A 123,834-nucleotide genomic window follows, 5' to 3' on the forward strand; every position below is an offset into this window, starting at 1 on the left:
GAACTGACGAGTCCGTGACCAAGGGCCGACACATCAAACCTTACTTGTCTGATGCTCTTTACACACGCTCACCGGCTTGTTGGTCATTTGCAACTTTTTTATGTTTTCATTTCATGTTCACTGCAAAGTGGAGAGAAAATAGCAGATTGCAATAAACCAATCAAGCGAATTCCTAATTGAGTGGGCGATAAGCCATCAGGTTTTATCTCAAGAGGTATAGAAAAGAAAAACCAAGAGGTAATCATGAACCTACATAAAACCTTAATAAAAATGCAGTATGCAATATTGGGCTCCACACGACACGAAGGTTATTGATGCAACAGAGAGTTTACAGCACAGATTCACAACGATGCTGCCTGGTATGATGAGATACAAATATGAAGACTTGAAACACTGGAGCTTTACTAATTCGATCGACCCAAATTAGGGGTGATATAACCGAATTGTTTAAAACTATGAAAGGATGGGACAGAGGTGATAGGAACAGACCGTGTCCAGTGATTGAAACATTTTGAACTAAGATACAAACTGGTAGATTTCCATCATACTACCCTGGTGTTTGGGGAAATGGAAATCGAGCAGTGTTTTAGGTCAGGACAGCCGATCAGCAACGTCATTTTTAGGTGGGGGCTGGAAGTTGAAAATCTACCCCAAGATTAAAAGTCAGAGATTTGGAACAGGAGAATCGCCCTTACAGAGGGGGGTTTGAGGCTCTGGGGGTGGGTAAAATTCAACTTGGGCAGGGAGCATGATACTCCCTGCACCATTTTCCTTTTCATTGACGTCAATGGAATCGAAATTCAGGTGTGTGTAAAACGGGCGGCCGTTGCATCACCGCTCGTTTTCCGACCGGTGGTAAAAGTGAACATTAAACTTTAAAACACAATGCATTAAATTCTTATATACACTGCACCTGTGCGCTCATAATCATCCTAAATACATTGATGCAAAGAAATTGACATTGTAACGTGGCTCCATTGTTTTCAATGCAGAAAATTAAACAATTATCAGAGGGAAGCATGGCGATGAAATGTTTTTGGGCAATAGTGCAACACGGAAGATAGGGAATCGGCCTCCTGGTTTACACTCCGTCCGATTTTCTTCTCCTTTGAGGTCAATGGAAAATAAATTAGGAGGAAATGTAAAATGTGCTGCCTATAGTCCATTTTACACCAGCCCACAGAGTCAAAACCTACCTAAAGGTGAAATTAGGAAGAGTTGTAAAATGGGCTGCCTGCTCACTATCGTCCACTTTACACCAACACACGAAGTCAAAATCTACCCAAAGGTGAAATTAAGAAGAGTTGTAAAATGGGCTGCCTACTCACTATGGTCCACTTTACACCAGCCCACAAAGTCAAAACCTACCCAAAGGCGTTATTGTTGAAAACGTGTCCTCAGATATTCCACCTGTCGAGTTATCCACACACACCCATAGGTTTTAAGAAAAGTGTCCACAACACGAATACTTTGTCTTTTATCAATTAAGGGCAATTATCAGCCTAGACACAATGTTGGTGATCAGGAGTAGTCGCAGAATATTGTGCGTGTTCGAGACTCAACGGTTATGACTTGTGTAAAATAACAAAAGCATAAAAAATCATGAGAAGTTAGGATACCTCCGACGAGGTGACTTTCCACCAACAACCTAGAGATGAATATGTCACATTGTTAATTGTCAGTAACAGCAGTAGCTTCATTAAACCGTGATTTACACAATTACTAATTTTGTACAATGACTCACCAGGAACTCCAATGGCTGCAAGAATAGGATAGTAAATGGCATAAACTGGACCAGTTACTCGGCCGTGCATTTTCTATGAGAAGGAATTATCGCTCCTGGTGCTGGAGACAGATCCCACAGTTTGCCTGTGACAGGCTCAAAGTGCGCTTCATTTATACGTGTTGGAAATCTCAAGAGACGCCATTAGGTTCCACAATCATTTACAGTTATTTGAGCAAATACATTAAGCTGTTGCTTTCCATGTTTATTTTGGGAGGCAGTAGAATGTTGCTCGGGCTCTCGGGAGACAACTTTTGAGGCTGGAGGTCTTATGCGGCCAAGGGTAGTGTCTGCAGTAATTTCCCAGTAGTTTTGCAAAACAAAGGTTGGCTGACTCATACCGAATGTTCATTTCTGTCAGACAGCGAAAAAGCATCGCTGCCCATGAGGCTCAATCCAGCATACCTAAGTGACATCTGGAGCAGGCGAGAATCAGAACAACAGCGACACTCACACACTGCGGTGTGGACTTACATTATATAAAGTGTACGAACAAAATACACGGTGTACCCACACAATACAAACCGTGCTCACACAATACAAACTGTACTCACACAATACAAGGTGTACACGCACAATACAAAGTGTACTCACACAATACAAGGTGTACATACACAATACAATGTGTACTCACACAGTACATGGTGTACATACACAATACAAACTGTGCTCACACAATACAAGGTGTACATACACAATACAATGTGTACTCACACAGTACAAGGTGTACATGCACAATACAAAGTGTACTCACACAATACAAGGTGCACATACACAATACAAACTGTGCTCACACAATACAAGGTGGAGGAACATAGGAACATGGGAACAGGAGTCGGCCATTCAGCCCTCGTGCCTGCTCCGCCATTTGGTAAGATCATGGCTGATCTGTGATCGAACGCCATTTCCCTGCCTTTGGCCCATATCCCTTAATACATTTGATTGCCAAAAAGCTATCTATCTAAGATTTAAATTTAGCAAATGAGCTAGTATCAATTGCCGTTTGCAGAAGAGAGTTCCAAACTTCTACCACCCTTTGTGTGTCTGAAAGGTCTGGCTCTAATTTTTAGACTGTGCCCCCTACTCCTAAAATCCCCAACCAGCGGAAATAGTTTCTCTCTATCCACCCTATCCGTTCCCCTTAATATCTCATAAACTTCGATCAGATCACCCCTTAACCTTCGAAACTCCAGAGAATACAACCCCAATTTGTGTAATCTCTCCTCGTAACTTAACCCTTGAAGTCCGGATATCATTCTAGTAAACCTACGCTGCACTCCCTCCAAAACCAATATGTCCTTCCGAAGGTGCGGCCCCAGAACTGCTCACTCTACTCCAGGTGCGGTCTAACCAGGGTTTTGTACAGCTGCAGCATAACTTCTGACCCCTTGTACTCTTGTCCTCTCGATACAAAGGCCAGCATTCCATTAGCCTTCTTGATTATTTCCTGCACCTGTTCATGACACTTCAATGATCTATGTACCTGAACCCCTAGGTCCTTTTGGACATCCACTCTTTTTAACTTTTTACCATTTAGAAAGTACCCTGTTCTATCCTTTTTTGATCCAAAGTGGATGACCTCACATGTGTCTGCATTGAATTCCATTTGCCACAGTTTTGCCCATTCACCTAATCTATCAATATCGCTTTGTAATTTTAAGTATTCAACTACACTGCTTACAATGCCACCAATCTTTGTGTCATCGGCAAATTTGGATATGAGACTTTCTATGCCTCCATCTAAGTCGTTAATAAATATTGTGAATAATTGAGGCCCCAAGACAGATCCATGCGGGACTCCACTAGTCACATCCTGCCAATGTGAATACTTACCCATTATCCCTACTCTCTGTCGCCTTTCGCTCAGCCAACTTCCTAACCAAGTCCGTACTTTTCCCTCGATTCCATGGGCTTCTATCTTAGCTAACAGTCTCTTATGTGGACCTTATCAAATGCCTTCTGGAAGTCTATCTCAATAACATCCATTGACATTCCCCTGTCCACTACTTTAGTCACCTCTTCAAAACATTCAATCAGGTTTGTCAGGCACGACCTACCTTTTACAAATCCATGCTGGCTCTCTCTGATTAACTGAAAATTCTCGAGGTGTTCAGTCACCCTATCCTTAATTATAGACTCCAGCATTTTCCCTGCAACAGATGTTAGGCTAACTGGTCTATAATTCCCTGGTTTCCCTCTCTCTCCTTTCTTAAAAAGGGGATTGACATGTGCAATTTTCCAATGTAGAGGGACAGTTCCTGAATCTAGAGAACTTTGAAAGATTATAGTTAGGGCATCTGCAATCTGCTCACCTACTTCCTTTAAAACCCTGGGCTGGAAACCATCTGATCCTGGGGACTGGTCACGCTTTGATGCTATTATTTTCTACATTACTGTTGCTTTACTTATATTAATTTTATCGAGTTCCTGTCCCCGATTCAATATTTGTTTTCTTGGGATTTACGGCATGCTATCCTCTTTTTCTACTGTAAATACGGAAGCAAAGTAATCGTTAAACATGTCTGCCATTTCCCCATTGTCAATGACAATATCCCCACTTTCAGTTTTTAAGGGGCCAACACTGCTTCTGACCATTCTTTTTTTCCGAATGTAACACTAGAAGTTCTTCATATTGGGTTTGATATCCCTACAATACAAAGTGTTCTCACACAATACAAGGTGTACATACACAATGCAAAGTGTACTCAAACAATACAAGGTGTACATACACAATACAAACGGTACTCACACAATACAAGGTGTACATACACAATACAAACTGTACTCACACAATACAAGGTGTACATACACAATACAAAGTGTACTCACACAATACAAGGTGTACCCACGCAATACAAACTGTACTCACACAATTCAAGGTGTGCATACACAATACAAACTGTACTCACACAATACAAGGTGTGCATACACACATCAATGTGTACTCACACAATAAAAGGTGTCCATACACACATCAAATTGTACTCACACTGTACAAGGTGTACATACACACATCAAAGTGTAGTCACACAATACAAACTGTACTCACACAATTCAAGGTGTACATACACAATACAATGTGTACTTACACAATACAAGGTGTGCATACACAATACAAACTGTACTCACACAATACAAGGTGTACATACACAATACAAAGTGTACTCACACAATACAAAGTGTACCCACGCAATACAAACTGTACTCACACAATTCAAGGTGTACATACACAATACAATCTGTACTCACACAATACAAGGTGTACATACACGATACAAAGTGTACTCACACGGGGTAGAGAAATTGGATAGGACAAAAAAGATAAAGAGGAGGTACTTGAACGGCTGCCAGCGTTCAAAGAAAAGTGGCCCGGTCCAGATGGGATACGCCGTCGGCTGCTGAGGGAAGTAAGGGTGGAAATAACGGAGGTTCTGACCATTATCTTTCAATTCGTCTTGAACATGGGAGCGGTGCCTGAGGATTGGTGGGTTGCAAATGTTACACCCCTGTTCAAAAAAGGGGAGATGGATAACCCAGCAACTACAGGCCAGTCAGTCTCACATCGGAAGTGGGGAAACCTTTAGAGACTGTAATCTGGGACAAAAACGGGCAGCGTTGATCCGAAATTGAACAAGAGACAGAAAGCAGAGAGTAGTGGTGAACGGTTGCTCTCCAGAAGGAATGAAGTATACAGTGGTGTCAGCCAGGTGTCGGTATTAGGACCACTGCTCTTTTTGATGTATACAGGGCATAATTTTAGTGCTTGGATATGACACAAACTATGGAAATGTAATAACCAGTGAGGGGGACAGTAGCAAAACTCAGGAGGACACAGACCGACTGGTGAAATGGGCAGAAACGTGGCAGATGAAATTTAATACAAAGAAGCGTAAATTGATGCAGTTTGGAAGAAAGAATGAGGAGAAGCAATATGAACTAAATTATGTAATTTCAAATGGGGTATAGGAACAGAGAGACCTGGTGGTTCAGGTTCACAAAGCATTGAATGTGGCAGGACAGGTCGATTAGGCTTTTAGGAAAAATCATTCGGGATCCTTGGCTTCATAAATAGGGGCATCGAGTCCAAAACAAAGAACTTGTCGTAAATCTTTATAGATCACTGGCTAGGTCTCTGCTTGTGTCTAATTGTGCTCAAATCTGAGCACCACACATTAGGAAGGATGTGAAGTCCTTAGAGAGGGTGCAGGGAAGATTTACTAGAATGGTGCCAGGGGTGATGAACTTCAATTATATGAAGAGACTGGAGAAGCTGGGATTGTTCACCTTCGAGCAGAAAAGGTTTAATAGAGGTGTTCAAAATTATGATGGGTTTTGATTGAGTAGATAAGGAGAAACTCTTTCCACTGACAGGAAGGACGGCAACTAGGGAACATAGATTTCAGTTAATTGGCAGAAGAACCAAAGGGGAGATGAGGAGTTTTTTTTTACACAACAAGTGGCTATGATCTGGAATGGACGGCTCGGAATGGTGGTGGAAGCAGGTTCAATAGCGGCTTTCAAAACGGAATTGGATATATACTTGAAATGGAGAAATTTGCAGGGCTATGGGGAAAGAGCAGTGTCGTGGAACTAATTTAATAGCACTTTCAAAGAGCCAGTACAGGCACGATTGGACGATTGGCCTCCTTCTGCCTGTATGATTTTAATGGTCGGTAGGGGCCTGGGCGTTTCTTGCAGGATAAGGGAAATGAATTAGTCTGGGTCTGTCCCCAGGAACCGTTGTCTGTTACAGGATAAGAGAGATGGGTCTGTAAAGGTCTGTCCCCAGGAAACCTGGCCTTTATCAGGATCAGGGAGATGGGTCTGTTGGGGTCTGTTCCCAAGGAAACCTGGCCTTTATCAGGATAAAGGAGATGGGTCTGTATGGGCAGGTCCACACGAACCCTTGTCAGTTTCAAGATAAGGGAGATGGGTCTGTCGGAGTCTGTCCCCAGGAACCCTAGTCTTTTAGAGGATACAGGCAAAATATAGCAATGTTTAACCCATAATACATGTTAATATGCATCTTACCTACATATATTTTAATCTATGTATAAGTATAATATTGGTTGCTTTCTCCATGAATAATAATTATCAATCTCTCCCCACGTTCAGCTAATTTATTCACTTGGCTGGGAAGCGATAAGATTGTTAAAATTGGACTGAGCATTATTTGGGCTGAAGAGGGGAAAATCAGGTGGGGTCCCTGATCCTGATCCACTGAGCGACAATTCAATTTCAGGCAGCAGAAATACAGAGATCTGCTCCCTGGGAATTTCTCCCTGTTCAATAGAACGTGCAGCAGCAGGATTAGACATTGGGGAATGTGTTTAAAAATGTACCTTTTACCAACTACTGGAACTATTTTAAATGGTGAGTTATTCCGCATAATGTGGAAGAGAGCGGGAAATCCTTTGCTCGCAATATATGGGGATATTGGCAATGCGTTCATGGAGATTCCCTCTGGTCGGTATTGCAGTGAATCATTTCAGTACAAACCCCGCTCAGAGAGAATATTCATGAATTATCAACCATGTTGCTTCGCTGAGACCAAATCAATGAACTCCCCAATAAGAGAAAACTGGCACAGGATTAATTCAACAAGAGAAAATTAACATATTTCTTCCAGATTTAATAAACAACCATTCGAAACTCCAATTCCAAATCCCCACCTCACCAATAGGGCCAATCTGAGACGAGCTTGGACAGACGTGAAGTTCACGCTCTCATGATCACCAAGTCTATAGCAGAGACACTCACGGCCCAGCTCCAGCAACACTTGTGTGAAATGACTGAGAAATTTATAACGTCCAACAATGCAAAGCCGAGACCAGATTCTGCGTGGCTAAAGTTCACATGTCAGTAAATTGGGATGTTTATCTCACTGGTACATTAAGGTCACCTGTCAGTAAATTGGGAAGTTTGTCTCACTGGTACAGTAAGGTCACCTGTCAGTAAATTGGGATGTTTATCTCACTGGTACATTAAGGTCACCTGTCAGTCAATTGGGATGTTTATCTCACTCGTACAGTTAGGTCACCTGTCAGTAAATTGGGATGTTTGTCTCACTGGTACAGTAAGGTCACCTGTCAGTAAATTGGGATTTTTGTCTCACTGGTACAGGAAGGTCACCTGTCAGTAAATTGGGATGTTTATCTCACTGGTACAGTAAGGTCACCTGTCAGTAAATTGGGATGTTTGTCTCACTGGTACAGTAAGGTCACCTGTCAGTAAATTGGGATGTTTATCTCACTGGTACAGTAAGGTCACCTGTCAGTAAATTGGGATGTTTGTCTCACTGGTACAGTAAAGTCACCTGTCAGTAAATTGGGATGTTTGTCTCACTGGTACAGTAAGGTCACCTGTCAGTAAATTGGGATGTTTGTCTCACTGGTACAGTAAGGTCACCTGTCAGTAAATTGGGATGTTTATCTCACTCGTACAGTTTGGTCACCTGTCAGTAATTTGGGATGTTTGTCTCACTGGTACAGTAAGGTCACCTGTCAGTAAATTGGGATGTTTATCTCACTGGTGCAGTAAGGTCACCTGTCAGTAAATTGGGATGTTTGTCTCTCTGGTACAGTAAGGTCACCTGTCAGTAAATTGGGATGTTTGTCTCACTGGTACAGGAAGGTCACCTGTCAGTAAATTGGGATGTTTGTCTCACTGGTACAGTAAGGTCACCTGTCAGTAAATTGGGATGTTTGTCTCACTGGTACAGTAAGGTCACCTGTCAGTAAATTGGGATGTTTATCTCACTCGTACAGTTTGGTCACCTGTCAGTAAATTGGGATGTTTGTCTCACTGGTACAGTAAGGTCACCTGTCAGTAAATTGGGATGTTTATCTCACTGGTACAGTAAGGTCACCGATCAGTAAATTGGGATGTTTATCTCACTGGTGCAGTAAGGTCACCTGTCAGTAAATTGGGATGTTTGTCTCTCTGGTACAGTAAGGTCACCTGTCAGTAAATTGGGATGTTTGTCTCACTGGTATAGTAAGGTCACCTGTCAGTAAATTGGGATGTTTGTCTCACTGGTACAGTAAGGTCACCTGTCAGTAAATTGGGATGTTTGTCTCACTGGTACAGTAAGGTCACCTGTCAGTAAATTGGGATGTTTGTGTCTCTGGCACAGAAACGCCACAAGTCAGTAAATTGGGATGTTTGTCTCACTGGTGCAGTAAGGGCAACTGCCAGTAAATTGGGATGTTTATCTCACTCGTACAGTTAGGTCGCCTGTCAGTAAATTGGGATGTTTATCTCACTCGTACAGTTAGGTCGCCTGTCAGTAAATTGGGATGTTTGTGTCTCTGGTACAGAAACGCCACAAGTCAGTAAATGGGATGTTTGTATCACTGTACAGATAGAGTGAGATACTGCATGCAATAAAAATTGATAAAGAGGCTGTACTTAAAATAGATAAATCACCGGGTCCGGGTGCGATGCATCCTAGATTGCTGCGGGAAGTAAGGGTGGAAATTGCGGAAGAACTGGCCATAATCTTCCAATCCTCCTCAGACACAGCGGTGGTGCCGGAGGACTGGAGAATTGTAAATTTTCACCCTTGTTCAAAAAAGGATGTGAAGATAAACCCAGCAACTACAGGCCGGTCAGTTTAATCTCGGTGGTGGGGAAACTTTTCGAAACGATAATCTGGGACAGAATTAACAGTCACTTGGACAAGTGTGGATTGATTAGGGAAAGCCAGCACGGATTTGTAGAAGGTAAATTGTGTTTGACTTACCTGATTGAGTTTTTTTGATGAGATGGCAGGGGTGGTTGATGAGGGCAATGCGCTTGATGTTGTGTGTATGGACTTCCAAAAGGCGTTTGATAAAGTGACACATAATACGCTGGTCAATAGAATTGAAGCTCACGGAATAAAAGGGGCTGTGGCAACATGGATACAAAACTGGCTAAGTGACAGGAAACAGAGGGTAGTGGTGAACGGCTGTTTTTCAGACTTGAGGGAGGTGTACAGTGGTGTTCCTCGGGGGTCGGTACTAGGACCAATGCTTTTCTTGATATATATTAATGACTTGGACTTGGGTGTACAGGGCATAATTTCAAAATTTGCAGATGAGACAAAACTTGGAAGTGTAGTAAAAAGTGCGGAGGATCGTGATAGACAGACTGGTGGCATGGGGGGGACACGTGGCAGTTGAAATTAACGCTGAGAAGTGTGATGTTATACATTTTGGTAGGAATAACGAAGAGAGGCAGTATTAGCTAAAGGGTACAACTCTAAAGTGGGTGCAGGGACAGAGAGACCTGGGGGTATATGTACACAAGTCGTTGAAGGTAACAGGACAGGTTGAGAAAGCGTTTAAGAAAGCATACAGGATCCTGGGCTTTATAAATAGAGGTACAGAGTACAAAAGCGAGGAAGATATGTTTATATCTTTATAAAACACTTGTTCGGCCAGAACTGGAGTACTATATCCAATTCTGGCCATCGCACTGTAGAAAGGATGTGAAGACCTGAGAGAGGGTGCAGAAAAGATTTAGTACAATGGTTCCAGGGATGAGGGACCTCAGTTACGTGGATAGACTGGAGAAGCTGTGATTGTTCTCGTTAGAGCAGAGAAGGTTGAGAGAAAATATTATAGAGGTGTTCAAAATAATGAAGGGTCCAGACAAAGTAAATAAAGAAAATGTGTTCCAAATGGTGGAAGGGTCGTGGACCAGAGGGCACAGGTTTAAGGTGATTGGCAAAAGAACCAAAGGCGACATGAGGAAAAACATTTTTACATAGCGAGTGGTTCGGATCTGGAATGCACGGCCTGAAAGGATGGTGGAAGCAGGGTCAATTGCGGCTTTCAAAAAGGAATTAGATAGGTACATGAAGGAGAAATAATTACAGGGCTACGGGGAAAGAGCGGGGGGTGGGACTAGCTGGATTGCTTTGTGGAGAGCCGGCGCAGGCTCGATGGGCCGAATGGCCTCCTTCTATGCCGTAACCGTTCTATGATTCTATTTTTCTATGTGGTGGCCCGCAGTGGGCGATGGGGAAGTGGTAAATCAATGTATCACTTGTGCCTAATATGACCCCGGTCCAAGAATTTATATTCCATCGGGACATGTTAAAGCCACATCAGGGCTATGGAAATGCCTGTAGATTGACTGCATTGGGCCCTTGCATTGCACTGCGTGAAGAAATGAGTATGCCCTGATAGTGGGAGACTGTTCCTCCAAATGGGTAGAGGCCTTCCCAGTGGTAAGAAACACCGCCTATTAAACAGCGAGGGCCTTGATTGAACATGGATTCACCCGTTGGGGGTTACCAGACACGATTGAATCAGATCGAGGAACCCATTTCACTGGGGAAGTTATTCACGAAACACTCCGATTATTAGGGATCCAGCAGCGGATTCCACATTCTAGATAATCCTCAAGCGGCAGGAATAGTGGAACTAATGAACCAAACCATAAAGAATAGATTAACCAAGTCCCTCTGCGATTCAAGAAACAATGGGATAGCTCACTGCCCCTCCATCTAACCGTCATTCGAGGCACCACTTCTAAAAGCACGGGATACAGCCCGTTCGAAATAATGACCGGGAGAAGGATGCACCTCCCTCAAGTGTGCATGACAGGTCATTTATCAGGACCTCAATTAAATGGACACTCGGATACAACAGTTACAACAATGCAACTATCGGCAGCCCGAATTATTTTTGTGAATCAGTGCAGCGAACTATTATTGTGGTCTTGGACTGTTTCATTTTAAAACTATTTGACATCAATTTAATATACACTGTGGAAAAAAACAGGAGAGTGAAACCGAGGAACTTAATCTATTTGTTCACTCCCCAGTAGGCCACTGGGTCAGAATCAGAACCACCTCAGAAGGGTATGAGATAGGCAACCAAGTGATGCTCCGCCTTAACAGGTATGAGGGAAACCAGAAACCAAAATTTGAAGGCCCATATCCCATTATCGACAAACTAAGTCCACAGGTTTACAAAATACACTGTCAAGGAACTACCCGTCGATCCAAAGATCGCTAGGTTCATTCAAATCAGCTAAAACGGTACAACGGACCCGAACTTAAGGGTAGTGCGGCCAGCGTAAGAATTATAAAAGAAGAGAGTGCAGATGACTGGTGGCCATACCCTGATCCTATAAAAGTAACAATCCTGGAGCTTCGAGCTCGACCTGGCGCGAAACCACAGTGGCTTACCCCAGACCAATCCGTCTTTAATGTGATGCTCCCTCAACGGAGACTAAGAAGAAAGGTTAGCAGGGTGTCGATTGGTCCGTGATTCAGTAAACGGTAAATTTGCTGATGGCTTAATATCAAGAATGCTACAAATGTTTAAAGGAAGCCAGATAAACACACGAGGGAGAAGGGAATTGAAGGATAAGTTGAAAGGATTCGATGAAGAAGAGTGGGAGGAGGCTCAGGTGAAGCATAAATACCGACATGGTCCTGTTGGGCCGAATGGCCTCTATCTGTTTTGCACATTCTTTGCAATTTGTAATTCTTTGTCATTATTGAAAAGGGACAAGAGAAGTGGCTCATTAAAACTTACATTATCTGGAGTTGTATTATGTATTAGAGAAACGTGTGGGTTGTCACTTAGAAGGGGGTAAGAAAAAGTTATAAAAAGTGGAACAGATGCGAAAGATTCGTAAAGGCCTAAGATACCGAGCTCAGAAAAGTAACACGATTGAATCCCCATCCAGACATCATCATGTGAGATTGTAAGTATGATCTATTATCTGTATGTTTACGCACTATTACATGTACTGTGTGCTTAATAAATCGGCGACACCTGATCTGCAATGTTTGGAACATTATTGATTTGAGGAGTGAATTATAAATAAGTACACACCTATCCACTCAAACACTACCGCGGGACTGTCTGCAGTCACACAGTATGTGGTAATTATTAATCCCTCTGAAGTGGCCCAACCAGCCACTCACTTGTAAAATAACTGCTACAAGACAGAACCTTAAGAGACAAAAGAGCAACTCATCACACGGACTGTCGAGGTTCAACGAGAAGGCCCGTCGCCACCTTTACATGTCGTCTCGGGATGGGCTGCAAATGCGGCCTTATCAGTGTCACACACATCCCGGAAACAACTAAAAATAAAAACTGGGAATTAACAGCGAATGAGAACAAGAGAAACCTTGTCACTTTCCATCCCATTTTGTGACTCAGTGCAGCAAACTATTATTGTGGTTTTGGACTGTTTCATTGTAAAACTATTTGACACCAATTTAATATACACTGTGGAAAAAACAGGAAAGTTAAACCGAGTGGCTTAATCTATTTGTTCAATGATTGCAACTAACATTAATGGTGATATTACAGAATCTATTTGTTCAATGACTGTAACTAACATTAATGGTGATGTTACAGAATCTATTTGTTCAATGAATGTAACTAACATTAATGGTGATGTTACAGAATCTATTTGTTCAATGATTGTAACTAACATTAATGGTGATGTTACAGAATCTGTTTATTCAATGACTGTAACTAACTTTAATGGTGAGGTTACAGAATTTGTTTATTCAATGACTGTAACTAACATTAATGGTGATGTTACAGAATCTATTTGTTCAATGACTGTAACTAACATCAATGGTGATGTTACAGAATCTGTTTGTTCAACGACTGTAACTAACATTAATGGTGATGTTACAGAATTTGTTTGTTCAATGACTGTAACTAACATCAATGGTGATGTTACTGAATCAATTTGTTCAATGACTGTAACTAACATTAATGGTGATGTTACACAATCTGTTTGTTCAAAGGGTGATGCGGCCTAATTGTCTCACTGGGGGTTTCCAACAAGTATAAAACGGACCCTTTGAATATTACACACTGTCAGCTCGAAGAGGGACAATAGGTTTTGATAGAAATGCATGGACAAGTGAGGGGCCTAGTGTACGCCATTTATTATCCTGTTCTGGCCGTTATTGGTGTTCCAGGTAAGACCCTGTGATAAATGATTCATTGTACAGATCAGTTTGAGGTGTCTCCGTGCTCTCGCTGTGCAACTGGCGATGGAACATTTCTCTGTGATTCCTGCAGAGTCGCCCCTTCGATGCTATTGATTCGACACGTATTGTTTGTTAACTTTCCGCTGCTTGTTCGATGCGATGTTTTACAAATGATGAAGAAGAGTTTTAGTTCCAAAACAGAATTGAAACGATGGGATTCTTGTCATTCTCCAGCGATTTGAACAGGCTATTCCATATCCAGACCCAGTGCGACCATGAGGCTAGCAATGTGTGTTCATGGGTTTCCATGTGTGTTCAATTTAATTCGAGTTCCTGTCATGTTTTCAGCATTGAAATCTGTTTATTCAGAGAGAGGAATCTCAGGATGGATCTCAGGGATTTGAATTCCCAATCAGGCCGACACTCCAGGACGGTACTGAGGGAAAGCGGCTGTTCTTCACATGAGGTGTGAACTCTAAGCGTCGAGTCCGCATCGTGGTGGGTCAGGAATCCCTTAAAAATCCACGGGAACGGGATCATTTCTCCATCTCTGGACAAGGATCAGCGATTTAACTTCACTCAACATCCCCTCAAAACTCTGCTTTAGTCTGCAGTCTGCTCAATAAATTACCTGTTTGTTTCTGTTCGCATCAGGTAACTTGGTGACGATTGTGATCCTGTCCCGAGGAAGGTGCGGACTCTCCAGATGTATCAACCTGTACTTGATGGGGATGGCGGTGACGGATCTCCTGGTTATCATCACGGCGGTGATAATAAACCAGATCAGTGTCATTAATTTCCCGATTCTCTTCCTCTCGACTACTCCAATCTGCAGCCTCAAAATCGCTCTAATCTATGCTGCCAGAGACAGCTCGGTCTGGTTAACGGTCGCTTTCACCATTGATCGATTTGTGGCCATTTGTTGCCAGAATCTGAAAACAAAATATTGCACCGAGAAAACGGCGGCTGTTGTTATCGGAACGGTTTGTGCCTTGAGTTGTGTAAAAAACATTCCCTGGTACTTTGTATTTGAACCTCTGTATATAATTGACGATGACCCGTGGTACTGCAACATTAAGTTAAGCTTTTATTCTGAACTTTTATGGACAGCGTATGACTGGATTGACCGCATTTTAAATCCCTGTGCTCCGTTCCTCCTGATGTTACTGCTCAATGCTCTGACCGTCAGAAACATTCTGGTGGCCAGTCGAGCCCGCAAGAGACTCCGGGCCCACAGCAATGGAGAGAATCAGAGTGACCCAGAGATGGAGAGCCGGAGAAAGTCCATTGTTTTACTCTTCACCATCTCGGGAAGTTTCATCCTCTTATGGGCGACCTATGTTGTAAATTTCTTATATGTGAAACTAACAAACGGTAATTATTTGATAGGCTCCATTTCCAATGACCCAAGGTTCATTCTGCAGGAAAGCGCGCAAATGCTCCAGCTCCTGAGCTGTTGCACGAACACATGTATTTATGCGGGGTCCCAGAGAAAATTCAGAGAGGAATTCAAGAATGGGCTGAAATATCCCCTGAATCTGATCATTAAAATAGTAAAGTCATGAAAACAGATGAATCATTTGCAAATTTGGATCCCAGATAATCTTAAATTTAGAGCCAGGCAATTCAGGAGTGAAATCGGGAAGCATTTCTTCACACAAAGGTTACTGGGAATCTGGAACTCTCTCACCCAAAATGTTGTGGGTGCGGGGACAATTGAAATGTTCACGATAGATATCGACAGATGTTTGTTGGGTAAAGGTATCAAGGAACATGGAGCTATGGCGGGTAAATGGAGTTGAGGTGTAGATCAGCCATGATGTCATTGAATGGAGGAACAGGCTTGAGGGTTTCAATGGCCGTGTCCTGTTCCTATCGATTTGTTGCCTGAAGCTGAAAACGAAACATTGCCCCGAGGAAACTGTGGTTGTGGTTCCAGGAACAGTGAGTGTGCTGTTCTGTGTAAAGAACACGTTCTGGTACTTCATGTACACAAGTCAATATCGGATTTCAAATACTCCCTGGTTTTGTTATTTACTATGGGATGTTCTTGACTCGCAGGTTTGGAAAGTGATCGGATTCCTTCAGTATATGTTAACCCCAGTTGTTCTGATTCTGCTGCTCAATGCTTTACCCGTCAGACACGTTTTAGTGTCGAGCAAAGTCCGCAGGAGGCACCGGGCCCACAGCAGTGGGGAGAGTTCCAGTGACCCAGAGATGGAGAAGAGAAGGAAATCCATCATTTTACTGTTCGTTAGATCGGGGAATTTTACCTTGTTATGGGCATTAATTGTGTTGTCTACTCTATGGAAACGAATGTACATTTTAGACTTTATTCCTGTGTCTCTCTCTCACTTTGTACAAGAACTGGGATTTATGCTCCAGCTCCTGAGTTGCTGCACCAACACGTGTATTAATGACGTGACCGAGACTAAATTCAGAGAGGAGTGAAGAATATGATGAAATATCCCTTCATTTAATTGTAAATTTCATTCTATAATGAGAACTGAAGACTTTCCATTATTACAACTCAATTCATCCCATATTCTGTCTAATCGCCCGATACAGGCAGCGTATTGCGTGTTCTCTGATACACCTTATAAATTCCTGTTATTATTAAAGTATGTTGATAATATTCGCTAAACTTTATATTTTATTAAGGCGCATTTTGTAAAATGATCAAAAATGACAGATTGTTTGAAATCTTTTAGTATTATCATGAAATTATACTACATTAAAACGGACAGAAAATATCCAGAGACAATCATTCCATCAGTTGCTGTTGATCTGATTATTTTACCTTTAAACACCGATGTGAGCTCCTGCTGCACGACAGGTGGGTCACATTTATAGACTAATGTCACCTTCTGCTGGTGAATTCTCTGGGGTGCAGTGGTTCTATTTTAGGACCAAATGTCGCCCTTCACGAGTAAATATTCTGGTTCAACATTCCTGTTTATAAGGTTTTCAGACGAGATAGAGGGGGGGATAAAAAAGGAGGGGGGCCGCAATACTGGTTAGAGAAACAATTACAGTCGTGAGGTGGTATGATATGTTAGAAGGATCGTTAAATGAGGCTGTATGGGTTGAACTAAAGAACCAAAAAGGGGCAATCATACTGCTGGGAGTGGACTAAAGACCCCCAAATGGTCAAAGGGAGATAAAAGAGCAAATATGGGGGCAAATTTCTGTGAAGTGCAAAAACAATATGGGATTGAGAGTAGGTGATTTCAACTACACTAATATTAACTGGGATAGAACCAGCGTAAAAGGTATAGAGGGCGCAAAATTATTAAAATGCATTCAGGAGAACTTTTTTAGCCAGTACGTAGCAAGTCCAACAAGAGGCGAGGCAGTTCTGTACTTAGATTGGGGGAATAAAGCTGGGCAGGTGGAAGGAGTATCAGAGGGAGAGCATTTTGTTGGTAGTGATCATAATTCAGTTAGATTTAGCATAGTTATGGAAAAGGACAAAAATAGACTCGGAGTAAAATTTCTCAGAAGGGAAAGGCCAATTTTACTAAGCTGGGTTGTGATTTGGCAAAAGTGGACTGGAAACAGCTACTTGAAGGTAAATCAGTGTCAGAGCAGTTCAAGGAGGAGATAGTGAGGGTTCAGAGCAAATATATTTCCACAAAGAAAAAGGGTTGGACACCCAAATCTAGAGCTCCCCTGGGTGTTAAGGAGCACACAAGGTAGGATAAGGCAAAAAAGGGAAGCTTATGTCAGATACCAAGATCTCAGTACTGCAGAAAGCCTAGAGCAGTATAGAAAGTTCAGGGGTGAAATTGGGAAGGAAATTAGGAAAGCAAAGAGAGGGCTTGAAAAATATTGGCAAGTAAAATCAATGAAAACCGAAAGATGTTTTATAAATACTTAAAGAGCAAGAGGATGAATAAGGAAAGAGCAGGGCCTATTAGAGACCAAAATGTAACATGTGTGAGGAGGTGGAAGATGTTGGTACGGTTCTTAGTGAATACTTTGCATCTGTCTTCACAAAAGAGGGGGACGATACAGATCTTGTAGTTATGGAGGAATGTGAAATATTGGATGGGATAAACATAGTGAGGGAGGAAATATTAAGGGGATTCGGATCGTTGAAAGTAGATATATCGCCAGGCCCAGACGAAATGTATCCCAGGTTGTTGAGAGAAGCAAGGGAGGAAATAGCGGAGGCTCTGACCATCATTTTCCAATCCTCTCTGGCTACAGGCGTGGTGCCGGAGGACTGGAGGACTGCTAATGTTGTACCGTTGTTTAAAAAGGGGAAAAGGGATCCACCGAGTAATTACAGGCCAGTCAGCCTAACCCCGGTGGTGGGCAAACTATTGGAAACAATTCTATGGGACAGTATTAATCGTCATTTAGAAAGGCACGGATTAATCAAGGACAGTCAGCATGGATTTGTTCAAGGAAGGCCGTGTCTGGCTAAATTCATTGAATTTTTTGGGGAGGTAACAAGGAGCGTTGATAAGGGTAGCGCGTTTTGTGTCGTCTACACGGATTTCAGCAAGGCTTTTGACAAGATCCCACATGGCAGACTGGTCAAAAAAGTAAAAGCCCATGGGATCCAAGGGAAAGTGTCAAGTTGGAACCAAAATTGGCTTCGTGGCAGGAAGCAAAGGGTAATGGCGGACGGGTGTTTTTGTGACTGGAAGGCTGTTTCCAGTCGGGTTCCACTGGGCTCAGTTCTAGGTCTCTGGCTTTTTGTGGTAAAATATCAATGATTTAGACCTAAATCTAGGGGGCATGAATAAGAAGTTTGCAGATGATGCTAAGATTGGCCGTGTGTTTGATAGTGATGAAATTTAACGCTGAGAAGTTTGAGGTGATACATTTTGTTCGGAAGAACGAGGAAAGGCAATATAAACTAAAGGGTCGAAAAGTGGCAAATGTAACTCAATCCGGAGAAGTGCGAGGTAATGCATTTGAGGAGGGCAAACAAGGCAACGGAATACACAATAAATGGGAGGATACTGAGAGGTGTAGAAGAACAGAGAGGCCTTGGAGTGCATGTCCACAGATCCTTTTACATAGCAGGACAGGTCGGTAAGTTGGTTAAAAAGGCATACAGGATACATTCCTTTATTAGCCGAGGCATAGAATATAAGAGCAGGGAGTTGATGCCAGAACTGCATATACGAGTTAGGCCACAGTTAGAGTACCGCGTACAGTTCTGGTCTTCACATTACAGGACAGATGTGATTGCACTAGGGAGGGTACAGAAGACATTTACGAGAATATTGCCAGGACTGTAGAATTTTAACTGTGAGGAAAGATTGGATAGGCTGGGGTTCTTTTCTTTGGAACAGAGGAGGCTGAGGGGAGATGACATTGAGGTGTATAAAGTTACGAGGGGCCCAGAAAGAATGGATAGGAAGGATCTATTTCCCTTAGCAGAGAGGTCAATAACCAGATTTAAAGTAATTGGTAGAAGGATTAGAGGGGAGCGGAAGAGAACTTGTTTTTCACCCAGAGGGTGGAGGGGGTCTGGAACTCACTGGCTGCAAGGATAGTAGAGGCAGAAACCCTCATCACACTTGAAACGTACTTGGATGTGCCGTAACTTAGACGGCGACGGACCAAGAGCTGGAAAATGGGATTCGGCTGGATCGCACTTTTTCGGGCCGGCATAGACACGATGGACCGAATGGCGTCCTTCTGTGCCTTAAATTGCTATGATTCCATGAAATACTACACGGTGCAGTTGTTGTATTTAATGCGCAAATGTTGCCCTTTTCTGGTGGGTTCTGCAAACTGCTGTGGTTCTATTTAAGAAGGAAATATCGCCTTCCGCTGGTGGATGCTGCATGCTGTCGTGGTTATGTTTAAGGGTGAAAGTTCGCCCTCTGCTGGAGGATACTACATAGTGCCGTTCTACAATTTAAACAGCAAATGTCACCCTCCGTTGGGAGGTACTGCATGGTACAGTGGTTCTCTTTAAGGAGCAAATATCGCTCCCCGATGGTGCATGCAATAGTTCTGTTTAAGGAGGAAATGTTGCCATCCGCTGGTGGATACCAAACGATGCCGTAGTTCTATTTATGATTCAACGGAATGGAACAAATGTCGGACTCCGCTGGTGGGTTTTGGTCTCTGTTTAAGGAGCGAGTTCCGCCCTCTGCTGGTATTAACGTGTGATCTCCATTCATTGCAATAAAAGAGCAGGATGGTGCTCCCAAATTATCTCGGTCGGTCTGGCGGACTCCCTCTGCAGGTTTTAAAGAAGTCCGTAGGAACTACCAAGACCTGGAAACACCGTGTCCGAGCCTTCAAGCAGAATTAGTGGGAAAGTATTTTGGCATTTGGGGACTCGAATAAAACGGACGGTTCTTGTAAACACGCTGCAGGTCCTTCATTATCTGGAGACTAAATTACTATTGGATAATTGTACCAACAGTTAACAGGCTCCTGTGAAATCCCCCGTCTGTTATTTTAATGCAGTTTTTAACTCATTTATTTCAAATGAATCCTGCCTTAAAATGATGACCCCGGCCTGTCATTCAAAACACCTTAAATCTGCCTAGAATAATTACCACGTTCATTTTTGGACTAGAAACCTAAACCTACCGTATTAGTCACCAACAGATTGCAGTTTTACACCAATCTCACACTGGGGAGAGGCCGTTCACCTGCTCCGTTTGAGTCATCCAACCTGCTGAGACACCAGCGAGTTCACCTGTGACTGCAGGGGTTGGATTCTGCTTTTATTGCTGCAGTTAATCACATCCAGGACTAAACCATGTTCATTCTGACAGTTGGGATTTGTTTCTGCTGATGTTAATGACTCCAAAATCTGGGCTGGAGTTTAATATTCTGGATACATGTTAAATAAATGAGTTTTGTTTGGAACACACAGTGTGCGAGTCCTTGATTTGTTTATAATAAGAGGAGACTAATTGATGTCCTGTTACCCACTTTATCATTGTTGGGTCTTTCCTCGTTTCTAACTCTGGATTATTTCATTCTCATACCTTTGGTTATTCTCATGGACAAGTCCGAGCTCCCGTACCTCCCATAGTGCCTCTCCTAGACTCGGTATCCAGGGACCGTATCAGTAACGCCCCCGGGATCACTAAACACAACACCCAGTCTGTGAATCACTTTCAGCTCCTGGACTTAGTGTGTGTCCCACATCATCTCTCTCACCTTCCATGTGTGAATAGAGCATCAGGCCTGAAAACCAGGTTTTAAATATAAATCCACTCAGCAAATGTATTTAACAAAAGAGAAACAACGAAACACAGCACGGCTCAATAATTCAGCTCTATGTTCACAGGAAAAATTTTGATATGTAATTCATCGAGTGTTCAAAATAAAGAGTGATCCCAAATCCATGAATCATTGAAACCTTTCAAATCCTGACAGGTTCGTTCATTCATTTGGAAAACTTCATCCCTATGGGAGCCGATATTGAACAAAACTGCTTCTTGGAAATTGCAAACTTACTTCTCCCTTTCAGGAGTTTCAAACGGACCGATTCCTTCTGTCATAGAATCTCCAAGGAGACTCCTCGGCTAAAACACTGCGCTCCCCTCCTTTATATCCGAGAATAGAGTTACCAGAATTTTGAATACCTGAGCACTCAAATTTAAAAAGAACCCGCGAGTCATAGACAGACTGAACCAATATGGTGTCCTTAATATACAAAACGGACCAAGGTGCTTTACAGGGGTGTAGATAAAAAGGACCTGGAACCAAAGAAGGAGATACTTGAACGAGTGACCAAAATTAGATCAAATAGGTGGTTTCTTCGGAGGATCTTAGAGAAGGTGAGGGAGGCAGAGACGGACGAGTTTAGGGAAGGCATTCCGGAGTGTATGGGCCTAGATGACTCACCACACGGCCGACAATGATTTGAGCAGGGATGACAGAATGACCGTTAGAATTAGACAGAATCCGCCTCGTCATTTGGCAGTAAAATCTTGAAAGTTCTTGTTCCCGGTGGGTATCCAGGGAGCCGCCTACTGGACAGATCCCGTATGTGAGGATCGGATGGAGTCAGGATCAGACTCAGCTGACACTCCCCGCTCTTCTGCTCGAATAGTCTGCACACTCTCACTGTCCACAGTCAAACATGAAGAAAGGCGACCTTGGTGAGGTACCGGAAGGAGGCGGGGCTTCTTCCGGCAGTCACGGAACCGGACTCAGCGGGAGGCATCGCCAACAGGAGACAAGGGGAGAAATCTGAGCGGAAACTCCACAATCACACAATACGGCTGTGGGATCGTCAAACGGGAATGGTTCATTTAAAATGTGCTCATATTGGACATGTGGTGCGCGGCTTTCTTTCAACTCACCAACTACATCCAGAAAACTCTTAACCAGCTCATGGATTTCGTTATCTCCGAGATCGGGTACATCTTTGTATCGGCCTTCAATACATTCTCACCTTCCTTTGACCCCCAGCTACCCATCTCCCGCAATCCCTTCCCCCACCACCATTCTTCCCAACTGTTCACTCCAACCTCGGCTTTTCACAACAAGCATTGAATGGGGAGTAGCCAGAGACAGGGAAAAGAAAGCACTCACAGTCTCTTAAAGAGACAGTACGCTGAAAATAAATGAACACATTCGGTAGCTTGTAACACTCTCCCTATCCGCTTCTTGATTCCTTCAAAGATTGCCCTTTTTCACTTAAATCAAATTCCAATTACTGATGCTTGTAAATTAATCCCATTCCACACTGACTCAAAGTCTCAAACTCACAGTCCGTGTCCTCACCTCCGGTTCAAAGTCTCAAGCTCACAGTCCGTGTCCTCACCTCCGGTTCAAAGTCTCAAGCTCACAGTCCGTGTCCTCACCTCAGGTTCAAAGTCTCAAGCTCACAGTCCGTGTCCTCACCTCCGGTTCAAAGCCTCAAGCTCACAGTCCGTGTCCTCATCTCAGGTTCAAAGCCTCAAGCTCACAGTCCGTGTCCTCACCTCAGGTTCAAAGTCTCAAGCTCACAGTCCGAGTCCTCATCTCCGGTTCAAAGTCTCAAGCTCACAGTCCGTGTCCTCACCTCAGGTTCAAAGTCTCAAGCTCACAGTCCGTGTCCTCACCTCCGGTTCAAAGTCTCAAGCTCACAGTCCGTGTCCTCACCTCAGGTTCAAAGTCTCAAGCTCACAGTCCGTGTCCTCACCTCAGGTTCAAAGTCTCAAGCTCACAGTCCGTGTCCTCACCTCCGGTTCAAAGTCTCAAGCTCACAGTCCGTGTCCTCACCTCAGGTTCAAAGTCTCAAGCTCACAGTCCGTGTCCTCATCTCAGGTTCAAAGCCTCAATCTCACAGTCCGTGTCCTCACCTCCGATTCCTCCATCTTTACTGTTCTTTTCTTCCTCATCTTTCAACCTGCCTTTCAGAATTTCAACTTCCTGTCTCAACCTCCCGAACTCTTGTGGCTGAAATAACAAGACTCCCGCTTTCCAATCCTCCTCTTCAATTTCCTTCTCCTTTCCCAGTTTGCACCTCAAACAAAGTCTGACAGATCAAGGGTATCCGTGACCCTAAGAATTTTCCAGATATGTGTAGATTGTGGAATATAAACCACCCGGTGCACTGGCCATGGTTACTCCTTTAAATGCTGGGGGGCGGGGGGCGTGGTTGGCTGCATTTAACTAACTCGGTCACAATCACTTATCCCTCTTTATCCTTGTGGTCACAATCTGTCAATCTCTTAACACTTGTCATTTTCAATCCTTTAAATCTGGGCCCACCCAGATACACAAATGTAAGCGGATCTTCCCGTTACTGTAGCAACAAAGGGTTGTTAATCCTTCAACAATAACTTCCGCGTGATTCGGGCCCGAGTGGTTGTTCATCAACAAGCTTTATTATTGATTACAACTGAATTGCACTGCAGCCGTCTTCAACATTACATTAAATGACAAGCATTTCATACAACCTGGTTTTCCCGCAGACTCAAGGTGATCAGACACGAACTCCATAGGCTGCCTCTTGGTTATGGACTTTCGACTGTCCCGAAAATTCTAACTTTTGGGAGGGAGCATGCCCTGTCTTTATCCTATTCAGCTGCTTTGTTCTGCACGTACGTATCTCTGGCCTTATCTCCTCGTGGTTAATTATCCCGACAAGCTGACGCTAAGCAAACAACTCAAGGTATGCTGTTTCACGTATGGAAACTAATCACCTCAACCTCCATCTCTGTTTTGCAAGCTGTATGTTCAAGAATGTGTAGGCCCCTTCCATATCTGTGTCTCATGGCCTTGTGTCTTCACAATTCGAACTGCCTCAGCAGTCTTTCTATGATATCAGTTCTGTGGTTTGTTAACTTCTTCATAACCTCGTCGTCCCTTATCGAGGTGCAGACTTTCTCATGACCCAGTGTGTCGTTGTTACCCCAGAGATGAGGAGTTTCGCCCACACCAGCACCGCACTCTCTTGCTAAATGACTGGACGCTATGCGAGACGGGATACTTGACCATGGTTGTTTTAAAGCAAATTCTTACTCACAGACAGGGCAGAGATTAGAGAGAGAATTCAGATTACACAGACAGGGCAGAGATTAGAGAGAGAATTCAGATTACACAGACAGGGCAGAGATTAGAGAGAGAATTCAGATTACACAGACAGGGCAGAGATTAGAGAGAGAATTCAGATTACACAGACAGGGCAGAGATTAGAGAGAGAATTCAGATTACACAGACAGGGCAGAGATTAGAGAGAGAATTCAGATTACACAGACAGGGCAGAGATTAGAGAGAGAATTCAAATTACACAGACAGGGCAGAGATTAGAGAGAAAATTCAGATTACACAGACAGGGCAGAGATTAGAGAGAGAATTCAGATTACACAGACAGGGCAGAGATTAGAAAGAGAATTCAGATTACACAGACAGGGCAGAGATTAGAGAGAGAATTCAGATTACACAGACAGGGCAGAGATTAGAGAGAGAATTCAGATTACACAGACAGGGCAGAGATTAGAGAGAGAATTCGGATTACACAGACAGGGAAGAGATTAGAGAGAAAATTCAAATTACACAGACATGGCAAGGATTAGCGAGAGACTTCACTTTACACAGATATTTCACAGATTAGAGATAGAGAATCCAGGTTACACACACCTGCCAGAGATTAAAGGGAGAAATCGGGTTACACACAGACATGGCACAGGTTAGAAGTGGTTTGTCTACAGTGATCTCTCATAGATTGTGAGACTGTCTGAGCCTCACATTTCAGACTAATTCTGTCCTTGGCCCGAAGCTGACAGCCGAGGGCCACTAGTCAGAGGTCAGCAGCAAGAACAATGAGCAATTTTCTTGTCTTGACCCCGGGCCTCTGGGGTTGATTGTTTTCTGAACAACTGCATGATACTAACATTATGAACTTTGGTTGTTTTCTTTTAAACTATGTAACAGCCATTCAATTTTTAGTTCAAATTAAGTGAAACTGAGTGACGCCATGTGTTTGTTCAGGTAACTGTAATTAATAGAAGTGGTGACTCGGCCTAATTGTCACACTGGAGGTTTCCAACAAGTATAAATGAGGGACCTTTGACTATTTCACACAGCGCAAGTCAGAGCCTCGTCTACACTCGAAGGGACTCCACAGAATCTCAGAGGAAATGCACGGACAAGTGACGGGCCCAGTGTACGCCATTTACTACCCTGTTCTTGCAGCTATTGGTGTCCCAGGTCAGTCACTGTGATAAATGATTCATTACACAGGTCAGTCTGAGCTGCTTCGGTGCTGCCGCTGTGCAACTGGTGAAAGAACGTGTCTCCTTTGTGAAGAGCCGCTTCTTCTCTAGTATGGGTTCAATTGACACTCGTTGCTCACTGCCCATTGCTTGTTTAATGAGATGTTTTGGAGAAATTGAGAAAGCTTTATGTCTCAACACAATTGATATTATGGGTTTATTATCTTTCCCAGTGATTTGATATCGAGGCCGAGGACAGGCGTGAGGTTCTAAATATATCGTTCACGTTTTATTCGACTTGGAGTGAGAAGTACAGAGAGTGGAACACACCACTCGCCGTCCGTGTCCTCCACCAACACGTTGAACATTCACTCTGATCATTTTATTAGAGTGGGAGTGGGGAGTACAGAGGGGGGAACACACCGCTCACCATCCGTGTCCACTTTGAACAGTGTCTCACTTCACTCTGATCATTTTATTAGAGTGGGAGTGAGGAGTACAGAGAGTGGAACACACCGCTCGCCATCCGTGTCCACTTTGAACAGTGTCTCACTTCACTCTGATCATTTTATTATAGTGGGAGTGAGGAGTACAGAGGCTGGAACACATCGCTCGCCATCCGTGTCCACTTTGAACAGAGTCTCACTTCACTCTGATCATTTTATTAGAGTGGGAGTGAGGAGTACAGAGAGTGGAAAACATCGCTCGCCATCCGTGTCCACTTTGAACAGTGTCTCACTTCACTCTGATCATTTTATTATAGTGGGAGTGAGGAGTACAGAGAGTGGAAAACACCGCTCGCCATCCGTGTCCACTTTGAACAGTGTCTCACTTCACTCTGATCATTTTATTAGAGTGGGACTGGCGAGTACAGAGAGTGGAAAACACCGCTCGCCATCCGTGTCCACTTTGAACAGAGTCTCACTTCACTCTGATCATTTTATTAGAGTGGGACTGGCGAGTACAGAGAGTGGAACACACCGCTCGCCATCCGTGTCCACTTTGAACAGTCTCACTTCACTCTGATCATTTTATTAGAGTGGGAGTGAGGAGTAAAGAGAGTGGAACACACCGCTCGCCATCCGTGTCCACTTTGAACAGTGTCTCACTTCACTCTGATCATTTTATTAGAGTGGGAGTGGGGAGTACAGAGAGTGGAACACACCGCTCGCCATCCGTGTCCACTTTGAACAGAGTCTCACTTCACTCTGATCATTTTATTAGAGTGGGAGTGGGGAGTACAGAGGCTGGAACACACCGCTCGCCATCCGTGTCCACTTTGAACAGTGTCTCACTTCACTCTGATCATTTTATTAGAGTGGGAGTGAGGAGTACAGAGGGTGGAACACACCGCTCGCCATCCGTGTCCACTTTGAACAGAGTCTCACTTCACTCTGATCATTTTATTATAGTGGGAGTGAGGAGTACAGAGAGTGGAACACACCGCTCGCCATCCGTGTCCACTTTGAACAGTGTCTCACTTCACTCTGATCATTTTATTAGAGTGGGACTGGCGAGTACAGAGGCTGGATCCTCACCCGATGATGTGCTCCGACTCTGCTCCTCCAACTCGGTTGCTCCAGACCTCCCTCCGGCCAGCGCTGCTCACTCCAGTCAATGTCACCGGCTCCTCCTTTCTCTTTTTTTCTGGAAGTTCACTCCACCCGTCAAATGCCCGGATCCTTCCCTGGATTCCTGGTTCTAATGAGGATTATTTCCGGTCCGGTCACCGACCGACCAGTTCGGGCACGTTCCTCACGAACAGCTCATTTTATGACCCTTGTCCCATTGAATTTCCGTTCCTGAACCAAAATCCGCGGTGTTCTCAGAGAGTGATCAGGCCGGACTTCAATGGAAAGGAGAATAGGACGGTGTATAAAATGGGCGGGAGATCCGCTGCCGCTCGTTTTCCGTCCGGCGCTGAAAGTAAAAATTCTCCCCAGCTCTTATTTTGGATGATTAATTTTATCTAAGGTGAAAGGTTGACTCCATAGGTTGTAACATCCGAGTAAAACACATGTTTTTGTGCAGAGTCTGTTACATGTTTCTTTCCCCCACAGCTAACTTGGTGACGATTGTGATCCTGTCCCGAGGAAGGTGCGGTCTCTCCCGATGTATCACTCGTTACCTGGTGGGGATGGCGGTGACGGATCTCCTGGTCATTATCACGGCGGTGATATTAAACCGGATCAGTGTCATTTATTTTCCAGTTCTTTTCCTGTCCATCACTCCAGTCTGTAGCCTCAAAATCGCTCTAATCAATGCTGCCAGAGACAGCTCGGTCTGGTTAACTGTCGCTTTCACCGTTGATCGATTTGTAGCCATTTGTTGCCAGGAGCTGAAAACAAAATATTGTACCGAGAAAACGGCGGCTGTTGTTATAGGAACGGTTTGTTCCGTGAGTTGTGTAAAAAACATCCCTTGGTACTTTGTATATGAACCTCTGTATATAATTGACGATGTCCCATGGTACTGCAACATTAAGTTAAGCTTTTTTTCTGAACTTGTATGGACAGCGTTTGACTGGATTGACCGCATGTTGAACCCTTGTGCCCCGTTCCTCCTGATGTTACTGCTCAATGCTCTGACCGTCAGACACATTCTGGCGGCCAGTGGAGCCCGCAGGAGACTCCGGGCTCACAGCAATGGAGACAATCAGAGTGACCCAGAGATGGAGAGTCGGAGAAAGTCCATCGTTTTACTCTTCACCATCTCGGGCAGTTTCATCCTGTTATGGATGACGTATTTCGTTAATTTCCTGTATGTGCGAATTACGAACGTTTATAAGATCTCAGGTTTCAATGATCCGAAGTTTATTCTGCAGGAAAGCGGAAATATGCTTCAGCTCCTGAGCTGCTGCACCAACACGTGTATTTATGCCGTGACCCAGACTAAATTCAGAGAGCAATGCATGAAAATGCTGAAATCTCCGATGAATTTGATCATTAAAATAGTTAAACAATGTAAACAGCTGAATGTGTTTCTGCATTAGAGCCGGTTACGTTTCATGATCCATTCTGTACTGTCCCTCACTGCTCCCCTAACGTGTTAATGTCTTTTAAATATCTCATTCGTATTAAAATATCTCCAAATCCTGCAGTGTAGATGCTCAGTCAGACTTGATCAATTTCCAGCGGGACCAGAACAATCAGGACCTCAAAGTTCACCGTCAAAAAGGAGGCAAGAGTTGTGATCTGTTGTGTTATATTAAGAAGAATTCTTCATCATTGTGAAGGACATCAGGCCTGGGCTTCCGCTTTAGAGTCGGTTACTCTCCCATTGGGAAACCACGTGTGGGTAATGGTGACTGTGGGCGATGGTGTACAATGGGCGGTATAGAATGATTGAGTGGGATGGTTACCTGTTTACATTGAGAACCTCAGCAGTCAAACAGGGTCATATCGTTAATGGCGAGGATTGGGTACGATGGTTAAGTGTTTACCCGGTGACCCTCTACGGTTACACAATATCACATCATTAATCGCGAGGGTTGGGTGGGATGGTTAACTGTTTACACTGAGGCCCTCAGCAGTTAAACGATATCATATCGTTAATCGCGAGGATTGGTGGGACAGTTAAGAGTTGACACGGATTCCATCTGCCGTGAAACAGTATCATACCATTAATGGCGGGGATTGGGTGCGACGGTCAGCCAATTATGCTGAGACCCTCTGAAATTAAACGGTATCACATCATTAACCGTGATGTTAGGGTGGGACGGTTAAGTCTTTGCACGGATACTCTCCGCAGTGAAACAGTATAATATCCTTAATGGTGAGGGTTAGATAGGACCTTTAACTGTTTACACTGAAACCCTCTACAGTGAAACAGTATCATATCATTCATCGCGAGGATTGGGTGGGATGGTTAACTGTTCACACTGAGCCCCTCAGCAGTTAAACAGTGTCATATTGTTAATGGCGAGGATTGGGTGGGACAGTTAAGAGTTTACACGGAGACCATCTGCCGTGAAACAGTATCACATCATTAAAGGCGGGGATTGGATGGAACGGTCAGTTGTTTATGCTGAGACCCTCTGAAATTAAGCAATATCACATCATTAACCATGATGATTGGGTGGGACGGTTAATTCCTTACTTGGATACCTCCGCAGTGAAACAATACAATATCCTCAAAGGCCAGGATTGTAGTGGGACAGTTAAGTGTTTCCACGGAACCACTTTGCAGTGACACAGTATTATATCATGAGTGGTGGGGATTGGGTGGGACGGTTAATTGTTTACACGGAACCACTTTGCAGTGACACAGCATTATATCATGAGTGTTGGGGATTGGGTGGGACGGTTAAGTGTTTACACGGAACCACTTTGCAGTGACACAGCATTATATCATGAGTGTTGGGGATTGGGTGGGACGGTTAATTGTTTACACGGAACCACTTTGCAGTGACACAGCATTATATCATTAGTGGTGGGGATTGGGTGGGACGGTTAATTGTTTACACGGAACCACTTTGCAGTGACACAGCATTATATCATGAGTGTTGGGGATTGGGTGGGACGGTTAATTGTTTACACGGAACCACTTTGCAGTGACACAGTATTATATCATTCGTGGTGGGGATTGGGTGGGACGGTTAAGTGTTTACACGGAACCACTTTGCAGTGACACAGTATTATATCATGAGTGTTGGGGATTGGACGTTTAACTCTCTATACTAAAATCCTCTGCAGTGAAACAGCATCACATCGTTAGTGGCGGGATTGGGTGGGACATTTAGCTGTTTGCACTGAGACGCTCTGCAGTAAAATAGTGTCACATCGTTCATGACGAGGATTGGATGGGACAGTTTAGAATTTACAGGAAACCCCTGTGCGTTGATTGGGTGGGACTATCAATTGTTAACACTGAAGCACTCTGCAGTCAAAATGTATCATGTTGTTAATGGTGGGGAGTCGATTGGACGGTTAAATATTTACACTGAAAACCTCTGCAATGAAACATTATCATTTCATTAATGGCGGGGTTTCGGTGGGATGGTCAACTCTTTGCACTAAAACCCTCTGCAGTCAAACAGTGTCTTATACCCAATGGTGGGGATTGGGTGGGACGGTTAACTGTTCACACTGAAACCCTCTGCAGTAAAACAGGGTCATATCGTTAATGGCGATGATTGGATGGGAAGGTTAGGTGTTTACACGGAACCCCTCTGCGTTGAAACAGTATCATGTCATTAGTGGTGGGGATTGGGTGGGAAGTTTGGGGGTTTACATGGGACCATTTTGCATTGAAACAGTATCAAAACTATAATGGCGGGCATTGGGTGGGACAGTTAACTGTTTAAACTGAAACACTCTGCAGTGAAATAGTATCATATCGTTAATGGCGAGGTTTGGGTCGGATGTTTCACTGTTTACACTGAAACCCTCTGCAGTTTAACAGTATCATATCATGAATGGCAGTTATTGAATCGGGTGTTTAACTGTTCATACTGAAATCCTCTGCGGTCAAACAGTATTATATCGTTAATGGCGGGGATTTGGTGGGACGGTTAACTGTTTGCACTGGAACCGTCAACAGTGAAACAGTATTATATCATTAATGGTGGGGATTGGGTGGGTCAGTTTACTTTTTACGTTGAAACGCTCTGCAGCAAAACAGTATCATATTTTGAATGGAGGGGGCTGGGTGGAGCGGTTTCTGTTTACATTGAGATCCTCTGCAGTTAAACAGTATAAAACAGAATAAAACCGGACGGACCACCCGCCATTTGACCACGAGGCAAGGGACCGAACAGCACTGTGGGAGAATCTTCACCACACGGACAGCAGCGGTCCAAGAAGGCGGCTCGTCGCCAACTTCTCAAAGGCAATTAGGGATGGGCAATAAATGCCGGCCTTGCCAGCAACGCCCACATCCTATGAACGAATAAAAACAAAGTAGCATATCATTAATGACGAGGTTTGGGTGGGACGGTTAAGAGTTTACACTGAACCCCTCTGCAATGAAACAGTATCAGATCATTAATGGCGGGGATTGGGTGGAATCTTTAACTTTTTACGCTAGAACCCTCCACAGAAAAAAAAATATATCGTTAATGTTGGGGATTGTGTGGGACGGTTAGCTGTTTACTGTTAAACTCTCTGCAGTGAAACGGTACCTTATATTTAATGGCGAGGATTGGGAGGGTCCGTTAATTGTTTACACTTAGACCCTCTGCACTAAAACAGTATCATTCCACTAATGGCGGGTATTGGGTGGATGGTTACCTCTTTACACTTAAACCCTCTACAGAGAAACGCTTTCATATCTTTAATGGCGAGGGTTGGGCGGGACCGTTAAGTGTTTACAGTGAAACCTTCTTGCATGAAATAGTATCTTATCAGTAGTGGTGGGGTTGGATGGGACGGTTAATTGTTTACACTGAAACCCTCTGCAATGAAATTATATCCTATTGTTATTGGTGAGGATTGGCTGGGACGTTTAGCTATTTACATTGAAACGCTCTGCAGTGAAAAATTATATTGTGAGACATTAGGCAGTGCCCAAACATAAATATCTAGTTCGGATTATAAGGAGGAACTATTGTAACATCCCTTTATCCTTTTGTTACACTAATGCATTGTGAGATATTGGGCAGTGCAGTCACATGAATAACAAGTTCAGATTAAAAGGGAAACTATTGTTACATCCCAGGGTTACTCTATCGTATAGTTCGATATTGGACGGTGCAGAAACATAAATATTCAATTCAGATTCTAAGTTTTATCATTGTTCTATCATTCATAGAATAGAATCATAGAATCGTTACAACACAGAAGGAGGCCTTTCGGCCGATCAAGCCCGTGTTGGCTCTTTGTAAGGGCAATCCAGTTAGTCCCATTCCCCTGCTCTTTCCTCTTGCAATGTTTGCTTCTTCAAGTATTTATCCACTTTCTTTTTGAAAGCCATGATTGAATCTACTCACTGTGTCAAAAATTTTTTCCTCATGTCGCCTTTGGTTCTTTTGCCAATCACCCGAAATCTGTGTTCTCTGGTTCTAAACCTTTCATGATTTTGAACACCTCGACCAAATCTACTCTTAAATTTCTGTGCTCCAAGGAGAACAACACCAGCGTCTCCAGTGAATTCATGTCACTGAAGTCTCTCATCCCTGGTATCATTCTAGTAAATGTTTCCTGCACCATCTCTAAGGCCTTCACATCCTTCCTAAAGTGCGGTGCCCAGAATTGGGCACAATACTCCAATTGTGGCCGAACCAGTGTTTTATAAATGTTCAACATAACTTCCTTGCTTTCGTACTCTGTGCCTCCATTTTAAATCCCAGGATCCCGTATGCTTTTTAAACCGCTTTCTCAACCTGTCCTGCCACCTTCAGCAATTTGTGCACAAATATCCCCAGGTCACTCTGTTCCGGCACCTCCTATAGAATTGTACCATTTAGTTTATATTGCCTCTCTCCATTTTCTCTGCCAAATTATATCACTTCTCACTTCTCTGTGTTAAATTTCATCTCCCATGTGACTGCCCATTCCACCAGTCTGTCCACGTCCTCTTGGAGTCAATTACTATGCTCCTCACTGTTGACTGCACTTCCAAGTTTTGTGTCATCTGCAAACATTGGGTTACACTACCGTATTGTTAATATGGGGAAATGCAGGAACATGAGCATCCCAGTTCATATTATAAGGGGAACTATTGTTATATCCCTGGGTTATAATGTTGTAATATTAGATATGGGGCCGTGCGGAAACACGAATATCTCGTTCAGGTTATAAGGGAACTATTGTTACATCCCAGGGCTACACGATCGTATTGTTAGATATTGGACAGTGCAGAAACATAAATATCCAGTTCAGACTATAAGGGGCAATTATTGTTACATCCCTGGATCACACTGTCATCTTGTTAGCTATTGGCCAGTGCAGAAATATGACTATCCAGTTCAGAATATAAGGGGGAACTATTGCTACCTCACTGGGTTCAACTACCATATTGTTAGATCTGGGGCCGTGCAGAAACACGAATTTCCAGGACTGATTGTACGGGGGGAATTATTGTTGCAATTCTACGTTACACTCTCGTATTGTTACAAATTGGGCAGTGCAGACAAGCTAATCCCAGTTCAGATTATAAGGAGGAACTGTTGTTAGATCTCTGGGTTACACTGTCACATTGTTTGATATGGACAATGCAGAAACATGATTATCCAGCTCAAATTATAAAGGGGAGCTTTTGTTACATCCCTAGGTTACAGAATCCTATTGTTAGATATGGGAGAGTGTAGAATCGTAAATATCAGTTCAGATTATAAAGGGGAACTATTGTTATATCACTGGGTTACACTGTCGTATTGTTAGACATGGGACAGTTCAGAAACACAAATATCCAGTTGAAATTAAATTGAGGAACTATTGAAATCAGAGAACATCAGAGAAAACGGTGATAGGGTGGGAAGAGAAGCTTCTCCTGGCTCTGATCAGATAGGTGAGTGGATCCAAGCGAGGGTAGGCCCACCAAAAGAGGCCAATATCCGATGAATGAAGAGGTGACGGGTGGGTTTGCTGTCGGTGTGGATGCAGGGACAGTGATGGGAAGTTGTGGGCCATGGAGGGATTTAAACCCAAGGATGAGAATTTTAAATTAAAAGGATATGGAACTGGGACCAATTTGGGCGAGGCCGAGCGGGACCTGGTGCTGGTTGGACACGGACAACAGAGTTTTGGACGAACTCACGTTTCTAGAAGGTGGAGGTTGGGTGGTCGGCTCGGAGTGCATTGGAAGAATGGAGTCTGGAGGGGCAGAGGCATGGATGAGGGTTTAAATGGCAATGGGCTGAGGAAGGAATAAATGCAGGTGAGGAAATCTCGGGGCCTTTGTGATGGAGGTCAAATCGGGTCATGAGATCAGCTCGGTGTTACACAGGGCCAATTTTACTGGAACCGTTGACCAATGTAGAATAAACGGGTCAACATCTGCAATAAAATAGCGGAGTGAGGAATCTCAATGAGGCACGTTCAGTGTCCGTCGCCTAATATCACCCAGAGTCATTTCTAGGCTGCGGTTCTCAATGTGGCCTTCAACTGTCCTCGTGTCAGAGACTCAAAATTCATATTATAACTGGGAAACTGCAGGAAGAGAGTGAAACGGGTCTGCTTATGTCCCTAGATTCAGTGAACACTGTGGAGAAATCGGTATGAATTATAAATGAATCGACAGGAGTGAACTTGGTATATATGAAATTATATGAAAACTGTAAATGAAGCCGCTCATTATTGTTGGATCAGTCCTGTATGAGCACAGGTTTTAACTTTATTCCTGAGAGAGGTCTCATTAAGATAATGTCCTGGACTTTGAGATGTTCGTGTTACATCCACCACATTAATTACATTGGAGTAAAAGCTGCTGATGTAATGTGTTTGTTCTAGAGACTGTAACTAATAGCAATGATCAGGGGTATAACCGTGTCAGTGGAGACTTATCTGCTGTATAAATCAGGGCTTGTTGGAATGGATCATCTCAGAGTGCCTGCCAGAGCTGTGGTTTCCAGACCAACAGAAGTCACTGTTTCCCACAGAAATGGGATATCCAGTAATTTTTCAGATAGAAGACGTTTACTATCCTGTTCTTGCAGCCGTTGGGGTTCCAGGTAAACCGTTATCTAGTAGCGTGAATCGGTGTTAGTTCTGCTGCTGTACTTGGCAAATTATTTTTCTCCCACCATGTTTTCCACAGCCACTTGTTCTGTTCGAAAGCTTGAATGATGTAATGTGTAATGTGTCTGCTCTTCCAGTCTTGTAGAAGCTGCATTAGATCTGTAATGAACTTTTTTTTAAAATCCAACCCTGGCACTGATACTGGATTATTCTCTGTACCGAATGTACCGTTGAATGATGGTATGTCCTTTGCTTCTAAAATTTTGGTCTCGTAGCAATTGCATTATAGCCGTATTGAGCGTTGCATATGCAAACCTGGCATGGTTACTGGATTATTCTTTGTACTGAAAATACTAGAATCAGGTGTCTGGGCTAAAAGTAGGTAACAGGCCATCAGGAGCTGTTAATAGTTTAATGTTGTGGAACTCACTTGTTCTGGAATACTTTTCATAAATGTGTTTTCAGTGATTGATAATGAGACAGCTCATGGTCTCAGTGTTACAAGGAGGCAGCACAATTCCTCCCTCCCAATAACATGGTTCAATTTAACTGAGATCTCAATTTATTTATTGGTTATCACTCTTATGAAATGTTATTTCATTATGTGTGTACCTGACACAGCTCCAGAGGTCTGGCTGCTGAACTGACTTTGCTGCTGACTCTTTCACATCTCCTTCTCTGCTTCACTGTGGATGAATTCATTGTAAAATACAATGTTTTGTATCAGTTTGCACTGTATCTGTTGGAATCATGAGCCCTTCTATTTATCTGCAGATTCTCAGTTGCAGCGGTGATTTTGGCATTTTGTTAATTGAACAGTCCCGCCATCTAATGGTGTACTTTATAATTACAGGAGAAAGAATTACAATTATTGTGAGGTCTGTCTGGAAGGGGCATTCGATTCTGTTTATTCCATGCATTGTAGATGAATTGAACAGTGCAGATGAACAGGTGGAGACTTGGTTGACCTGTAGAAACATTAAACTGGGGCGGGAGGGATGTGTTTAGGGCGGATGTTTTTCACCTCAACAGAGTTGGGACCAATGTCCTCGCGGGGACGTTCACCAGTGTTGTGGAGGAGGGTTTAAACTAACGTGGCAGGAGGATGGGCACCAGAATGTAGCATTAGAAAGGAGAAACAAGGTGCACAAAGGATGGGAGAGATATATAGCAAGAGAGTAAAAAATAGGACAGCATTAGGTGGGATCAGACTAAGAGTAAATAGGAGAAGATCTAAGGTAGGTGGTAAATTTGGTTGGTGAGCTGCAGGCACAATAGCCACATGGGACAATGATGTAGAGGCAATAACGGAGACCTGGCTCTCAAAAAGGAATTGGATAAATAAACTTAAAGGAAAAAAATTGATGGGCTACAGGGAAACAGTGAGGGAATGGGACTAAATGGATTGCTCTTAGAAAGAGACAGCATGCCATCGATGGGCCGAATGGCCTCCTCCTGTGCTGTAACAATTCTATGATTCTATTCCAAAGATGCATTATAATTGAACAAACTGACACTGAGAATAGGACCGTTGAACATGGCGCTGGTGAACAGAATGCAGACCCAGGATGTTGGGATTGAATCGACTGTGAAAAGGGGCATTGAGAAAGACAGTCACGAATGCGGAGAAATAGAGAGGAGCGATGGAACAAGAGACTGAGAAGGAAAAGGAGAGAGGGGGAGAAGGAACGCGAGAAGAGGGGGAGAGAGACAAACAGGGAGAATAGAATCAGTGATTTCTTGATGGTAATGATTATTAAGATAATGTATTCTAAAAGCTCGCTTTCAACCGAATTCAATGAAGAACGAGGTTGGTTTAATTAATACATTTTAGTTTAATTTTAATTGAATGTGTGAAGTGAATTTATTCAACACGTTGTATATCAAACACACGTTCCCTGACACCAAGAAGCACAGAAATTAATGGTTGAATTTATTAATTGAGCTGTGTTAGTGGGACCAAGAGATTAGATTTCGTGTTACACTCTACTTCAGTCTCTTCCTGTGAATCCCAGCCTGTCTCCCAATTCATTGAATACTCTGTCTCCTCATCCGTTGCTTCAGTTTATCTGTTTTCCCAAACCATCTGCTCCTGACTCCCCTCCAGCTCCGACATGTCCTTTTCCTTATCTCCCTCCCAATCTCACTCATTGTCTTGGCCTCCAGCTGCATCTTCCAATCCGATCCGAAGCCTCAAACTCACTGCAGCCGCTCTCGGCCTTTCCCCGTTTTGTGCCAGCCCCTGTCGATTCTCTAAGCGCAGAACAAAAAACCAGCTGCACCTCCCCCTGTCGCCTCACCTTCCCGGCCTTCGTTCTCCTTCTGGTCGGTCTGTAACCCAAATCCAGCTTTAACCCATTGGATTCCCACTCGTTAAAACCCCTTCTCCTTCCCCACCGCACAGTGCCCACATGTGGATCCGGTACTCACTTTATTCACTTTCTGTATCGGTTTCCCAATCCATTATTGATCTTTGTGTTTAAAAACATCTCTCTGCCCGAATGCGCTGTCCAGGTCAATGAATCAGTTTGCACCGTTCGATGCGGCAATAAAGCTGGAAATTTCACCCCAAATCCTCTAAAAATCCTGCTTTGGCTCCAGGTCTGATCAGGGATTTCTCTTCTTCCTTTTCTCTCTCTTACAGTTAACTTGGTGGCGATTGTGATCCTGTTTCGAGGAAAGTGCGGGCTCTCCAAATGTATCAGTGTCTACCTGGTGGGAATGGCAGTGGCCGATCTCCTGGTCGTTATCACTGATCCGATATTGAGGTGGATTGTTCCGATTTACTTCCCAGTTTCATTCCTGGACATTACTCCTGTGTGTAGTATTATTAAGTCCCTGGGTGTTGCAACCGCGGTGGTTTCTGTCTGGCTCACAGTCGCTTTCACCTTTGATCGATTTGTGGCCATTTGTTGTGAGAAGCTAAAAACCAAATATTGCACCGAGAAAATGGCGGCTGTGGTTCTGGGAACAGTGAGTGCGTTGGGCTGTTTGGAGAGTATTCCCTGGTACTTTACACTTAAACCTGAGTATATATTTAATAATGTTCCCTGGGGTTGTGCGACCAAACTGAGCTTCCGTACTTCCTCTGCATGGGCGACATTTGACTTGTTTCACCGCATTTTAACCCCTTGTGTCCCGTTCTTTCTAATTTTGCTGCTCAATATTCTGACGGTCAAACGTATTTTAGCGGCCAGTCGAGTCCGCAGGGGACTCCGGGGCCGCAGCAATGGAGAGCATCAAAAGGACCCAGAGATGGAGAACCGAAAGAAATCCATCATTTTACTCTTCAGTATATCGGGCAGTTTTATACTGTTGTGGGTGGGCCAGGTTGTAAATAACATTTATCTGCGAATTACAGACGTTCAGTATTATAGTTCATACTCCGACCCTCTTTTTATCATCGCACATACAGCAAAGATACTGCAGCTTCTCAGTTCCTGCACAAACACGTGTATTTATGTCTTGACCCAGAGTAAATTCAGAGAGGAGCTGAAGAATGTGGTGAAATACCCACTGATTCTAATTGTTAAATTAGTTAAATTATAGAAAGAGCTGAAGGGTTTCAAGCACAAGAACTAAATCCCATTTCATACGCCATCCCCTACACTTCTCAGGGGACAGAAAGTACATTTTATATTAGCAGCATAAAATTCATAAAATCTGATTCTATTTTACATTGTATTGATAATCTGATCCATTGAAGCGGGACTTTCTCGGCAGACGACACATGAATTGTTGTTCAAAAAGCGGAACAAAAGAGCTCAGCTGGACTTCAACTAAATGGCTGCTGTGGCAAAATGGACAAACCTGCTAATCAAGGTAGCTGCTGTGGACCTGATCAGAATGGGTGCACTCCACTTAAATGCAGACAGAGAGATAGGTAGAGAGAGAGACAGACAGACCGAGCGAGAGATAGAAAGGCAGACAGACAGAGGGAGAGAGACAGAGAGAGACAGGCAGACAGGCAGAGTGAGGGAGAGAGAGACAGAGAAGAGAGAGAGAGATGCATAGAGAAAGAAATAGACGCAAACACCGACAGAGAGAAAGGGAGGACAGTAGAGAAGGAATAATACAGTGAAACAAAAAGAGAAAAACAGGGAAAAGGTGGGCTGGAACGAGAGAGAGAGAAGGTGCGATAAACCGAGAGATAGTGAGAGAGGTGGGAGAGAAAGAGCGATAAACCGTGAGATAAGGAGAGAGGTGGGAGAGAAAGAGCGATAAACCGAGAGATAGTGAGAGAGGTGGGAGAGAAAGAGCGATAAACCGAGAGATAGTGAGAGAGGTGGGAGTGAAAGAGCGATAAACCGAGAGATAGTGAGAGAGGTGGGAGTGAAAGAGCGATAAACCGAGATATAGTGAGGGAGGTGGGAGAGAAAGCGCGATCAACCAAGAGATAGTGAGATAGATGGGAGAGAAAGAGCGATAAACCGAGATATATTGAGAGAGGTGGGAGAGAAAGAGCGATAAACCGAGAGATAGTGAGAGAGGTGGGAGAGAAAGAGCGATAAACCGAGAGATAGTGAGAGAGGTGGGAGTGAAAGAGCGATAAACCGAGATATAGTGAGGGAGGTGGGAGAGAAAGCGCGATCAACCAAGAGATAGTGAGATAGATGGGAGAGAAAGAGCGATAAACCGAGATATATTGAGAGAGGTGGGAGAGAAAGAGCGATAAACCGAGAGATAGTGAGAGAGGTGGGAGAGAAAGAGCGATAAACCGAGAGATAGTGAGAGAGGTGGGAGTGAAAGAGCGATAAACCGAGATATAGTGAGGGAGGTGGGAGAGAAAGCGCGATCAACCAAGAGATAGTGAGATAGATGGGAGAGAAAGAGCGATAAACCGAGATATATTGAGAGAGGTGGGAGAGAAAGAGCGATAAACCGAGAGATAGTGAGAGAGGTGGGAGAGAAAGAGCGATAAACCGAGAGATAGTGAGAGAGGTGGGAGTGAAAGAGCGATAAACCGAGATATAGTGAGAGAGGTGGGAGAGAAAGAGCGATAAATCGAGAGATAGTGAGAGAGGTGGGAGAGAAAGAGCGATAAACCGAGAGATAGTGAGGGAGGTGGGAGAGAAAGAGCGATAAACCGGGAGATAGTGAGAGAGGTGGGAGAGAAAGAGCGATAAACCGAGATATAGTGAGGGAGGTGGGAGAGAAAGGAAGAGGTAAACTAAGATAGAGAAAACCACAGGGGCGGAGACGGAGACCAAAAGAGAAATGGAGCGTTGCAGGAGGTGTACAACCCTTCCAAGTATAATCACTTTTATAATCCACCTATATAGACTTCTCCTTCTATAATTTTCACCTGAAATGTTCCCCTGACCAATAACTTTCACTTGCCTCATGGAAATGAATGTTCTTTATCTCCCACCGTCGAACATTCCTCCCGTAGTAATCACATACATAGAATCATAGCCCCATAGAGTTTAACAGCACAGGTGGAGGCCACTCGGCCCATCGTGCCTGTGCCGGTTCTTTGAAAGAGCTAACCAATTAGACCCATTGCCCTGCTCTTTCCCCATAGCCCAGCAATTTTCTCCCCTCCAAGTATTGATCCAATTCACTTTTTAAAGTTACTATTGAATCTCGCTGTGTAAAAAAATGTCTCCGTATCTCCCCTCTGGTTCATTTGCCAGTTATCTTAAATTTGTGTCCTCTGGCAACTGAGTCTCCTGCGAGTGGAAACAGTTTGATCCTACTTACTCTTTCGAAACCTCTCATAATTTTGAACAGCTCTATTAAATCTCCCCTTAACGTTATTTGCTCCAAGGAGAACAATCCCAGATTCTCCAGTCTCTCCAGATAACTGAAGCCCCTCACCCCTGGGACCGTTCTGGTATATATCCTCTCCACCCTCCCCAAGGCCTTGACATCCAGAATTGGACACAATACTCCAGCTGAGGCCATAAGACCATAAGACCATAAGACCATAAAAGATAGGAGCAAGTCGGCCATCTGGACCTTCGAGCCTGTTCCACCATTCAATGAGATAATTACAGATCTGATTTTTACCTCAACTCCACTTTCCCGCCCTTTCCACATATCCTTTGACTCCTTTGCTGATCAAAAATTTGTCTGACTCAGCCTTGAATTTATTCAATCACTCAGCCTCCACAGCTTTTTGGGGTAAAGCATTCCAAAGATTCACGACCCTCTGGGAGAAGAAATTCCTCCTCATTTCCGTCATAAACAGGCGACACCTTATTCGGAGACTATGCCCCCTTATTTCAGATTCCCCCACGAGGGGTAACATCCTCTCAGCATTTATCCCATCGAGTCCCCTCAGAATCATACATGTTTCAATAAGATCTCCTCTCATTCTTCCAAACTCCAATGAGTATAGACCCAACCTCTTCAATCTTTCCTCATAAGACAATCCTTCCATACCCGGAATCAACCTAGTGAACCTTCTCTGAACTGCCTCTAATGCAAGTATATCCTTCCTTAAATAAGGGCACCAGAACTGTATGCAGTACTCCAGGTGTGGTCTGACCAGTACCCTGTACAGTTGTAGCATGACTTCCCTGTTTTTATACTCCATCCCCACAGAAATAAAGGGCAATATCCCGTTTGCCTTCCGGATTACCTGCTGCACCTGTTTGTTGACTTTTTGTGTTTCATGTACGAGAACACCCAGATCCCTCTGTACCGCAGCATTTTGCAGTATTTCTCCATTGAAATAATATTTTGCTTTTTTATTTTTCCTCCAAAAGTGGATGACTTCACATTTTCCCACATTATATTCCATCTGCCAAATTTTTGCCCATTCACTTAACCTGTCAATATCCCTTTGCTGACACTTTGTGTCCTCATCGCAACTTGCTTTTCCACCTATCTTTGTGTCATCAGCAAATTTGGCCACAAGACACTCTGTTCCTTCATCCAAGTCACTGATATATATTGTAAATAGTTGAGGCCCCAGCACTGAGCCCTGTGGCACCCCAATAATTACAGATTGCCAATTTGAAAATGACCCTTTTATCCCAACTCTTTGTCTTCACTTAGTTAGCCAATCCTCTATCCTTGCCAGTATATTACTCTCAACTCAATGAGCTCTTATCTTGTGCAGTAACCTTTTATGTGGCACTTTACCGAATGCCTTTTGGAAATCCAAATATACTGCATCCATTGGTTCCCCTTTATTCACCCTGCTTGTAACTTCCTCGAAGAACTCTAATAAATTTGTCATACACGATTTCCCCTTCATAAAATCATGTTGACTCTCCTTGATTGTATTTTGAGTCTCCACATGTCCTGCTACTACTTCCTTCATAATGGATTCTAGCATTTTCCCAATGACAAATGTTAGGCTAACTGGTCTACAGTTACCTGCTTTCTGTCTCACTCCCTTCTTGAATAGGCGGTTTTCCAATCCGCTGGGACCTTTCCAGAATCTAGTGAATTCTGGAAGATTACAACCAAATGCATCCGCTATCTCTGTCGCCACTTCCTTTAAGACCTTCGGATGCAAGCCATCAGGTCCAGGGGACTTGTCAGCCGTTAGACCCATTAGTTTACCTAATACTTTTTCTCTAGCGATAGCGATTGTTTTTAGTTCCTCCCTACCCTTTACCTCTTGATTATCTACTATTATTGATATGTTATTGGTATCTTCTATTGTGAAGACTGATACAAAATATCTGATCAATTTCTCTGCCATTTCCTTGTTTTCCATTATTATTTCCCCAGTCTCACCCTCTAAGGGACCAATGTTTAATTTAGCTAACCTCTTCCGTTTTATACACTTGTAGAAGCTTTTACGAACAGTTTTCATATTTTTCGCTAGTTTATTCTCATAATTTATTTTCTCCCTCTTTATTATTCTTTTAGTCATGCTTTGTTGTTTTTTTAAAGTTTTCACAACCTTCTGGCTTACCAGTAATCTTTGCCACGTTATATGCGTTTTCTTTTAACCTGATATCATCCTTTACTTCCTTATTTAGCCATGGTTGATTCACCCTTTTAGTGGAGTCTTTCCTCCTCACAGGGATATAGTTTTGTTGCGAGTCATAAAATATATTTTTAAATGTTTGCCACTTCTTATCCACCATCATACCATCTAATCTGTTTACCCAAACTTTGGAGAATTCCGCCCTCATTCCTTTATAATAGCCCTTATTAAAGTTTGATTCAGAAGTTTCAGATCCAAGATCCTCGCTCTCAAACTGGATGTGAAATTATTTCATGTTATGATCACTGCTTCCCAAGGGATCCTTTACTTAGATCATTAATTAATCCTGTTTCGTTATCCATTACCAGATCCAAAAAGGGCTGTTCCCTGGTTGGTTCTCCGACGTATTGGTCTAAGAAACAGAACCGAATACACTCGACGAATTCGCCCTCAGGGCTGCTTTTGCCAATTTGATTTGTCCAATCTATGTGAAAGTTAAAATCGCCCATGATTATTGCATTACCTTATTTACAAACCCCCGTTGTTTCCTGATTTATATTTTGACCAACAGTGTAGCTATTGTTAGGGGGCCTATACACTAATCCCATCAGTGATTTCTTCCCTTTGCTATTTCTTATCTGCACTAGGCCCGCGGGAGCAAGATGAGACAGGTCCCCGAGGCACAGGGTAAGACCGGACCCCGGGGCACAGGTTAAGACCGGGCCCCGGGGGAGCAAGATGAGACCGGGCCCTGAGGCACAGGGTAAGACCGGACCCCAGGGGGCGCAGGATAAGATCGGGCCCCGTGAGAGCAAGGTGAGACCGGGCCCTGAGGCACAGGGTAAGACCTGACCACGGAGGCGCAGGTCAAGGCCGGGCCCTGGGGGAGCAAGATGAGACCCGTTCAAGGAAGAAGCGTTGGGCCTGAGTGAATGTAGAATCACGGCGGGCCGTCTTAAGTCGGCGGGGAGACTCACCACTATATTAACGAGGAATTAAAGGAAGAGTTGGATGAGCACTAACCTCAGATTGCGTTAGACACGCTTCATGTTCCAGTGAATCAATCTTAATTATTTATTTGGTAATAGTTTGTTTAACTTTCCACGAGCCACTGTTGAAAGAGATGGAACTGTTGCATTAAAAGTTTCACTTTTATTTTTTGAAAGAGGACTTACCGTTCACATTTGCATCTCTCTGTTAGTTAAAGTGCAGAATAAATGGATGTGGGGAGCGAGGAAAAGAGAGACTCTCAGAAAAGAATAGAAAAAGTGAGACAGGCACAAACAAACACAGACACAGACAGCACACACACACACACACATATACATTACACACACAAACAGAGACACACACAAGGACGGACACACACAGACATACATTACACACACCCACGGGCACCTTATACACATACACACACACACAAACAAACACACAAGGACAGACACACAGAAGAAATACACACAGACATAGAGAGGGATACACATGCCACATTACACACACAGACACACAGACACATTGCACACACACAGATACAGAGAGAGACACACGCATACAATGATATTTTTTATTCATCCGCGGGATGTGGGCGTCGCTGGCGAGGACAGCATTTGTTGCCCATCCGGAATTGCCCTTGAGAAGGTGGTGGTGAGCCGCCTTCTTGAACCGCTGCAGTCCGTGTGGTGAAGGTTCTCCAAAAGTGCAGTGAGGGAGGGAATTCAAGGATTTTGACCCAGCGACGATGAAGGAACGGTCGATATATTTCCAAGTCGGGATGGTGTGTGACTTGGAGGGGAAGGTGCACGTGGTGTTGCTCCCATGCATCTGCTGCCCTTGTCCTTCTAGGTGGTAGAGGTCGCGTGTTTGAAAGCTGCTGTCGAAGAAGCCTTGGCGAGTTGCTACAATGCATCCTGTAGATGGCACGCACTGCAGCCACGGTGCGCTGGTGGTGAAAGGAGTGAATGTATAGGGTGGTGCATGGTATGGTGGTTGGGCCTAGGACACTGCCCTGAAGAACTCCTGCCGCAATGTCCTGAAGCTGAGATGTTTGGCCTCCAACAACCTCCACCATCTTCCGTTGTGCTAGGTATGACTCCAGCCACTGGAGAGTTTTCCCCTTGATTCCCATTGACTTCAATTTTACATGGGCTCCTTGGTGCCACACTCGGTCAAATGCTGCCTTGATGTCAAGTGCAGTCACTCTCACCTCACCTCTGGAATTCCGCTCTTTTGTCCATGTTTGGACCAACGCTGTCATGAGACCTGGAGCTGAGTTGTCCTGGTGGAACCCAAACTGAGGATCGGTGAGCAGTTTATTGGTGAGTAAGTGTCGCTTGATAGCACTGTCGACGACACCTTCCATCACTTTGCTGATGGTTGAGAGTAGCTTGATGGGTCAGTAAATGGCCGGAATTGATTTGTCCTGCTTTTTGTGGACAGGACATACCTGGGCAATTTTCCACATTGTCGGGTAGATGCCATTCCTGTAGCTGTACTGGAGCAATTTGGCCAGAGGCGCGGCTAGTTCTGGAGCACCAGTCTTCAGCACTACAGCCGGGATGTTGTCGGGGCCCATAGCCTTTGCTGTATCCAGTGTACTCAGCCGTTTCTTGATATCACGTGGAATGAATCGAATTGGCTGAAGACTTGCTTCTGTGATGGTGGGGATATCGGGAGGAGGCCGAAATGGATCATCCACTTGGCACTTCTGGCTGAAGATGCAAACGCTTCAGCCTTGTCATTTGCACTCACATGTTGGACTCTGCCATCATCCAGGATGGGGATGTTCACGGAGCCTGCTCCACCCGTTGGTTATTTAATTGTCCACCACCATTCAGGGCTGGATGTTGGTCGACAATTAACGGGCCATCTTGGAAAGAGACACAGAGGGAGAGGCAGAGAGAGAGGGAGAGACCGTAATAGTGAGAGAGAGAGAAAGAGAGAGAGAGAGATAGAAAGCGACAGAGACAGAGAGAGGGAAAGACCATAATAGAGACTGAGAGAGGGAGATAGAAAGAGACAGAGAGAGACAGCGAGAAAAAGAGAGACAGAAAGACAGAAAGAGAGAGAGAGAGAGACTGTAATAGAGAGTGAAAGAGAAGATAGAAAGGGACAGAGAGAGAGACAGAGAGATAGCTCAGTTAAAATTGCAACGTTCCATCGCTCTATGACAGACGGGCTGAGAGCGATAGATTTTTGGACTCTCGGGGCATCAATGGACAAGGGGATAGGGCGGGAAAGTGGAGTTGAGGTTTATGATCAGCCATGATCTTATTGAATAGCAGCGCAGATTCGAGGGGCCGAATGTCCTACTCCTGCTCCTATTTCTTATGTCCTTATGTTCTAAAATTTGGCACCAAGCCTCATAAGGAGATATTAGGACAGGTGACCAAAAGCTTGGTCGTTTTTAAGGAGCGTCATAAAGGAGGGAATTCTCCCAAAGAAACTAACACGAACCTATCAGATTCTCCCCTGGACACAGATGTGTCCTCGTGCATCAGTCCTCTGTTAGTGGGAGCACGCGGGAGACCGAGGTTCAACTGTGCCATTCAAAGTTTCACTTATTTTTCTGCCCATTTATCTGCAATATTGTTTTCGGAAACTGCCTCGAAAGCATTCCATGAACTCATCCTCCAAATTACCTTTACCAATTGGATTTGCCCAGTCTATATGAAGATTAAAGTTCCCCACGATTATTGCATTACCTTTGTTAGAAATTCCTATTATTTCCTGATTAATACCCTGGCCAACAGTGCAACTAATCTAAAAAGATTCACTGGAACATAACGCATGTCTGAGGCCACCTGTGGTCACAGGACATTCACTTCGTGCATCAGTTCTCCGTTCGTGGGAGCACCCGGGAGACCGAGGTTCACTTGTGCCATTAAAAGTTTCACTTTTATTTTTCTGGCCATTTATCTGCAATATTGGATGCAGAAAATCTATTGATAAAAGTTTCCCACCTTCCCGAAATTAATTGCACTGATATTCCAGCGAATCTCAGATCTCTCCTCTGCTCCACTCTGGTCTTTGAGTCTGAAGATTGTGCTTTCAAGCCCCGCCCCACCAGAGAGCTGAGCAGAGCAGAGGTTCCCAAACCGGGAAACGGACAAGGTTATCAAGGGTTTGCAAATTTGTGCAGAACAAGGTCCCGCAAACAGCAATGACAGAGCAACAGGTAAATAATGTCAGGGAATAAGAGAGAGGCAGAGAGAGAGAGATGCCTCGGAAAGAGGAGTTTTACCAGAAAGATCCCACATGCAGCAATGAAAAGGATGGCCAGTTCATCTGCTTTTTGGTGCTGTTGATTATCGTCCAGGTGGCAAAATTTGCGCACAGCAAGATCCCACAAACAGCAATGACAGAGTAACAGGTGCATAAGGCAGATGGAACAAGAGTGTCAAAGGGCAGTATCAAAATGTAACGGAAATAACAGCAACCAGCAGTGGGCTTCATGCCAGTATATTACACCCAAGAACATGTGCTCTTATCTTTTGCATGTTATTCTCTGCGAGGTAAAGGCCCGAAGCAGTGGCTGCAGGAAGCGGCAGAAGTTACGGATGGGTACAAGCGTGAAGACTAACAGGGAGCAGGGATACCAGCTTTTATGTGGCACCTTATCGAATGCCTTTATCATCGAAATGTACTTCATCCCTTCGTCCACCCTGCCCGTTACTTCCTCAGAGAACTCCAATAAAATTGTCAGACACGATTTACCTTTCATACGACTCTCACTTGATTGCATGATAAGTCTGCAAATGTCCTGCTACGACTTGCTTAATCACAGGTTCCAGCATTTTCATTTTACAAACACATGCACAGCAATGGATAAACGCAGACAGGTGTGGGTTAAAACGCAGAGATGAAAGGTATATAACGAAAAACCTGAACCGTAGTTAATGGGATTCGAACCTGCACAGGAAAACCCCAATAGATTTTTAATTCATCGCCTTATCGACTCGGCTACGACGACCGAATCACATGTTAATATTGCTCACTCAAAATCGCAATGATTCAACGCTCTGCAACGGATACAGAGCCGCAGAACTGGTGTTGGTATCAGCCGTCACTCAGTGGGTCAGATAATTCCGCGAGTTCCTCGTTAACTCAGTGGTTCGTGTTCCCACCTCTCACGCAAAAAAACGAGGTTTAATTGCCCGACGGGGAACAATAGTTTATTTTTCCTTTGAAACCTTTACTTTCATTTCTCTTGCAATTTATTTCCAATATTGGACGTGTGAAAAAACACTGATAAACTAATTCTGACTATCCCACTTTCCACAACATAATTTCACTGATATTTCATCCATTTTAAATCTTGCTCTCTGCGTCACCTCGATGTCAGAACCACAATAATGAGTAAGAAATGAAAGGCAGAGTCGGGTTGTGAACAGACCCGGGCTAATTCACCAACCCGAGGGGGTGATGGAGGCAGATTCAATCATGGCTTTCAAAACGGAACGGGAGAAGGACCTGAAACAGAGAGAGAGAGAGAGAGGAAGAGAGAGACACAGACAGAGATAGCGGAACTGACATAGACAAACAATAAGATACAGACAGACAGAGAGAGAAAAGCCTCCGAAAAGGCGCAGAGGAAATCTACAAGAAACATACCAAATACAGCAATGAAAAGGTGGCCAGTTAATGTGTTGTTTGGCTTTATAAATAGAGGGATCGAGTGCAAAAGTATGGAAGTCATGATGAACCTTTATAAACACTGGTTCGACCACAAGTGAAGTATTGTGTCCAGTTCTGGGCACCGCACTTTAGGAAGGATGTGCAGGCCTTGGAGAGGATGCAGAAGAGAGTCACTAGGATGATTCCAGGAATGAGGGACTTTAGTTACGTGGATAGACTGGAGAAGTTGGGGTTGATCTCCTTAGAGCGAGAAGGTTGCGCGGAGATTTGATGGACGTATTCAAAATCATGAAGGGTCCAGACAGAGTAGAGAGAGAGAAAGTGTTCCCATTGGCGGAAGGGTCAAGAACCAGAGGACATAGCTTTAAGGTGATTGGCAAAAGAACCAAAGGGGACGTGAGGAAAAACTTTTTTAGACAGCGAGTGGTTAGGATCTGTAATGCACTGCCCGAGGGGATGGTGGAGAGATTCAATCATGGCCTTCAAAAGAGAACTGGATAATTACTTGAAAGGAAAAAATTGCAGGGCTACGGGGATAGGGTGGGAGAGTGGGACGAGCTGGAATGCTCTTGCATAGAGCCGGCACGGACTCAATGGGGCGAATGGCCTCCTTTCGTGCTGCAACTTTTCTATGATACTGTGATGCAAATGGAAGAAGAGTGACAATAAGCATTATCAAAATGTAACTTTTACCAAGAAGGGCCTTCGAAACCACGCGGGTATAAACCTATTAGAGTTTGAGCTCATCGCCTTGACCACTCGGTCATTCTGGTCTTTGCCCGCGCATCGTTTGTGTTTAACGTTTTACATACCTATAGACGTTTTTAGAGTCCGTTGTCATGTTTTCTGCGAATTTAATCTCATTTTCTATTTTCCCTTTCTTCATCAATTTCTTGGTCCTCCTTTGCTGAATTCTAAAATGCTCCCAATCCTCAGGTTTACTGCTTTTTCTGGCAACTTCATTTGCCTCTTCCTTTGATTTAATACTATCTTTAATTTATCTTGTTAGCCACGGTTGGACCACTTTTCCTGTTGGGTTTTTGTGCCTTAAGGAATATATATTTGTTGCAGTCTATCACTATCCTCCTCACTGTTTACTACACTTCCAAGTTTTGTATCATCTGCAATTTTTAAAATTGTGTCCTGTGCACCCAAGTCCAAGTCATGAATTTCCATCAAAAAAGCAGTGGTCCCAGTACCGACCCAAAGGGAACACGACTGTCCACCTCCCTCCGTCCGAAAAAACTTTCACTTGCAATTGATCTCCAATATTTGAGGTGGAAAATACACTGAAAGTCTAACTCGGACCATCCCACTTTCTACAATTTAATTTCACTGAAATTCCAGCGATTTTAAAACCTGCTCTCTGCCTCACTCTTCACCTCGATTTCAGAACCCGAATAATGTGCAAGTAATGAATAGGTAGAATCGAGCTGTTTCCCGACCCGGGCTAATTCAGCCGCTCCAAACAGAAAGAAAGAGAGAGAGAGAGAGACAGATGGGGACAGACAGAAAGAAATTTATTTCCAATATTTGATGTGGAAAATACATTGAAAGTCTAACTCGGACGATCCCAGTTTCCTCAATTTAATTTCACTGATATTCCAGCGATTTTAAAACTCTCTATTAAGGTCTCTCTCTCTGCCTCTCTCTCCCCGTATCTCCATCTGTCTCTATCTCTCCATCTGTCTCTCTCTCTCTCTCTGTGACTCTTTCCACAACGGCCCGGAAAGTGAACTGTCATGAAATTATTAGTTAAGGCGGAATAGTAGAAATCCATTGTTCCTCTGTTAGTCGATTGTCACAATCAGTTGCAGAATCCTGTTGATCTGACTTCACCCACTGAAGAGCATTATCATCGGATATTTGCTCATGCGGTGCGGTGGCCAAGTGGAAAGGCGTCGGTCTCGTAAACCGAAGAGCGCGGGTTCGATCCCCGTCCGTACCTATTTCGAGCTTCAAATTTTAATGAAATTACCTATTTGATGACAGTTTGTTTAACTTTCCACGGGCCACTGTTGAAAGAAGACTCACCGTTCACATTTCCATCTCTCTGTTAGTTAAGATCCAGAATAAAGTGATGTGGGGTGCGAGGAAAAGAGTGATAAAGAGAGACACTCAGAAAGAGAGAGAGACACTGGGACAGAAAGAGACTCTCTCGGTCTGTCTGAGTCTGTGCCAGTCTGTCTCCCTCCATCTGTCCAATACCCTCAGATTTGAGAATCACGGGGTCAAAGAAGGAAACAGATTGGAACACATTGAGCCTGTGTCCTGTTTCAAAACCGACTCCCAGGAAAACGGCTCCGGTAGAATCGTTAAATGGTCAAAGTTTTTCCGGCGAGTCCAACCTCCTCCCTGAGATGGCGAGACACGGGGACGTGGGGCGATTAAAAGGCTTCGGAACAATCATTTCCAATTGGATATTCTCCATCGTGGTGAGATATCCCTCCTCAGCCAGGGATTCAATTCCCCGACGGGGAGGAAGCATTTTTAAGAGGCCAACTACAAATTTTACTTCTTTGCCTCGCTTCTTCTTCAAAAACGACAGAGAAAAATAGAACAGAAAAAGAATGAAACAGGTGATTGTCACTTTCAGAATATTATTGAGCGGAGACTGTTTGGGGACTGAATTCTTGGGGCCCGCCTGTTGCAGAACACAAATGTGTTCCGATCTGTTTCCTTCTTTGACCCTGTGATTCTCAGATCTGCGGGTAGTAGAGAGAGGGAGGGGGAGTGACAAACAGACAGAGAGAGAGAGATACAGAGAGAGAGAGATTGTGAGAGAGAGAGAGAGAGAGAGAGACAGAGGGAGAGAGAGGGAGAGAGGCAAAGACTGATCCTGAGAGACACCTTGAAACATAGAGGGAGTGGGAGGAGGAGGGAGAGATTTAACGATAATGCCTGTGTGTGTAATGTGCCGAATTGCGTGTGTCTCACTTTTTGTTGGCTTTTCTGAGTGCGTCTCTGTTTCTCTGTCTTTCTCGCTCTGTCACTCCCTCCCGCTCTCCCCACATCACGTTATTCTGGATCTTGACCAACAGAGAGATGGAAATGTGAAAGGTCAGTCTTCTTTCAACAGTGGCCCGTGGAAACCAGGGTTCAATTTCCCGACCGGGAGGTTACAGTTTTATTGCCTTTAAAAGCTTTACTTTCATTTATCTTGCAATTTATCTCAACGTGGAGGTTTACCAGAAAGATCCCACATACAACAATGAAATGGATGGTCAGTCAATCTGCGTTTTGGTGGTGTTAGTTGAGGGAGGAACGATAACTTCCTTCATAATAGATTCCAGCATTTTCGTTTTAGACACACACATTACACAGCCATGTACACACGCAGACACTGATAGATACTCACACACACAGGTACACACACTGACAGACAGACACACACGTGTAGATTGAAACGCAGAGATGAAAGCTCATCAAATAAATGGTTAAAAAAGATTCACTGAAATTTGAAGCGTGTCTAACGCCATCTGTGGTGAGTGTCCTTGACCGACTCACAGCCGTTCCTCGATAGTATAGTCTGTCTCGCGGGACACCGGGGAGGCCCAACTTTTACTGCCTTTAAAAGACAGAGAGACACTCTGTAAAACGGAGAAAAAGTGAGACACATTATACACACACATATACAGCCACGTACACGCAGACACTGATACACAAACTGGTACACACACTCACAGACAGAGGCACCCTTCACCTCGATGTCAGAACCACAATAATGTTCGAGTAATGAATACGCAGAATCGAGCTGTGAGCGGACCCGGGCTAATTCAGCAGCTCAAAGCAGAGAGAGAGAGAGAGAGAAAGAAAGAAAGAGAAACAGAGAGCGAGACACATGAAGAGAGATGGAGAGTGAGAGAGGCCTTGATAAGGGCGCAGAGGAGGTTTACCAGAAAGATCCCACAGACAACAATGAAATGGATGGCCAGTTTATCTGCTTTTTTGTGGCGTTCGTTGAAGGAGGAAGGATTGCCGCCCAGGTTTCCAAATTTGCGCACAGCAAGATCCCATTAAAAGCAATGAGAAAGTACCAGGTACATAATGCAGGTGTAAAAAGAGTGTCACTGAACAGTGTGAAAGTGTAAATTAAAAAGCTACCAGGAGTGGGCTTCAAACCGCAGAACTGGTCGAGGTGTCAGCAGTCGCTCAGTGGGCAGCACTCTCGGCAGCCAGCACACAATCTGCTGAAAGAAGGCTTGTCTTTCACATTTCAATCTCTTTGTTCGTCAAAGTCCAGAATGAAAAGATGTGGGGAGCGGGGGAAAGAGTGACAGAGAGACAATCTGAAAAGCGTTGAAGAAGTGAGACACACACACACAGACACAATACACACACACTGACACAGCAGACACTGATATAACTGCGGACCCTCTCACACACAGATACACACACTGACAGATAGACACACACGTGTAGGTTGAAAGGCAGACGTGAGGGACCTGAAAAGAAAGTTCTGAACCATAGTCGGCAGGAATTCGAAACTGCCCGGGGAGACCCCAATGAATTTTTTATCCATCGCCCTAAACAACTCGGCCACGACTGTTTGAGTTTAGCTCAATGTTGCTCACTTAGAATTGCAACGATCCATCGCTCTGCAACAGACGGGCACCAAGAACGACCATGCCTCTGTGTGTAATGTGTGTGTGTCTCACTTTTTCTAAGCTTTTCTGTGTGAGTGTCCGTTTCTATGTCTTTCTCTCAATAGTCCAATATTCCTTTCGTCTTCTGGATTACCTGCTGCACCTGTATGTTGACTTTTTGCGTATCATGTACGAGGACACCCAGATCCCTCTGTACCGCAGCATTTTGTAGTATTTCTCCATTGAAATATTATTTTGCTTTTATATTTTTCCTCCCAAAGTGGATAAATTCACATTTTCCCACGTTATATTCCATCTGTCAAATTTTGCCCATTCGCTTAACCTGTCAATATCCCTTTGCAGATACTTTGTGTCACCCTCGCAACTTGCTTTTCCTCCTGTCTTCGTATCATCAGCAAATTTGGCCACAATACACTCTGCCCCTTCATCCAAGTCATTGATATATATTGTAAATAGTTGAGACCCCAGCACTGATCCCTGCTGCACCCACTAGTTACAGATTGCCATTTTGAAAATGACCCTTTTATCCGGACTCTTTGTTTTCTGTTAGTTAGCCAATCCTCAATCCGTGAGCTCTAATCTTGTGCCTGTTATTCTCTGCGAGGTAAAGGCCAGAAGCAGTGGCTGCAGCGTGGCAGGAAGCGGCAGAAGGCACGGGTGGGTGCAAACGTGGAGAATAACAAGCAGCAGGGATATCACCTTTTATGTGGCACCTTATCGAATGCCTTTTGGAAATCCAAATAGACTGCATCCATTGGCTCCCCTTTATCCACCCTGCTCGTTCCCACCTCAAAAACTCGAATAAAATTGTCAGACACGATTTCCCATTCATAAAACCATGTTGACTATTCGAGATTGTATAATGAGTCCGCGAATGTCCTGCTCCTACTTCTTAATAATGGATTTTAGCATTTTCATTTCACACACACTCGCTGAGGTTGAAACGCAGAGATGAAAGGGATGAAAAGAAAAATCTGAGCCGTAGCCGGCAGGATTCGAACCTGCGCGGGGAGACCCCAATGGATTTCTAGTCCATCGCCTTAACCACTCGGCCACGACTACTTGCTCAAATTCCGATGCTGCTCACTTAAAATCGCAATAATCCAGCGGTCTGCAACACAGAGCCACAGAACTGGTGCAGGTATCAACCGTCGCTCAGGGGGATCGGGTGCTCAGGCGAGTCACTCGTTCGCATCGTGATGAATAACACCAGCTATCAGACAATTAAACCTCGATTCAAATCCACGTGGTACAATGAATTTCTACTGCCTTCAAAACCTTCGTTTTCATTTATCTCCAACACTGGACGTGTGAAAAAAAACACTGATAAACGAACTCAGACAATCCCACTTTCCACAATATAATTTCACTGATATTTCAGCGATTTTAAATCTCACTCTCCGCGTCACCTCGATGTTCGAACCACAATAATGAGCAAGAAATGAAAGGCAGAGTCGCGTTGTGAGCAGACGCGAGCTAATTCAGCACCCCGAGGGGGTGATGGAGGCAGATTCAATCATGGATTTCAAAACGGAACGGGAGAAGGACTTGAAAGGTAAAAATTGCAGGGCTCCGGGGATACGGCGAGGGAGTGGGACGAGCTGGATTCGTCTTGCATCGAGCCGGCACGGACTCGCTGTGCCGAAAGGCCTCCTTCCGTGCTGCAACCTTTCCATGATTCTGTGATGCAAATGGAAGGAGAGTCAATGAGCAGCAAAAAAATTTAACGGAAATAACATCTACCAGGAGTGGGGCTCGAACCCACGCGGGTATAAACCCATTGGATCTTAAGTCCAACGCCTTAACCACTCGGCCATCCTGGTTCCTCGATAGTTAAGTTTTATGTGTAATTTACTTGAGTGTCACTTCTACTACGCTTTTCTTTGTCATCAAATGGATGGCCACAACAGTCACTGAAATTCGAAGAATGTCCAACGCAACCTGTGGTGAATGTCCATCTCCACACGACACCAGCTCCTCGTTGGTATCGTGGTGAGTCTCCTCGCCTGTTATTCGGGCACCCGTTGGTGTGGTGTTGAGGGACAGAGAGAGTCAGGCATCGGAAAGGGCGCAGAGGAGGTTTATCAGAAAGATCTCACATGCAGCAATGAGAAGGATGGCCAGTTCATCTGCTTTTTGGTGGTGTTGATTATCGTCCAGGTTTCGAAATTTGAGGAAAGCAGGTTCCCACAAACAGCAACAACAGAGTAACAGGTGCCGAAAGCAGATGGAACAAGAGTGTCAATGAGCAGCATCAAAATTTAACGGAAATAACATTCACCAGAAATGGGATCCGAAACCTCCCAGTAATAGAATCAGATTAATTTTGAATCCAATGCCTTAACCACGCGGCCATTCTCACCGTTGAGTTGATTGAACCGTGAGTGTCTCCGAGTGATTCAGACGATGGACTAGAAATCCATTGGGATCTCTCCGCGCAGGTTCGGATCTTGCCGACTGCGGATCCCATTATCTGCGTTTCAACTTGCAGCCAACTTATTGTAGAATTACTCATTCTTTCGTGAATTAAAAATGCACGGCTTTTAACACCTCGAGTTGTATGCTCATTGGAATTAATCTGCATGATTTCACGGAATCTCCGATAGAAATAGAACAAAAATGTGTCAAATGACCGACAGTCTGCCTCTGTCTGTTTGAGTCACTCGATGTGCAGATGCCTGTGTGTGTGTGTGTGTGTGTGTGTGTGTGCGTGAGTGTGCGCACGCGCCTCACATTTTCTCCGTTTTTCTGAATGGGTTTCTGTCTCTTTCTTTCTCTCCCTCACTCTCTCCCGCGTTCCTCACATAATTTTACTCTGGACATGATCCAACAAAGAGATGGAAAAGTGGTCGCTCAGTCTTCTTTCACCAGTGGCCCGTGGAAAGTTTAATAAAATGTCATGAAGCACCAGGCCGAGTGGTTAAGGAGTTAAGATCCAATTATGTTAAACCAGGGTGAACCCCACTCCCGGTAGCTCTTTAATTTAATCCTGTTACACTTTCACACTGTTCAGTTCCATTCGTTTTCCATTTGTATTATGTACCTGTTACTTTGTCATTGCGGTTTGTGGGACCTTGCTGTGCGCATGGCTGGAAACCTGGACGATGATCTTTCCTCAAACAACACCACCAAAAAACAGATGAACTGTTGGTTCTGACTTCGAGGTGAAGGGTGTGGCAGAGAGCAGCTTTTAAAATCGCTGGAATATCAGTGAAATTAATTGTGGAAAGTGGGATGGTCCGAGTTTGTCTTTCAGTGTATTTTCCGCATCCAATATTACAGGTAAATTGCAAGATAAATGAATGTGAAGCTTTTAAAGGCAGCAAAAGTGTAACCTCCCTGTCGGGGAATTGAATCCCGGTGTCCTATGTGGATTTCTCTCTCTGAATACACAGATTTCAATGCTGAAAACGTGACAGAAACATTCTCTCCAACTAGAATTAAATAGAAGACACTTGGAAATCCATGAACACGCATTGATAGCCTCATGGTAGCACTGGGTCTGGATATGGAATGGCCGGTTCAAATCACTGGAGAATGACAAGAATCCCATCGTTTTAATTCTGTTTGCGAAACAAAACTCTTGTTTAACATTTGTAGAATATAGTATTGTGCAACATAGGAACATAAGAACATAAAATAGGATCAGTTGTAGGCCATACAATAAGTTCATCGCTGACCTTCGAACTCAACTCCACTTTCCCGCCCGATCCCCATATCCCGAGATTCCCCGAGAGTCCAAAAATCTATCGATCTCAGTGTTGAATATATTGAATGACTCAGCATCCATAGCCCTCTGGGGTAAAGAATTCCAAAGATTCACAACCCTCTGCGTGAAGAAATTCCTCCTCTCTTAGTCTTGAAAGGCCGTCCCCTTACCCTGAGACTATGCTCCCTAGTTCTAGACTCTCCAGCAGTGAAAACAGCCTCTCAGCATCTGCCCTATCAAGCACTCTCAGAATCTTGTATTTTTCAATGAAATCACCTCTCACTCTTCTAAACTCCAGAGCGTGTTGTCCCATTCTACTCAACCTCTCTTCAATGGACAATCCTCTCATCCCAGGAATTAATCTAATGACCTTTCATTGCACCGCCTCCAGGGCAAGTATATTCTTCCTTAGTTAAGGAGACCAAAACTGTACGCACTACTCCAGATGAGATCTCACCAATGCACTGTACAAGTGTAGTAAGACTTCCTTACTCTTGTACTCCAACCCCCTTGCAATAAACGCCAGCATGCCATTTGCCTTCCTAATTGCTTGCTGCACCTGCATACTCACTTTTTTGTGTTTCTTGTGCGAGAACACCACATTCTCCCTGAACACTAACATTTAATAGTTTGTCACCATAAGAAAATATTCTGTTTTTCTATTCTTCCAACCGAAGTGAATAACCTCACATTTCCTCACATTATATTCCACCTGCCACCTTCTTGCCCATTAACTGAGCCTGTCTATATCCCTTTGCAGACTCTTTGTATCCTCTTCATAGCTTACTTTCCCGCGCAGCTTTGTATCATCAGCAAAATGGATACATTACACTCGGTCCCTTCATCTAAGTCATTGATATGGATTATAAATAGCTGAGGCCCAGCCACCGATCCATATGGTATCCCACTGGTTACAGCCTGCCAACCTGAAAATGAACGTTTATCCTTACTCTATTTTCTGTCCGTTAACCAATCCTCTATTCGTGCTAATATGTTATCCCGACGCCATTAACCCTTACACTGTGTAACAACATTTTAGGTGGCATCTCACTGAATGCCTTTTGAAAATCCAAATATACGACATCCACTGCTTCCCCTTTATATATCCTTCGAGTTGCATCCTCAAAAAAACTCTGATAAATTTGTCAAACACGATTCCCCTTTCATAAAACCATGTTGACTCTGCCTACTCATATTATGATGTTCCAAGTACCCTGTCGCCACTTCCTTAACAATGGATTCCAGCATTTTCCCGACGACCGAGGTCAGGGAACTGGCCTGTAGTTCCCTGTTGTCTCTCACCCTCCCTTCTTGAATAGCGGGATAACATTTGCTACCTTCCAATCCACTGCGACCGTTTCAGAATCTGGAGAATTTTGGAAGATCATAACCGATGCATCCACTATCTCTGCAGCCACCTCTTTTAGAACCTTCGGATGTCGGCCATCAGGTCCAGGGGATTTGTCGGCTTTTAGTCCCATTAGTTTGTGCAGTACTTCTTTTCTAGTCATATCAATTGGTTTAAGTTCGTCCTTCTCATTTACCCCTTGGTCCCCCATTATTTTTGCTGTGCTTTTTGTGTCTTCTACTGTGAAGACAAAGAAACAATATTTGTTTAACGCATCTGCAATTTCTTGATTCTCCATTAGAATTTCTCGTGTCTCAGCCTCTAAGAGACCAACGTTTACATCTGCTACTCTCTTCCTTTTTACATAGAAACATAGAAACATGGAAAAAAGGAACAGGAGCAGGCCGTTCGGCCCTTTGAGCCTGCTTCACGATTCAATATGATCATGGTTGATCTTCTATCTCAGTACCATATTCCCGCTCTCTCCCTACACCCCTTGATGCCTTTTGTGTCAAGAAATCTATCTAACTCCTTCTTAAATATATTCAATGACTTGGCCTCCACAGCCTTCTGTGGTAGAGAATTCCACAGGTTCACCACCCTCTGAGTGAAGAATTATCACCTCATCTCAGTCCTAAATGTCGTACCCCGTATTCTGAGACTGTGATCCCTCGTTCTCCACACCCCAGCCAGGGGAAACAGGCTCCTTGCAGCCAGTCTGTCCAGCCCTGTCAGAATTGTATATTTTTCAATGAGATCCCCTCTTATTCTTCTAAACTCTCTTGAATACAGGCCGAGTCGACCCAATCTCTCCTTATACAATCTCTCCTCGACAGTCCTGCCATCCTAGGAAACGCCTGGTGAAACTTCGCCGCACTCCCTCTGTGGCAAATATATCCTTTCTTCGGTAAAGAGATCAAAACTGCACATTATGCTCCAGATGTGGTCTCACCAAGGCCCTTTGTACTTCAACATTTCCCAATCGATCGCCATTTAAATAATACTCTGCCTTTCTGTTTTTCCTTCCGAAGTGGAAAACTTCACATTTATCCACGTTATTCTGCATCTGCCATGTATTTGCCCATTCAATCAGCTTGTCGAAATCGCCTTGAAGCCTCTTTGCATCCTCCACAAAACTGACAATCCCACCTAGTTTTGTATCGGCAGCAAACTTGGAAATATTGCATTTGGTTCCCTCATCCAAATAATTGATATATATTGTGAGTAGCTGAGGCCGAAACACTGATCCCTGTGGTACCCCACTAGTCACGGCCTGTCACCCCGAAAAAGACCCATTTATTACAACTTTCTGTTTCCCGTCTGTTGTCCAATTTTCAATCCATGCCAGTATATTACCACCAATCCCATGAGATTTTATTTTGCACACTAACCTCTTATGTGGGACTTTATCAAAGGCCTTCTGAAAATCCAAATGTACCATATCCACTGGTTCTCCCTCATCGATTCTACCAGCAACATCCTCAAAAACTCCAGTAGGTTTGTCAAACACGATTTCCCTTTTATGAATCCATGTTGACTTTTGTCTAATCCCGTTGATATTTTCTAAGCGCCCTGTTGTCACAGCCACTACTGATGTTAGGCTAACCGATCTGTTGTTCCCTGTTTTCTCTCTCCCTCCTTTTCCAAATAGTGGGGTTATATTTGCCACCCTCCAATCTGCAGGAACTGTTCCATAATCTACAGAATTTTGGAAGATGACAAGCAAAGCATCCACTATTTCCATGGCTACCTCTTTTAGTACTCTGGGATGCAGATTAACAGTCCCTAGGGATTTATCGGCTTTCAGTCCCATTAATTTCTCCAGCATTATTTTTTTTACTGATACTAATTTCCTTTAATAACTCCTTCTCACTAGACCCTTGGTTCACTGGCATTTCTGGGAAGTTATTTGTGTCCTCTTCCGTGAAGACAGAATCAAAGAATTTGTTTAACTGCTCTGTCATTTTCCCTGTTTCCCGTTATAAGTTGTCCCATTTCTGACTGTAAGGGACCAACTTTTGTCTTCACTAATCTTTGCCTTTTTACATACTTGTAGAAGCTTTAACAGTCCGCTTTGAAGTTCCTTACAAGTTAACTCTCATAACATGTTTTTCCCCAATTAATCAATCTCTTAGTCCTTTTTTGCTGTTTTCGAAACTGTTTCCAATTCTCAGGCTTCCGACATTTTCTGGCAACTTTATGTGACTCCTCTTTGGATCTAATACTAACCTTAATTTCTTTTGTTAGCCATGGTTGGGCCGCTTTTCCTTTTGTGTTTTTGCGCCAAAAAGAAATGTATAACTGCTGTATTTCATGCATTCGTTCCTTAAATATTTAGCCATTGCCTATCAACTATCATGTCATTTAATGAAGTTCCCCGATCTATCATAGCCAACTCAGTCCTCATACATTTGTACTTTCCTTTGTTTAGATTTAGGACTCTCCATTCGGATTGGACGACTTCACTTTCCATATTAAAGGGGAATTATATCATGTTATGGTCTCTTTCCTAAAGGACCCCGCACAAGAAGATTATTAATCAAACCCTTCTCATTGCACAATACGCAATCTAGGATAGCCTGTTCCCTGGTTGGCTTCTCAAGTACTGGCCTCAAAAAAATCTCGTACACACTCCAGGAATTCATCCTCCACAGTATTATTGCTAATTTGGTTTGTCCAGTCTATATGTAGATTAAAGTCACCCATGATTACTGTAATCCCCTTGTTACATGCATCTCTAATTTGCTGTTTGATTCCGTTCCCTACATTACCACGACTGGTATTGAATCGTGTTATTATGAAGGATCTTTTTTGTTTTGATTTTATTCCGTTTAGCTTCGTTTATGGACACTGTACAATTGGTGGATGAAAATAAAATCAGCAATCGTTTTGAGAGAATTGTTGGAACCTGGAGTCCAGGTTACCAAAGCTGGTGTCTGATTGCTGGAGGCTTAAATTTAATATCTTGATTGGTAAACTTGATTGAACCAAGTCATGGTCCTTGCCTGGGCACAGTTTACACTCCAGAGATTTGAGCAGAAAATCTAGGCTGGAACTCCAGTGCAGTACTGAGGGAGGGCTGCACTGTCGGAGGTGCCGTCTTTAGGATGAGACTTTAAACTGAGGATCTCTCAGATGGATGGAAAAGATCCCATGGTACTATTCGAAGAAGAGCAGTGGAGTTCTCGCCCATGTTCTGGCCAATATTTATAACTCAACTAACACCTGACACAGATTATCTAATCATTTTCTTCATTGCTGTTTATGGGAGCTTGCTGTGCTCAAATTGGCTCCCTGCATTGCAACAGTGAGTACAGTTAAAAGTATTTCATTGATTATAAAGCGCTTTGGGACAACCTGACACTTGGAAAGGCGCTTTAGACACGCAAGACTTTCTATCTTTCTCATTCTGCATGGGGTCATTTGACTGAGATAATCTGATACACCCCTCTACCTATGATTCCTCTCTTCCTTTGTATTTTTTTGCATATATAAACAGAGATTTTTTTGAATAGATAGTTCTAGATATCCCCCACCTATTTTCCTGATTGGATGACTGTGTTTGTGTCTCCAATTTTTGGTTAACAAGATTCCCCACCCCGAAACGATAACCTTTGTTCTTTCAGATTTATAGTATTTTGCTTTTTGTTACAGTGCTGTGGGACCCTGTCCAGTTTACTAACACAGCAGAAGGGGTAAGAGTACAGGCTGATTTAATACAGAATACAGCAGGTCACTGGGAAAGTTACACACTGTACAGAGCAGCTGGTAAAACTCCTGCTGTAAATAAAGGGCAGGGTCAGTTACACAAGACTGAGTGACTTTATTGTGCAGCCTCCAGGTATCATATTTGCAACTGTCAAAATTAAACCCAAAATCTGTTCCCCAGAACAGCCAGTAACTGGCTCGCCTGCTTCATCTGCTGCTGTTCTGCTTCTGCACTCACCCACTCCAAGCCGATTACAATGAGTTGTTTTATGATTATTTCGTGCTCACTGTGTGTTAATCACATTCCTGGCTCCACCTTGCTCTTTTTTTTGTATCTGTCTGTCTTTCACTGATTCTGTCTCTCTGTGAATATATTTATCTTTCTCAGTCTCCTTTATGGCATTTTTCTGTCTTGTTGCTTCACCCTCTTTTAATTTCTGTCCCTGTATCACTGTTCCATCTCTATATTTTTTCTCTGTCATCTTTTGCTTCTCCCTTTGTATCTCTATGTTTCGGTCTTTCATCTTTATCTCTTCTTTCCATTTGCCTCGCTGGCCGTCTCATTCGTTCTCTCCCCACTCTCTCTGTCTATCTCTGTCTTTTTTTGCCTTCTCACCCCCTATTCAACACTTTCTCTCTTTCTCTCTGCCTTTCACTCTCTCTGTTCTGTCTCTCCTTTTCTCCATTTCTCTCTTCACTTTCTACGCCTCTATCTTTTTTATAAATTCACAATCAACTTTAATTTCGTTGTACGCAGACTACGTAAATGCATCATTAATTCTTGCACATTAGTCCAACATTATCTTTTATACAAATGAAGAAAAAATAACAGTAAAATTGGATGTTTGGATATCAACATAAACACACCCATTTCTTCTGTTCAGACACATAAATAGTAATTATATTCATCAATACATTTGACTGTATAGCTGTCTCCGCAGTTCAGAAGTGATTCATTGTGTAAAGTGTTTTGAGATGTGTTAATATAAACGGCACTGTACAAATTCCGTTTTGATGAATTACATTGTCCATTTGTAGACCAGCAAATATCCGCCTCTTTCTTTTATTGTCTCACTTTGTCTCTTTTGCTGTCTGTCCCCCTCCTGCACTGATTCTTTCTGTGTCTCCAGTTCTCTTTTCTTCACTTCTTTTGTCTCTATCGCCCTGTTTCAATCTCTCTTTGTAAATTTCCCTGTGTGCCTCTCACTTTCTGTCTACTTTCCTTCTGCACCTCTAAGTCTCTTTCACCATTTGTCGACCTATCAACTTCCTCTCGCTGGCAAATTCCCTTTCTTTCTCTTAATTTGTGTTATTCATTCCCTGTCTCTGTTTTCTAATTTATACTTGCTCCATTCCTGTTTGTGCTTTTTCTCCCTGTATTTCTTTCTCATTATATTTTTCATCTTCCATTTTCACCATCTCTCTTGTCTTTTCTATTTATCTACCTGTCCCCTCTCTGTTTCTGCCCTTTATTCTTTCTCTCTCTCTTTCTCCCTCTTTTCTGTTTATTTCATTTTCTTTCTGATTGTCTGTAGCTTTTTCTCCATCTAAATCTCTTGCTCTGTTTCTTTGCATCTTTCTTTAACTTGTTAACTGTCCTTTTCTCTCTGCCCCTCTCTGCTCTTCAGTCACTTTCACTTTCTTTTTCTCTACGTCTTCCTTTCTATCCCTTTCCTCACTATTTCTTTCTCAATTATCTGCTTTTCTCTCTGTTTATTACTCTTACTGCCTCTCATTGCCCCTTTCTATCTGCCTCTATATGTAAGTTTATCTCTCTGTGTAACCCTGTCTCTTCCTGCATTTTCATTAATCTATCTATCCACCTATCTATGTATCTATCTATCTACGTGTTGATCTGTCTGTCTGTCTATCTATCTCTGTCATTCTATCTCACCATTTATGTGGAGTGCACCCATTCTGAACAGGCCCACAGCAACTACTTTCATTGAGAGGTTTGCCCATTTTGCAGGGCGGCCATTTATTTGAGGTCCAGCTGAGATCTTTCGTGCCGCCTGTTTGAGCAACAATTCATGTGTCTGCAAAGCGAATCACGCCTCAATAAAATGTAACATCAGAATCAGATTTAAGAATATTTCAGCTCTTTCTATGATTTAACTAATTTAGCAATTAGATTGAGTGGGTATTTCACCGCGTTCTTCAGCTCCTCTCTGAATTTAGCCTGGGTCAGGACATAAATACACGTGTTTGTGCAGGAACTGAGAAGCTGCAGCATTCCTGATGTGGCTTCTGTGATATAACGAGGGTCAGTGAATGAATTATAATACCGAGTGTCTGTAATTCGCCGATAAATGTTTTTTACAACCTGGGTCACCCATAATAGGATAAAACTGCCCGATATACTGAAGAGTAAAATGATGGATTTCTTTCGGTTCTCCATCTCTGGATCCTTGTGATTCTCTCCATTGCTGCGGCCCCGGAGTCCCCTGCGGACTTGACTGGCCATCAAAATGCGTCTGACCGTCATAACATTGAGCAGCAAAATCAGAATGAACGGGACACAGGGGGTTAAAATGAGGTGAAATAACTCAAATGCGGCCCACACTGGGGAAGTGCGGAAGTTCAGTTTAAAGATACAATGCCGGGTAACATTATCAATTATAGCGTAAGGTTGATATGCAAAGTACCAGGGAACAGTCTCCAAACAGCCCAACACACTCACTGTTCCTATAACTACAGCCGCCATTTTCTCGGTGCAATATTTTGTTTTAAGATCCTCACAACAAATGGCCACAAATCGATCAAAGGTGAAAGCGACTGTGAGCCAGACAGAAACCACTGTGGCTGCAGAACCCAAGAACATAATGGGACGACACACGGGAGTAATGAACACGAATGAATTGGGGAAATAACTTAGACCAACCCGTGTCAATATCAGATCAGTGATAACGACCAGGAGATCGGCCGCTGCCATTCCCAGCAGGTAGCGACTGATACATTTGGAGAGACCGCACTTTCCTCGGGACAGGATCACAATCGCCACCAAGTTAACTGTGAGAGAGAGAAAAGGAAGCAGAGAAATTACTGATCAGACCTGGAGCCAAAGCAGCAATTTGACAGGATCTGGGGTTAAATTTCCAGCTTTGTTGCTGCATCGAACGGTGGAAACTGATTCATTCACCTGGACAGCGCTTTCGGGCAGAGAAATGTTTTTAAACTCAATTATAAATAATGAATTGTGAAATCGATAAAGAAAGGGAATAAATGAGCACCGGATCCACTGGAAGGGCCGAGTGAGAGCGCAGTGCCAGTGGGGAAGGGAGAAGGAGTTTTACCGAGCGGGAATCCAACGGGTTAAAGCCGGATTTGGCTCCAGACTGACGTGAAAGAGAGCGAAGGCCGGGAAGGTGAGGTGACAGGGGGAGGTGCAGCTGGTTTGTTGCCCTGGGTTAAGAGAGCCGACAGAGGCTGACACAAAACAGGGAAAGGTCGAGAGGAAAGAGCGATGAGTTTGAGATTTTGGTTCGGATTGGAAGAGGCAGCTGGAGGTCGAACCAGTGAGTGAGATCGGAGGGAGACAAGGAAAAGGACATGTCGGAGCAGGAGGGGAGTCAGGAGCAGATTGTTTCAGAAAGCGGATAAACTGAAGCAATGGATGAGGAGACAGAGGATTCAATGTGGTGGTTGGAGAGACTGGGATTCACAGGGAGAGACTGCAGCAGAGTGTGAGATGAAATCTAATCTATAGACCCCACTAACACAATCCAACTAATATATTGAACGGTTTATTTCAATGATTATTGGTGCCAGGGAACAGCTGGTTGGGTATAAAATGTGTTCATTAAATTTACTTTGCACATTCAATGAAAATTAAATTAAAATGTATTCATTAAATCAACCTCGTTCTTCATTGAATTCCGCTGATGCCGAGTTTTTAGAATACAGTATCCTAATGATTCATTAGGATCAAGAAATCACCGATTCTATTCTTTAAATACATTTGAATCATGTTTATTTATTCAGTTAGTGAATAAGGAAAAGTAACAATCACCAAAACAGACTGAGGACCTGATAACGATAAACACACCCAGCGAGAGTGCAAAAAAACTCTCACAATCTGACAACTTCCTATTAACATCTTCAAGTCACATTTCCTCTTCGTAATTGTACTGGAAGTTTCAACAGTTCATTCCGATGAATTATTCACTGCGCTGCCGCTTTCTGTCTGTCTCTCTCCCTTTCTCTCTCTCTATTTTCTATTTCTCTCTCTCTTCTCGCGTTCTTTATCCCCCTCCCTCTCGTTTTCCCTCTCCGTATCTGTTTTTATCGCTTCTCTATCTATTATTCTGTCATCGCTACTCTTTCTCAATGCCCCCTTTTCACTTTCGATTCAAACCTAACATCCTACCCCTATATTATGTTCACCAGCCCCGTGTTCCACGGATCCTATTCGCAGTGCCAGTTTGTTAAATAGCGAAGCCTCTGTGGAATAGTTTACTGTTGTTACAGATTTACAAGTCTCCACATGTTCACCTACACTGTTTTCTTCATCTGCAAATCATGGAAGAAACAGAATCAATAGCCTCTTCCAGATGGACCTCACCACAATTGAAATTCCTTCTCCTGTAATTATAAAGTACACCATTAGACGGAGCTGTTGTTCAATGAACAAAACGCCAACATCACCGCTGCGACTGAGAATCGACAGATAAATAGAAGGGCTCATGATTCCAACGGATACAGTGCAAACTGATTTCGCATACCCTCAAAACACTGCATTTTACAATGAACCCATCCACCGTGACACAGAGAAGGAGATGTGAAAGATTCAGCAACAAACTCAGTTCAGTAACCAGAACGTTGGAGCTGCACCAGATATGCACAATGAAATAATATTTCACAAGAGTGAGAACCAATAAATACATTGAAATCCCAGTTAAACTGAAGCATGTTATTGGGGAGGGAGGACATTGCGCTGCCTCTTTGTAACACTGAGACCGTGAGCTGTCTCGTTATCAATCAATGAAAACAGATTTATGAAAAAAAACAGCAGGACACGTTCGTTCCATAACATGAAACTGTTCCGAGCTCCTGATGGTCTGATACCAGCTCTTAGCCCAGACACCTGATTCCAATACATTCAGTGCAGAGAATAATTCAGTGACAATGCCAGGGTTGGACATAAAAAGTTCATTACAGATATAATGGAATTGCTACAAGACCGAAAGTTTGCAATTTAAGAGATGCCATTATTGAACAGTACACTTAGTACAGACAATTATCCAGTAACAAGGTCAGGGTTGGATACACAAAGATCATTACTGATCAGTCCTGTAACTGAAAGAGCAGAGACTTCATCAGTCAACTGGTAGAACAGAACAGGCGACTGTGTGAGACATTCAGGGAGGAAAAATATTTAGCCAAGTACAGCAGCACAGTTAACACCGATTTACACCATTAACAGCTGAGATAACAGCTTACCCGGCACTCCAATTACTGCAAGGGCGGGATAGTAAATATCTTCTATCTGATAAATTACTGGATATTCCATTTCTGTGAGAAGCAGTCACTTCCGTTGTTCTGGAAACGATAACTCCGGCAGGTACTCTGAGCTGATACATTCGAATGAACCCTAATTTATACAGGGGACAAGACTCCACTGACACGATTATACTCCTGATCATTGCTATTAGTTACAGTCACTTAAACAAACACATTACATCAGCAGCTTTGACTCCGATATCAATAATGTGGTGGATATATCACAAACATCTCAAAGTCCAGGACATTATCTTAATGAGACCTCTCTCAGGAAAAAAGTTAAAATCTGTACTCATATAGGACTGATCCAACAATAATGAGCGGCTTCATTTACAGTTTTCATATAATTGTGTGGACAAAGTTCACTCCTTCGATTCATTTATAATGTATACCGATTTATCTACCGTGTACGTTGAATCCAGGGACTCAACCAGACCGTTTCACTCTGTTCCTGCAGTTTCCGAGTCAGAAATGAACTTTCAATCTCTGACACGAGGAGGGTTAAAGGGCAGGTTGAGGATTGCAACCTAGAAATGACTGTGGGTGATATTAGGGGACGGAGACTGAAAGTGCCCCATTGAGATTCCTCTCCGCTATTTTACTGCAGGTGTTTACCCGTTTATTCTACATTGGTTAACGGGTCCAATCGAATCGAGCTGAGCTCATGACCCGATTTGATCTCCATCACAAAGGCCCCCTGTTTACCTCACTCCCTATGTCCTCTGGTTCTTGACCCTTCTGCCAATGGGAGAAATTTGTCTCTATCTACTATGTCTAGATCCTTCATGATTTTGAATACCTGTATCAAATCTCTTCGCAACCGTCTCTGTTCCAAGGAGAACAACCCCAGCTTCTCCAGTCTATCCACGTAACTAAAGTTGCTCTTCCCTGGAATCATTCTAGCAAATCTCTTCTGCACCCTCTCAAAGGCCTTGAAATCTTAACTAAAGTGCGGTGCCCAGAACTGGGCGCAATACTCCAGTTGTGGTCAAACCAGTGATTTATAAAGGTTCATCAGGACTTCCATACTTTTGTACTCTATGCCTCTGTTTATAAAGCCTAGGCTCCCTTATTATTTCTAAACCGCTTTCTCAACCTGCCTTGCCATCTTCAACAATTTGTGCACACAAACCCCCAGATCTCTCTGTTCCTGTACCTCTTTTAGAGTTGGGCCCTCGAGTTTATATTGCCTCTCTTCGTTCTTCCCACCGAAATGTATCATTTCGCATTTTTCTGCGTTAAATTTCATCTGACATATGCCCGCCCTTGCCACCAGCCTGTCTATGTCCTCTTGAAGTCTATCAGCTATCCTCCTCACTGTTTACTAAACTTCCATGTTTTGTTTCATCTGCAAATTTTGAAATTTTACCAAGCCCATGTCATTAATACATATATAAAAAAAAAGCAGTGGTCCCAGCACTGACCCCTGGGGAACACCACAGTACACCTCCCTCCAGTCTGAAAAATAACTGTTCACCACTACTCTCTGTTTCCTGTGCCTTCGTCAATTCTTTACGCAAGTTTCTACTGCCCCCTTTATTCCATGGCTAAGAATCTTGATGTTAAGCCTACTGTGCGGCACTTTATCAAATCCTTTGAAAGTCCATATACACCACATCAACGTTATTGCCCTCATCTACCCTCAATACAATGGATACATAAGGGCTGGTAATACAATGGTCTTTTAGGATACATGGGTCTGATAATACAATGGTCATGAGGATATATGGGGGCAGATAATAACGGTCAGTATGGATAAATGGGGGCTGATGATCCAATGGTCATTAAGGATACACGGGGGCCGATAATCCAATGATTATTAAGGATACTTGGGTCTGATATACAATGGTCAGTAAGGATACATGAGCTGGTAATACAGTGATTGGTAAGGATACAAGGGGTTGATAATGCAATGGTCAGCAAGGTTATATGGGGCTGATAATACCATGGTCAGTCAGGATATATAGGGGCTGATAATTCAATGATCAGTAAGGATACAAGTGTTCTGATAATACAGTGGTCAGTAAGGATATATGGGGCTGATAATACAATGGTCAGTCAGGATATATAGGGGCTGATAATTCAATGATCAGTAAGGATACAAGTGTTCTGATAATACAGTGGTCAGTAAGGATATATGGGGCTGATAATACAATGGTCAGGGAGGATATATGGGGCTGGTAACATTGTGGTCAGTCAGGATACTTGAGGCTGATAATACAACTGCCAGTAAGAATTCATTGGCCTGATAATGCAATGGTCAGTAAGTATACACGGGTGTTGATAACACTAAGTTCATTCAGGATACACGGGGGCTGGTAATACAATGGTCAGTAAGGATGAACGGTTCTGATAATACAATAGTCAGTTAGGATACATAAGGGCTGGTAATACAATGGTCTTTTAGGATACATTGGTCTGATAATACAATGGTCAGTAAGGATGCATTGGGACTGATAATGTAATCGCCAGTCAGGATACACGGCGGATTATAAAATAATGGTTAGTGAGGATAATTGGGGCTGATAGTTCAATGGTCCGTAATGATACACGGGGAAAGATAATGCAAGGGTCAGTAATGATACACGGGGGCTGATAATGCAATGGTCATTAATGATACACGGGGGCTGATGATGCAATTGTCAGTCAGCATTCAGGGCCCTGATAGTGCTCCAATGGTCAGCAAGGATACATGGGGCTATTTAATTGGAAGAGAAACATTTTCAGCAGGTTAAAAAGCAATCTTTCTCTGGTGGATTGGAATCAAAAAATATTCACGCCAAACAGCAAATGACCAATGGGAGGCCTTCAAGGAGAACATGGTTTGGGGACAATGTAGACACAATCCCAGGAGGTGGAATGGAAGGACATCCAAAGCTGGAGCTCCCTGGATGACTAAGGATATAGAGACTAAAATTTAACAGAAAAAGCAGGTGTGTGACAAATATAAGTTTCATAATATAGTGGAGAATCAAGCTAAACACAAAAAGTACAGAGGAGATCTAAAAATGGGAATAAGAGGGGCAAAGAGAGAGCATGAGAAGAGATTAGCAGCTAACATTAAAGGGAACACAAAGGTTTTTTATAAACATATAAATATTAAAAGGTAGTCAAAGGAAGCATGGGACTGATTAGGGACAATAAAAGGAGATTTTCTCGTGGAGGCAGTGGGCATGGCTGATGTACTAAATCAATACTTTGCATCAGTCTTCTCTAGAGAAGAGGATGCTGCCAATGTAGCAGTAAAGGAGGAGGTAGAAGCGATATCAGATGGGACAAAAAATAGACAAAGAGGAGGTACTTGAAAGGTTGGCAGCTCTCAAAATAGAAATATCACCCGATCCTAACCAGATCCATCCTATGTGACTGGGTAAAAATTGCAGAGGCTCTGTCCACAATCTTCCAATCATCCTTAGAAACGGGGCAATGCCAGATTATTGGAGGAATGTAAATACTATACCCCTGTTCAATAAAGGGGAGAGGATTAAACCCGGCAATTACAGGCCAACAGCCGAAAGTCAGTGGTGGGGAAACTTTTAGAGACGATAATCCGGGACAAAATTAATTTACACTTGGAAAAGAATGGCCTAATAAGTGAATGTCAGCACGGATTTGTCAACGGAAAATCGCGTTTGACGAACTTGATTGAGTTCTTTGATGAAGTAATGGAGAGGGGTGATCAGGGCAGCGGGGTTGATGTTGTGTACATGGACTTTCAAAAGGCCTTTCATGAAGTACCACATAATAGACTTGTAAGGAAAATTAAAGCGCATGGGATTAAAGGGTCAGTGGCAGCGTGGAGACAATATTGGCTTCGGGTCATTAAGCAGAGTGGTAAACAGTTGCTTTGCAGACGGGAGGGAAGTATACAGCGGTGTTCCCCAGGGGTCGGTATTGGGACCACTGCTCTATTTGATATATATTAATGGCCGGGACATGGATATACAGGGTACAATTCCAAAGTTTGCAGATGATACGTAACTCAGGAATGCAATAAACAATGTGAAGGAGAGGAGCAGACTTCAGGAGGACATAGACATACTGGTAAAATGGGCAGACACATGGCAGATGAAATTTAATGCAGAGAATGCGAAGTGATACATTTTGTTGGGAAGAATGAGGAGAGGTAATATAATCCAAATGGTACAATTTTAAAGGGGGAACAGGAACAGAGAGACCTGGGGGGTTATGTACACAAATCTTTGAAGATGGCAGGACAAGTTGAGAAGGCTGTTGAAAAAGCATTTGAGATCCTGGGCTTTATTAATAGATTGTAAACAATTTTACAACACCAAGTTATAGTCCAGCAATTTTATTTTAAATTCACAAGCTTTCGGAGATTTCCTCCTTCCTCAGGCAAATGTTTCAAGAGCTCCTTGAAGCCTACGCATTTATACATATAGAACAATACATGGTGTTTACAGACTGCCCCTGCAACTGCCCGTTGCCAAGGCAATCACCGTGTTCAGACAGAGAGGTGTCACCTGCAGAACCCCCGAATACACATTCAACAAAAAAACAAACAGGGAAAAAAAACAGAGAAAAAAAACAGAGAGAGGCAGAAACATCCGGAAGGCAGAGAGAGCCAGCAAATGACCCATTATATTAAAAACAGATAACATTTGTTCGCTGGTGGGGTAACGTGTAGCGTGACATGAACCCAAGATCCCGGTTGAGGCCGTCCTCATGGGTGCGGAACTTGGCTATCAATTTCTGCTCGACGATTTTGCGTTGTCGTGTGTCTCGAAGGCCGCCTTGGAGAACGCTTACCCGAAGGTCGGTGGATGAATGTCCATGACTGCTGAAGTGTTCCCCGACTGGGAGGGAACCCTCCTGTTTGGCGATTGTTGCGCGGTGTCCGTTCATCCGTTGTCGCAGTGTCTGCATGGTCTCGCCAATGTACCATGCTCCGGGGCATCCTTTCCTGCAACGTATGAGGTAGACAACGTTGGCCGAGTCACAGGAGTATGAACCATGCACCTGGTGGGTGGTGTCCTCTCGTGTGATGGTGGTATCTGTGTCGATGATCTGGCATGTCTTGCAGAGGTTACCGTGGCAGGGTTGTGTGGCGTCGTGGACGCTGTTCTCTTGAAAGCTAGGTAGTTTGCTGCGAACGATGGTCTGTTTGAGGTTGGGTGGCTGTTTAAAGGCGAGTAGTGGAGGTGTGGGGATGGCCATAGCGAGGTGTTCGTCCTCATTGATGACATGTTGAAGGCTGCGGAGAACATGGCGTAGTTTCTCCGCTCCGGGGAAGTACTGGACGACAAAGGGTACTCTGTTGGTTGCGTCCCGTGTTCGTCTCCTGAGGAGGTCTATGCGATTTTTTGCTGTGGCCCGTCGGAACTGTCGATCGATGAGTCGAGCGTCATATCCCGTTCTTACTAGGGCGTCTTTCAGCGTCTGTAGGTGTCCATCACGTTCCTCCTCGTCTGAGCAGACCCTGTGTATTCGCAGGGCCTGTCCACAGGGGATGGCCTCTTTGACGTGGTTAGGGTGGAAGCTGGAAAAGTGGAGCATCGTGAGGTTGTCCGTGGGCTTGCGGTAGAGTGAGGTGCTGAGGTGCCCGTCTTTGATGGAGATTCGTGTGTCCAAGAAAGAAACTGATTCTGAGGAGTAGTCCATGGTGAGCTTGATGGTGGGATGGAACTTGTTGATGTTATCGTGTAGTCTCTTTAGTGATTCCTTGCCGTGGGTCCATAGAAAGAAAATGTCGTCGATGTATCTGGTGTATAGTGTTGGTTGGAGGTCTTGTGCAGTGAAGAAGTCCTGCTCGAACTTGTGCATGAAAATGTTGGCGTATTGGGGTGCGAATTTGGTCCCCATGGCTGTTCCAGCGAACAAATGTTATCTGTTTTTAATATAATGGGTCATTTGCTGGCTCTCTCTGCCTTCCGGTTGTTTCTGCCTCTCTCTGTTTTTTTTCTCTGTTTTTTTTCCCTGTTTGTTTTTTTGTTGAATGTGTATTCGGGGGTTCTGCAGGTGACACCTCTCTGTCTGAACACGGTGATTGCCTTGGCAACGGGCAGTTGCAGGGGCAGTCTGTAAACACCATGTATTGTTCTATATGTATAAATGCGTAGGCTTCAAGGAGCTCTTGAAACATTTGCCTGAGGAAGGAGGAAATCTCCGAAAGCTTGTGAATTTAAAATAAAATTGCTGGACTATAACTTGGTGTTGTAAAATTGTTTACAATTGTCAACCTCAGTCCATCACCGGCATCTCCACATCTTTATTAATAGAGGCATAGAGTACAAAAGCAAGGAAGTTAAGCTGAACTCTTATAAAACATTGGTTTAGCCTCAGCTGGACAATTGTGTTAAATTCTGTGCACCACACAGGAGGAAGGATGTGAAGGACTTAGAGAGGGTGCAGAAGAGATTTACTAAAATGGTACCAGGGATGAGGGACTTCAGTTATGTGGAAAGACTGGAGAAGCTGGGATTGTTCTCCTTGGAGCCGAGAAGGTTAAGGGGAGATTTGATAGAGGTATTCAAAATCATGAAGAGTTCTGATAGAGTAAATAAGGAGAAACTGAATCCATCGGCAGATGAGTGGGTAACGAGAGGGCACAGATTTAAGGTAATTGGTAAAAGAGCCAGGGGCGACATGAAGAAACATTGTTTTAATGCAGATCTTTGTAATGATGTGGAATGCACGGCCTGAAAGGATGGTGAAAGTAGATTGAATAGTAACTCTCAAAAGGGAATTGGATAAATAATGGAAAACAAAAAAAATAGAGGCTCGAGGGGCTGAATGGCCTCCTCATGTTCCGATGTTCCGAAGCGAACTCCGCTTACCCATGATGAATGTAATAGCCATATTATCATTGTTTAATGCTAAAACGCATATAGAACCACAGTTATTTTCCAACAATGGAAACTTATTTTAACCCTGGCGAATGGTTTTCCTCTTGAACGAACGATTGTCTTTGAAATGGGACACACACTGACCGCCCAGTATTCTCCCCTCATTGGTCAGCGCCCTCCAGCCGCCCTCCTGTGTCCACGAAGATGAGTCTGACGGACAGATTCATCCCATTTTAAACGATCTTCCTCCACATTTACCAGGAATACAAATGTCTGCCGCCTTCCACAAAGAGGCGCGAGGCATTGTCTGTGACTCCGTGCAGTAGCCTCGATGGGAAGTTTAAACCAAAGGGAAGCAAGTCTGAAACTGCCGATAAATCCTTGTGACTGTGGTGCCTGGATTTCTGTCCCATTCACCAAATACTTGGGGTAGGGTAAAGATACATTGATCACCTATTCCTCTATTACCCGGACATTCTTGAGGCTAAGATCCTGCCCAGGTCTGGCTGCTCCCTGGGGAGCTCCTTTGCTCTGTCGCTCTATCCTTGGCCATCCGTTGCCATCCTTTGCCCTTTCTCCCCCAATCTCCTCTCTTCCACTGTTTAAGTTCCTTTGGCTCCAATAGTGGGTGCACTTTAGCCCTAACGACAAGTTCAAGCTGCAAGTTTAAAGTTACCTGGGCCCACTGCCCATCCCCCGACCATGCCTGCTCTTTGTTTTCATCACTGAGCGCTGGATCTTTGCTCAAATTTGGATTCCAAATTCATGGACTTCTCTGCCGTCAAGACGACGCATCTCCACTGGACTACACTCCAAGACTCAGCTGCTGTGACTCTGATCTGCTATTCAGTTGCTTAAGTTTTCAGGTAACTTTGTCTAGCCCACAGCCCAACCCCCACCACAGCTGTTATCTGCTGAGCTGATGACTGTCCCATTGAACATAAGAACATAAGAACATAAGAAATTGGAGCAGGAGTAGGCCAATCGGCCCCTCGAGCCTGCTCCGCCATTCAATAAGATCATGGCTGATCTGATCCCAACCACAAATCTAAAGAACACAAGAAGTCGGAGCAGGACCCGGCCACATAGCCCCTGGGCCCTCTCCGCCACCCACAGGGCATTGACCGATCCGAACTCAGCTTCATGTCCAATTTCCTGCCCGCTCCCCATAACCCCTAATTCCCTTTACTTCGAGGAAACTGTCTATTTCTGTTTTAAATTTATCTAATGATGTAGCTTCCACAGCTTCCTGGGGCAGCAAATTCCACAGACCGACCACCCTCTGAGTGAAGAAGTTTCTCCTCATCTCAGTTTTGAAAGAGCAGCCCCTTATTCTAAGATTATGCCCCCTAGTTCTAGTTTCACCCATCTTTGGGAACATCCTTACTGCATCCACCCGATCAAGACCCTTCACAATCTTATATGGTTCAATAAGATCGCCTCTCATTCTTCTGAACTCCAATGAGTAGAGTCCCAATCTACTCAACCTCTCCTCATATGTCCGCCCCCTCATCCCCGGGATTAACCGAGTGAACCTTCTTTGTACTGCCTCGAGAGCAAGTATGTCTTTTCTTAAGTATGGACACCAAAACTGTATGCAGTATTCCAGGTGCGGTCTCACCAATACCTTATATAACTGCAGCAATACCTCCTTGTTTTTATATTCTATCCCCCTAGCAATAAAAGCCAACATTCCGTTGGCTTTCTTGATCACCTGCTGCACCTGCATACCAACTTTTTGATTTTCTTGCACTAGGACCCCCAGATCCCTTTGTACTGCAGTACTTTCCAGTCTCTCGCCATTAAGAAAATAACTTGCTCTCTGATTTTTCTTGCCAAAGTGCATAACCTCACATTTTCCAATATTATATTGCATCTGCCAAATCTCCGCCCACTCACCCAGCCTGTCTATATCCCCTTGCAGGTTTTTTATGTCCTCCTCACTCTCTACTTTCCCTCCCATCTTTGTATCATCTGCAAATTTTGATATGTTGCACTCGGTCCCCTCCTCCAAATCGTTAATATAGATTGTAAAGAGTTGGGGACCCAGCACCGACCCCTGTGGAACACCACTGGTTACTGGTTGCCAGTCCGAAAATGAACCATTTATCCCAACTCTCTGCTTCCTGTTCGATAACCAATCCTCCACCCATGCCAGAATATTACCCCCAATCCCGTGATTTTTTATCTTAAGTAATAATCTTTTATGTGGCACCTTGTCGAATGCCTTCTGGAAGTCTAAATACACTATGTCCACTGGTACCCCTTTATCCACCCTGTACGTTATATCCTCGAAGAACTCAAGCAAATTTGTCAGACATGACTTCCCCTTCATAAAGCCATGCTGACTTTGTCCTATTAAATTATGCTTATCTAAATGTTCCGTTACTGTCTCCTTAATAATAGACTCCAAAATTTTACCCACCACAGATGTTAAGCTAACTGGCCTATAATTTCCAGCCTTCTGCCTACTACCCTTTTTAAATAACGGTGTTACATTAGCAGTTTTCCAATCTGCCGGGACCTCTCCTGAGTCCAGGGAATTTTGGAAAACTATCACCAAAGCATCCACAATCCCTACTGCCACTTCCCTCAAGACCCTAGGATGGAAGCCATCAGGTCCAGGGGATTTATCCGCCTTGAGTCCCATTATTTTACTGAGTACCATCTCCTGAGTGATTTTAATCGTATTTAGCTCCTCCCCCCCGAGAGTCCCCTGTTTGTCCAGTGTTGGGATATTCTTAGTGTCCTCTACTGTAAAGACTGAAACAAAATATTTGTTCAGCATTTTTGCCATCTCCATTTTTCCCACCATTAATTTCCCGGTCTCATCCTCTAAGGGACCTATGTTTGCCTTAGCCACCCTTTTTCTTTTTATATAACTTTCGAAACTCTTGCTATCTGTTTTTATATTTTTTGCTAATTTCTTTTCATAATCTAACTTCCCTTTCTTAATCAATCCTTTAGTTACTTTTTGCTGTCTTTTGAAGAATTCCCAATCTTCTATCCTCCCACTAAGTTTGGCTACCTTTTCTGTCCTTGTTTTTAGTCGGATACTATCCTTGATTTCTTTACTTAGCCACGGATGGCTGTCATTTCTTTTACACCCTTTTTTCCTCAGTGGAATATATTTATTTTGAAAGTTGTAAAATAACTCCCTAAATGAACACCACTGCTCATGTACCGTCTTACCCTTTAATCTATTTTCCCAGTCCACTTTAATCAATTCCGCTCTCATACCATCATAGTCTCCTTTATTCAAGCTCAGTACGCTTGTTTGAGAATCAACCTTCTCACCCTCTAATTGGATATGGAATTCAACCATGTTGTGGTCGCTCGTTCCAAGGGGATCCTTAACTCGGACATTATTAATTAATCCTCACTCATTACACAGGACCAGGTCCAAGGTTGCCTGCCCCCTTGTAGGATCAGTTACATACTGCTCAAGAAATCCATCCCTGATGCACTCAATGAACTCGTCCTCAAGGCTGCTCTGCCCAATTTGATTTGTCCAGTTAATATGATAATTAAAATCCCCCATAATTATGGCTGTTCCCTTATTACATGCCCCGACTATCTCCTGATTAATACTTCTTCCAGCAGAGTTGCAACTATTAGGAGGCCTATATACTACGCCCACTAATGTTTTTTTTTCCCTTATTATTCCTTATCTCCACCCAAACTGTTTCATTATCTTGATGCTTTGTCCCAATATCATTTCTCTGTATTACAGTGATTCCTTCCTTTATTAACATAGCCACCCCACCTCCCCTTCCTTCCTGCCTGTCCTTCCTGATTGTTAAATACCCTGGCATATTTAATTCCCAGTCGTTGTCACCCTGCAGCCATGTTTCTGTAATGGCCACAAGATCATACCCATACGTAGTTATTTGTGCCGTTAACTCGTCCATTTTATTACGAATGCTACGTGCATTCAGATAAAGAACTTTCAAATCTGTTTTCTGACGCTTAGTTCCTGCTTTTTCCTTTTTTAACACTTTACCTATTACTCCATACCTTCTGTCCCTTCCTGTTACGCTTTCCTCTCTCTCCCTGCTCAGGTTCCCAACCCCCTGCCACTTTAGTTTAAACCCTCCCCAACAGCACTAGCAAACACTCCTCCTAGGACAGCAGTCCCGGCCCTGCCCAGGTGCAGACCATCCGGTTTGTACTGGTCCCACCTCCCCCAGAACCGTTTCCAGTGTCCCAGGAATTTGAATCCCTCCCCCTTGCACCATTCCTCTAGCCACGTATTCATTTGAAATATCCTCCTATTTCTACTCTGACTAGCACGTGGCACTGGCAGCAATCCTGAGATTACTACCTTTGAGGTCCTATTTTTTTAATTTACCTCCTAACTCCCTATATTCTGCTTTTAGGACCTCATCCCCTTTTTTACCTATATCGTTGGTGCCTATGTGCACCACGACAGCTGGCTGTTCGCCCTCCCCCTCCAAAATGTTCTGTAGCCGCTCCGAGACATCCTTGATCCTTGCACCAGGGAGGCAACACACCATCCTGGAGTCTCGGTTGCGGCCGCAGAAACGCCTGTCTATTCCCCTTACAATTGAGTCCCCTATCACTATAGCTCTGCCACTCTTTTTCCTCCCAGCCTGTGCAGCAGAGCTACCCGTGGTGCCAGGAAGATGGCTGCTGCTGCCTTCCCCTGATAAGTCATCCCCCCCAACAGCTCTGCTGGTTTTTCAGTCCGACTGGTTTTTCAGTTTTATTTTACTGAAGTGAGAATTCCTGGCCAGAAATTCACTCTCCTGGGCCGTAGTCCATCTCTCCACCGCTTCTGGATCTTACAATGACCTCCAACTTCGACACCGTTTTTCTGCCCCGCCATCGATTCTGCACACATCCGGGCTCTTCATTCTCACGGAAATACCTCCAGCAGTGCGTTCTCTGATACTTCAAACAGCTTCTGGATTCTCTCTCCCTCCACACCTGTCTCCGAACCAGGACATCAGTTCGTTGATGCTCCAAGCTGACTCCACCCTATCTCCGTCATCTTTATCCCACCACGGGATCACTGACTATAACTTTGTTCTCCCTCCTATTGTCTCCTCTATTCCCTGTTTATTACCAGGACATTTCTATCCCAATCTTACTCTGTAACCGCGCCTATGCAACCTGAGTTTCCCTGTGTCCATTCACGTGTATGATTTTGCTGCCGCTCCAGACCCGAGCCCATCGCATCTATTTCCCCTTTTTTCTTCTTTTCTCTTTACCCCTCCTCGGCCCCTCCCTCCTGTCGTCATGCCTCCTTTCATTTCTGCCCTCTCGGGTACTCTGCCCCCCAATTCCTATCCCAACCTTTCAACACTCCTCCACCTTCCTACTCTCCTACCGCCATCCCAGGCTTGACTCCCTCTTAGATAATCCCACAGCTTCCTTCTGTGCCTCTCTTGACATCCTCTGAATGGCCCATTGAAACACTCGTCGCGACCTCCTTATGAGCAGCAACCCCAACTGCCCCTTCCGACTCTCTCACTGACCTTCCAACCCAACGTATCCGCTGTGGGCTACCCTTCCTGTCCCACTCACCCCTCCCAGCGCTGACACTGTCGATTCTACCAGTGGATCAGCTATCGCCGCCCCTCTCCGCATCTCCCTCCAGAATGTCCGTTCACTTGTGATCAAAGCCCTTGCGATCCATGATCTTACTGTGGATGATTGCATCGATATCATGGCCTTGACAGAAACCTGGCTGACCGGTGATGACACTTTCCCCCTTAATTGAGCCTGACGCCTGGTTATATCTATCACTTGACCCGCCCAGACTGCCGCGGTGGCGGTGTGCATCTTATCACCAAATCACTCCAATGTCTGACCCCCTACTCCACTGGCACCTTCTCCTCATTTGAGCATCTCACGTTGTTCCGCTCCTCTCACCTCTCCTATAAAATCCTCGTTCTCCACAGCCACGCAAATCCCACGCCAAGTTTCTCACCGAGATATCTTCACTGCTTTCCTCCCTCAGCCTCTGCACCGAGCGACTTCTCATCCTCGGTGATTTCAATCTCCATCTCAACTCATCATTCTCTCTCTTCTCTGAGTTCACTGCCCTCCTATCCTCCCTTAATCTCTCATATGAACATACGAACTGGGAATCCATGAGTTGCTGGGGGCCGTCAGCAGCAGCAGCAGAATTATATTCCAGCACAATCTGTAACCTCATGGCGCGGCATATTCCTCACTCGGAAGAGGACATTCGGCCCCTCGAGCCTGATCTGCCATTTGATAAGATCATGGCTGATCTGATTGTGACCTCAACCCCACTTTCCCGTCTGCCTACAATAACATTTGACTCCCTTGATAATCAGGAATCTATCTCACTCAGCCTTAAAAATATTCAATGACCCTGCCTCCCCCGCTCTCTGGGGAAGGGAGTTCCACAGACTCACGACCCTCTGAAAGAAAAAAAATCTCCTCATCTCCATCTTAAATTGGAGACCCCTTATTTTTGAACTGTGGTCCTAGTCTCTCTAGTCTCTCCCACAAGGGGAAACATCCTCTCAGCAGCTGCCCATTCCAGTCCTCTCATGATCTTCTGTGTTTCAATGAGATCACCTCTCAGTCTTCTAAACTCCAGTGTATACAGGCCCAACTTGTCCAACCTATCCTCATAAGATAACCCCCTCATCCCAGGAATCAGTCGAGTGAACCTTCTCTGAACCGCCTCCAAAGTAATTATGTCCTTTCTTAAATAAGGAGACCAAAACTGCACACAGTATTCTAGATGTGGTCTCACCAATGCCTGTGCAACTGTAGCAAAGCATCTCCACTTTTATTTTCCATTCTCCTTGCAATAAATGACATCATTCCATTTGCCTTCCTAATCACTTGCTGTACCTGCATACTGACTTTCTGTGATTCTTGTACTCGGACACCCAGATCCCTCTGTACCTCAGAGTTCTGCAATCTCTCTCAATTTAAATAATGTGCTGCTTTTCTATTCCTCTTGCCAAAGTGGACAAGTTCACATTTTCCCACATTATACACCATCTGCCAGATTTTTGCCCACTCAACATAATTAACCTATTTATATCCCTTTGTAGACACCTTATCTCCCCTTCACAACTTACTTTCCTACCTACCTTTATTTCATAAGCAAATTTAGCAACTACACATTCGGTCCCTTCATCCAATTCATTGATATAGATTGTAAATAGTTGAGACCCAAGCACTGATCCCTCTGGCACTCCACTCCTTGTAACTTGCTAACCTGAAAATGACCCATTTTTGTCTACTCTCTGTATCCTGTTAACTAACCAATCCTTTACCATAAGGTCGCTCACCCTCCATATAAATTCCCCATTCAATTTCATAGCCACCGCCTCGACCTTGCCAGCTCACGTGACCTCTCTTCTCCTATCGTGTCAATCACGGATACGGCCATCTCTGACGACGAAGTTGTATCCCTCTCCAACTGTATCGCCCTCCCCCCTCCCAACTGCACTTCTTTCTGTGTTCGTCCCTGGAACAAACTCTCCCTCAAATCATTTACAACGGCATTTCCAAATTCACAACTGTCTAGCCTTTGCCCCTCCAATCACACCCTCACCTCCACCTTTGATGCCCTTGTCCCCATTAAAACCATTATTCTCTCTCACCCGAGTCGCGCCCCCTGGTACGGCCCCCGTCACCACTCCCTTAGGTCCAGTGGACGCAAACTTGAACGTTTCTGGTGGACAACTGGTATAGTCATAAAGAAAATATAGGATCAAATATACGAGTAATATGGGACATGACATGTGGTAAGTGTAACATGGTTGAGAGGAACAGGTGACTTTGGACCTTGGGTTCCGAAAGCTCTCCACCACTGGGGTTTCCCTCCCCTCATGCCTGGGTCTGATGTTGATTAATTTATAGAGATTGATTTTCATGTTTAGTTAACAACTCCATTAACATTGCATCATGCGACTACCCAGAATGGTAGAAGGTCAACTAGATGGACCTTGGTCTTTCTTTCCTTTTGGAATTTTTATGTTCTTTAAACCACAAGGCCGCTTTTAAAATGGGAACCGCCTCTGTAAACTTGTCACGCTGCAATTGCACCCACCCACCAGCAGTGGCACTGCAGCGCCTTCACTGGCAAGAGAGTGTAACTGCATCGTGCCAAGTTACGTCGGCGTTTCCCATTCCAAATGTGGTACAATCACATTGTTAGTGATATTCTTCGGCTCAAATTTGATGATTCTGAGCATATTGGAATGCAAACTGTAAATCAGCGATCTTGATTATTACATGTCTGTTTAACCATGTTAGTAAACAAAAAACATTAAAAAATCACAATGAACATGTCTGCTTTGGAATACACAGAGGAAGTCCCGCTCACCCATCACCACTGTTCTCGCTGTCCCACATTGTTTCCCAGTTCCCCAACGCATCCAATTTAAAATCCTCATCCTCGTCTTTAAAACCCTCCATGGCCTCACTCCTCCCTATCTCTGGAACCTCCTCCAGCCCTACAACCACCTGAGATCTCTGCGCTCCTGCAATTCTGGCGTCTTATCCACCCCCACACTTTTCTTCCAACCATTGGCGGTCGTGCCTCCAGCCTTCAAGGCCCCAAGCTGTGGAATTCCCTCCCAAAACCGCTCCACCTCCTTCAAGACCCTCCTCGGAAACCCCCTCTTCGCCCAAGCTTTCGGCCGATCCTCATAATACCTCATTCTGTAGTTCAGTGTCCATTTATATCTGATTATGCATCTGCGAAGCGCCTTAGGTCAAGAAGTTTGCAGATGATATAAAAATTGACCGTGTTGTTGATAGTGAGGAGGAAAGCTGTAGACCGCAGGAAGATATCAATGGACTGGTCAGAGGGGGAGAAAAGTGGCAAATGGAATTCAATCTACAGAAGTGTGAGGTAATGCATTTCGGGACAGACAAGGCAAGGGAGTACACAATAAATGGGAGGATACTGAGAGGTTTAGGGGAACAAAGGGACCTTGGAGTGCATGGCCACAGACCCCTGAAGTAGCAGGATAGGTAGATAAGGTGGTTAAAAAGGCATATGGAATACTTTCCTTTATTAGCCAAGGAATAGAATTGAAGAACAGGGAGTTTATGCCAGAACTGTATAAAACATTGGTCAGGCCACAGCTTGAGTGCTGCGTACAGTTCTGGCCACCACGTTACAGGAACGACGTGATTGCACTCGAAAGAGTTCAGAGGAGATTTACGAGGATGTTGCCACTTCTGGAGAATTTCAGCTATGAGGAAAGATTGGATAGGCTGGGGCAGTTTTCTTTGGAACAAAGGAGTCTGAGGGGAGATTTAATTGAGGTGTTTAAAATTATGGCTGGACTAGATAGAGTGGATCGGGAGGACCTATTATCCTTAGCAGAAGTGTAATTGACCAGGGGACATAGATTTCAAGTGATTGGTAGAAGGATTAGAGGGGAGCTGAGAAGAATCTTTTTCACCCAGAGGTTGGTGGGGTCTGGAACTCGATGCCTGAAAGGGGGGGAGAGGCAGAAATCCTCAACTCATTGAAAAATTACTTGGATTTGCACTTGAAGTGCCGTAACCTACACGGCTATAGACCAAGTGCTGGAAATTGGGATTAAGCTAGATAGCTCTTTTTCGGCCGGCACGGACAAGATGGGCCGAATGGCCTCCTTCTGTGCTGTAACTTTCTATGTTTCCATGATTCAGCCCCTCGTATCAGTTACAAAGGAACAGTCGGAAGCCTCGTCAGACCCCTTCCCTGTTACACAGGAACAGGAGGATGCCCATTAATCCCCTTCAACTTGTTATACAGGAACAGGAGGAGTCCACTCTGCCTCTCAAGCCTGTTACACAGAAACAGGAGGAGGCCATTCAACAGCTCGAGCCTTTCCCGCCACTTTATTAAATCTTTGCCGATCTGTATCTCACTCCATTTCCCCGCCTTAGCTCCATATCCCTCGATCCCCAGGTCAAATAAAAGGGGAGGTTTTATTCCTTACTACTTTGTACTGAAAACAGAATCTGATCCTGTTCAGAAACTAGAAACCAGGGAAACAGACAGACTAAGTGAGTGGGCAAAACTGGGGCAGAATTGATGTTTAATGTGGGCAAGTGTGAGACCATTCGCTTTGGGTCAGAGAAAAACAAAGGAGAATATTTTCTTAATGGGGAGAGATTAGGAACCGTGGATGAGCAGAGAGATTTAGGGGTTCAAGTACACAATTCACGAAAATTAATCAAAAGCCCATTGGGCTGTTGGCCTTTATCTCAAGAGGGCTGGAATACAAAGGGGTGGAAATTATGCTTCAATTGTTTGGAGCTCTGGTCAGACCCCATCAGGAGACTGTCTTCAGTTCTGGGCACCGAACCTCAGGAAGGATATATTGGCCTTGGAGGGGGAGCAGCGCAGATTCACCAGAATGATACGGGGGCTTAAATCGCTGCATTATAAGGACAGGTTGCATAAAATTGGCTTGTATTCCCTAAAGTTTGGAGGCTTGTGCGGAAAACTGATCGAGGCGTTTAAAATGATCGGGGGATTAGATAGGGGAGATACGGAGAAACTATTTCCTCTGGTGGGGGATTCCAGAGCAAGGGGGCTAATCTTAAAATTATAACTAAACTGTTCAAGGGAGATGTCAGAAAGCATTTCTTCACACAAAGAGCAGTAGAAATCTGGAACCGTCTCCCCGAAAAGGCTGTGGATGCTGGGGGTCAATTGAAGCTTTAAAGACTGAGATTGATAAGATTTTTGTTGGGTGAGGGGATCAAAGGAGACGGAACAAAGGCGAGGAAGTGGAGTTGAGGTCCAGATCAGCCACCATCTAATAGAATGGCGGAACAAGCTGGAGGGTCTGAATGGCCTCCTTCTGTTCCTATGCTCATGAGTGATTAAAGTTAGAGGTACGGCAAGCAACACAAGTGGGGTCTAATCGCGTCGACACCACCCCCGCAACAGCTTGTTACAACAACAATTTGCACCTGTCCTCGATCCCTTCTGAAACTACTGACCTTGTCTCTCTTCCCATTGGGTATTTTGACAGCTGATTTTCATTTGTCCCTTTCCGTAACTAATTTAATCCTAACTATATTATGATCACTATTTCCCAGATGTTCTCCCAATGAAACACACTCCACCTGCCCTACTTCATTCCATAGAACTGGATCCAGCCCTGCTTCCTTCCTCTTTGGGCTAGAAACATACAGATTAAGAAAGTTCTCCTGTTCACATTTTAAGTATTCTTCACCCTCCTTTCCCGTTACGTTGGTTTCCCCCAGTCTTCTCTGTTTCTGTGGAAATAGTTCCAATATCTAACCCGAATACAGTTTCCCTTCCTGGGCTTCATTAGAGTGAATCTGCACTGTGCTCTCTATGGCTTTAATGTCGTTTCTATAATGGGATGCACAAAGCTGCACACAATACTCTGGAAATGTAGGCCAACCCATGTTTTGTACAAATTTGTCATTGCTTCTTTATATTTGTACTGTTTGAGCTACTTATAAAATTCAAAATGCTGTTTGCATTTGTTTATCATTTATGGAGCTGCCGTCACAATTCCATGGAATTACACATTTAAGTACTTAATTCTCACTTTTATTCAACATCATTCGGCGTCTTTTCATTAACTGTATACACAAATTCATTGATTTGCTTCAAATATGTATCACTTAGCATTAAAATGCAGCTTCCTCGTGTCTGCTCAATCCAGACAAGCCTTCTACATCGTTCTTTAATGTTGTTATAGTCTTCCTCATATTTTGCCAAACCCTGCTTTTGTTTCCCAGCAAAATTAGAGATTGTCCTCCGTCAGTCTAAGTCCAAATCATCTCGACAAACCGTGGGACTTAGTGGGGTTTGGCACATGGACAGTCCTTTTTTAACCCGAGCACTGCAGCCTGCTCCACTGTTTTCGATCCAATGATGGATTCTAAGAGTCTCTCCACAAATAAGGTTAGAACCTCTGGTCTACACGTATCCAATGGATTTCTCTCTCCCTCCCGTACCAATAACAACAATCTAATTTCATACCAAGTCAACACAATGTCAGAACATACGGGGTCTTTCTCAATCAGCCCCAGGGAGCAGTGATATCGCAGATTGGATGGCAAAAAGTGAAACAGTCCCTAACCGAAGAGAATAACTATTAAAGCTTCATCCTTGTCATCAGCCAGGGTGCAGTAAAATCAGTTATAACCAAAGAGAAAAAAGACAAATAACGAATAAATCATCATCTTAGTCACTGTAGCTGGTCTCATCTGAGATAGCAGACTCCCTAAAGGTTGTCTCACAAAGGGACAAACTTATTTCAATGTGTTGTCTGTAGACAAACCAACTTATGTTGTTCTAACAAAAAGATTTCTCCGAGTAGTTGCCGAAATTAATGTATCTCATCAAATCCGCCTATTACATAAATCTCTTTCTGGTACAAGAATATTAGCCCAGTAATTACTTTTGCTCATACAGTGGACAACTAATGATCACATTCCAATAAAAATCAACAACAACTTGCATTCACAGACCGCCTTTAATGTAATAAACATTCCCAAGGGGATTCACAGGGGCTGGAAGTAAAACAGGCACAAACGGAATCAGGAGGTATGATGAAATCTTTCGGCAAGGAGGGTTTAAGGGGAGTGTAAAACGAGAGACGGAGGGGATCAGGTTGGTTTTAGTTGTGTGAAGGAATGGCCACCAATGGTGGGATGAAGACAGAGGAGGATGGTAAAGTATAACAATAACTACCTGGATTGATAAAGCGCCTTTTGCATGGACAGAAATTAAAGGTGCTTCACAGAGATATAATCAGACAAAAATGGTCCCTAGCCAAAGATGGGGATATTCGCAGAGGGACAAAAGCTTGGAGCAAGAGATGGATAGAAAGAAAGAAAGAAAGTTGCATTTATACAGCGCAGTTCACAATCTCAGTATGTCCCAAAGTGCTTTGCAACCAAAGAAATACTGCTTTAATGTGAGAAACACAGCGGACATACTGCACACAGCAAGATCCCACAAACAGCAATGTGAAATTGAATAGATCATCTGGTTTTAGTGATGTTGGTTGAGGCATAAATATTGGCCCAGACCACCGTGGAGAACTTCCCTGCTTTTCTTCGAATAGTGCCATGGGATCTTGTACATCGACTTGAGGGGACAGACTGGCCCTCGGTTTAACGTCTCATCTGAAGGACAGCACCTGTGACAGTGCAGCATTACCTCAGTACAGCACTGAAATGAAGATATTGTGTTCAAGTCTCTGGAGTGGATCTATGAACCCACAACCTTCTCAACTTCTAACTCAGAGGCAAGAGTTCCACCCACTGAATCACAGCTGATACCTGAAAGTGAGTAATGGAGATGGGGGGAGTGAGGGAGCACATTCTGGGGCGTGGCTGTGGCTTAAGAATAAGCTGCCAATAGTAGGCCAAAGAGACTGTGGATACACAAGCAGCCAGGGGTGGAGGAGAAGAGAGAGGGGCTGTAAAGCTGGGGGCGGTTGCAGAGATAGGGAGGGGTGAGGCTCTTATGTATTTAAGTTTCTAAGAAAGAAATAAATAAATACTTCGGAGACTGGAAGCCAATGCAGCTCAGTGAGGGCTTGGATGATTGGTGAAGGAGTTAGTGAGGGAATGGTTACAGACAGCAGAGTTTTGGATGAGTAGAAATTTTTGGAGATGCCGGAGAGGAGAACAAAGGCCAGAGAGGGTAGATAGGCATGGTAAGGGTTTTAGTAGCAGATTGGCAGGGCGAGTGGAACGGGAGTTATTCCGGACCCGGAAGTAGGCGGTCTTTGTGATCAAGAGGATATGGGGTCAGAAGCTCAGCACGGGGTCGAATACGACGTCAAAGTTACGATAAGTGAGGAATCTCAATGGGGCACTTTCAGTCTCCGTCCCTTAATATCACCCACAGTCATTTCTAGGCTGCAATCCTCAACCTGCCCTTTAAATCTCCTCGGGTTAGAGACTCAGAATTCATATTATAACTGGGAAACTGCAGGAAAAGAGTGAAACGGGCCTGGTTGAGACACTGGATTTAATGTACACTGCGGATAAATCGGTAGAAATCATAAATGAATCGCTAAGAGTTAATATGTCCAATACAATTATATGAAAACTGTAAATGAAGCCGCTCATTATTGTTGGATCAGTCCTGACTGAGCACAGATTTTAACTTTATTCCTGAGAGAGGTCTCATTAAGATAATGTCCTGGACTTTGAGATGTTTGTGTTAAATCCACCGCATTATTTATATCGGAGTCAAAGCTGCAGATATAATGTGTTTGTTTAAGTGACTGTAACTAATAGCAATGATCACGAGTATAACCGTGTCAGTGGAGTCTTGTCCCCTGTATAAATCAGGGTTCATTGGAATGTATCAGCTCAGAGTACCTGCCGGACTTCTGGTTTCCAGAACAACGGAAGTGACTGCTTCTCACAGAAATGGAATATCCAATAATTTATCAGATAGAAGATATTTACTATCCTGCCCTTGCAGTAATTGGAGTGCCGGGTAAGCTGTTATCTCAGCTGTTAATGGTGTAAATCGGTGTTAACTGTGCTGCTGTACTTAGCAAAATATGTTTGCTCCCTGAATGTCTCACACAGTCGCCTGTTCTGTTCTACCAGTTGACTGATGGAGTCTCTGCTCTTTCAGTTACAGGACTGAGCAGGAATGATCTTTGTGTATCCAACCATGACCTTGTCACTGGATAATTGTCTGCACTAAGTGTGCTGTTCAATAATGGCATCTCTTCAATTGTAAACTTTCGGTCTTGTAGCAATTCCATTATATCTATAATGAACTTTTTATGTCCAACCCTGGCATTGTCACTGAATTATTCTCTGTACTAAATGTATTGGAATCAGGTGTCTGGGCTAAGAGCTGGTATCAGACCATCAGGAGCTCGGAACAGTTTCATGTTGTGGAACGAACGTGTCCTGCAGATTTTTTTCAAAAATGTGTTTTGAGTGATTGATAACGAGACAGCTCACGGTCTCAGTGTTACAAGGAGGCAGCGCAATGTCCTCCCTCCCCAGTTTCATGGTTCAGCTTAACTGGGATTTCAATGTATTTATTGGTTCTCACTCTTATGAAATATTATTTCATTGTGTGTATCTGGCGCAGCTCCAAAGTTCTGGCTACTGAACTGAGTTTGCTGCTGAGTCTTTCACATCTCCTTCTCTGTGTCACGGTGGATGAGTTCATTGTAAAATGTAATGTTTTGAGGGTATGATAAATCAGTTTGCACTGTATCCATTGGAATCCTGAGCCCTTCTATTTATCTGTCGATTCTTTGCAGCAGCGGTGATGTTGGCGTTTTGTGAATTGAACAACAGCTCCATCTAATGGTGTACTTTATAATTACAATTGTAAACAATTTTACAACACCAAGTAATAGTCCAGCAATTTTATTTTAAATTCACAAGCTTTGGGAGGCTTCCTCCTTCGTCAGGTGAACGATAATTACAGGAGAAGGAATTTCAATTATTGTGAGGTCTGTCTGGAAGAGACATTTGATTCTGTTTCTTCCATGATTTGCAGATGAAGTTAACAGTGTCGGTGTACAGGTGGAGACTTGGATCTTCTGTAGAAACATTAAACTATTCCACAGAGGATTCACAATTTAACAAACTGACACTGAGAATCGGATCCGTGGAACAGAATGCGCTGCAGGATGTTAGGATTGAATCGGATGTGAAAAGGGGCATTGAGAAAGAGTAGAGATGGCAGAATAATAGATAGAGAAGCGATAGAGACAGAGACGGAGACGTAAAACGAGAGGGAGGGGGAGAACGAACGTGAGAAGAGAGAGAGAAAGAGAGAGAGAGAATGGGAGAGAGACAGAGATAAAGCGGCCATGCGGTGAATCATTCATCGGAATGAACTGTTGAAGCTTCCAGTACAATTATGAAGAGGAAATGTGACTTGAGGATGTCAATAAGAAGTTGTCAGATTGTGAGAGTTTTATTGCACTCTCGCTGGGTGTGTTTATCGTTATCAGGGCATCAGTCTGTTTTGGTGATTGTTACTTTTCCTTATTCACTGACTGAATAAATAAACATAATTCAAATGTATTTAAAGAATAGAATTAGTGATTTCTTGATCCTAATGAATTATTAGGATACTGTATTCAAAAACTCAGAATCAGCAGAATTCACTGAAGGACGTGGTTGATTTAATTCATATATTTTAATTTAGTTTTAATTGAATGTGCAAAGTAAATTTAATGAACACATTTTATATCCAACCAGCTGTTCCCTGACACCAATAACCACTGAAGTGAACCGTTCAATGTATTAGTTGGATTGTGTTAGTGGGACCGATAGATTAGATTTCCTCTCACACTCTGCTGCAGTCTCTCCCTGTGAATCCCAGCCTCTCCAACCACCACATTGAATCCTCTGTCTCCTCATCCATTGCTTCAGTTTATCCGCGTTCTCAAACAATCTGCTCCTAACTCCCCTCCTGCTCCGACATGTCCTTTTCCTTGTCTCCCTCCCAATCTCACTCATTGCCTCTGTCTCCAGCTGCCTCTTCCAATCCGATCCGAAGCCTCAAACTCACGGCCACCGCTTTCGGCCTTTCCCCGTTTTGTGCCAGCCTCTGTCGGTTCTCTTAACCCAGGGCAACAAACCAGCTGCACCTCCCTTGTCCCCTTACCTTCCCGGCCTTCGCTCTCTTTCCCGTCAATCTGGAGCCCAAATTCGGCTTTAACCCGGATTCCCGCTCGGTAAAACTCCTTCTCTCTTCCCCACCGGCACTGCGCTCTCACTCGGCCCTTCCAGTGGATCCGGTGCTCATTTATTCACTTTCTTTATCGCTCTCACAATTCGTTATTGATAATTGAGTTTATAAACATCTCTCAGCCTGAAAGCGCTGTCCAGGTTAATGAATCAGTTTCCACCGTTCGATGCAGCAACAAAGCTGGAAATTTAACCTCAGATCCTGTCAAATTGCTGCTTTGGCTCCAGGTCTGATCAGTAATTTCTCTGCTTCCTTTTCTCTCTCTTACAGTTAACTTGTTGGCGATTGTGATCCTGTCCCGAGGAAAGTGCGGGCTCTCCAAGTGTATCAGTCGCTACCTGCTGGGAATGGCAGTGGCCGATCTCCTGGTCGTTATCACTGATCTGATATTGACACGGGTTGGTCTAAGTTATTTCCCCAATTCATTGTTGTTCATTACTCCCGTGTGTCGTCCGATTATGTTCTTGGGTTCTGCAGCCACAGTGGTTTCTGTCTGGCTCACAGTCGCTTTCACCTTTGATCGATTTGTGGCCATTTGTTGTGAGAATCTTAAAAGAAAATATTGCACCGAGAAAACGGCGGCTGTAGTTATAGGAACAGTGAGTGTGTTGGGCTGTTTAGAGAGTGTTCCCTGGTACTTTATATATCAACCTTACCTTATAATTGATAATGTTCCCCGGTATTGTGTCTTTAAACTGAACTTCCGCACTTCCCCAGTGTGGGCCGCATATGAGTTCGTTCACCTCATTTTAACCCCTTGTGTCCCGTTCTTTCTGATTTTGCTGCTCAATGTTCTGACGGTCAGACGTATTTTAGTGGCCAGTCGAGTCCGCAGGGGACTCCGGGGCCGCAGCAATGAAGAGAATCAGAAGGATCCAGAGATGGAGAACCGAAATAAATCCATCATTTTACTCTTCAGTATATCGGGCAGTTTTATCCTATTATGGGTGACCCAGGTTGCAAATAACATTTATCGGCGAATTTCAGACACTCGGTATTATAATCCCTACACTGACCCTCGTTATATCACAGAAGCCACATCACGAATGCTGCAGATTCTCAGTTCCTGCACAAACACGTGTATTTATGTCCTGACCCAGGCTAAATTCAGAGAGGAGCTGAAGAACGCGGTGAAATACCCACTCAATCTAATTGTTAAATTCGTTAAATCGTAGAAAGGGCTGAAGGGTTTCAAGCACAATAACTATTTCTAGCCATTTCATATTCCACCCCCTGCACTACCCACCGGATGGAAAGTACATTTTATATTCGCTGAAATAATCTTGCATCTGATTCTGATGTTACATTATATTGATAATCTGCCCCATTGAGGCGTGATTCGCTCTGCAGACAACGCATGAATTGTTGCTCCAACAGGCGGCACGAAAGAGCTCAACTGGACTTCAACGAAATGGCCGCCCTGCAAAATGGGCAAACCTGTCAATGAAAGTAGCTACTGTGGGCCTGATCAGAATGGGTGCACTCCACATAAATGGAGAGATAGACAGAGAGAGATAGACAGACAGACCAACAAACAGATAGATCGATAGATAGTTAGATAGATAGATAGATAGTTAGATAGATAGATAGATAGATAGATAGATAGATAGATAGATAGATAGATAGATAGATAGATAGATAGATAGATAGATAGATAGATAGATAAAGGCATGGAGAGGAAGAGACAGGGTTACACATAGAGATAAACTTACATATAGAGGCAGATAGAAAGGGGAAATGAGAGACAGTTAGAGCCATAAACAGAGAGAAAAGCAGATCATTGAGAAAGACCTAGTGAAGAAAGAGATAGAAAGGAAGACGTGGAGAAAAAGAAAGTGAAAGTGACCGAAGAGCAGAAAGCGGCAGAGAGAAAAGGACAGTTAACAAGTTGAAGAAAGACGGAAAGAAACAGAGTAAGAGATTTGGATGGAGAAACATCTCGAGACAATCAGGAAGAAAAAGAAATAAACAGAAAAGAGGGAGAGAGGGAGAAAGAATAAAGGGCAGAAACAGAGAGGGGACAGGAAGATAAATAGAAAAGACAAGAGAGATGGAAAAACATGAAAGGAGAAAAATATAATGAGAAAGAAATACAGGGAGAAAAAGCACAAACAGGAAAGGAGCATGTATACATTAGAAATCAGAGACAGGAAATTAATAACACAGATTAAGAGAAAGAGAGGGAATTTACCAGCGATAGCTAGTTGAGAGAAACAGGTGGACAAATGGAGAAAGAAACTCAGAGGTGCAGAAGGAAAGTGGACAGGAAGTGAGAGGCACACAGGGAAAATTGCAAAGAGAGATTGAAACAGGGCGATAGAGACAAAAGAAGTGAAACAAAGAGAACTGGAGACACAGAAAGAATCAGTGCAGGAGAGAGACAGACTGCAAAAGAGACAAAGTGAGACAACAAAAGAAAGAGGCGGATATTTGCTGGTCTACAAATGGAAAATGTAATTCATTAAAACGCAATTTGTACAGTGCCCTTTATATTAACACATCTCAAAACACTTTGCACAATGAATTAATTCTGAACTGCGGAGACAGCTATGTAAATAAATATGTTTATGAATATAATTACTATATATGTATCTGAACAGAAGAAATGGGTATTTTTATGTTGAAAAAAAAATCCAATTTTACTGTTACTTTTTCTTCATTTGTATAAAAGATAATGTTGGACTTATTTGCAAGAATTAATGATACATTTACGTAGTCTGCGAACAACGAAATTAAAGTTGATTGTGAATTCATAAAAAAGAAGGAAATGGAGAAAGTGAAGAGAGAAATAAAGAAAAGGAGAGACAGAACAGAGAGAGTGAAAGGCAGAGCGAAAGAGAGAGAAAGAGTTGAAAAGGGGGTGAGAAGGCGAAAAAGACAGATAGACAGAGAGAGTGGGGAGAGAACGAGCGAGAGGGACAGCGAGGCAAATGGAAAGAAGAGATAAAGATGGAAGACATAAACATAGAGATATAAAGAGAGAAGCAAAGGGTGACAGAGAAAAAATGTAGAAATGGAACAGTGATACAGGGATAGAAATTAAAAGAGGGTGAAGTAACAAGAGAGAAAAATGCCAGAAAGAAGACTGAGAAAGATAAATATATTGACAGAGAGACAGAACCAGTGAAAGGCAGACAGATAAAAAAAACAGCAAGGTAGAGACAGGAATGTGATTAACACACAGAGAGCACGAAATAATCATAAAACAACTCATTGTAATCAGCTTGGAGTGGGTGAGTGCAGAAGCAGAACAGCAGCAGATGAAGCAGGCGAGCCAGTTAATGTCTGTTCTGGGGGAACAGGTTTTGGGTTTAATTTTGACAGTTGCAAATATGATACCTGGAGGCTGCACAATAAAGTCACTCAGTCTTGTGTAACTGACCCTGCCCTTTATTTACAGCAGGAGTTTTACCAGCTGCTCTGTACAGTGTGTAACTTTCCCAGTGACCTGCTGTATTCTGTATTAAATCAGCCTGTACTCTTACCCCTTCTGCTGTGTCAGTAAACTGGACAGAGTCCCACAGCACTGTAACAAAAAGCAAAATATTCTAAATCTGAAAGAACAAAGGTTATCGTTTCGGGCATGGAGAATCTTCTTCATCAAAATTCATCCAATCAGAAAAATAGACGTGGGCTATCTACACGTATATAAATTTTTAAAAAACAATATTTAAGTATGCAAAAAGCACAAAGCAAGAGAGGAATCATGGGTAGAGGGGTGTATCAGATAATCTCAGTCAAATGACCCCATGCAGAATGAGAAAGATAGAAAGTCTTGCATGTCTATAGCGCCTTTCCCAGTGTCACGTTGTCCCAAAGCGCTTTGCAATCAATGAAATACTTTTAACTGTACTCACGGTTGTAATGCAGGCAGCCAATTTGAGCACAGCAAGCTCCCATAAACAGCAATGAAGAACATGATGAGATAATCTGTTTAGATGTTGGTTGAGTGATAAATATTGGCCAGGACATCGGGGAGAACTCCACTGCTCTTCTTCGAATAGTACCATGGGATCTTTTACATCCACCGATGAGGTCCTCAGTTTAACGACTCATCCGAAAGACGGCATCTCCAACATTGCAGCACTATCTCAGCACTGCAATGGAATGTCAGGCGAGATTTTATGCTCAAATCCCTGGAGTGCAAACTGTGCCCAGGCAAGGACCATTTTTTACCAATAAATATGTGAAAGTTAAGCGTCCAGCAATCAGGCATCAGCTCATGTAACCTGAACTCTAGGTTACAACAATTCTCTCAAAATGATTGCTGATTTTATTTTCATCCGCCATTTGCGGAGTGTCCATAAAATAAGGTAAACGGAATAAAATGAAAACAAAAAAGATTCTTCATGATAACATGAATCAATACCACCAGTGGTAATATAGGGAATGGCATCAAACAGGGAATGGGAGATGCATGTTACAAGGGTACTGTAGTAATCATGGGTGACTTTAATCTACATCTTGACTTGGCCAAACCAAATTGGTAATAATACTGTGGAGGATGAATTCCTGGAGTGAGTCTGAGATGGTTTTTTAGACCAGTACGTTAAGGAGACAACTCGGGAACAGGCTATCCCTAATTGGATATTGTGCAATGAGAAAGGGTTAATTAATGATCTTGTTTGCGTGGTCCTTTTGGAAAGAATGGCCATAACATGATAGAATTCTTCATTTAGATGGAAAGTGAAATAGTCCAATCGAAACTAGGGTCCTAAATCTAAACAAAGGAAACTACGAAGAATGAGGAGTGAGTTGGCTGTGATAGATTGGGGATTACCATGATTGTGGTTAGGCAATGGTTAACATTTAAGGAATGAATGCATGAACTGCATCAATTATACGTTCCTTTCTGGCGCAAAAACACAAAAGGAAAAGCGGCCCAACCATGGCTAACAAAAGAAATTAAGCATAATTTTAGATCCAAAGAGGAGTCATAGAAAGTTGCCAGAAAATGTTTCAAGTCTGAGGATTGGGACCAGTTCATAATTCAGCAAAAAAGATTAAAAGGGGAAAATAGAGCATGAGAGTAAACTTGCAAGCAACATAAAAGCAAACTGTTAAAGCTTCTACAAGTATGTAAAAAGAAAAAGATTAGTGAAGACAAATGTAGGTGCCTTACAGTCAGAAACGGGAGAATTTATAATGGGGAACAAGGAAATGGCAGAGCAATTAAACAAATACTTTGGTTCTGTCTTCACGGAAGAGGACACAAACAACTTCCCAGATATGCTCGGGAACCAAGGGTCCAGTGAGAAGGAAGTGTTGAAGGAAATTGGTGTTTGTAAAAGAATAGTGCTGGAGAAATTAATGGGACTGAAAGCCGACAAATCCCCAGTGCCTGATAATCTGCATCCCAGAGTATTAAAATAGTTCGCTATGGAAATAGTGGAAGCATTGGTTGTCATCTTCAAAAATTGTATAGTTTTTGGAGAAATGCCTGCAGATTGGAGGGTGGCAAATGTAACCACACTATTTAGAAAAGGAGGGAGAGAGAAAACAGGGAACTACAGACCGGTTAGCCTAACATCAGTAGTAGGGAAAATGCTCGAGTCTGTTGTAAAGGATGTGATAACAGGACACTTCGAAAATATCAATGGGATTCGACAAAGTCAACATGGATTTATGAAAGGAAAATCTGGTTTGACAAACCTACTGGAGGTTTTTGAGGGTGTAACTGGTAGGATAGATAAGAGGGAACCAGTGGATGTGGTGTATTATGATTTTCAGAAGGCCTTTGAGAAACTCCCACATAAGAAGTTCGTGTACAAACTTAAATCACATGGGATTGGGGTTAATATACTGGCATGGATTGAAAATTGGTTAACAGACAGGAAACAGAGAGCAGGAATAAATGGATCTTTTTCGGGGTTGCAGGTGGTAACTAGTGGGGTACCGCGGGGATCCGTTCTTTGGTCCCCTGATTTGGATGAGGCAACCAAATGTAATATTTCCAAGTTTGCTGATGATACCAAACTAGGTGGGATGGTGAGTTGTGAGGATGATGCAAAGAGGCTTCAAGGCGATTTAGACAAGTTGATGGAGTGGGCAAATACACGGCAGATGCAGTATAACGTGGATAAATGTGAAGTTATCCACTTCGGATGGAAAAACAGAAAGGCAGAGTATTATTTAAATTGTGATAGATTGGGAAACGTTGATGTACAAAAGGACCTGGGTGTCCTTGTACACCAATCACTGAAAGCAAGCATGCAGGTGCAGCAAGCAGTTAGGAAGGCAAATGGTATGTTGGCCTTCATTGCAAGTGGATTTGAGTACAGGAGAAAAGATGTCTCACTGCAGTTTTCAGGGCCTTGGTGAGACCACACCTGTTTGTGTGCAGTTTTGGCCTCCTTACCGAAGAAAGGATATACTTGGCATGGAGGGAGTGCAGCGAAGTTTCACCAGATTGATTCTTGGGATAGCAGCACTGTCGTATGAGGAGATATTCGGTCGACTAAGCCTGTATTCACCATAGTTGAGAAGAAAAAGAGGGGATCTCATTGAAACGTATAAAGCTCTGACAGGGCGAGACAGGCTGGATGCAAGGAGGATGTTTCCCCTGGCTGGGGAGTCCAGAACGAGGGGTCACAGGCTATGAAACGGAGCAGGACATTTAGGACTGAGATGAGGAGCAATTTCTTCATTCATAGGGTGGTGAACCAATGGAATTCTCTACCCAGAAGGCTGTGGAGGCCATGTCACTGAAAATATTTAAGAAGGACATTGATAGATTTCTAGACACAGAAGGCATGAAGGGGTATGGGGAGAGAGCGGGAATATGGTATTGAGATAAAGAATCAGCCATGATCATATTGAATGGCGGAGCAGGCTCGAAGGGCCGAATGGTGTACTCCTGCTCCTATTTTCTTTGTTTCTATGTTTCGATGTAAAAAGGAAGAGAGTAGCAAAAGTAAACGTTGGTCCCTTGCAGGCTGAGACAGGAGAAATTATAATAGGTAATCAGGAATTAGCAGATACGTTAAACAAATATTTTTTTTCTCTGTTTTCACAGTGGAAGGGACTAAAAGCATAACAAAAATAATGGGGAACCAGGGGGTAAATGAGAGGAAGGAACTTAATACAATTAATATCACTGGAGAAAAAGTACTGGACAAACCAATGGGACTAAAAGCCGACAAATCCCCTGAAACTGATGGCCAACATCCGTGAGTTCGAAAAGAGGTGGCTGCAGAGTTAGTGGATTCATCGGTTATGATCTTCCCAAATTCTCTAGATTCTGGAATGGTCCCAGTGGATTGGAATGCAGCAAATGTTATCCCGCTATTCAAGAAGGGAGGGGGAGAAAAACAAGGAACGACAGGCCAATTAGCCTGACCTCTTGCCGTCGGGAATATGCTGGAATCCATTATTAAGGAAGTGGTAACAGGGCACTTAGAACATCATAATATGATTCGGCAGAGTCAACATGGTTTAATGAAAGGGAAATCGTGTTTGACAAATTTATTCGAGTTTTTTGAGGATGCAACGAGCAGGATAGATAAAGGTGAACCAATGGATGTCGTACATTTGGATTTTCAAAAGACGTTCGATAAGATGCCACATCAAAGGTTGTTGCACAATATAAGGGTTCATGGAGTTGGGATTATCCATTAGCACGGATAGAGGATTGGTTAACGGACAGAAGATAGAGTGCGGATAAATGGGTCATTTTCAGGTTGGCAGGCTGTAACTAGTGGGGTGCCGCAAGGATCGGAGCTTGGGCCTCAGCTATTTACAATCTATATCAATGGCTTAGATGAGCAGACCGAGTTTGCTGGTGATACAAAGCTAGGTGGGAAAGTAAGCTGTGAGGAGGACACAAAGAGTCTGCAAAGGGATACAGACAGGCTAATTGAATGGGTAAGAATGTGCCAGGTGGAGTATGATGTGGGGAAATGTGAGGTTTTACAATTCGGTATGAAAAATAGAAAAGCAGAATATTTTTATAATGTGAGAAATTAGTAAAATTTGGTGTTCAGGGAGAATTGGGTGTCCTCGTACAAGAAACACAAAAAGTGATTATGCAGGTGCAGCAAGCAATGAGGAAGGCAAACGGCATGTTGGCGTTTATTGCAAGGGGGTTGGAGTACAACAGTAATGAAGTCTTACTGCAGTTGGACAGGGCATTGGTGAGACCTCACCTGGAGTAATGCGCAGAGTTTTGGTCTCCTTATCTAAGGAAGGATATACTTGCCTTTGAGGCGGTGCAACGAAGGTTCACGAGATTAATTCCTGGGGTGAGAGGTTTGTCCTATGAAGAGAGGTTGAGTAGAATGGGACTATACTTTCTGGAGTTTAGAAGAATGAGAGGTGATTTCATTGGAACATATAAGATTATGAGGGTGCTTGACAGGGTACATGACGAGAGGCTGATTTCTCTGGCTGGAGAGTCGAGAACTAGGGGGCATAGTCTCAGGGTAAGGGGTCGGCCATTCAAGACTGAGATGAGGAGGAATTTCTTCACGCAGAGGGTTGTGAATCTTAGGAATTCTCAACCCCAGAGGGCTGTGGATGCTGAGTCATTCAATGTATTCAAGACTGAGATCGATATTTTTTTCGACTCTCGGGAAATCAAGGGATATGGGGATCGGGCGGGAAGTGGAGTTGAGGTCGAAGATCAGCCATGATCTTATTGAATGGCGGTGCAGGTTCGAGGGGCCGAGTGGCCTACTCCTGCTCCTATTTTATGTTCTTATGCTCTTATATTGCTTAATGCTTTATTTAAAAAAATTAAATAAGTGATTTGATTCCCAAACAGAATTAAAACGATGGGATTCTTGTCATTCTCCAGTGATTTGAACCGGCCATTCCAAATCCAGACCCAGTGCTACCATGAGGCTATCAATGTCTGTTCATGGATTTCCAAGTGTCTTATATATAATTCGTGTTGGAGAGAATGTTCCTGTCACGTTTTCAACATTGCAATCTGTGTATTCAGAGAGAAAAATCCACGCAGAAGACCAGGATTCAATTCACCGACAGGGAGGTTACACTTTTGCTGTCTTTAACAGATTCACTTTCATTTCTCTTGTAATTTACCTGTAATATTGGATGCGGAAAATACACTGAAAGACAAACTCGGACCATCCCGCTTTCCACAATTTAATTTCACTCATATTCCAGCGATTTTAAAAGCTGCTCTCTGCCTCACCCTTCACCTCGATGTCAGAACCAACAGTTAATCTGTTTTTTGGTGATATTGTTTGAGGAAAGATTATCGTCCAGGTTTCCAGCCATGCGCACAGCAAGGTCCCACAAACCGCAATGACAAAGTAATAGGTACATAATGCAGATGGTAAACGAGTGGAACTGAGCAGTATGAAAGTGTAACGGGATTAAATTGAAGAGCTGCCTGGAGTGGGGTTCACCCGGTTGTGAACCAATTGGATCTTAAGTCCTTAACCGCTCGGCCTGGAGCTTAATGACACTTTATTTATCTTTCCACGGGCCACTGGTGAAAGAAGATGAACGACCACTTTTCCATCTCTTTGTTGGATCATGTCCAGAGTCAAATTATGTGAGGAACGCGGGAGAGAGTGAGGGAGAGAAAGAAAGAGACAGAGACCCCTTCAGAAAAACGGAGAAAATGTGTGGCGCGCGCACACACACAAACAGACAGAAACACATCGGGTGACTCAAACACACAGAGAGAGACAGACGATCGGTCATTTGGCACATTCTTTGTTCTATTTCTGTCGTCGATTTCGTGAAATCTTGCAGATCAATTCCAACGCGCATTAAACTCGAAGTGTTCAAAGCCGTGCATTTTTAATTCACTGAAGAATGAGAAGTTTGCTGCATGTTAAACCGCTGATAATGGCATCCGCAGTCGGCAGGATCCGAACCTTCGCGGAAAGATCCCAATGGATTTCCAATCCATCGCTTCAACCACTCGGGGATACTCAGCACCATCTCAACACATCGACAAGCATGGAGGCGTGGGGTTAAAATATTAGACTAAAAATCCAACGGGTTTATACCCGCGTGGGTTCGAAACCCATTTCTGATAACTGTTATTTCCGTTACATTTTGATACTGCTCATTGAAACTCTTATTCCATCTGCCTCATGCACCTGTTACTCTGTCATTGCTGTTTGTGGGGCCTTGCTGGTCGCAAATTTCCAAACCTGGACGATAATGAACACCACCAAAAAGCAGATGAACTGACCATCCTTTTCATTGCTGGATGTGAGATCTTTCTGGTGAATCTCCTCTCCGCCCTTTCCGATGTCTTTCTCTCTCTGTCCCTCACGACCACACCAACGAATAACTGGCACAGGACAAAAAGTGAAGCTTTTGAAGGCAGTAAAAGTTACACTTTCGGTCGGGGAATTGAACCGCGGGTGTTCGAGTTACAGGCGAGGAGATTCAACGCAATCCTAACGAGGAGCTGGTGTAATCTGGTGATGGACACTCACCACAGATGGCGTTGGACACCCTTCAAATTTCAGTGAATCTATTTTGAACATTTATTTGATGTCAATTTGCGAAACTTCCTTCTTCAACTAACACCACCAAAACGCAGATTAACTGGCCATTCATTTCATTGTTGTATGTGGGATATTTCTCGTAAACCTCCTCTGCGCCCTCATCAGTGCCTCTCTCACTCTCCGTCTCTCTTCCTGTGTCTCGCTCTCTGTTTCTCTTTCTTTCTGTTTCTCTCTCTCTCTCTGTTGCGGGCTGCTGAATCAGCCCGGGATTGCTCACAGCTCGATTCTGCGTCTTCATTTCTTGCACATTATTCGGGTTCTGCCATCGAGGTGAAGACTGACGCAGAGAGCAGGTTTTAAAATCGCTGGAATATCAGTGAAATTAAATTGTGGAAAGTGGGATGGTCCGAGTTCGACTTTCAGTGTATTTTCCACATCAAATATTGGAGATAAATGAAAGTGAAGCTTTTAAAGGCAGAAACACCGGGACTTCGACATTGGAGAATTGAACCCTGATCAACCGCGTGACAGATGGGGATATTCAGCACGACACCAACGTGGAACTGGCGTGAGCAGTTGATGGACACTCCCCACAGATGGCGTGAGACACGCTTCAAATTTCATTGAATCCATTCCAACCATTTATTTGATGACAAAGAAAAGCGTAGAAGAAGTGACACTCAAGTACATTACACATAGAGCAAAATTGTGAAAGGACCAGGATGGCCGAGTGGTTAAGGCGTTGGACTTAAGATCCAATGGGATTATACCCACGTGGGTTCGAACCCCACTCCTGGTAGATGTTACATTTTGATACTGATCATTGACTCTCTTTTGCAATTTGCATCACAGAATCATGGAACGTTGACAGCACGGAAGGAGGCCTTTTGGCCCATCGTGTCCGTGCCGGCTCCATGCAAGACCAATGCAGCTCGTCCCACGACCCCGCCCTTTCCCCCGAGCAATGCACTTTTGTTCCTTTCAAGTACTTATCCCGTTCCGTTTTGAAAGCCATCATTGAATCTGCCTCCATCAGCCACTTCGGGATGCTGAATTAACCCGGGTCTCTTCACAACGCGACTCTGCCTTTCATTTCTTGCTCATTATTGTGGTTCTGACTTCGAGGTGACGCGGAGAGTGAGATTTAAAATCGCTGAAATATCAGTGAAATTATATTGTGGAAAGTGGGATTGTCCGAGTTCGTTTATCAGTCTTTTTATCACACGTCGAATGTTGGAGATAAATGATATCTTTAAAGGCAGAAGAAGTTCATCGTCCAGGTGTATTTTAAGCCAGGTCGACCATGTAATAGGTAGGGATACCCACCACGATACAAACGAGCAACGAGCGTGAACAACCGATCCCCTGACCGACGGCTGATACCGACACCAGTTCTGCGGCTCGGTGTCGCAGAGCGCTGGATTATTGCGATTTTAAGTGAGCAGCATTGTACTTTTAGCAAGTAGTCGTGGCCGAGTGGTTAAGGCGATGGACTAGAAATCCATTGGGGTCTCCCCACGCAGGTTCGAATCCTGCCGATTACGGTTTAAAGTTATCATTTTATCCTTTCATCTCTGCGTTTCAACCGATCCGAGTGTGTGCAAAATGAAAATCCATTGTCAAGAAGTCGGAGCAGGACATTCGCGGACTCATCATACAATCCAGAATAGTCAACATGGTTTTATGAAAGGGAAATCGTGTCTGACAATTTTATTAGAGTTATTTGCGGAAGTAGCGATCAGGGTAGAGAAAGGGGAACCAATGGATGCAGTATATTTGGATTTCCAAAAGGCATTCGATAAGGTGCCACAGAAAAGGTGATATCCCTGCTGCTTGTTATTCTCCACGCTTGCACAAACCCGTGCCTTCTGCCGCTTCCTGCCACTGCTTCTGACCTTTACCACGCAGAGAATAACAGGCACAAGATAAGAGCTCATAGATTAGGGATTTGCTCACTAACAGAAAACAAAGAGTCGGGATTAAAGGTCATTTTCAAAATGGCATTCGGTAACTGACGGGTGCCGCAGGGTTCAGTGCTGGGGCCTCAACTATTTACAATATGTATCAATGACTTGGATGAAGGGACAGAGTGTATTGTGGCCAAATTTGCTGATGATACGAAAATAGGTGGAAAAGCAAGTTGCGAGGGTGATACAAAGTATCTACAAATGGATATTGACAGGTTAAGCGAATGGGCAAAAATTTGGCAGATGGAATATAAGGTGGGAAAATGTGAATTCATCCACTTTGGCAGGAAAAATAAAAAAGCAAAATATTATTTCAATGGAGAAATACTACAAAATGCTGCAGTACTGAGGGATATGAGTGTCATCGTACATGAAACACAAAAAGTCACCATGCAGGTGCAGCAGGTAATCCAGATGGCGAACGGAATATTGGACTATTGAGAGAAAGAATAAGAAAATATTGACCATTTAACGATTCAACCGGAGCCGTTTTCCTGGGAGTCGGTTTTGAAACAGGACACAGGCTCAATTTGTTCCAATCTGTTTCCTTCTTTGACCCTGTGATTCTCAAATCTGCGGGTATTGGACAGATAGAGGGAGAGAGAATAACACAGACTCAGACAGACCGAGAGAGTCTCTTTCTGTCCCAGTGTCTCTCTCTCTTTCTGACTGTCTCTCTTTCCCACTCTTTTCTTCGCACCCCACATCACTTTATTCTGGATCTTAATGAACAGAGAGATGGAAATGTGAACGGTGAGTCTTCTTTCAACAGTGGCCCGTGGAAAGTGAAACAAACTGTCATCAAATCGGTCATTTCATTAAAAGTTAAAGCTGGAAACAGGTACGGACGGGGATCGAGCTCGCGCTTTTCTATTATAATGGGACCAACGCTTTTCCAATTGGCCACCGCACCCCACGAGCCAAAAACGGATGATAATGTTCTTCATCGGGTGAAGTCAGATCAACAGCTTTCAGCAACTGATTGCGACAATCGACTGATTGAGGAGCAATGGATTTCGACTATTCCGCCTGAACTAATAATTTCATGACAGTTCATTTCACGGGCCATTGTGGAAAGATTCACAGAGAGAGAGATAGAAAGAGACAGAGAGAGAAAACGAGGGAGAGAGATGGAGACATGCGGAGAGAGAGATAGAGAGACCTTAATAGAGAGTTTTAAAATCGTTGGAGTATCAGTGAGATTAAATTTTGGAAAGTGGGATGGTCCGAGTCAGTCTTCCAATGTTTTTTCCACATCAAATATTCGAATATCAATTCCTTTCTGTATGTCTCTCTCTCTCTATTTAGAGCGGCTGAATTAGCCCGAGTCTGCAAACAGCTCGATTCTGCGGATTCATAACTTGCACATTATTAGTGTTCTGAAATCGAGGTGAAGAGTGAGGCAGAGAGCAGGTTTTAAAATCGCTGGAATATCAGTGCAATTAAATTGTGGAAAGTCGGATGGTCCGAGTTCGACTTTCAGTGTATTTTCCACATGAAATAGTGGAGATAAATGAAAGTGAAGCTTTTAAAGGCAGAAACACCGGGATTTTGACATTGGAGAATTGAACCCTGATCAACCGCGTGACAGATGGGGATATTCAGCACAACACGAAGGAGGAACTGGCGTGAGCAGTTGATGGACACTCCCCACAGTTGGCGTTGGACACGCTTCAAATTTCATTGAATCCATTCCAACCATTTATTTGATGACAAAGAAAACCGTAGAAGAAGTGACACTCAAGCACATTACACATAGAGCAACATTATGAAAGGACTCGGATGGCCGAGTGGTTAAGGCGTTAGACTTAAAATCCAATGGTTTTATACCCGCGTGGGTTCCGAACCCCACTCCTGGGAGGTGCGGTTTGAGTTACATTTTGATACTGATCATTGACTCTCTTTTTCCATTTGCATCACAGAATCAGAGAAAGGTGACAGCACGGAAGGAGGCCTTTTGGCCCATCGTGTCCGTGCTGGCTTTATGCAAGACCAATCCAGCTAGTCCCACTACCCCGCCCTATCCCTCTAGCGCTGCAACTTTTTTCCTATCAAGTACTTATCCCGTTCCGTTTTGAAAGCCATCTTTGAATCTGCCTCCATCAGCCACTTCGGGATGCTGAATTAGCCCGGGTCTCCTCACAACGCGACTCTGCCTTTCATTTCTTGCTCATTATTGTTGTTCTGACTTCGAGGTGACGCGGAGAGTGAGATTTAAAATCGCTGAAATATCAGTGAAATTATATTGTGGAAAGTGGGATTGTCCGAGTTCGTTTATCAGTCTTTTTTCAACACGTCCAATGTTGGAGATAAATGATATCTTTAAAGGGAGGAGAAGTTCATCGTCCAGGTGCATTTGAAGCCAGGTCTACCATGCAATAGGTCGGGACACCCACCACTATCCAAACGAGTAACTGGCGTGAACAACCGACCCCCTCACCGACGGCTGATACCGACACCTGTTCTGCGGCTCGTTGTCGCAGAGGGCTGGATTATTGCGATTTTAAGTGAGCAGCATTGTGTTTTTAGCAAGTAGTCGTGGCCGAGTGGTTAAGGCGATGGACTAGAAATCCATTGGGGTCTCTCCACGCAGGTTCGAATCCTGCCGACTACGGTTTAGAGTTACCTTTTTATCCTTTAATCTCTGCGTTTCAACCGAAGCGAGTGTGTGTGAAATGAAAATGCTCGAATCCATTATTAAGAAGTTGGAGCAGGACATTCGCGGACTCATCATGCAATCTAGAATAGTCAACATGGTTTTATGAATGGGAAATCGTGTCTGAAAATTTTATTGGAGTTCTTTGAGGAAGTAGCGATCAGGGTGGATAAAGGGGAACCAATGGATGCAGTATATTTGGAGTTCCAAAAGGCATTCGAAAAGGTGCCATATAAAAGGTGGTATCCCTGCTGCTTGTTATTCTCCACGCTTGCACACACCCGTGCCTTCTGCCGCGTCCTGCCACTGCTTTTGACCTTTACCTCGCAGAGAATAACAGGCACAAGATAAGAGTTCATAGATTGGGGATTTGCTAACGAACAGAAAACAAAGAGTCGGGATTAAAGGGTCATTTTCAAAATGGCAATCGGTAACTGATGGGTGCCGCAGGGATCAGTGCTGGGGCCTCAACTATTTACAATATATATCAATGACTTGGATGAAGGGACAGAGTGTATTGTTGCCAAATTTGCTGATGATACGAAAATAGGTGGAAAAGCAAGTTGCGAGCGTGACACAAAGGGATATTGACAGGTTCAGCGAATGGGCAAAAATTTGGCAGATGGAATATAAGGTGGGAAAATGTGAAGTCATCCACTTTGGCAGGAACAATAAAAAAGCAAAATATTATTTCAACGGAGAAATATTACAAAATGCTGCAGTACAGAGGGATCTGGGTGTCATCGTACATGAAACACATAAAGTCACCATACAGGTGCAGCAAGTAATCCAGAAGGCAAAGGGAATATTGGACTATTGAGAGAAAGACAGAGAAACGGACACTCACACAGAAAAGCTGAGAAAAAATGAGACACACACACATTACACACAGAGGCACGGTCGTTCTTGGTGCCCGTCTGTTGCAGCGCGATGGATCGTTGCAATTTTAAGTGAGCAGCATTTAGCTGAGCTCTCGCAGTCGTGGCCGAGTTGTTTCGGGCGATGGATAAAAAATTCAATGGGGTCTCCCCGTGCAGGTTCAGAGCTTTGTTTTCAGACCCTTCACGTCTGCGTTTCAACCGACACGTGTGTGTGTGTCTGTCAGTGTGTGTACCTGTGTGTTTGAGTATCTATCTGTGTATCAGTGTCTGCTGAGTCAGTGTGTGTGAATTGTGTCTGTCCGTGTGTGTCTCACTTATTCAACGCTTTTCAGTGTGTCTCTCCGTCACTCTTTCCCCCGCTCCCCACATCATTTCATTCTGGACTTTGACTAACAAAGAGATGGAATATGTGAAAGACAAGCCTTCTTTCAACACATTGTGAGCTAGTTGCCAAGAATGATGCCCACTGAGCGACGGCTGATAACTATACCAGTCATGCGGCTCTGCGTCAATTGTTTGTCCGATTACGCTGGTGTGAAGCGCCTTGGGGCGTTTTGCTGCGTTAAAGACTCGATATCAATGCAAATTTTTGTTGTGGGCAATTGTGATAGCATCAAACTGAGAGAGTTGAGGGGAGAGCTGCACCGCCACCACTGGAGACGATTGGTATTGCAGGCATCTCCTGTTTTGTGAGTTTCACCGGCCTCCCTCTTCTCAGACCCCTTGATCACCTTGTCCGGTTCCCGGTTTGGGAACCTCTGCTCTGCTCAGCTCTCTGGTGGGGTGGGGCTTGAACCCACAATCTTCAGACTCAAAGGCCAGAGTGGAGCAGAGAAGAGAGATCTGAGATTCGCTGGAATATCAGTGCAATTAATTTCGGGAAGGTGGGAACATTTTATCAATAGATTTTCTGCATCCAATATTGTAGATAAATGGCCAGAAACATAAAAGTGAGACTTTTAATGCCACAATTGAACCTCGGTCTCCCGCGTGCTCCCACTAACGGAGAACTGATGCACGAAGTGAATGTCCTCTCACCACAGGTGGTCTGAGACATGTTTTATGTTCCAGTCAATCTTTTTAAACTGTTTATTCGATGATAGTTTGTTTAACTTTCCATGGGTCTCTGTTGAAAGAGGTCTTACATTTCACAATTCCATCACTTTGTTGGTCAAGGGACAGAGCAAAATGATGTGGGGAGATGGGGACAAAATGACAGGGAGAAAGAAAGACTGTGGTGAGACACTCAGAAAAGCGTGGAAGTGACCCTCAGGCACGTTGCACACAAACTTTCCACGGGCCTCTGTTGAACGAAAACTTACCTTTCACATTTCCATCTCTTTGTTAGTCAAGGTCCAGAATAAAGTGATGTGTGGAGCGCGGGAAAGAGTGACAGAGAGAGAGAGAAAGGCAGAGAAAGAGGAGACCCACTCAGAAAAGCTCAGAACAAGTGAGACAAACATACACTTTACACACACAGGCCTCGTGAACCTTGGTGCCTGTGTGTTGCAGAGCGATGGGTCGTTGCCATTTTAAGTGAGCAGGTTTTAGTTGAGGTTCAGTCGTTGTGCTGAAGGCAATGGACCAGAAATCTATTGGGGCCTCCCCGCAGCTTCGAATCCTGCCGACAACGGTTCACAGCTTTCTTTTCAAACCTTCCATATCTGCGTTTCAACATACACGTGTGTGTCTGTCTGTCAGTGTGTGTAACTGTATGTGTGATTATCTATCTGTGTATCAGTGTCGGTTTGTACATGGCTGCGTGTGTGTAATGTGTCTGTGCGTGTGTGTCTCACAGCTGAGTGCAGTGGATACAACAAAAGCTCCGGGCCCCGACAACATCCCGGCTCTCGTGCTGAAGACTTGTGCTCCAGAACTAGCGGCGCCTCCAGCCAAACTGTCCCAGTACAGGTACAACACTGGCATCTACCCGACAATGTGGATAATTGCCCAGGTATGTCCTGTCCATAAAAAGCAGGACACAACCAATCCGGCCAATTACCGCCCCATCTGTCTGCTCTCAAACATCAACAAAGTGATGGAAGGTGTCGTCGACAGTGCTATCAAGCCGCACCTGCTCACCAATGCTCAGTTTGGGTTACGCCAGGACCACTCGGCTCCAGACCTCATTACAGGCTTTGTCCAAACATGGACAAAAGAGCTGAATTCCAGAGGTGGGGTGAGAGTGACTGCCCTTGACATCAAGGCAGCATTTGACCGAGTGTAGCACCAAGGAGCCCTCGTAAAATTGAAGTCAATGGGAATCATGGTGAAAATTCTCCAGTGGCTGAAGACAGACCGAGCACAAAGGAAGATGGTTAGTGGTTGCCAAAGGCCAATCATCTCAGCCCCAGGACACTGCTGCAGAAGTTCCTCAGGTCCATCCACCACCCTAAACATTCACTCCCTCCACCACCGGCGCACAGTGGCTGCAGTGTGTACCATCTACAGGATGCACTGCAGCAACTCGCCAAGGCATCTTCGACAGCACCTCTCAAACCCGCGACCTCTACCACCCAGAAGGACAAGGGCAGCAGGAGCATGGGAACAACACCACCTGCACGTTCCCCTCCAAGTCACACACTATCCCGACTTGGAAATATATCGCCGTTCCTTCATCGTAGCTGGGTCAAAATCCTGGAACTCCCTTCCTAACATCACTGTGGGAGAACCTTCACCACACGGACTGCAGCGGTTCAAGAAGGCGGCTCACCACCACCTTCTCGAGGGCAATTAGGGAGGGCAATAAATGCTGGTCTCTCCAGCGACGCCCACATCCCATGAACGAATAAAATAATACAACGCGACTGTTTCTTTCATTTCTTGCTCATTATTGTGGTTCTGTCATCAAGGTGACGCAGAGAGGAAGGTTTAAAATCGCTGGAATGTCAGTGAAATTATATTGTGGAAAGTGTGATAGTCCGAGTTAGTTTATCAGTGTTTTTTCACGCATCCAATGTTGAAGATAAATTGCAAGAGAAATGAAAGTGAAGCTTTTAAATGCAATAAGATTTGATATATTTCGTCGGGGAATTAAGCCCCGGTCTCTTGCATAACAGGCGGGGATATTCACCACTATACTGACGAGGAACTGCCGTGGGCTAATTAAGGACACTCACCACAGATGGCGTCAGACACGCTTCAGGTTTCAGTGAATCTATTTTAACCATTTATTTGATGACAATTTGCTTAACTTTCCACGGGGCACTGTTGAAAGAAGACTTAACTTTCACATTTCCATATCTTTGTTCATCAAGGTCTAGAATAAAGTGATGTGGGGAGCGCGGGAGAGAGTGACAGAGCGAAGAAAGGCAGAGGAACGGAGACTCACTCGGAAAAGCTTCGAAAAAGTGAGACACACAAATACAGGTACATTGCACACACAGGCATCCTAATTCTTAATGCTCGTCTGTTACAGAGCGATGGATCTTTGTAATTTTAATGTGAGCAGCATTTCGAACAGGTTAAGTCGTCGTCCCGAAATCCATTGGATTCTCCCCGCGTATGTTCGAATCCTGCCGACTACGGTTCAGAGCTTTCTTTTCAAACCTTTCATCTCTCCGTTTCAATCTGCACGAGTGTTTCTGTCTGTCAGTGTGGGTGTCTGCTTGTGTGTGTCTCACTTTTACAACGCTTTTCAAAGTGTTTCTCTGTCTTTCTTTCTCTCTGTCTCTCTTTCCCCCGCTCCCCACATCATTTCATCTTGACTGACAAAGAGATGGAAATGTGAAAGACAAGTCTTCTTTCAGCAGATTGTGTGCTGGCTGCCGAGAGTGCTGCCCACTGAGCGACTGCTGACACCTCGACCAGTTCTGCGGTTTGAAGCCCACTCCTTGTAGCTTTTTAATTTACACTTTCATACTGTTCAGTGACACTCTTTTTACATCTCCATTATGCACCTGGTACTTTCTCATTGCTATTAATGGGACCTTGCTGTGCGCAAATTTGGAAACCTGAACGGTAATCCTTCCTCCCTCAACGAACACCAACAAAAAGCAGATTAACTGGCCATCCATTTCATTGTTGTATGTAGGATCTTTCTGCTAATCCTCCTCTGCGTCCTTATCAAGGCTTCTCTCACTCTCCATCTCTCTTCTTGTGTCTCGCTCTCTGTTTCTCTTTCGTTCTGTATCTCTCTCTCTCTCTCTCTGTCTGTTTAGAGCTGCTGAATTAGCCCGGGTCTGCTAACAGCTCGATTCTGCGTATTCACTACTTGCAGATTATTGTGGTTCTGACATCGAGGTGAAGGGTGCGCCTGTCTGTCAGTGTGTATACCCTTTTGTGTATCAGTGTCTGGGTGTGTAGGTCGCTCTATATGTGTGTGTGTAATGTGTCTCACTTCTTCAACGTTTTTCAGATTGTCTCTCTGTCTTTTAAAGGCAGTTAAAGTTGGATCTCCCCGGTCTCCCGCTGGACAGACTATACTAACGAGGAACTGCCGTGAGTCGGTCAAGGACAATCACCACGGATGGCGTTAGATGCGCTTCAATTTTCAGTGACTCTATTTCAACCATTTAGTTCATTACAATTCGCTAAATTTAGTGGTGCTACCGAGCCACTCTTGGTGATGGACATGGAAGTTCCCCACCCAGAGTGCCCCTGCTCCCGTCAGTGCTTCCTCCAAGTGGTGCTCAACATGGAGGAGGACTGATTCATCAGCTGAAGGAGGGCGCTAGGTGGTAATCAGCAGGAGGTTTCCTTGCCCATGTTTGACCTGATGCCATGAGATTTCATGGGGTCCGGAGTCAATGTTGAGGGCTCCCTCCTGACTGCATATCACTGTACCGCCACCTCTGGTGGGTCTGTCCTGCCGGTGGGAATGGACATCCCCAGGGATGGTGATGGAAGAGTCTGGGACGTTGGCCGAAAGGTATGATTCTGTGAGTATGGCTATGTCAGGCTATTCTTGGGACAGCGCTCCCAATTTTGTTACAAGTCCCAAGATGTTTGTGAGGAGGACTTTGCATTGTCGACTGGGCTTGGTTTGCCTTTGTTGTGTCCGGTGCCTCGTGGTCCGTGATAGCCTTTCAGTGTATTTTCCGCATCAAATATTAGAGATAAATTGCAAGAGAAATGAACGTGAAACTTTTGAAGGCAGCGAAAGTGCAACCTCCCCGTTGGAGAATTGAACCCCCGGTCACTTGCGTGATAAGCGGTGATACTCACCAGTACACTAACGAAGAACTGGTGTGGGTCAGTAAAGGACACTCACCACAGATGGCGTTAAACAGGATTCAAATTTCAGTGAATCGATTCTAACCATTTATTTGATGACCTTTCATCTCTGCGGTTCAATCTACACGTGTGTCTGTCTGTCAGTGAGTGTACCTGTGTGTGTGTGTGTGTGTGTTAGTATCTGTCTGTGTATCAGTGTCTGCGTGTGTACATGGCTGTGTATGTGTGTGTCTAAAATGAAAATGCTAGAATCCATTATTAAGGAAATTATCCTTCTTCCCTCAACTAACAAAACCAAAACGCAGATTAACTGACCATCCATTTCATTGTTGTATGTGGGATCTTTCTGGTAAACCTCCACTTGGAGATAAATTGCAAGAGGAATGAAAGTGAAGCTTTTAAAGGCAATAAAAATGTAATCTCCCGGTCGGGAAATTGAACCCTGGTTTCCACGGGCCACTGTTGAAAGAAGACTGACCTTTCACATTTCCATCTCTCTGTTCGTCAAGGTCCAGAATAAAGTGATGTGGGGAGAGCGGGAGGGAGTGACAGAGAGAGAAAGACAGAGAAACAGAGAATCACTCAGAAAAGCTCAGCAAAAGTGAGACATACACACTTATTTAGGCACATTACACACACAGGCATAATCGTTAAATCTCTCTCTCTCCCTCTCCCCCCAATATTTCAAGGTGTCTCTCAGGATCAGTCTTTCTCTCTCTCTCTCTCTCTGTTTCAGTCTCTCTCTCTCTCTCTGTTTGTCTCTCCCCCTCCCTCTCTCGAATTCCCGCAGATCTGAGAATCACAGGGTCAAAGAAGGAAACAGATCGGAACACATTTGTGCTCTGCAACAGACGGGCCCCAAGAATTCAGTCCCCAAACAGTCTCCGCTCAATAATATTCTGAAAGTGACAATCACCTGTTTCATTCTTTTTCTGTTCTATTTTTCTGTCGTTTTTGAAGAAGAAGTGAGGCAAAGAAGTAAAATTTGTAGTTAGCGTCTTAAAAATGCTTCCTCCCTATCGGGGAATTGAATCCCTGGCTCAGGGGGGATATCTCACCACGATGGAGAATATCCATTTAGAAATGATTTTTCCGAAGACTTTTAATCGCCCCACGTCCCCGTGTCTCGCCATCTCAGGGAGGAGGTCAAACTCGTCTGAAAAACCTGAACCATTTAACGATTCCACCAGAGCCGTTTTCCTGGGATTCGGTTTTGAAACAGGACACAGGCTCAATTTTCTCCAATCTGTTTCCTTCTTTGACCCTGTGATTCTCAAATCTGCGGGTATTGGACAGATGGAGGGAGAGAGACTGACACAGACTCAGACAGACCGAGAGAGTCTCTTTCTGTCCCAGTGTCTCTCTCTCTTTCTGAGTGTCTCTCTTTTTCACTCTTTTCCTCGCACCCCACATCACTTTATTCTGGATCTGAACTAACAGAGAGATGGAAATGTGAACGGTGAGTCTTCTTTCAACAGTGGCCCGTTGAAAGTTAAACAAACTGTCATCAAATAGGTCATTTCATTAAAAATTCAAGCTTGAAACAAATACGGACGGGGTTCGAACCCGCGCTTTTCGGTTTACATGACCGACGCCTTTCCACTTGGCCACCGCACCCCGCGAGCAAAACCCCGATGATAATGCTCTTCAGCGGGTGAAGTCAGATCAACAGGTTTATGCAACTGATTGTGACAATCGACTAATCGAGGAACAATGGATTTCTACTATTCCGCCTTAACGAATAATTTCATCACAGTTTATTTAACGGGCCGTTGTGGAAAGAGTCACAGAGAGAGAGATAGAAAGAGACAGACAGAAAGAGAGAGAGAGAGAGAGATAGAGACAGATGGAGATACGGGGAGAGAGATGCAGAGAGAGAGACCTGAATGGAGAGTTTTAAAATCGGTGGAATATCAGTGAAATTAAATTCAGGAAACTGGGATGGTCCGAGTTAGTCTTTCAATGTATTTTCCACATCAAATATTGGAAATAAATTTCTTTCTGTATGTCTCTCTCTCTCTTTCTCTCCGTTTGGAGCGGCTGAATTTGCCCGGGTCTGCAAACAGCTCGATTCTGCGTATTCATTACTTGCACATTATTCGGGTTCTGAAATCGAGGTGAAGAGTGAGGCAGAGAGCAGGTTTTAAAATCGCTGGAATATCAGTGAAATTAAATTGTGGAAAGTGGGATGGTCTGAGTTAGATTTTCAGTGTATTTTCCACATCTAATATTGGAGATCAATTGCAAGTGAAAGTTTTTCGGACGGAGGGAGGTGTACAGTGGTGTTCCCCTTAGGTCGGTATTGGGACCACTGCTTTTTTGACATATATTAATGACTTGGACTTGGGTGTACAGGGCAAAATTTTAAAAATTGCAGGTGACTCAAAACTTGGAAGTGTAGTGAACAGTGAAGAGGATAGTGATAGACTGCAACAAATATATATTCCTTAAGGCACAAAAACCCAACAGGAAAAGTGGTCCAACCGTGGCGAACAAGATAAATTAAAGATAGTATTAAATCAAAGGAAGAGGCAAATAAAGTTGCCAGAAAAAGCAGTAAACCTGAGGATTGGGAGCATTTTAGAATTCAACAAAGGAGGACCAAGAAATTGATGATGAAAGGGAAAATAGAAATTGAGAGTCAACCAGCAAGAAACATAACGGACTCTAAAAGCTTCTGTAGGTATGGAAAAAGCTAAAGACTAACGATCGTTTTTGCTTAAGGCGTTGGATTTAAAATCCAATTGTTTTATATCAGCGTGTTTCCACACTCCTCGTAGCAGTTTCATTTTGATACTGCTCATTGTCACTCTTCATCCATTTGCATCAGAGAAAGGTTACAGCACGGAGGGATCGTTGCAATTTCCAGTGAGCAGCATTTAACTGAAATCAAGTCGTCGTCGCCAAGTGGTTAAAGCGATCGATTAGAAATCCATTGGGATCTCCCCGCGCAGCTTTGAATCCTGCCGACAACGGTTCAGAGCTTACTATCCAAAGATTTCATTTCTGCGTTTCTACCTGCACATGTGGGTACCTGTCCGTGTATGTGTATGTGTAATGTGTCACTTCTTCAACGCTTTTCAGAGTGTCTCTCTTTCCCTGCTCCCGACATCATTTCATTCTGGACCTTGACTGACAAAGAGATGGAAGAAATGACACTCAAGCACATTATATAAAAACACAGTAAACAGGATGGCCGAGTGGTTCAACCGTTTTACTTAAAATCCGCTGGGTTTATGTTCTCGTGGGTTCGAACCGCACTCCAGCGAGTTGTTATTTCGGTTACATTTTGACAGTGCTCATTGTCACTCTTCTCCCATTTGCATCATACCGTCAGATAAAGGTTTCAGCACGAAAGGAGGCCATTCGTCCCATCGAGTCTGTACCGGCCCTGTGCAAGAACATTGCAGCTCGTCCCTGTCCCCGTGGCCCTGCATTTTTTCAGCCATGATTGAATCTGCCTCCACCACCCCCTCGGGCAGTGCATTCCAGATCCGAACCACTCGCTGTGTAAAAAAGTTTTTCACCTTTGGTTCTTTTGTCAATCGCCTTAAAGCCATGTCCTCTAGTTCTTGACCATTCCACCAATGGGAACACTTCTTCTCTATCGACTCTGTCTGGACCCTTCATGATTTTGAATACCTCGATCAAATCTCCTCTCAACCTTCTCTGTGTGGAGACTTCGTTTTAGCAAGGAGGCAATCGGCCGCCTCTATGAGATGTTACAGGAGGACCTTCAGCCACCTTCTACTTCCTGCAGGGCCTCGTCAGTGGCTCGTGGGTCATTTCAGTCAGGCCCTGGTGACATGTGCAACATCACCCAGAGCCATGTGAGAGTCTGAATTCATCAGGTCACAGATACACCATCACCCAGAGCCCTGTGAGAGTCTGAATTCATCAGGTCACAGATACACAATCACCCAGAGTCCTGTGAGAGTGGATTCATGAGGTCACGGGCGCGATATTCCGCGCGGTTTCCCAGTTGTTCAAACTTGACATGTCCCCAGCGCGGTAAAGGGAGAGGTCGACCGTGTTCCACAGGATCGCTGGATTCCCCAATGGGAGATGTCTACCGTGATCCACAGGATCGCTGGATTCCCCAAAGGGAGAGATCTACCGTGTTCCACAGGATCGCTGATTTCCCCAAAGGGAGAGGTCTCCCGCGTTCCACAGGATCGCTGGATTCTCAAAGGGAGAGGTCGACCGCGTTCCGCAGGATCGCTGGATTCCCAGATTACAGGGGGCTGTCGACGGATTCCATGTGACGTTCAAGGCACCCAATGAGGCACCTGTCACTAACAACAACAGGAAGGGGTTTAATTGGTTAAATGTGAGGATCCTTTGCGATGCCGACCTGTGGATCATGAGTGTAAATACAGATCACAAGGGAAGTGCCCATGATGCCTTCGTCCTTCGCCACTCAGACTTGCAATGATACCTTCACCGGAGAGCAGCAAGGATCTGGTTGGATTTCAGGTGACAAGGGCGACCCGCTGAAGCCGTGGCTGATGACACCCTACCACAGGACCAATAGTCCAGCTCAGGAGAGGAACAACCGTGCCCACGTGTGCTCACGCCAAGTCGTGGAGAGGAGAATCGGGGAGCTGAAATCACGCTTTCGATACTTGGACAGGTCGGGGGATCTTTGCCGTACTCACCTGTCAAGGTGTCCAGGGTTGTGGTTGTCTGATGCGCATTGCACAACTTTACACTGCGGGAAGGACTGACCTTTGACCAGGAAGACGAGATGCCTCTGGGAATGGACGAGAATCACGATGACAACCCGGATGTTGCTCGGGCCTTGGTTGGTTCCCCCCATCCCCACCCCCGAGGAAACCGGGGCTGCAGGGGACAGGACAGCGAGAGAGCACCCAGTGGCTGATGCTTTTAGACATCGATGGAAGTGGGTGATTGACTCCCCGCCCCCTCCCAGGAAAGCAGATAACAGGACAAGCAAGATTGAAAGTGAAACAGTGAGCTTTAATTGCAGCATCAAAAAATTAGTGCAAAACTTTACATTAACATTTGAGGTAGTTAGTTATTGGAAAACTTGATTGTGAACATTGAGGTGTGTAGTGAAAAATTTTAAATAAAAATTGAGTTAACTTATTCATTTTCTAGTTCGAAAGCAGTTGTGATTTTAACATGGTTCATATTCAGAAAATCTTCGAACAATTACAAATGACTTCTGATTAAGTTTGAAGGGCAGCAGCAGCAGCAACAAAAATTATGACACAAACAATCAGAAGAGATTCATTGCATCACAAAATATCAACAAGCGAATAAAAACAAACAACCAAAACACCAACCGAACAAACAGCAATAAGATTTACAGACGCCCCCTTGCGGCATGCTCGAGGGTAGCTGTGACACTCTGAACAAGAGGAGGGGAACTCTTCACTCGAGGAGCATCCTATTTCCTCCTGGCCCCCATCCCTCCCTGTGATCGAGCCCCTCTTGAGCGAAGGGCACGAACTCTGTGTCTTACAAAATGGCTGGAATCAGGGAGTTCGGAGCTGGAGTGCTGCTGTTCGACGGGGACATGAATAAAAGCAGCGTCAGGTGCAGGAATAGCTCCTGGCTCTTGGGCCTGTCCTCTGTCTGCGGCAGGAAGTGGCACGGGGTGTGTCACGGGCTTCAGGTGCAGCACAGCCGTGCTCGCATTCAACTCCATGAAATGTACGAGAACCTGGTGAATATTTGTCAGCTCGGCAATGTTCTGTCCAGTATGGTCCAGCTGGGCAATGTTCTGTCCAGTATGGGCCAGCTGGGCAATGTTCTGTCCAGTATGGGCCAGCTGGGCAATGTTCTGACCAGTATGGGCCAGCTGGGCAATGTCCTGTCCAGTATGGGCCAGCTGGGCAATGTTCTGTCCAGTATGGGCCAGCTGGGCAATGTTCTGTCCAGTATGGGCCAGCTGGGCAATGTTCTGCCAGTATGGGCCAGCTTGACGCTAATGTTCTGTCCAGCATCCTTGATCTCCTGTCTCATGGAGACGAAACAGTCACGGTACTTGTCGCTATCATCAGCCGTCAATCGTCTCAATTGTTGACCGTTGATGTTCTCTCCGAATTCATCATCTACATGGCGGGAGGGGGGGGGGGGAGGAGGGGGATGGGGATGACGTCGACTTCGCCTCACGGGGGACTGGGGCGCATCTACCCCAACTCGCATCGGTTGCTCACACCCCGACAGGTCGGACTCAGCTGGCGGCTGCCTGTGAGAGGGGGATTGTGTGTGTCTCGCACAGAGCCAGAGGGGCCTGGAGTTGGAGAGGCGGTGAGGTGAGGCTCCTCATGGTCAAGCGCTCCCCCCACATCAACATCCTGAGGGTGGCAGGTGGAGTCAGGAGCAAAAATATCATCGCCCTCTGCAGCCCAAACACTATCACTCTCTGCAGCACAAACACCATCACCCTCTGCAGCACAAACACCATCACTCTCTGCCTCCGCCGACTCACCACCTTCTGCAGCCCGAGTGTCCTCAGACGGCTGTGAACCTGTGGGAAGGAAGAACAAAATGTTCCACTGGTGAAGCATGTTCATCGGTCACATCACAGACGCCCACACGCTGCACGAGCATGGTCAGACTCGAATCTCCTTTTCCCATCCTTCAGACAAGACGCAGGTTTTAAACATGCAGCTGGCCAATAGAGGAATGTGAAACTCACCTTTCCTCGCTCCAGTGTCTGATCGGCCACCAGGCACTAAACTGGAAGTGTTGCCCTGCAGCTGAGTGGCCCTTTCTTCATGCTCGGTCATCTCCCTCATAAAGGCTGAACCGCCGCCGGTCTTCGACCTCTCACGGTTATTAAAAGCCATTTTACACGACAGGACATTAAACAATAAAAATCAGTTTGTGCTTGTTTGTGTGAGAGAGATAAGTTGGGGGTTTGGAGACAGGGTCTAATTCACTAATTGTAATTTAATACCTCAAATCTCTGGAGTTGGGATAAAAGATCTCTAAAAGCATTTAGTGAGGCCCGTCCACAATGGTAACTGAGTTTTACGACCAGTTGCCATTGGATTGAACCTTGACCACACCACCCAGAAACAACCTGTGTTTGTGCATTAGTTAAACTCAGCTCATTTAAATCTGAACTTTTGAATTTCTATAACTCTCTATACATCCTAGCCGACTGCATTAAATCAGTGATTTTTTGCGGCCCTGTTCCGCTCTCCGTGACACGGTGCTTTTCGTGCTCAGAACCTGTGCCACCTCCTTCCACACCAACACGCTAACTTTCTGTGCCGCCCGAGACTTCCGTTCCCCAGAAGCCGCCGAAGCCTCACCTCAACCTCATTGAGGAGTGTGGAGAGGTCTTCATCACAACATTTGTTTCACCTCTTCTCATTCATCTTTTGCTGTCCCATCATTTTTCTCAGTGTAAAAACAGCCTTTTCAAAAACAGTTCATTTTATTTTACACTCCTTTTTAAAGACTGTTTATTTAAGTTTCCACTGCTTTTTAAAAATGCATTTAAATTCGGCTTTTTATAAAAACTTTGTTTTGAATTAACAATTACATGAAGAACACTAACTTTCAATGAGAAGTCTGCTCACCTCTTTGAGCAATGAAGGCTGGAGCTGTGGGCGTGACTTCACTTCCTGACAGATTTTGTGGGCGTGTCTTCTCCTCTCACAGGCATTTCCAGCCGCGGCAACCAACGCTGCTCAGAGGCTCGGGGGACAGAGCAGGATTGGATTCATGGTCCAATTCAAACAATTCGACGCCGAAGAGCCCGCGAGAAGGAATTTCGTTAATTTAAATCGAAGGAGCGGCGGTGAACGTTGATTCGACGCTCCGAGCGATTTCTGGCAAGATCTGCCTCATGGATCCTTCCTGACAATTGTATTATCAGACCCCATGTATCCTGACTGACCAATGTATTATCAGCTCCCATGTGTCCTTACTGACCATTGTATTATCAGTCCCCATGTGTCCTTACTGACCATTGTATTATCAGTCCCCATGTGTCCTTACTGACCATTGTATTATCAGCCCCCATGTATCCTTACTGACCATTGTATTATCAGTCCCCATGTGTCCTTACTGACCATTGTATTATCAGCCCCCATGTATCCTTACTGACCATTGTATTATCAGTCCCCATGTGTCCTTACTGACCATTGAATTATCAGCCACCATGTATCCTTACTGACCATTGAATTATCAGTCCCCATGTATCCTTACTGACCATTGAATTATCAGCCCCCATGTATCCTTACTGACCATTGTATTATCAGTCGCCATGTGTCCTTAATGATCATTGTATTATCAGTCCGCATGTACACCGACTGACCATTGTATTATCCGCCGCATTGTATACTTATGACCATTCTATTGTCACTCCCATGTATACTTAATGACCATTGCATTATCAGCCCCTGTATACTTACTGACCATTGTATTATCAGCCCCTGTATACTTACTGACCATTGTATTATCAGCCCCTGTATACTTACTGGCCATTGTATTGTCAGCCCCCATGTATATTACTGACCATTCTATTATCAGCCGCCGTGTATACTTACTGACCATTGTATTATCAGCCCACATGTATAATTGCTGACCATTGTATTATCAGCCCCCATGTATACTTACTGACCATTGTATTATCAGTCGCCATGTGTCCTTAATGATCATTGTATTATCAGTCCGCATGTACACCGACTGACCATTGTATTATCCGCCGCATTGTATACTTATGACCATTCTATTGTCACTCCCATGTATACTTAATGACCATTGCATTATCAGCCCCTGTATACTTACTGACCATTGTATTATCAGCCCCTGTATACTTGCTGACCATTGTATTATCAGCCCCTGTATACTTACTGGCCATTGTATTGTCAGCCCCCATGTATATTACTGACCATTCTATTATCAGCCGCCGTGTATACTTACTGACCATTGTATTATCAGCCCACATGTATAATTGCTGACCATTGTATTATCAGCCCCCATGTATACTTACTGACCACTATATTATCGGCCCCCATTTATACTGACTGGCCATTGTATTATCAGCCCCCATCTTTACTTACTGTCCATTCTATTACCACTCCCATGTATTCTTACTGGCCGTTGTATTATCGCTCCCATATATTCTGACTGACTGTTGCATTACCACCGTCATATCTTCTTACTGACCATTACATTATCTTCCACATGTATTCTTACTCAGCATTGTATCAGCACACCACATATATCCTCACTGACAATTGTTTGTATCCTTACTGACCATTTTATTTTCATCCACATACATTCTCACTGACAACTGTATTATCTGCATCCAAGTATCTTTACTGACCATTGCACTGACACATCCCAGGTACTCTTACTGACCATTGTATTAACTCACCACATGTATTCCTACTGACCATTGCATTATCACACAATATGTGTCCATACTGACCATTCTCTGATCACCCCCATTTATACTGACTGACCATTGTATTATCAGACCCCGTGTATCCTTACTGACCAACGTATTATCAATCCCATGTATTCTGACTGGCCATTCTATTATGAACCTTCATGTATTCTTAATGACCACTGAATTATCACTCACATGTATTCGTACTGACAATTGTAATATCTGTGTCCAAGTACCTTTACTGACCATTGTATTACAACAACCATGTGTTCTTACAGACCACTCTATTATCAGCCCCCATGTATCCTTACTGACCATTGTATTATTTGCCTAAAGTATCCTAAATAAGCATGTAAATGGCAGATCCTATGTATTGTTACTGACCATTAAATTAACGGCCCCATGTATCCTTAATGAATATTGTATTATCAGCCCCGTGTATTTTTACTGATCATTGCATTATTACCACCGATGTATCCTCACTGCCATTGCATTATCACACCCCATGTATAATTACTGACCATTGTATTATCAAACCCATCTCTCCTTACTGACCATTACATTATCAGCCCCCAAGTATCCTTACTGCCCATTGTATTATAACCTCCATGTATCATAATTGACCATTGTATCATCTGTATCCAAGTATCCTTATCGACCATTGCATTATCACATCTCAAGTATCCGTACTGACCATTGTATTATCACCCCTACACATTATTGGTGACCATTATATAATCTGCCCCATTTACAGTTACTGACCATGGCAGTATCACACCCCATGTATCCTTACTGACCATTGTAGTATAAACCCAGGTATTCTTACTGACTACTGTATTATCATTCCGCTGTGTTCTTACTGACCATTACATTATCACACAAATGTGTTCTTCTGACCATTGCATTAGCAAACCCCATCTAATGATCATTGCATTATCTGCATTCAAGAATCCTTACAAAACATTCAGTTGTCACCCACATGTATCCGTAAAGGACATTGCATTTACACCAGATGTGTTCTTACTGACCATTGTATCATCAGCCCCCGTGTATCCTTACTGACCATTGTATTATCAGTCCCCATGTATCCTTACTGACCATTGTATTATCAGCCCCCATGTATCCTTGCTGACCATTGTATTATCAGCCTACATGTATCCCTACTGACCATTGTATTATCATCCCCCATGTCTCCTTACTGACCATTGTATTATCAGTCCCCCTGTATCCTTTCTGACCATTGTATTATCAGCCCCCATGTATCCTTGCTGACCATTGTATTATCAGCCTACATGTATCCCTACTGACCATTGTATTATCATCCCCCATGTCTCCTTACTGACCATTGTATTATCAGTCCCCCTGTATCCTTTCTGACCATTGTATTATCAGCCCCCATGTATCCTTGCTGACCATTGTATTATCAGCCCACATGTATCCCTACTGACCATTGTATTATCATCCCCCATGTCTCCTTACTGACCATTGTATTATCAGCCCCCGTGTATCCTTACTGACCATTATATTATCAGTCCCCATGTATCCTTACTGACCACTATATTATCAGTCCCAATATATACTGACTGACCATTACTTTAATCTATCCTTGTTGTCTTTTGCACTTTTGTTAACTCCACCCCAGAAAACGTATTTGAAAAATTCTGAAATTGCCGGCTGAATTCACAGAAATAATCTGAACTCTGTCAGTGAAGCTGCTCTCTCTTCACATCAGTACTGTCAGACTGCGGGATTCATATTTTCTTTTTTTACATCATTTTCTTTAAGTAATATTCAGAACTTTCGGTAGCTTCACTTCACATCAGTAAAATGCTTGTTTACCTGTAATTTTCAATATGGAGTGACGGTGTTAAGGGATTTACCTAACCTGTTTGTTTACTGACCTCAATTAATGTCAATGTGTCGTTTAATTGTCTCACTGGAGAGTTCCCTCAGGCCATAAATAGGGACTGTTTTCAAGGCGTCACATCAGAGTGTTTGATGCAGCTTTGCCTCCAGTACAAACAGTGATCATTGGATCTCAGAGATAATGAAAGAATGTTCTGGTATATTCCAATTCAGCTTCGGATTCTGTGGGCAATTATTGATGTACAACAGATTTACTATCCGCTCCTCGCTGCTGTTGGCGTTCCTGGTAAGTCATTATTTCAGCAGTTAATTCTGTAAACCATATTTGACTGTTCTTGTCCTTTAGACCCGGTTATTAATTGTATTCCGTGTAATCCTCTTGTTTAGTATCTGGGAATGCACCTTGTTTCCTTCATTTAACATGTGAACAGTTCCCGATTCACTGCCCCAGTTCGATGAACACCATTTCCTTTTCATAACTTTCTTCAACTGATGGTCATTTTTTAGGATTTGACTGTTATTTGAGTCTCGCACACAAGGAATGTTGGTGGACGATTCTCTTT

At 43.9% G+C, this 123,834-nt stretch overlaps 5 protein-coding genes, 7 non-coding genes and 1 pseudogene across 12 annotated transcripts; 9 read left to right on the forward strand and 4 right to left on the reverse strand.

The window, feature by feature from the left end:
• The window catches only part of LOC137315754 (probable G-protein coupled receptor 139), a 7,290-nt pseudogene extending 5,476 nt beyond the window's left edge, over positions 1 to 1,814 (reverse strand).
• An 11,849-nt stretch (positions 1,815 to 13,663) lies between these two features.
• Positions 13,664 to 15,310, forward strand: LOC137315755 (probable G-protein coupled receptor 139). The gene is made up of 2 exons (XM_067980247.1): positions 13,664 to 13,733; positions 14,400 to 15,310. The coding sequence occupies exons 1-2, from the start codon at positions 13,664 to 13,666 to the stop codon at positions 15,308 to 15,310; spliced, it is 981 nt and encodes a 326-aa protein (XP_067836348.1).
• Positions 15,311 to 25,312: 10,002 nt separating this feature from the next.
• On the forward strand, positions 25,313 to 28,379 carry LOC137315756 (probable G-protein coupled receptor 139). The gene is made up of 2 exons (XM_067980248.1): positions 25,313 to 25,382; positions 27,448 to 28,379. Exons 1-2 carry the CDS (start codon positions 25,313 to 25,315, stop codon positions 28,377 to 28,379), a joined length of 1,002 nt encoding a protein of 333 aa, XP_067836349.1.
• Positions 28,380 to 34,927: 6,548 nt separating this feature from the next.
• Positions 34,928 to 50,442, forward strand: LOC137315757 (probable G-protein coupled receptor 139). The gene is made up of 4 exons (XM_067980249.1): positions 34,928 to 34,997; positions 37,649 to 38,529; positions 47,407 to 47,592; positions 50,341 to 50,442. Exons 1-4 carry the CDS (start codon positions 34,928 to 34,930, stop codon positions 50,440 to 50,442), a joined length of 1,239 nt encoding a protein of 412 aa, XP_067836350.1.
• Positions 50,406 to 50,477, forward strand: trnat-cgu (transfer RNA threonine (anticodon CGU)). Its single transcript has one exon. It is a non-coding gene; the product is annotated as a tRNA-Thr (tRNA).
• A 3,639-nt stretch (positions 50,478 to 54,116) lies between these two features.
• trnas-aga (transfer RNA serine (anticodon AGA)) lies at positions 54,117 to 54,198 on the reverse strand. Its single transcript has one exon. It is a non-coding gene; the product is annotated as a tRNA-Ser (tRNA).
• Positions 54,199 to 54,876: 678 nt separating this feature from the next.
• trnal-uaa (transfer RNA leucine (anticodon UAA)) lies at positions 54,877 to 54,959 on the reverse strand. Its single transcript has one exon. It is a non-coding gene; the product is annotated as a tRNA-Leu (tRNA).
• A 9,046-nt stretch (positions 54,960 to 64,005) lies between these two features.
• LOC137315758 (probable G-protein coupled receptor 139) lies at positions 64,006 to 67,410 on the reverse strand. Its single transcript, XM_067980251.1, has 3 exons — positions 67,334 to 67,410; positions 67,226 to 67,245; positions 64,006 to 64,943 (listed from the first exon to the last, which is right to left on the reverse strand). Exons 1-3 carry the CDS (start codon positions 67,408 to 67,410, stop codon positions 64,006 to 64,008), a joined length of 1,035 nt encoding a protein of 344 aa, XP_067836352.1.
• Positions 67,411 to 88,606: 21,196 nt separating this feature from the next.
• On the forward strand, positions 88,607 to 92,086 carry LOC137315759 (FMRFamide receptor-like). Its single transcript, XM_067980252.1, has 3 exons — positions 88,607 to 88,683; positions 88,772 to 88,791; positions 91,149 to 92,086. The coding sequence occupies exons 1-3, from the start codon at positions 88,607 to 88,609 to the stop codon at positions 92,084 to 92,086; spliced, it is 1,035 nt and encodes a 344-aa protein (XP_067836353.1).
• Positions 92,087 to 102,060: 9,974 nt separating this feature from the next.
• On the forward strand, positions 102,061 to 102,143 carry trnal-uaa (transfer RNA leucine (anticodon UAA)). Its single transcript has one exon. It is a non-coding gene; the product is annotated as a tRNA-Leu (tRNA).
• A 663-nt stretch (positions 102,144 to 102,806) lies between these two features.
• trnas-aga (transfer RNA serine (anticodon AGA)) lies at positions 102,807 to 102,888 on the forward strand. Its single transcript has one exon. It is a non-coding gene; the product is annotated as a tRNA-Ser (tRNA).
• A 2,199-nt stretch (positions 102,889 to 105,087) lies between these two features.
• On the forward strand, positions 105,088 to 105,171 carry trnal-uaa (transfer RNA leucine (anticodon UAA)). The gene has a single exon. It is a non-coding gene; the product is annotated as a tRNA-Leu (tRNA).
• A 672-nt stretch (positions 105,172 to 105,843) lies between these two features.
• On the forward strand, positions 105,844 to 105,925 carry trnas-aga (transfer RNA serine (anticodon AGA)). Its single transcript has one exon. It is a non-coding gene; the product is annotated as a tRNA-Ser (tRNA).
• The last annotated feature ends 17,909 nt before the right edge of the window (positions 105,926 to 123,834 follow it).

The sequence above is a fragment of the Heptranchias perlo genome, unplaced genomic scaffold (assembly GCF_035084215.1).
Source record: "Heptranchias perlo isolate sHepPer1 unplaced genomic scaffold, sHepPer1.hap1 HAP1_SCAFFOLD_56, whole genome shotgun sequence".
Classification (NCBI taxonomy): Eukaryota; Metazoa; Chordata; class Chondrichthyes; order Hexanchiformes; family Hexanchidae; genus Heptranchias; species Heptranchias perlo.

Bases quoted from the DNA above. Each gene is read 5' to 3' on its own strand.
- LOC137315755 (XM_067980247.1), top strand. From the start codon at position 13,664: ATGCATGGACAAGTGAGGGGCCTAGTGTACGCCATTTATTATCCTGTT. The intron at 13,734-14,399 runs GTAAGACCCTGT...TGTTCGCATCAG, and splicing joins GGCCGTTATTGGTGTTCCAG to GTAACTTGGTGACGATTGTG.
- LOC137315756 (XM_067980248.1), top strand. From the start codon at position 25,313: ATGCACGGACAAGTGACGGGCCCAGTGTACGCCATTTACTACCCTGTT. The intron at 25,383-27,447 runs GTCAGTCACTGT...TTTCCCCCACAG, and splicing joins TGCAGCTATTGGTGTCCCAG to CTAACTTGGTGACGATTGTG.
- LOC137315757 (XM_067980249.1), top strand. From the start codon at position 34,928: ATGGGATATCCAGTAATTTTTCAGATAGAAGACGTTTACTATCCTGTT. The intron at 38,530-47,406 runs ATTGTTAAATTA...ATTCTCTGCGAG, and splicing joins TGAAATACCCACTGATTCTA to GTAAAGGCCCGAAGCAGTGG. The intron at 47,593-50,340 runs GTCAGACACGAT...TGTCACAATCAG, and splicing joins CAGAGAACTCCAATAAAATT to TTGCAGAATCCTGTTGATCT.
- LOC137315758 (XM_067980251.1), bottom strand. From the start codon at position 67,410: ATGGAATATCCAGTAATTTATCAGATAGAAGATATTTACTATCCCGCC. The intron at 67,246-67,333 runs GTTATCTCAGCT...TGTCTCACACAG, and splicing joins ATTGGAGTGCCGGGTAAGCT to TCGCCTGTTCTGTTCTACCA. The intron at 64,944-67,225 runs GTTGACTGATGA...AGGTCTGATCAG, and splicing joins TCGCCTGTTCTGTTCTACCA to TAATTTCTCTGCTTCCTTTT.
- LOC137315759 (XM_067980252.1), top strand. From the start codon at position 88,607: ATGGAATATCCAATAATTTATCAGATAGAAGATATTTACTATCCTGCC. The intron at 88,684-88,771 runs GTTATCTCAGCT...TGTCTCACACAG, and splicing joins ATTGGAGTGCCGGGTAAGCT to TCGCCTGTTCTGTTCTACCA. The intron at 88,792-91,148 runs GTTGACTGATGG...AGGTCTGATCAG, and splicing joins TCGCCTGTTCTGTTCTACCA to TAATTTCTCTGCTTCCTTTT.